The sequence below is a fragment of the Polyodon spathula genome, chromosome 9, assembly GCF_017654505.1.
Source record: "Polyodon spathula isolate WHYD16114869_AA chromosome 9, ASM1765450v1, whole genome shotgun sequence".
NCBI lineage: Eukaryota > Metazoa > Chordata > Actinopteri > Acipenseriformes > Polyodontidae > Polyodon > Polyodon spathula.
The window spans coordinates 17,060,385-17,204,563 of record NC_054542.1 but is presented as its reverse complement, the minus strand read 5'-3'; the positions used below and the strand labels follow the sequence as shown (position 1 = coordinate 17,204,563).

The following is a 144,179-nucleotide window of genomic DNA, read 5'->3' as shown; positions in this document are numbered from 1 at the left end:
TAAGTCATGGCAAAACTGTCATTTCCCTTTAGTACCAAGTTCATAAGCCACTGGAATGTGGTGGGAGCACCCTGTAAACCAAACGGCATCACTTTGAATTGGTAGTGACCAAAGGGTGGTCGAAAAGCAGTAATCTTTTTATTCTGATGCCATGAGAACCTGCCAATAGGCTTTACAGAGATCTAAAGTGCTAATGTATTTTGCCTTACCAATCTTCTCCACCATTTCATCTATCCTTGGCATGGGATAAGGATCAAATTTGATACTGGTATTGATCTTTCTGAAATCAATACAGAACCGCATACTGCCATCCTTTTTTGGAACCAAGACAATGGGACTGCTCCACTCACTTGATGACTCCTCAATGACTCCTGTGGAGGAAGTTTATACTTTAAACTCCTGTAAGACAGAGACTCAGTAGGACAAGCAAATTTGACTAAACAAGTTTAATAGTTTGCAAACCTGAGAACTCTCAACACATGCAGGTGTTAGGAAACCGAGCAATGTTCTGAGCTACACAGAGCCAGTAAGCATAATATGTACCTTAGAACCTACAGTTATTACGAGCCAATCACAGAAGCTTAACTCAATATTAGCGGATAGCAACAACTTGGAAGATTAAGAGGAGACCAATCATAACAACTTATTAAAAATTGCAAGCCCCCTAAAATAACAGTGACATTTCTGTGAAGTGCCACGGAAGCAGTTTGCAGTTGCTAAAGAAATAGAACTTCCTCTTTCTAGTTAAATGTCAGTACCTTTCCATTCCTAATAATGGCCACCTGTCTTTCAGAAAGAAAGAGGATGTATCTTCACAAACAACTATCGATAACACATTATGATTATGTTATACCTAAATCTTATAAACCTGAGCATGGAAATAGTCATAGCAGCAGCAACATTAGAGTGGCCTATCAAATTATACAATAACACATCATATAACTAATATCATAACTACTTATAATCTTATACTTATATAAACTTATTATCGCTTTAGCAAGCAGTTTCGTTCCTCCTGGCACCATGACAATCTGTCTTGTCAAGTAGGCTTCTTGCAGTCAAAGCATGACGATATATGGACATTTCCGGTCTACCTTAGACCCTCTCTACTTAGCAATAACAGGATGCAGGTGAAGGTTAAAAAGGAAAGAGAAATGTCTAGACTTGTATTGAACAATTCTTAAACTTGAAAAGATATAAGCTTCAAACTCCTTATTACATTGATATAATCCCTTTAAGTCACACAGGCTAAACAAACATATGAACAAACAGCTCAGAGTTTAGTACATAAATTGCATGGGAGGTAATTTTCCCACCACACTCCCAAGGATAACATGTTCTCTATTTCACTTTTCAGTTCTGACAGAATCTTCTCTGGTACTCTATAGTGCCAATGCCGAGTTGGCTCCACCTCCTTTAGTTGGATCTGATGTTGCACCAGCAATGTATAACCCAGTTTCTCCAGAAAACCTCTGATGTTAGACAATACTGGATCTCCTCTTTCTGCTTTGGGGTCAAATGATTCAAATCCCAATTCGTGTTCAGCTTGCCTGTCAGAAAATACATCTCTTCCTCCTCTACCTCATCCTCCACTGCCCTAATGAAAAGGTTCAACCCCCCTTCATTCCTGGGAAACCACTCTTAACAAGTTTAGATGGAAGACTTATTTCTTCTTCCGACGATCAGGTAAGTTGATTAAATAGTTGACTGGACCCTGCCATTGAGCTAGCAGTTTACTCTCCTTTGTTGGCAACAAAAGCAAAACCTGTTGTCCAGGACCAAAAGATCATGATCAGGCATTTTATCATACCAGGTCCTTTGTCTTCTCTGGGCCTCCTTTAAATTTTCTTGAGCCAGGGCAGACATTTTTTCTAGACGATCCCTCATCTTCAGAACATAAGAGGCAATATTCAGACGGTTGTCTTGCGGGACTCCCATTCTTCTCTCAAGACATCCAGAGGACCCCTTACCTGCCTGCCAAACAGCAACCCAAAAGACAAGAAACCTGTAGATGCCTGAGGGACTTCACAATAAGAAAATAGCATGTATGGTAACCATTGATCCCAACTGGAACCAGTATCTTTCACAAATTTTCCCAACATGCTCTTCAGGATTGCTCTATTTCTCAGTTCCTGTGGAATCACTAACTGACTCCCCTCCATTGACTGCCAATACAACAGATTCTCCTAGCATTCCTCATTCAAATACCTTTCCTGTTGCCCACTGCTCTCCATCCTATCAAAGAGATGCTGTAATGTATCATTTACTCTGCAACACTCCCAAATTAGTTGGTAATTCAAAATTATCCACGGCTAAAAACGCATTAGGCACCTCAGACTGCCTGTTCAGGGTATATTTTAATTTCAGTTCGGCGCTGCCTCTTGTTCTTATGAAGCCTAGTACTTCCCTCCCACAACTTCTCATTATGGAATGGCATCTCTTGCAATGCCTCATTCTCCATTTCTAACTGCCTGCTCCTAGCCCGTGTTATTACTGTTTCATGGCTTGACCTGCTGCACCAACTCACCAAGAATTGGAATATCCTGGCCTAGAAGTATTGGATATGGCAGTTCCTTCACAATCCCCACTGTAACTAAAAAAGTTTGTCCCTGTATACTTAAACATCTGCCGTCAGGTAACCTTTCACATCTCCATGCACACACCTAATTCCTAGAGCAACCCCTGCATTGAGACAATCCCTAGAAACTAGTCCCTCTTTCACCACTGTCAGAGCTCCCTTTATCCAAAAGTGCTTGCACCTTCCTCCCATTTAATGCTAACTCAGTTAACTGTTCCAACCCCCTTGTCTTCTTTCCATCTTTCCTAGGTCTGGGCACATAACTAACATTTGAAGGCTTTTCTTTAACAGACAACTTGGCTTAATATGTCCTTTTCCACAATTATAACATATTACTTTTATTTCAACTTTACCAGATAGCGTGGGATGTGTTATTTTTACGAATAAACCCACACCTCTTCCTAGCCCCTCAGACTTACCTGGTCCTGCAGAAATCAAGCCTTGGGTGTAGGAGTAGATCTTGTATCCCCTCCGAGCAGATACGAACACCACTGCTAACCGTGCTGCTTCCAGATCTGTAGTCAGATCATGTTCTTAGATCCAAATTCTCACTTCTATATTGACCATTCATAAAAACGGCTCCACGATTATGAATGCTCCCATTTCTTCCTTTGTGTGTTTCTCTGGCTGTATCCACCTTTTATACTGACTCTCGTCATCTCCTCTTGCAGCTGCCCAAATTGATGCCGCATGGCCTTCCATCTTTGTTCTTGTCTTGCTCCTTTTTTTTGAGTCGTTCCTCTCGAGTCTGAAGGTATGCTTTAACCTCTTACACCCCCCTGTTCCAAGGGTGGATCATGGTACTGCAATCATACATATTTCAAAAATCTGTAATATTACAACAAAAGCAAAACAGCAAAAAAAAAAAAAAAAATAATTAAAAAAAAAAAACAATGATCAACTCTTTGGGTTGGAGAGAGCTGATTCAGCATATGTGAAGCAGCATTTGAAGATGGATTAGAGCCTTTTCAGGATTTGTAAGTATAATGGATCCACACTACATTATTATATTATTATTATTATTATTATTATTATTATTATTATTATTATTATTATTATTATTCTGTGCTGTTGTATACAGTCCCTGATCTTTATGATGCAATATAAGTTGCAAGTAGTAATTGCTGCTTCCTGGCAGTCTATTTTCTCATTGATGTTCATTGATTTAGATTATTGCATGGGAGTGTTTAGCAAACTTTTATATTTCCAAGATTACAAGGATGCATCATGGATACATTTCGGGCACCCCAAAGCTCACCAAAAAGACCCCTTTTGAATGAAATATTGGATAAATAAGTAAAAAAGGAATACAAAATCTAATTCATTTGGCAATATATAGCATGTGAGGTGCCAGAAGGTAACCTCCCTTTTAGAACCTGCTCAAGAAAACTAGTGTATGACTGGCCATAATTATTTACACAATATTCATTTTTGGAGAGGTTTGGGGACCCTTGTGCCTAGCTTTGTAAAAACTCATGTAGAATTTGATCCCTTTATTCACTTTCAAATTTGTATCCAGTGTAGGAGACATGTTGGGGAAGCACTGGGGAAGAAAAGAGCCAGATTTATGTGCTACAAGGTGAAAAAATGACAATAGAAAATAAACAAATGAAAAGCTTATCAAATCTGAGGCTTTAGTCCTAATGGCCAGGGGGTTGCCTCGAATTCAAGCCCTGAACCATGCCTGTGCTGTCTATACTTTGGACGATAATGTGATTTATTTAAGGCCATAGCCCTCTAGGTGGAAATGGTCTATGGGAGGCTGGGAGTTTAACAGGTTAAACATTCCAGCAAGCTCTGCCATCCCTGGCTCTCTACTGGTAGAGGAAGCTATCACTGGGTCTTTGGACTCCGTGGTCAGCTGGGCTGTCGCCATCTCTGTCCCTTCACTCTCCTTTGTCGTCTCTTCCAGTTGGTGCAGTTTCACTGGCATTCTGCTGGCTCTGTCACTCTCCAGTTTCAACTTGCCTTCTGGTCTTTTTAATGCTGTAATCTTCCTGCTGCTAATCACTGGAATATCCCACACTGCCACTATTACCAAGTGATCTTTGTGGTGCAGTGCAGTAGGCAGACGGGACACATTTGGATTTCCAATTCTCTTTTCCCCCCCAAGAATTTATTTTGGGCAACAGTCCAGTGCAGCTCAGACAAAAAAAAAACAAAAAAAAACACACACACAACTAAAGAAAATAAACAAACAAAAACCCCTTGATCAGGTTGAAACCTTCCTTGTTACCTCCAGCATGACTGTTAACTGCTACCCCCTCCCCTCCTATTCTCAGACTCACTCTTTATAGAGCCACCCATTAACTCCTCCCCAGGGACTCAACCAAGGTTCCTTAAACCCACTCAGCTTATTACAAAAAAATATTTTATTATTAATCAAAAAGTAGTCTAAACATTAAAACTTCCAGGACTATGAACATTATGGCACCAAATCATAACTCAAATTACAATTTGTTTAGCGTATTTAATTATACTTCCCCTCCTATAGTTGGATGCGCCCACAGGTCCTGCTACTTGCAACGATATGGTAAGTATTGACTCAGTGCACTCATTCTGGGGGTAATCCAAGGTTATATTAGTCTCCGCCTACAAAATGGCGCTGTTGAAATCCAACACTCCGCTAAATGGTATGTACTTTACTCTTTCCCTATTCTAGTTTTAGTAGCAAAAACATTTAATTTAATCTTTATAACGTGCAAGACATCTCTAATGCAACTAAAGGCATAATAGTCTGTGCAAATATACATTTATTTAAATCTTTGGTGTGCTAATGTCAATTACCCAACAAACAGAAAACTGTGCACCTCTCTCAGCTTGCTAGAAAATTAAATCACATTAGCCCACATTTAAGATTAAACAAACTTTTTTTTTTTAAACAATGTATACGTTGAAACTTCTCAGTTCTAGATAATTAGGTGCGTTTCAATGGTAGTCATTTACTTTGCAACACACAAAAACCCCCCCCCCCCCCCCACCCCCACCCCCCCCAGTCCATGTCCGTTTAGGCTGAGATATTTATTTCTGAGTCCCGGTATTATTTAACACACCACTCACAGGACGGGCACAGCCCCGTCACAGGGTCCAAACCGAGTTGGAGCCCGGGTCCACCACCTCTTCTGCTGCTGCAGTTGAAGCTACTTCTGCTGTTTCTCCTTCCCCTTCCCTCCTCTTCCTCCCACCTTTCCTCTTTCCCACTCCAAAAAAATAATAATAAAAATAAACAAAAAACTCCAGTACCTCTTCCAGCCTGCTTTCAGTAGGTGCTGGTGATCCCACAACTTCCACCACATGTAATAGGAAATGGCTGAGCGGTGACGTCAGGCCAGAATGAGGAAGCACACAAAGGCAAGTACTGCAGTTGAAAAAGATGCGGAGTGCGCCGTTTATTAAACACAAATAAATAAAATATATAAACAAAAACACAGAGTACAAAAGAAAAGGTTGAAACAAAAATAAATCTCAAGACATACTAATCAAACAAAAAGGTACCGGTCAGGCTGGTCACAGACTTCAATGACACAGTAAATGCTTTCGCTCTAAATACTCCTCACAATCCTCCTCTCCCACATTCTCTTGCTCACCGCATTTATCTCCTCAGCCGGGGGATCAACCAGCTACCAATTAGCGGATTATCCCCCGGCTGCATTCTGCACATGTTTTTGTTCACTGGCAGAGACAAGCTGCCAAACCTCGTCTCTGCCAGAACACACACACCCACACTCTTATACATCCAGCCATGTCATCATTTTAAACAACTAAAATAAATATACAGAATCAAAATACAAAAATGAAAGTGCAAAATAACACAAGGTGGAGGGGGAAAATAAATACAAATTTAAAAAAAAAACATTTAACGACAAGGCTTTGCCCCGCCCCATTTCTATGTGCAGGGCTACTAGCCCTGTTTCAGAAACAAAGAAATATGGCGAGTTTGCAGGAAAGCACAGGCAAGAAAAGCCGGCCGAATTAAAAAGAACCCTTGATTAAGAGCAAAACATGTTTAAAAAGGCAAAACGTGAAAGTGATGCAGCAGTAAAGGTAAGTTGCCTGTGTTAGAGCTAATCGCAAATTCAAATCACTTTTCTGAGGGTGCTTTTGTAAAAGACTGTATGCTTAAAGTCACAGAAATAGTCTGTCCTGAGAAAGTGTGCGTTTCCCCAATGTCAGTCTTTCAAGAAATACCATGGCTGAAAGAATGGAGGACCTGGCTACCGATCTTCAAGAGAGCTCACTGAAAAAGCAAGCGATTTCGTAGCCTTTTCTCTTGCTGTTGACGAGAGTACAGATATTGCTGATACCGCTGCATTACTTGTTTTCATCCGGGGTGTTGATGCAGACTTCACTATTACCCAAGAGCTTTTGGATGTTACAGCTATGCACATCACTACCACAGCAAACAATATATTTCAAGAGCTTGAGAAGTATGCACACAACATGCAATTACAGTGGGAGAAATTAAAAAATGGGCTTGTTGCTTTGGTGTGCAAAAAACTACTGGTGGTCGAATTCTCTAATGACACTTATAACGTACCAACGTATTCTACACCAGCAAGTGCTGTGTGGGAAGATGCTGAAAATGGATCATATGACGGTCACAGTTGTGAAAAAGATACATCAGGGTAAAAAATTTGAATCCCAAAAGTTGCTTGATGAGCTTAATGCTCAATTTGGTGATTTGCCGCACCACACTGAAGTTCACTGGCTTAGCTGTGGTGCAGTACTATCAAGGTTCTTTGAATTGTGTCAAGAAATATACATTTTCATGCACAATAAAGGGAAAGAAAGATAGCTTTCAGATGCAAAGTGGTTGTGTGATCTGGGATTTCTCTGTGATATAACCGAACAGCTCAACAATTTAAATGTGAAACTGCAAGGATGTAAACAAGTCATAACTGAAATGTATGATGGTGTGAAGGCGCTTCAGCCAAAGTTACATGTGTGGGAAAAACACAAGCAGCAAGGAAACCTTTCCCATTTCCTAACGTGCCAAGCTGTATGTGATTCTATGGCAGATTTTATTTTTCCAGGTAGTGCGTTTGCTGTGAAACATGTTGCATGTGGAATTTGAGCGCTGTTTTTCAGATTTCAAAGTTGCAGTTCCAGTTCCAACTTTTTTCAACCCCATTTGGGGTAGATGTGGAAACTGTAACAGAAGACATCCAGATGGAATTTATTGAACTGCAGTGCAATAGCACACTGGAGGCTAAGTTTGATTTTGTCTCAGCTGAGCAGTTTTACCTGTTCCTTCCAGCCACATTCCCACAGCTCCAATGTTTGGCAGTACGTATTTCTCCAAATAGCTATTTTCACTGATGAAGATTAATAAATCCACTCAAAGATCTCATCTGAATGACAAGCATCTACACTCCGTGCTAAAGATTGTTTCAGCTTGTCTCACTGAAAATGTACCAGATTTCTTCAGTAAATGAGAATGCACAGGACAGCAACTAGGTTAGATAGATAACATGTTATGACAGGATAGCCAAAGTGAGGAGTCTCAGAGACGGAAGGTGCAGCAAATAAAATACTTTAAATAATAATTAAACAAAAAAGGCACAATGGCCAAATAAACAGAACAAACAAAACACTGTTAACAAATTCTAAACACACCCAGGTCTTAGTCTTACAAACACTCACCCACTAACACTCCCAACCACTCTTTTAGACAGGTGCTGCAGTTAATCGGGCAATTCGCACCTCATCAGCTGCAACACCTTTCACACATTCCTCACACAAACTCATTCACTCAGATCCACACAGCAGACTCGCATCCACTCCAAAACACCACAAAAACAGACAGGCTGCGCCCTGTCACACATGTGTTTTAAATTAATAAGTCATATAACATACATGTGTATGTATTACTGAATATAAAAATGTGTTTTCTATATCACCTATTAAAATGCATGTGTATATGTAAAAGGTGCGCATTTTGTGGCCCACAAATCAAAACACTAAATTAAGATATGGCCCTTGGTAAATCTTGGTTTGACACCCTTGCCATATGTTAATAGCAGCAAAACAGTTCAATATTCTACACATTGTGGGACATATTTCCTGAATATGATTATATGGAAATGTAACTGGATTAATTAATGAAACTGTGTGTCTTGAGAAACAGGGCAAACTGAGTTTTGAGAAAAGGCCCTCTCTTTTGCAGACATACTGAACTATGTGACCTATTGAAGGAGGTGACCGGGAATAGGTGGCGCCTGAACTGGATTAGGCTGAAAGGACACTTGAATTATGCACAGTTAATTCACACATGCAACAATTGTTTTGACGCAAGGAAGACAAACTAGTGATGTTCCAGTGGAAAAGGACATTAAAACATCAAAAGGACTGGGAGTTTAATGATGCAGATAAAAATCTCATGAAAGTGGCTATTTGCCGAGTAAAACAACTAACTAAATATAACTATAAAAATCCAAGCAAAACTAAACATTTTGTGCTCCACATCAAATGTTGAACAAGGTGCTAAGTGAAGCTGCAACTCTGGGACTAAAAATGGATCCAAAATGGGACTCTGCCGGAATGGACCCAAGATGAGAAAGCAAGCTGCAAGTGAGTCAACAACCACAAGCAAGGTTGAGGCCCAGCTAGAAGACTACCGTAAAACTTAGACTGTTATCAGACAAGCCAGCCTGGGTCTGCTGTATACCTAAAACCACAGTATCCAAAAGAAACTGTGCCCTGCTACCTATAGCTAAAAGATTCAGCCAAGAGGACAGAGCAGATGGGCACTGGATCCTATACCGAGGACTGAAGACTTTGTTGCAGCCGTTTGTTGATTCGATCGAGAATTGAAAGCTTTGTTGAAGAGTTTGATCCAACATGTGATTGAAGACTTTGTTGCTTTTTGTACCAAAAGTCTAAGCTTCAAGAAGCCATTGAGTATAATTCCAGTTGCATTTTCCTGTCATGGAACTAAATTAATTAACACATTCACATAGAATTGAACTGTTAATTACTTAGTTTGCATACTTTGTGTGTGAAATAGCTTTTAGTGAAACTTTATGAACTATAAGTAATCTACCTCATATTGCTGTATGAAGAATTTATTTAAAAGTATACTTACTATATCCTTAATCTATATACCATTAATTAGCTTGATGTGATATATTCTAAGGTTGTCTGCATCATTTCTGTAGAGGCTGTGCTTGTGTGTGGGCGTGAATGTGTGAGCAAGCTACTAGCTATGTCACAGCTTGCTCGAGCTGCAGCTTGTGTATGAGAATTAAGCCAGTGTCATTTACAATTGCCTGCTAGCCAGCATGAGTGCATTGAGAATATTTTATATTGTATTTTGTGCTTAGAGACTAAGATTTGCTTTTTGACTTTACTGATCTGTTTATTTGTTTACCTGATAAAATACTGCTGTTGATCCTTGATCTATGTAACAAGTCAATTAAATGGTAATAAGAGAGCTAAATCAACCCAGATAAACATTAAATTATCAATTATTGAATTGTTCCTAAAACGTGAATTATGGAAGCGGTTCTCTCCCTGCCCAAGAGAAGTGGGGGAGCGGCACTTCACCGTGACCGACCCCCCCCCCCCACACACACACTACACCCCTAATTACACCACATCTACGGTTTTTAAAACAGCTACAAGTCGAATGCATCCCTTTTCAGTGTGCTGCTGCAGAGATGAATTTCCCATCTTTTTGCTGTCATTTTTCAGTAATATTTTGCAAGATTTGTATTGTACAAAGCCATATGGACTTATTATAGCTGAATACAACAAATGTTGTAATTTTTACAAAGAGTGGAAGTACCATTTTCAGGAACAGACCATTCCACTGCTACCTGTTCTCCTGTTTATGTTTTTTTGTGTGTTTTTTTTTTTTAACTCCATCAGCCAATATACAGGTGAACCCACTTTATTTTATAATTTCCATGCAGGCATAATTTGTGATATAAACCGGGTCATGAGATTGTCATGATCTGTGCTAAGCGTGTGTGTGTGCTATCCTCTCATTCCCGCTATTTGGGTATCACCCTGCATGAATCTGTGATTAAAGAGCGTTTTATGTCTAGGCTGTGCTCGTGTGCTGCCTGGGGGGTCACGTGCACAGTATGTAAATGGGGTCTGTGGTTTCTGCTCTGTGATTTGTGTTTGGTTCTGCCAGTCAGCTACTTGCGCGGGACTGAGAGATTGGTTAGTGTGTATGTAAATGTTCCCTTGTGTGTGAGCCAATAGGGCTCAGGGGGGATGCGAGCAGCTCAGGCCTGTGTTGTGGTGTCCTGACGCTGATCTTAATAAACATCTGAAAAAGATCTTGCTGTGGTTGTCAGTCTCCCTTTTATTTACCAGAGTTTCAAGTTTGCCTATCACAGCACAATACCAGTGCAAGGAAAAACTAAACTGTACATTTAGTCGTTATTTACATTTAAACAATTTACTACAGGGCAAATGTTTTGTATCATTAACTGGAACAAAACATTTGGTGTCATGTGACAAATACAATGATTCTTGGTTGTAAATCTCCCTCCCGACCTGTGAGGGTGCTAAGCAGCAAGAATAGAATTCCTTGGATGGGCTGGTCTGACAGTTCTTTCCCAGGGTTCAAGGGAAGTTGGCCAGCCCAGAAGGGGGTGAGACTCCGATGCAATAAGAACATAAGAAGAACATAAGAAAGTTTACAAACGAGAGGAGGCCATTCGGCCCATCTTGCTCGTTTGGTTGTTAGTAGCTTATTGATCCCAAAATCTCATCAAGCAGCTTCTTGAAGGATCCCAGGGTGTCAGCTTCAACAACATTACTGGGGAGTTGATTCCAGACCCTCACAATTCTCTGTGTAAAAAAGTGTCTCCTATTTTCTGTTCTGAATGCCCCTTTTTCTAAACTCCATTTGTGACCCCTGGTCCTTGTTTCTTTTTTCAGGCTGAAAAAGTCCCTTGGGTCGACACTGTCAATACCTTTTAGAATTTTGAATGCTTGAATTAGGTCGCCACGTAGTCTTCTTTGTTCAAGACTGAACAGATTCAATTCTTTTAGCCTGTCTGCATATGACATGCCTTTTAAGCCCGGAATAATTCTGGTCGCTCTTCTTTGCACTCTTTCTAGAGCAGCAATATCTTTTTTATAGCGAGGTGACCAGAACTGCACACAATATTCAAGATGAGGTCTTACAAGTGCATTGTACAGTTTTAACATTACTTCCCTTGATTTAAATTCAACACTTTTCACAATGTATCCGAGCATCTTGTTAGCCTTTTTTATAGCTTCCCCACATTGCCTAGATGAAGACATTTCTGAGTCAACAAAAACTCCTAGGTCTTTTTCATAGATTCCTTCTCCAATTTCAATATCTCCCATATGATATTTATAATGTACATTTTTATTTCCTGCGTGCAGTACCTTACACTTTTCTCTATTAAATGTCATTTGCCATGTGTCTGCCCAGTTCTGAATCTTGTCTAGATCATTTTGAATGACCTTTGCTGCTGCAACAGTGTTTGCCACTCCTCCTACTTTTGTGTCGTCTGCAAATTTAACAAGTTTGCTTACTATACCAGAATCTAAATCATTAATGTAGATTAGGAATAGCAGAGGACCTAATACTGATCCCTGTGGTACACCGCTGGTTACCACACTCCATTCTGAGGTTTTTCCTCTAATCAGTACTTTCTGTTTTCTACATGTTAACCACTCCCTAATCCATGTACATGTGTTTCCTTGAATCCCAACTGCGTTCAGTTTGAGAATTAATCTTTTGTGCGGGACTTTGTCAAAAGCTTTCTGGAAATCTAAATAAACCATGTCATATGCTTTGCAATTATCCATTATCGATGTTGCATCCTCAAAAAAATCAAGCAAGTTAGTTAGGCACGATCTCCCTTTCCTAAAACCATGTTGACTGTCTCCCAGTACCCTGTTACCATATAGGTAATTTTCCATTTTGGATCTTATTATAGTTTCCATAAGTTTGCATATAATAGAAGTCAGGCTTACTGGTCTGTAGTTACCTGGTTCAGTTTTGTTTCCCTTTTTGTGGATCGGTATTACGTTTGCAATTTTCCAGTCTGTCGGTACCACCCCTGTGTCAAGAGACTGCTGCATGATCTTGGTTAGCGGTTTGTAAATTACTTCTTTCATTTCTTTGAGTACTACTGGGAGGATCTCATCCGGCCCAGGGGATTTGTTTATTTTAAGAGCTCCTAGTCCCTTTAACACTTCTGCCTCAGTTATGCTAAAGTTATTTAAAACTGGATAGGAACTGGATGACATGTGGGGCATGTTGTCAGTATCTTCCTTTGTAAAAACTTGTGAAAAGTAATCATTTAACATATTTGCTATTTTTTTTTTCTTCCTCTACGATTTTGCCATTTGTATCTCTTAAACATTTAATCTCCTCTTTGAATGTTCTCTTGCTGTTGTAATATTGGAAAAACATTTTGGAATTGGTTTTAGCTCCCTTAGCAATGTTCATTTCTATTTCTCTCTTGGCCTTTCTAACTTCCTTTTTGACTTGCGTTTGCAGTTCCGTGTACTCTTTCTGCGTACTTTCTTTTTGGTCCTTTTTTAATGCTCTGTAAAGTGCCTTTTTTCGCTGAATATTTTTTTTTAATTGATCTATTAAACCATTTTGGCAATTTAGTTTTACATTTAGATTTGTCTACTTTAGGGATGTAATTGTTTTGCGCCTCTAGTACTACATTTTTGAAGAACAACCATCCTTCTTCTGTGGGTGTTTTCTCTATTTTACTCCAATCTACTTCTGTTAGTCTCTGTTTCATGCCTTCATAGTTTGCTTTTCTAAAATTGTAAACCTTAACTTTAGTCTTTACTTTTGGGGATTTAAAAAACACTTCAAATGAGACCATGTTATGGTCTGAGTTTGCCAGTGGTTCTCTGACCTCTGTTTTAGTTATTCTATCTTCGTTATTTGAAAAGACTAAATCAAGGCATGCCTCCCCTCTAGTGGGTGCCTTCACAAATTGTGTTAGGAAGCAGTCATTTGTCATTTCCACCATTTCTATTTCATCCTTCGCGCTACCCACCGGGTTTTCCCATTTTATTTGGGGGAAGTTGAAATCCCCCATTAGTATGGCTTCTCCTTTGCTACACACATTTCTAATGTCATTGTATAACAGATTATTGTGCTCACCGTCTGAATCTGGCGGTCTATAGCATGCTCCTATTATTATGCCTTTTGAATTTTTGTCTGTTATTCTGACCCATATTGATTCGGTTTTATTTTCTTTGTCCAGGTTTAACACCTGGGCTTCAAGACTGTTTCTTATGTATAGCGCTACCCCTCCTCCTCTTCTGTCCTGCCTGTCTTTCCTATACAGTGTATACCCACAAATATTATATTCGTCCCCATCACTCTCAGACAACCACGTTTCTGTAACACCTATCACATCATAGTTACCTGTTAGTGCAGTAGCTTCAAGTTCTAGAATTTTGTTTCTGATACTTCTAGCATTTAGATAAATACATTTAATGGTTGTCTTACCTGAGTTGTTGTTCTTGTTTTGATGCGGTCTCCCTTCTGTTTTTTTGTTGATTTCTCCCCCCTTCCTTTCTAGTTTAAATGCTTCCGAACCTGCTCGAGGATCTTTCCTCCAAGTAGACTAGTTCCCTTGTTATTTAAATGCAGTCCATCCCGTCTATACAGATAGTCCTCGTTGTAGAATGTGGTCCAATGATCAAGATAGGTGAAGCCTTCCCGTGTGCACCATGTCTTCAGCCATGCGTTTTGATTAATTATTTCCAGCTGTCCATATGGTCCTTTGCAAGGTGCGGGTAGTATACCAGAAAATACCACAGTTTTGGTTTTCTCTTTTAATTTCCTTCCTAGCTCTCTGAATTTATTTTGCAGGGATTTTGGTCTGTCTCTTCCAATGTTGTTTGTACCGATGTGGACGACTACTACCGGGTCGTCTCCTGTTCGTTCTAGGAGCCTGTCCACGTTTTCAGTGATGTGCTTGACCGAGGCTCCCGGAAGGCAGCACACTGTTGTAGTAAGGGGGTCCAAACTGCGAACTGAACTTGCTGTGTTTCTCAATATGGAGTCCCCAACAATCATGACCTCCCTTCTTTTTGCTGTCTGGTCACCACTGTCAATGGGGTCCTGGATGTTGTTCCTTTCATTCTCTTGTTGTTGGTTCTGCTCATCACAATTCTGAAGTGACTCAAATCTGTTGGTTGTTTTGATTTCTGGTGGTTGTGTTTGACGAAGTTTCTTTTTTTCCCTGCTTCTGCCTACCTGAACCCAGCTGTTCTGACCTTCTATCTCCCTGGTGGCTTTCAGTCTGTTAGGGGTGATGCAGACTTCCATGAATTGTGGGTGTGCCAGTTCCTCAAGATCCTGTTGCTGTCTCACTTCTTCCAGCTCCATTTCTAGCATACTTACTAGTTTATGCAAATCCTGGATCGCGCGGCACTTTACGCACACTTGGTTTAGCTCCGCTGGGTTTTCTCGGATTTCCCACATCAAGCAGGTGTCACAGATTACTGGCTTGAAGACCATGTTGAGTTTTTTTTTTTTTTTTAAGTTTAGTTTCTTCTGCAGCTGTCAGCCTGCTTTCAAACTGCTTCGAAACTGCTCTGTACTTTTCCACGCCTGTACTTCTCCCACTCGCTGTCGCTTCCACTCGCTGTCGCTGGGAAGACTGCCTCGTTTAACTGCGTTGTTCTGCTGTGCTGTTGGCTCCTCCCCTCGCCCGTGTCTCAAAACGGCGCTGAATTTGAATCAGCTGCTCCGAGTTTCAGCTTGTTTGTTATCAGAAAAAACACACACAGCTGCTGCTGTGTTTCCCCAATGTCCTCTGTTTTCTGATTAAAGCAATTCAAGATGCAATTTCTCCTTTCTGCTTCGAAACTGCTCTGTACTTTTCCATGCCTGTACTTCTCCCACTCACTGTCGCTTCCACACGCTGTCGCTGGGAGAACTGCCTCGTTTAACTGCGTTGTTCTGCTGTGCTGTCGGCTCCTCCCCTCGCCCGTGTCTCAAAACGACGCTGAATTTGAATCAGCTGCTCCGAGTTTCAGCTTGTTTGTTATCAGAAAAACACACACAGCTGCTGCTGTGTTTCCCCAATGTCCTCTGTTTTCTGATTAAAGCAATTCAAGATGCAATTTCTCCTTTCTGCTTCGAAACTGCTCTGTACTTTTCCACGCCTGTACTTCTCCCACTCGCTGTCGCTTCCACTCGCTGTCGCTGGGAAGACTGCCTCGTTTTGACCCAAGCATTGACCCAGAAGGGAAACTACATGGCAACCGTAGATTGAAGAGGAGGTTCTACTTGTTTACCAAGGGGTCATGTGTGACAGCATAAAAGGGGACAGAGAATCGTAATCTGTTCCTTCACATTGGTTTGTTTGGATAGAACCGAGAAGGACTGCGAGAGCCCCCTTAAAAACCATGAAACAGTATTGTAAGTGATTTTTGTTTGTTTGCCTGTATGTGTAATAGTTTTGCTTGTAACACTACACTAGATGGCTAACATGATTCCAGAGCTGTCGTCTATGGCCAAGACTAAAGTTGGAGTAGCACTGCACTAAAGTCACAAAAATAAACTATTACCCACCACCAGCACTACTGCACTCACCCAGGACTGGTGACTATGTATGTATTATCGTAGGATGGATATGTGTTGTTTATTATTGTTTGGGTCTGCAAACCTGTTATTTTTATTATTATTGTAACTTGTCACCAGACCTGGATACAAATAAAAAGAAACGTTTCCAAACCGGATTATACGCCTCTGTTTGTTTACTACTGCACTGCATCACTCCTGCACCTGTTTCCACTCAGCCACATGCCATTATCTAAAAAATGCATGAATTGTCAACTGATGAGATCTATGCATTAGGTGTTACACTTGGTGTTTTTTTGTGTGTGCATCGGTATAATACTGACTAAGTTAAAATTTGGTGATGTTGGTGTCTGTCACGTTAAGACCGCCCACACACCATTTCACAGGCTGCACAAAATATCAGTATCAGCAGAGATGATTATTGATTTTTAGTACTATTGGAAATTAATTTTATCCTGTGTTAACTTAGTAAAGCCCAGCCATGCAGCATTTGAAAGGCTGCACAAAATGAATAAGCACGTTTGTGAGATGATAGAGAGGTAATTTCTCAAAGAACCTATGGTGCATGGTGAGTAGATTTTCATAAATCGTAAAACAGGAAGTGAGTTTTAGGAAGCACTTGCACACAGAGGAAGAAAAAAATCTCTTAATTAAAAATGCCATAATCCACTCACTGATAACAGTTACCCGACCTGAGCCTGAACATTAATATACAAAACTACACGCAACCCGAACCCAACACTTACTCAGGGTTCGTACGCTAGTCTGGAAAAAAGTATGGAAAAATGCCAAACTGATTTCCAGGATTTGAAAATGCTTGAAAAACCATGTCTCCGTTAAGAAAGTCTTGAAAAAGTCTGGAATTTTACTAGTATCATGGGTGAATGAAAATAGTGATTTTTTTTTATTACTAATTATTATTCTCAACAATGTCCTCACCCCTCACGCAATCCTATCCAGTTAGCTCCCTGGTGTGTTTCACATGACTCTTTCTGCTTCAGTGAAACGAAGGGTAAAATGGACACTACGACAGCCAAAGTATATACATTTACATTGAAGGCTATGATTATTTAAACAAAGTTACAGACTGGAATTACAAGCTACTGTACTCTGCTCACCAAGATTCACATTTTGTTATCTTGATACCATTATTAAATCGTTAACATTATTTCCCAACCCAGGAAAAAAAAAAAAAAAAAAAAAAAAAAAAGTGTACAATAGTTATTATCACAGACAAAAAAACAAATTAAAAAAAGCACTTTGTAGCCCTTATAGTATGTACAAATATAGCATGTTAATATCACATGTTTTTGTTTCTTTAATGTGATTAGAATGTACCAGTAATTTTATTTTAAATCTATGGTGCTTGCTTGTAACTTACAGTATCGAGTGCAGCAACAGCTTTGGGTCCAAACAGTCAGCCAAGTGTAGATATACTATTTACATCTTCACTCTATGGCCTTTATTATACAGTTTAAATACTAATTAAAAAAAAAAAATCTAACTGCTGTTGATGTTGGTTTGTACATCTCTAAATAAGGAACCAAGATTTAAATAATTTGCAATTGAAACAAAACTGAAACTTTGATGCACTTTTTTTTTTTGGTACTGTGTTTTTCAAATAGGATATAGCTGAAATTCTGGATGAAGCATGCCACAATAGGTATTGTACTTTCTACTTTTATTGACTCTCATTATTATTATTATTAGTGGTCGTAGTGACAAATACTGTAATAAAAGAAAATCAAAGTATAAAAACAGTACTAATAATAATAATTTAGCTAATGCCTCTCTCCAAGATGACTAACTTACTCCAGCAGCTTATATTGTTCATTTTGCATTGTCCTTTTACTGTAGTGAACAAAGGGCTTTGGACCCTTGTATTTGACTTGTATGTTTAATACGACACCTGCACATTTTAATATGTAATGCATGCACATTTGTTATTTCATTTTAGTTATTTTTCACCTCCCATAGTGTTCAGCATTTAACAGAGGGTATAAAGAAGTTTGGATCAGAATCCAATATCATCCCTTACAAAAAAGTAATATACGGCATAATAATGTGCCAAAATTGTCTGGTTTTAATATACTGTGGCATGCACTGGGGAAGGCAGCAGCAGGGCTGGTAGTGGAGAGTGTATCGTACACAGAGAAAGGGCTGGTAGGTGATGTAATCACACATAGACTTAAGCCGATATAAACTCCTTGCAAAGGAGCCGGCTCCTATGTACAGCGGTATCGGCAATATGCTTAGTGCTAGAGGACCTGGGATCGCGCCTGCCCTCCGCCAGTGTGTGGATTGCCTCACCCTGTGTGATGCTCCTGCCTGCATTAACCAAGATTGCTACAATACTATTGGTACCATTACACTATCCTATTTTGGCACAAGCATACTTCCAGTATAACTTTGTTATATTCTTTTTGTAAATAATGCAATGTCTCTTGCTAAATATACACCTCCAGCTTTTGACAAATACTTTTGAAAACCAGGTGCAACTTCTGCTCTGCATCAAAAAGCTATAATGCTCTGCGGCTGCCCGCCTATGTGGATAACCATCAAAAAACTAGTAGAAACTAACTAAAACACAAGTCTGGGGAAAAACAAATAGAAATCTGGAAAAAGTATGGAATTTCAATGTTTCCAAAGTATATTAATATGTATACTGAATATACGATTATATGATTCACTACTGTCCCAAAATTTCTCCATTTGCACAATATGGCTCTGTCTGTGGTTTGTTGGAGCCCCATAGCCTTAGAAATGGCTTTGTAACCCTTTCCAGACTGATAGGCATCAAAAACATTTTTCCAGAGGTCTTCAGGAATTTCTTTTGATCGTGGCATGATGCGACTCTAGAACCTGTGTGCTGACAATTTCACTCTGATGGCAAGGGACAAAGTTAATCAGATTTATATTCGGCAGGGCTGGTCCAAATCAGGCCTGATTGTTAACCAAAGTCTTCAAACAGCTGACCCTAATTATCCCTTTAATTGGGCTGAGTTAACTAGGGGAGCAATATCTTTTTCACACCTGAAGATTGTATGCTTGATTACCTTGCACACCAAACAAGTGAAAGAAGCACCAAACTTTGGTGTCATTTTTTCTCTCAGACTCCCTCTATATACTACTACAACCCACAAAATCTCTCTCTAGCACTGAAGGCGGGAGCAGCAGGTAGTCTCTCTCTAGCACTGGAGGCGGGAGCAGCAGATAGTCTCTCTAGCACTGGAGGCGGGAGCGGCAAGTAGTCTCTCTCTAGCACTAGAGGCGGGAGAGGCAGGGAGTCTCCTTCTAGCAGTGGAGGTGGGAGTGGCAGGTAGTTTCCCTCGCGGTGGAAGCGGCAGATAGTCTCCCTCTAGCACTGGAGGCGGGAGTGGCAGTTAGTCTCCCTCTAGCACTGGAGACTTGTCTGGTTCTCCCATGGTCACTGGAGACTGCTGCTGCTCTCCTTCGGTCACTAGAGACTGGTGCGGTACTCCCTCTCTGGGCTCTGGGTGCTCTGCCTCCTCCCTCTTGGGCACTGGAGACAACTGCTCTTCATTTTCCAGTGCTTCGGATGTCCAGGTCTGGTCTACAGCCGAGAACCACTATGCAGCATCCCCTACCAGGCCCTTGTTCCTCACCTCCTCATAAGTGTTTTTTTTTCTTTTGTCCCCACCCTTCCATGCTGAGATAACTGACCTCCAGACCCCAATCCGCACCTCAACATCTGCTGTGCTAACTGCACAGAACCCAGCATTCTCCAGGTCCTGGTTTCTGCAAGACCCCAAAAAGACAGCCTTTCTTCCTTGAACTATTTGTGCTCAGCCTCTCTGCCTCTCTGTTCCAACTGTTTTTACTCACCCTCCTTACTCAATGTTTTTGGAAATCTGTAAGATTTGGTACTATAATAAAGGTGGTTATTTAACACAAGATTGTCCCAACTAAAATAACTGTATATGCATTTATATGTTTTCAATTGATTTTTTTTTTTTTTTTTTTTTTTTTTAACTAAACAAAGAATATTAATAGCCCAATAAATATGAGGGAATATTAAAATAATATTAGTGTACAGAGAACACATTACACTGTCTATATAGATATGTACAATAGATTTAAACAGTACAGTAGTAAAATCAAATGAATATCTAGCAGGCTTTAAGTCTATCCTACATGCAATACAAAACAAACAATGCTGATGTGTTGTAGGCTTCACATTGCTGTAGGATGCATAGATAATAAAATATTTTAAACTGAAACTAAATTAAATTCAGCATATTTTTTTTAGTTTACTTACAATAAGCCCAAAAATAGTGTCGCATTAACACATTATGGCTATACAGGACCTTAAATATCTGCCATGCTCTTTGCTTTGCAGCTGCATTTAGTCATTTGGGTTATTTTTGTCTGCGCAAAATCCTTGTCAGACCTTCATGAATAGCTCAAATGCATGCAGATCATTATCTGTGTACAACATGCTGCTTTGTATACATAATCATTAATTCAAGGCAAATGAAGAGACTGTGCTATTCTACCCCTATCATTTTGCATCCAGTAAATCCTATGGAAATGGGAACAGCAAATAGGACAAAACTGCACATGGTAATCATGTTTTGCGTACAGTAAACACTTTGTAAATGAGGCCCTAAGTGTGTTATTTCAGAGCAATGATAATGGGCGACAAAGTACCAAAAGTTTATTAGTACTACCTGACATTTCCATCAACATTTTGTATTGATTGGTTTACAAATCCTTTAATGTCAGATTCTCCTGTAGGACATTTGGAAAGAGATATGGTTCCTCCTTATGAAGTGACAAATATAGTAATGCATGGTACACCTATAAAGATATCACCATAAAGGTGGTCTCAGCAAAACTTTAATAGAATTGCTACAGTAACTAATAGTAGAAAATTATATGGCTCTTCACTAATTTGGGGAAACCTGAAAACTACAAATTAACAGAAATCCTTTATCAATGCACATTGGAAAGATAAACGATTCAGAGAGATGCATCGTCTATTTGGGAAAAATAATAGTATGTTCTTCCATATCTCTAATATAGCTGGGTTTTCCATACCAAAAACTTCGGAATTAGCTATTCTGGGAAACACATTATTGATTTGATAAAACCACAAAAAAAAAAAAAAAGCTTAACATTGTTGCTTATAGCTCTTTTTGCCATAATGTTTTTATGGAAATGTACGGATCCACCACATTCTGCTTTGTGGAAGAACTCTATTAGAGGTAATATCTTTGAAAAGAATATATCTTTCCATGGAATTGAAAAAACACAATTGTCCAACTTTGGCAAACAACCTATTGATTATCTTAATCTGGAAATACAGGCAGTCTTCCCACCAACAGCGTGGGGGAATGTAACAGAATTATAATGAGTTCTGGTTGGAAATCTCCCTCCCGACCTGTGAGGGCACAAAATTAAAAAAAAAAAAAAAAAAAAAAAAAAAAAAAAAAGGGAAAGTCCTGAAACAGGCTGACCTGACCGTTCATTTCCAGGGTCGGTTAGTCGGTCAGCCTGGATGCAGGCGAGACTCTGTTGCAGGAATGCATGGACCTGGAGGGTAAACGAGGTAGCAGCTGCAAGCAATTAAAGCAGCTGCAATCGTTTGCCAAGGGGTCATGCGTAATAGCATAAAGGGGCCAGAGAAACGCTAAACTTTTTGTTTGGTTTAAGATACAAGGAACTGGAAGGACCGGGAGATTGGCCCTTGAAGAAAGAAAGTATTCGCGAGTGTCCTGTGTTTGTTTTGTCTGTTAGTAACTGTCTGTTTTCTATAATCACCATACAGCTAACACGGATACGGAGCTGTCCCTTTGAGCCAGCATGAGCCGGATCGTCACTGCACTCGCACTCAATGTTTTTGTTTAAGATTATCACCGACCACGAGCACTACAGCACGCACCTGGACTGGTGACTGTGTTCTGTATTATTGTGGGGTGAATAAAAGATGCTTTATTATTTGGTTGTACAGAACCAGTAGTGTTTTTCCTCTGTGCTTTACACATAGGTGTGTACTGCCAAAGGCTTATTGTTTGGTCACCAGACCAAGAATATAAATAAACCCCTTTCCAACTGGATTATAAAATTGCCTGCCTGTGATTATTCCTGCATCACCCGTCACCTGTTCACAATCAGCAGCCACTTTGCCATAAGTGGTGTCAGAACAGGATGGATCGCAACGCACTGGCGGAGTTGCTGGACGCTCTGGAGAGCAGACGGGACACAGGAGGGAGGAGCGCTACACTGCACTCATTGAACGGGTACGGCTGGCAGTTTACAGTGCAAGTCTTATTGTTTGGTCACCAGATGGAATATAAATAAATCTTTTTCCAACTGGATTGTAACTTGTCTGCCTGTGATTATTCCTGCACTGCATCACCGGTCACAATCAGCAGCCACTTTGCCACAGGGAAGTACAGGAGTGGAAAAGTACAGCAGGTTACAAGCAGTAAGGAGAAATTACATCTTTAATTTCTTTTTATCAGAAAACACAGTACATTTGTCTAACAGCTGCATGAGATTTTCTGATAAAAAGGAGAAGCTCAGAGCAGCCGATTCAAATTCGGCGCCATTCTGAGACATGGGGGAGGGGCGGAGCCAACAGCACAACAGATAGACAAACGAGGCAGTCTTCCCAGCAACAGCAAGTGGAAGCGACGGCGTGGGATAGATAGAGTAGTTAGAAAGCAGGTTGACAGCTGCAGAAGCTAAACTAAACTTGGTCTTCAAGCCAGTAATCTGTGACACCTGCATGATGTGGGAAATCTGAGAAAACCCAGCAGAGCTAAACCAACTGTTTGTAAAGTGCCAGCTGATCCAGGTCTTGATTAAACTAGTAAGTATGTTAGACATGGAGCTGTAAGAAATGTGACAGCAACAGGATCTTGAGGAGCTGGCACACCCACAATTTGTGGAAGTCTGCACCCCTAACAGACTGAAAGCCACCAGGGAGATTGAAGATCAAAACAGCTGGGTTCAGGTAGGCAGAAGCAGAGAAAAAAAGAAAACGTCAAACACAACCACTAGAAATCAAAATATCCAACAAATTCAAGACACTTAAATTTAGATGATCAAAATCAACATCAAGAGAATGAAAGGAACAACATCTAGGAACCTATTAACAGTGGTGGTCAGACAGCAAAGGAGGTCATTAATTTTGGGGACTCCCTATTGAGAAACACAGCAAGTTCAGTTCACAGTTTGGACCCCCTTACTACAAAAGTGTACTGCCTTCCAGGAGCCTTTGTCACATACATCACTGAGAACGTGGACAGGCTCCTAGAACGACCAGGACTACTGGCTCTGGTGGTAAAACCAGCAGGCATTCTTCCTCTGCTGGTGGAGATGGGAGCTGCAAGTCATTTCCCTTCATCCCAATGAGGATGCACATAGGCGTGGCTCCTCCCACTTTGAATTCAACCTGTTGGGGCAGTCCCATATCGGCAGCCAAGTAATTGATCACCACAGCTGCCGGGTTCACAAAGGGCACTGGGTAGAAATGAAGTTCCCAGCGTTCCCAAGATTCCCCATCTCTGGCCCACAGCAGGTCAACAACCAATGAGAAGGCCTCCCCGCTCCACTCCGGGTCCGACACCCAGTCCAGCGTCTCAGAGAACAGGAAAGGCTCTGTCTCATCCCTCCTGGGCTCTAGTTCCTTCTCTTCATAATTACGAAAGGGACAGCTTGAAAAGTGATGCCCCTGTTCGCAGAGTGGGCACAACGTCGATGGTTGGTTGCATCGCCCTGGGTTCCTAGCCTTCAGGCAGAACTCCTCTGTGTCTTCCTCCTCTTGCAGTCGTTGCTGCCAGTTTCTTTTCCTGCTTCTTCTCCCCATGTCTTTTTTCCGTCACACACAGAAAAAAAGACAGAAAATAAATGGTTGTAAGACAAACAAAAACACAGGACACGGCACCGGTAGCCAAAATAAACAGACAAACAAAACAGACTAACACTAAACAAAACACGATGAGCAGTTTTGAATTATTATTATTACAATTATTACCTCCATCTCCAATCCCGTTCTCCACTCACCGAACACACAACCCTGAGTGAGTGAAAACATGCTGATTTATGCAGCTGTACCGAGACTCGATCGCTAATCAATCATTCAATTTGAGTCGCGGTACAACTGCACGTGAATTAATAAAGTGCAATTCCCTGTGATCATATATTATTACTTTTTACTTGCATGTGAAGTGCTGTGCAATCTTTGTGCCTAAATACAAATATACATTTTAAACACTTGTTTCAGACCCGTATACCAATGAAAATACACCAACATTAACACACAACATACAACACAAAATACACAGGGGCGGGCACTTTGCCACAGATAGTTGTTACAGAAACTTGGTTGTCTGAGAGTGATGGAGACGAATATAATATTTGTTGGTATACACTGTATAGGAAAGACAGGCAGGACAGAAAAGGCAGAAGGGTAGGGCTATACATAAGCAGTCTTTAAGCCCAGGTGTTAAATCTTAAGGCAACGCCAAATTAATTGGCATAATAATAGCATGCTATAGACCACCAAATTCAGACACCAAGTAAAATAATCTGTTATATACAATGACATTACAAATGCATTTAGCAAAGGAAAAGCCATGCTACTGGAGGATTTCAACTTCCCCCATATAAAATGGGAAAAACCGGTGGGGAGCACGACGGAAATTGAAATGGTGGAAATGCTTCCTGTCAAGTCGTTGACTAGAAGAAAGGCATGCCTTGATTTAGTCTTTCCAAATAACAAAGAGAGACTAACTAAAACAGAGGTCAGAGAATGATTGGCAAACTCAGACCACCACAGGTCTCATTAAGTGATTTTTAAAACCCCCAAAAGTAATGACTAAAGCTAAAATTTACAATTTTAGAAAGGCAAACTATGAAGGTATGAAACAAAGACTAACAGAAATGGATTGGAGTAAAATAGAGAAAACACCCACAGAAAATGGATGGCGGTTTAAAAAAAAATAGTACTGGAGGAGCAAAACAATTACATCCCTAAAGTTGACAAATCTAAATCAAAATTTAGATTTATTTATTTATATAAATTAATCCAGTGAAAAAATGCACTGAGTGTTTAAGAGAGACCAAAAACAAAAGTACACAGAAAGAGTACTCAGAACGGCAACCACAAGTTGAAAAGGAAGTTAGAAAGGTCAAGAGAGATAGAAATGAACATTGCGAAGGGGGCTAAAACCAATTCCAAAATGTTTTTCCAATATAACAGCAAGAGAACATTCAAAGAGGAGGTTAAATGTCTAAGATTTACAAATGGCAAAATAGACATAGAAAAAAATAGCAAATATTAAATTATTACTTTTCACAATATTTTATAAGGAGGATAAGAACAATATGCTCCGCATGTCAACCTGAAGAGTTGGTTCCAGACCCTCATGATTCTCTGTGTAAAAAAAGTAGCTCCCATTTTTTGTTCTGAATGCCCCTTTATCTAATCTCCATTTGTGACCCCCTGGTCCTGGTTTCTTTTTTTCAGGTTGAAAGTCCTATTGGTCAACATTGTCAATACATTTTAGAATTCTGAATGCTTGAATCAGATCACCATATAGTCTTTTTTGTTCAAGACTGAATAGATTCAATTCTTTTAGCCTGTCTGCATATGACATGCCTTTTAAACCCAGAATAATTCTGGTCGCTTTTTGTACTCTTTCTAGAGCAACAATATTCTTTTTGTAGTGAGGTGACCAGAACTGAAATATTCAAGATGAGGTCTTACTAGTGCATTGTACAGTTTTAACATTACTTCCCTTGATTTAAATTCAACGCTTTTCACAATGTATCCGAGCATCTTGTTGGCCTTTTTTATAGCTTCCCCACATTGTCCAGATGAAGACATTTCTGAGTCAACAAAAACTCCTAGGTCTTTTTCATAGATTCCTTCTCCAATTTCAGTATCTCCCATATGATATTTATAATGTACATTTATTTCCTGCGTGCAGTACCTTACACTTTTCTCTATTAAATGTCATTTGTCATGTGTCTGCCCAGTTCTGAATCTTGTCTAGATCATTTTGAATGACTCTTACTGCTGCCACAGTGTTTGCCACTCCTATTTTTGTCTCATCTGCAAATTTAATAAGTTCTTACTATATCAGAATCTAAGACATTAATATAGATTAGGAAAGCAGATGACCTAATATTGATCCTTGTGGTACACCACTGGTTATCTCGCTCCACTTTCTGTTTTCTACATGTTAACCACTCCCTAATCCATGTACATGCATTTTCTTGAATCCCTACTGTGTTCAATTTGAGAATTAATCTTTTATGCAGGGCTTTATCAAAAGCTTTCTGGAAATCTAAATAAACCAGGTCATATGCTTTGTAATTATCCATTGTCCATGTTGCCCCTTTGTCAAACATAACATAGCTCTCTTAATGGATGTGATGTTGAACTTAAGAGGAAAGATTATATGGTTTGAGGGAAGCAGATGCTGAATCTGAAGCCCCAATGTTGGAGGTTGCAGATGTCCTATATATTACTTTTTTTTTATTTCGTATGTATTCATTATCCACCTCCAGACATCGGACTGGAAAGGGAACATTGTAATGTCGGAGAAGCATGGTTCATTTCTACCCTGGACCTGACAAAGGTAATTCTTGACTGTTTCTTCCAGTTCCACATCATGCCATTTGGGCTGCACAGGGCCCCTGACTCATTTCAGCAACTAATAGACAAGGTGCTCGACTCCCACAGGGAGTATGCAGCAGATTATATCTATGATGTAGTCATCCACAGCCCCAACAAGGCAAGCCTGAGGGCAAAACCAGCTAAGTACATGATTGAAAGGGCAAAAACTAAGTATTTGGTGTTTGTCTTGTGGAATGGCCAAGTATAACCCTAAGTTATCAAAGTGCAAGCCTTGCTAATTCTCCAAACAAAAAAGCAGGTAAGGTGGTTTTTTGGTCTTGCAGCACATTAAAGTTTTATGGCAATTCTCACCAAAAAGACTGCCAACAAACGTTAAATGGACCACTGAGTGCCAGAGGAGGATCTATGCATAAGTCTAGACTTTACTTAAGAATTTATACTGCAGACTGATGCCTCAGAGGTTGGTCTGGGTGCAGTGTTGTCCCAGGAGTAAGATGGTGAATAATATAAAATCATATACAGTATGTCAGCAGTAAGCTGTTTCCAAGGGTGGTCAGGTACTCTGTAATAGAAAAGGAGTGTCTGGCTGCCAAATGGGCTATGGAATCCCTGAGGTACTGTCTCCTGGGCAGTCCATTCACTCTTGTCATAGGTCATCCCCCTCTGAAGATGCTTCATTCAATGAAGGATGTTCAATGCTAGGGTCATCCGCAGGTATCTTGCTCTCCAACCCTTTACATTTAAGGTGAAACATTTGGTGGGGAAACTGCACTTAAACACAGGTTTGTTTTTTTTTTTGCAAGAAGGGAGGGAGCGGGCTTTAGTCGTGTGCCTTCTGCTCCATTCAGAGGAGAGGGATATGTGGCAAAGGGAAAAAGGTCAGCCACGGTAAAGTTCAGCCTCCTGGTATAAGATTCATTGGATTTGACTGCCTTTGGCCGGCAGCTGGAGATGACTTTTTGGGATGTGTCGCAAATAACACTGAATCAGCTAGGCTGGTCAGTAAAACATTGAATCCTTTTGTATGGAGAATCTCAGTAGCTAAGGCTCATGGTTCATCAGCTGATTCAGATTCAGTTGTATTGAGTTTGCCCACTAATGATGATAAACAAACTACAAGTTAGGTGCCTGCTGTTATGAAAAACAGTAAGTTTTGGCCCCCTACTGTATTCTGGATGAATGGCATCCCTTCTAAAGTGTCTCTATGTGAGCAGAAAGATGTGTATAGTAACTGTGTACAGATCCAGAACTATTGTACATGGTGCAGAAGTAACCCTGACACAAATTAAAACATAATCCTCTTGTTAATTGTATATGTAATACAGTGGCTTGTGAAAGTATTGACCCCCCTTGGCATTTTTCCTATTTTGTTGCCTTACAACCTGGAATTAAAATTGATTTTTTGGGGGTTTGTATCATTTGATTTACACAACATGCCTACCACTTTGAAGATGCAAAATATTTTTTATTGTGAAACAAACAAGAAATAAGACAAAAAAAAAAAAAAAAAAAACAGAAAACTTGAGCGTGCATAAGTATTCACTGTAGAGCCACCTTTTGCAACAATTACAGCTGCAAGTCTCTTGGGGTATGTAACTATAAGCTTGGCACATCTAGCCACTGGGATTTTTGCCCATTCTTCAAGGCAAAACTGCTCCAGCTCCTTCAAGTTGGATGGGTTCTGCTGGTGTACAGCAATCTTTAAGTCATACCACAGATTCTCAATTGGATTGAGGTCTGGGCTTTGACTAGGCCATTCCAAGATATTTAAATGCTTCCCCTTAAACCACTCGTTGCTTTAGCAGTATGCTTAGGGTCATTGTCCTGCTGGAAGGTGAACCTCCGTCCCAGTCTCAAATCTCTGGAAGACTGAAACAGGTTTCCCTCAAGAATTTCCCTGTATTTAGAGCCATCCATCATTCCTTCAATTCTGACCAGTTTCCCAGTCCCTGCCGATGAAAAACATCCCCACAGCATGATGCTGCCACCACCATGCTTCACTGTGGGGATGGTGTTCTCGGCATGATGAGAGGTGTTGGGTTTGCGCTAGACATAGCGTTTTCCTTGATGGCCAAAAAGCTCAATTTTAGTCTCATCTGACCAAAGTACCTTTTTCCGTATGTTTGGGGAGTCTCCCACATGCCTTTTGTGGAACACCAAACGTGTTTGCTTATTTTTTTCTTTAAGCAATGGCTGTTTTTCTGGCCACTCTTCCGTAAAGCCCAGCTCTGTGGAGTGTACGGCTTAAAGTGGTCCTATGGACAGATGCTCCACAGCGGAGATTGGAGTTTTGCAGCTCCTTCAGGGTTATCTTTGGTCTCTTTGTTGCCTTTTTGATTAATGCCCTCTTTGCCTGGTTCGTGAGTTTTGATGGGCGGCCCTCTCTTGCCAGGTTTGTTGTGGTGCCATATTCTTTCCATTTTTTAATAATGGCTTTAATGGTGCTTCGTGGGATGTTCAAAGTTTCGGATATTTTTTTATAACCCAACCCTGATCTGTACTTCTCCACAACTTTGTCCCTGACCTGTTTGGAGAGCTCCTTGGTCTTCTTTGTGCCGCTTGCTTGGTGGTGTCCCTTGCTTAGTGGTGTTGCAGACTCTGGGGCCTTTCAGAACAGGTGTATATATACTGAGATCATGTAACACTTACATTGCACACAGGTGGACTTTATTTAACTTGTGACTTCTGAAGGTAATTGGTTGCACCAGATCTTATTTAGAGGCTTAATAGCAAAGGGGGTGAATACATATGCACGCACCACTTTTCCTTTATTTATTTTTTAGAATTTTTTGAAACAAGTTATTTTTTTCATTTCACTTCACCAATTTGGACTATTGTGTATGTCCATTACATGAAATCCAAATAAAAATCCATTTTAATTCCAGGTTGTAAGGCAACAAAATAGGAAAAATGCCAAGGTGGGTCAGTACTTTTGCAAGCCACTGTATGTGCCAAAGCAAGTCATCAGTGACTGGGCTCAGACTTTGTCCAGCATGCAGTCATTTGGCTAAACACTGTAGAATCTTGTTTGAATGCAAGGATTCTGTAGGTGTTTCTTTCTCTCATTTAAATGTAAACCCAAAAAGATATTAAGAGGATTGAATGCATGAGTTGTGAAAGGGTCACTTATTAAAATGGGCGCATCTGGGAAAATAAGAATGTGAGGAAGGTGTCCCTACTAAGCGTGTACAGGTGTCTTGTACGTATGAATTCAAGGCCATGGCGACTCACACCTGTGATGTGAGATGATGGATTCGAGAGCCTATTATCATGTTCGCTGAGCCTGCCCTAGTGGAACCAGAGACCGAAGTGGAGTCTTGCTGGGAGTGAGCTGAAACCCCGGACATAGATTGGAGAATTTAAAATGAAATGTATTAATGCAATAATATGTGTTATAATCCTTTGTATTGTTTGTATAATCTTTAGTTTGGAAAAGTGTGTAAGTGTGTCATCAAAAGTAACGCGTAATGCTGTTTTAATTCTTAATTGTGAAACTTATGTATTTTCTTTATATAAAATTATGCAGTAGAAGCCGATATAGTTTGATACAAGTGGTCAGATTTTATGCAGTTTCTTATCAAGATGGGCTTGAATCCCAGAGCTGAATGCAAGTTTCTGCAGCACCCTTTTTAGCCTAAGAAAATGTTGTTAAATGTTGAAATAAGGTTTAATATGCTTGCTTTTTACTATAAACTATTTGTGCATGTAAGACCATATGCTTAACACTGCCTTTTATAATATACATTAAATTGTTTCTCAACAAGATAGGTTCACATTTAAAATAGTTAATAATCGTGTTCTATAGGGAACAAACTGTCTAGTTTGACAGAGTTAAAAGATGATGCAACATAAAGAGATGTTGTTTGAAAAATAAAATAAGCTTAAAAAGTAATTAAGAAAGTAAAAACTTTATAACTTGCTGTGAGCCTGTCTTGAAGTCGTGCCAGAAAATGGAGGGATAGTTGGCATGAAGAGCGAAGTTCTCTTATCAAACAGCGTCAAGGTTAGAGTGTCTTCTCACCATAGAAAAATTGGAAAAAACCTTGATTATCACTGGAAATTGGAAAGCTAAGTGCATAACTAGAAAACTGGTTTTAGCTGGTTTATATGCAGCTGAAAAAAATAGGTCGTCCGCAGTTCAGCTGAATTCGTGCTGTTAGGAAACTCATGGGACAGAGACATTACAATCTTACACTAAAATAAAAAACAAATAGATTATCCACAAAGAGAAACTCTATATTGGGAAAAACATAAGATGGAAGCTCCCTATAATATCTGTTAAGCACACGCCTGTAAAGAGAGAATGAAAACTAATTTGAAGAATAGAATGGCATGAGGGAATTATTAGACATTAATACATATAATCAATATAATCATAACTAAGTGCTGTATATATTTCAGACAACAATATTCAAAATAATATTTTCTTTGTTTCACCTAGCTTTTTAGATAGAGGAGGGGTCGAGAAAAGAGCGGGTGAGATGATTGGATGTGTAGACCAGGTGTCATATCTTGAAAAATTGCTGACACAAGGCTCTAAATTTTTAGGCTGTTGTGTGCCAAAGAGATAAGAGTTAGACTTGATAAAGATTCTCCATGTATTCCTATGGAGACGAATCCTATAAAAACACACTTTTTTGCAAAAGGGTACCACATTCAAGACCTTTGCTTGACAGGGTGAAATGGTCCATCACTTGCAGATCTCCACCAGACTGATTCCTTTGCTCATGCTACTTTTCCTTATAATAGGAGGTAAGCATATTACTAACATTATTGTGTCTTACATGTATTGGTTGCATTGCTATAAGGTTTTGAAACTGTTTTGGTTTTAAGAGAGTTATATTGAATGAAACTGAAATATAGAAGTGGGTGCTTATAAACTGCATGTGTTGGAATTTGGAGATCTGATCAACCTACCTTTTTCCAAATATTAAAAGCATTTTAATAAACCGAAGGAGCATTGCTCCAATTCGTAAAACTTAAAATGAATGAGTCTCGAGTGTCTTTCTTTCCGATTAAATAAAGATTATATGGACTTACAGCTTGTCCAGTGCTCGAAAATAAACCACTAGGAGTTTATAACATCTGTCCTCCTAACGTCTCCCCTGAGTTAAGAGTGTGCAGAGTAAATAGAAGATAAATAAGACTGAATAAAGAGTACGTGAAAATCTGCGAAACGCAGCAGACGTGACAGATTACTTGACTTTTGTCTGTTTATGAATTGAATCATCTGCATTATTCTGTTTAAAGACTCTCTTGGGCAACCTTTTTTTTTGTTCTTGTGTTCTTTTTTTCTCTGCCTGTTGTGCCAACCCCTAGTGGCCAGTTGATAAACTGCACTTTTGCTTGGGCCAAGTGTATTTCTGGCTAGTGGTATTACCGTCTGCCTGGTCATCCACAGGGACCAACAGATTGTACAAGGGTGAAAAAGCTAAGTTTTTAAACAAAGGTAGGGATTTATGGTTGATCAGAGAACACTCAGTCCCTCTGCTCTTTTTTCAAAAATTTTTAAGAGCCAAAAATGGTCAGGAAAGATAATGTGGTAAGTGCCCTGTAGCTTGTTGCAAGAAAGTGGGCAAATTTCTCAGTATGAACTTATTGTGCTCTTAGATTGTCATTCTCCTTTTAAGGAAAAACACACCAATCTCTGTGCAAGCTATTTTTAACACACATGACATTATAATTGCTTGCCTAAGTGAAAATATTTAACTGTCATTTTCATTTCATAATCTTCACAACACGTTTTATATTGCTGGATTTATGGAAAGAAAATGCATGCAGGGCTCCATTAAGTGGAACAGTAATACAGCTCTACAGAAACAGAAGACAGAGACACTTAGTGAGCTTTTGAGTCATTCTCTTCAGTCTCTGCCTTTAAGTGGCTAATGCTTTTTCAATAAATATACAACAATCTTTTAATATTTAAAAAAATGTACCTTCCTTATTTCCGTAGTGTTATCTTTGGAATACTGTTTGAAAGATGTTTTACAATCATGTTACGTTTTATACTTTGTTCAGTTTTCTCCCATTATAGCCTTCTATGCATTATACTTCACCTGGGACAGTCCAGTGTGACAGAAGGTGTAGGTTTGATTTAGTCCTAAGAGTCAACACGATTTATCCAGGCTCTGCCCCTCACTTGTACTTACTGTGTGTCCCTGTCCAGTGCCGAAGCATGCCCTATTCCAACTAAAAAGACAGGCTGTCTTATTTGCCAGACAGGCCTAATCTCTGGTATATAGAGAACATGCTAGAATTATATTTGTTAATGCAGTCTCACAGGGTTGTGACCATTGACATGTCATTTTTATTGTGTTTAGCGAGCTAAAGCTTAATTTATTTCTCCATAAATTAACCAAACAACTTTCATCTGTTTGAGTAGGCCTCTATGAGCGCTCTATCCTACTCATTGTAAACTTGTAACAAACCCAATCCTTAAGCAACATCCAATAACTAGTATTTGACAGAAATAAAAATAAAACTACCCTGAACAATACAAGTCTCCAAAGCAGTAGGATTGTGCAACAGAACCAAGATTGCAGGGTAAGTCAGGATTGTTTACAACAAATAGAACATAGGAAGACAATTGAACCAGAAGACAACAGAGTTCAAATAGCAGATGTTATTGAATATGGGTGGAATATTATACTTGAGACAGATGGATCAAACATTTGGTGTACATGAGTTTTAAACAAACAGCATTTGAACCATTCAAAATGTTTACCACCGAGTCCATCAGACAGTCCTTATAAAATGAAAAAAAAATGTCCATGAAACAACCACCAATACTTTAAAAGTCCCAAAATATTATCCAGTCCATATTGAAAATGTAATTGAAACAGTAAAGTTGAAACACAAAACAAAAATGAAACTTCTGTGCTGGGTGCTCATTAATCCCCAATAAACAAAAATGATAATACTCAAACAGTCAGAACAGCTCAGGTAAGCCAGCAGAAAAGAAAATAAGATTCCTCCCCATTAAGGGGTCTGACCCAGTTCTTCCTTGGTCCTGTAGAGCTTGGATTTTCCAACCAGGTAAAAAAATGATGATGACAACTGGATTAGTCACTGTTGTTGCTCTTAGTATCCATATAAACAATTTGAATGATGTGGATAGTTTCAGTTTGGCAGGAGATTAGATAACTGGTTAATTTAAACTGGAAAAATGGCAGATTAGAGAAAATACTGTTTCTAACAACCAAAAGATTATTGCTTCCTGATATCTCCTTTACAGACCAGCAAACTCCCTTTTCAAACACTCTGCACCCACAAAAAAAACCACACCCAAAAAAGAATCACCCCAGCAAAAAAGGAACCAACCTCCCCGCCAGCCAGTAATAGTCCTATTTAAAGAGCCACCAATTAAGATACTTAGACTTAATGATACATCAAGCCCAATAAGACCTTTGCGAAGGCAATTAAGGAAAACACCTGAATCTAAATAGAATGTCCATGAGACAATTAAAGAAAAGATCCTCAGTTAAAACATGAGAGAAAGTCCAGTGCAGAGATAAACCCCTACCAAAAGTTAACAGTAAATTGAAATAGCTTCACCTAATTTTACCTTATGGAATTTGAAAGGCACACTTTAAAAATGAGAACAAAATTACTTATTTAGCAATTGAACAAAGAATTAAATTAACCTGGCCAGGTATTCTGATACTCAATTAAGAGCGGCAGGCAGCAAATTACTTATGCTGCATTAATGGAGCTAGTGCTACAAACTGCATCAATAAAAATGTTCTTGTGAACAAATTTCCACTTTCCTATAAAGTGCAATGTTGAGCTAAATTGTTACCGGATAATTTAGTGCCAATAAATAAAGTATGTTGAGTGCAATGCCCAAACAAAAGTTGTTTAATGACATGAATTTTAGTGTCCACATTCAAAATGTGGCCACTTATTTATAATAACTGTCTAGACTAGTTATATTCTTCTGAGTGGTTCTGGGTTCAGGTGACATGAGGTATGGAGTTCCACAAGGTTCAATCCTTGGACCCTGGCTTTTCAGTGTCTATAGGCTCCCTCTTGGTTAATAATTATTAACAAATACAACCTTAGATTTCATTGTGATGCAGATGATACTCAGACATATTGTTATTTTCTTACTAAATCGGAGATAAGTGGGTCCTGTGGTATCTGAGTGCCTGAGTACCAGGTATTTTATAACTGAGCTTTATAACACATTAGCTCAGTTATACAGGCCTCATTTTATCATTTGAGGAACATTGCCAAATTGAGATCCATTCTATCTGATAAAGATATTGATGTTGGTTCATGTCTTTCTTATTTCTCGGCTAGATTATTGTAATGCTTTGTTTGTTGGCCTTCCTGAGTCTAAACTGCTCCAGCTAGAGTGTTTGGTCGCACTGGCCGTTCACAACATATTACCTCAGTTCTAAAATCACTACATTGGCTCTCTGTTAAGTTCAGGATTGCTTTTAAAATTATCCTTACTACTTATAAGGCCCTATTTGGGATTTTAATATTTGTAGGAACTGTTGGTACCTTATGCCCCTAGTTGTACCCTGAGATCAGCAAATGTTGGTCTGCTGGTTGCTCCTAGAAGTCGATTGAAATCAGAAGGGGCAAGGGCCTTTAGTAGTTATGGTCCCTGCATTTGGAACTCTTCCAAATTATATTAGGAATGCTGGCACAGTAGAAACGTACACATTCATTAAAAAAAACACATCTGAGTCATTTATAAAGACAGAGTAGGTGGGACTAGCAGAGTTGAAAGATAAAATTACATTTAAAAGAGTTAACTTAAAATATGTGACCTAATATTTTATTTTGGATGGATAAAGCACTTTCTTGAGGTTTATGTTGTTGCAATGAATTGTCAAAAGTAAATGAATACTCAAATGGAGAGTAGTGTAAAAAAAACAAAAGTAAAGCTAGTGTATCCTTTCCATTAGTGAGCATGTTATACCTAAATCAGGTTAGAGAGCCAACAGCGTGAAATTAACTTTTAACAGTTACCTTTTTTTATCCAATTGATTTATTGTCCTGTCTCTGGATTTGCTGACAGAATCTGATTGTTTTGGATTTTAAGAGCAACGTCACTGAGGTGTCGAGGGCCGCTACTGGAAGTCATGGAATATTACCAGAATGAGGAAGAAATAAGAAATTAGAAGTTCCTGTATCTATAATAAGGAAACAGTTCAAAGTACATTCCAAGGTGATATGAAAAAATACCAGAAAAACTTATAACAAACAACTGCATTTAAAATGATGGCAAAAAAGTTTAGGGAATCTAAATAGAAAAACTAAAAAATAGTGTTATAAAATGTTACTTAAAGCTACTTGCTCTTTTAAAATAAAGTACCTGGTTTTTAGTGCAATTCTTTTTTTTTGTGTTTGATAAATAAAAATGTTAAAATGGATCATTCTCGGTACATGAATAAACCCTAAACTCTCCAAGTCGAACCATTGTCTGCACCCAATTTGTTGTTTATTTTGTGAACTATATTAATTATAATTGTTACAAAAAAAAGTACTGATTTCCTAAAATAAATAATGGTATATTAAAAGCAATTAACAATTACTACATTTTACATTTAACAAAAATGTAAATATCAAACCTAGTTAAAATACAAATACTAGCTTTAGGTTATTGTCATAACCCTGGTTAGAAATTAAATAGAAATGTAATCATTACCAATGGGGATATATTTCTTATAGCCTGAATTACCCGAGCACTTATATTAAAAGTTGCTGCGTCAGGTGTCATCTCTGCCCCAGGAGATATCAATAACTGTCGTACAGGGATCAGTGCCATTTTCTCTTCAGGCCTGCTGCTTTGGAGTGAACACAGTGAGCTTGAAGGGTAATGGTTATATTTTTATTTCAGGAAATGAGGGTTATGATAATAAACTAACATTTCCTTTCAAGCAAGAAATGTAACCATTACCGAATGGGATACAATACCCAAGCTGTTGGAAGTGATGGAATTGCAGCGCTGACAGATGTGCTACAAGGAAGATAAACTGCCTTCAGCATTCCATGATCCATGGCATATGGTCCACAGTACAGTCAGGGACGGTCCTCATGCAGGGTATATGCTGCAAGGTTACACTGAGTAACTTAAGCATTTAAATACCAGAAGTCCAATTAGTTAGCTAACTACCACCAGACTTTATCATGTAACACAGTGAAAAGTGTGCAAAAAGGCAGAATGAGTGGCTGCTTTAACACTTTGGTCTGAAAACCTGGGTTCTGCTGATCTATGGCATTCAGTCGGTAGAATCTGGTAAAAGTATGAGGTGTGGCCCATACTGCAGCGTTGCAAATGTCTGACACAGATGCACCTTGGAATAACACAAAGAGGTTGCAAGTCCTCTTGTGGAGTGACCAGTGACCTTCTCTGGTGGGGGCTCGAATGATGGTCTTGTAAATGCATCCAGCACTACATTGAGTCGCCAACGACAAACAAGGTCCCTCCTAGGGTTTCTTAACCTCAGAGCACCATTCAATAATTGTCCCGCCAATTTGTCAGATAACCCGAGGTGACTCAAATGTCTCCGCTTAGGGGCCAGATCCAAAGCTGTGTCATGCATATTTAGATTGTATAGCTAGGGTTTATGTCACAACTGTGTCCTCGACAATTACCATTAAAGAAAATATCCATTATAGCTCATAATGTAATTATTAACCATAATAAACACAATACCTCAATAAGAACTAGTGATTCTGGCTTAATTTTCCATACTTTCATGATAAAAAGAGATTAACAATTAATATTATGTACATTTAAGTATTTCAAATGAATCATAAATGTGTACTTGTTATAAGACAAAAATAAACCTAACAATCCAAATTATTATTACCTTTATTCATATTCTCAAACAAAGAAGAATAAAGGTTAGGCTTCATAGTTAAAAACATATGTAAGAAGAAGCAAATAAATTAAAACACTCAAGGAAAAGTAATACATTGTTAAATGTCCATATTAAATCCTTGATGTGCTCTCTGGTCATGGAGTTCATTAGTGAAGTAGTCTTAATAGTTCATCACGCATTGTTCAGTTCAGTCACGCATTACGTATACATGCACCAGCTTCCACTTGGCTAAGTACGCATATGATGATATCAATATCATGGCTTCAATTCAGTTACTTGTAAACACACAATATAAGTTTGATACTTACACTGTTGGTGCAATATTTAAAACAAAGTCTTCTTAATACAGCCATCCTCTCTGTAGAAGATAGCTGTGCAGCGGCACAGTGCAGTATCTCTGTGAAGTCTGTACTGTAGGCAAAAGCTTTCGTAGTTCTGGATGTAGCCCATCTTCTCTGGAACAGCTTTGAAGATTACATCATTGCATCTTCATTGCAGAACTTCAGTGTTTAATGAGTTGAGAGCGATGAGATTGAAAAAAGAAAGAATCCAGCAAGAATCCAGAGAGAAGAGCAGAGAGTAGAGAGACCTGCTGAGAGACTGAAAATCCTTGTTTTGAGTTTAAAAAACATGATGTATAGGTGTTCCCTTGTACTGTAAACAAATCCTTGTCGGTCCTTTCATTGGTTCACAGTATTTGATAGACAGTTGTGTGTCACACAAAAAGGGTGTGTTAGAATGGAATGTACTCACCTATTTTGTTATCAAAGGATTTTACATTTATCATTTAAACCTCCTATTCAATATAACTTGAGTTACCTTCATTGGAGAAGCATACAAATTTCTGTTTCATTCTCTATGCAAAATTACGATTACAAACATATAAAACACATCACAATACAATCAAAGGATAATATTTAAAAATAGTTATTAATTTATAATATTAATTTAAAACACAATAAACACTTCAGATTTATTGGGAAACTTGTGACCACAAGTTATGTAATTAAAAATGATTCTTAAAGAATTTTAACCAACTTTTAACACAATAATGATACAACTGCATTATAGCTATAGCTTGTCTTGGTAAGTTTTATGATCACTTACAATCAGATAGCATTTTGGAAGGTGAGCTTAAACGAGTTAACACAGTTTGTGTTCTGTGTCTTATCTACAACCTTTGTAGTAGATCTGGTTAAGAATGTTCTGGAATCGGTTTTAACAATGCAACCCCCACAGCATTGCACACAGACAACAGAAATAAATACCTGAGAAATACTCATATTAAAATGAATTTAACCATGAATTTCCTTGACAACCACCCTTTTTCAAAATATAATTATATTGCAAGATATAATTGTACTTTCAAACAGTTTACAAATTAAATTCATATAATTTAGCAAATTTCAGATATTAATATATCATCAGTTATAAAAGCATTTCTTTTCTCTCTATTACAATGATTTAGCTGGATAGTTTACAAACAATAAGCCTTCACCTTAGTAAATCAGTACATCATCTCAGATTTCATCATACAATGTATAAACCACTTTAACAGTATTTGATATTTCTTAAAATGATCAGGTCATATACAATTACACATTGACATTTGTTGTTAATAATCAGATATATTAGACAGTGTTAAAATCTTTAGGAACAGTTTTTACAGCTCATTTTCCTTTCCAATTGTAAAACATTCAGGCTTCCATCTATTCAAAGAAAAAGCTTAAATTCTGGAAAGATTTATCAACACAGTGTTAAGATTAGTTTCACTAATAGCTACAGAGAACAAACTAGTATTTAGATTTCTAAGGTTCTCAAGCAAACCACTGTTGGGAGAAATACAAGTTCATCAGACCTCTGTCTGGAAAACACTGTAACATTTTACGAACACTTGCTCTCATAAATTCTTAAACTCAATCTATATCGTTTTTGGAGGCCTGAAATTTGCTAATCTAATCATAATAGATTCTTTTCCCTTACAGCAATCTCAACAAACTCAAGGCTTTCAAAATAATAGAGATTACAAGTTTTCTTAATGCAAAAGAGCCGTTTATGCTAGGCAGAGTAAAATACTCTCCAAATAATTTGTATAGCTCATTATTTAGCTATTCTTATTTAACTGTTACACTTTTAACAAGTGTCCATTTAGCTTTTAAAATCAACTTATTTTCAAGTTAACCTATTTTACAATTGTGATATACACTGTTATCCTATAAACATTTGACCGTAACAACAAATATTATCATGTAAGTACATATCACCCCCTTATGAGGGAGATATCTGTGTAACAAGACGTTAAAAAGTTTATTCATGAACCCAGGGACCTTAGTAATTACCATTGCAGTGGCACTGATAATACTTTAAAAAATTATATAATATTTATTATTATTATTATTATTATTATTATTATTATTTTATTATTATTATTATTATTATTATTATTTTAACCCAATTACTTGATAGTATGTATCTTTTAAAAATAATACTTTTGATTAATCTTACACTTGTAATGCAGAGGAAAAATTGCCTTAGCTAAACATTCTGTAAACTCAAAATTGTCATTTTCTTTTAAACATGGCATGCCTGATCATGAGAGGAAGCTTGTGTTCCCATCATGACTGTCACTTGACATTTATTTGGACACCCTCCCATGGGGGGTTCCCACACACCCTCCATCACCAGGCCATTCCACACAGCAGCTCAACTGGGTTGGAAGAGTCTGTGGTCAGCACCTCTCTCCTCGTGACACTGCCAAGAACTGTGCCCAAACACAGATGAGCTGGTTGTTTCTACCATGAGAGAGCTTCCAGACAGCGACGAGACACTGAGACCAGGCAGTGGATAGGGTGAAGGATCCAGCACAGGCAGTGGTTGAAGCATGTTAGAGTGGGTGCATTTGTAAAAGGGAAGGATCTGAGATGCAGCTGCAATCAGGCCCAAATGTTTCTGGAATGTCAGTACCCTAACCGTTGTGTTGGGCTGAAAAAGCTCCAAGCAGACAGTAGGTTCTAAATTCTGTCCTTCAACAGAGTGGAGATCATGCTAGCAGAATCGAGGTTGACACTGAGATAGACAACCTATTAAGAGGAAGTCAGACGGCTTTTTGAATGGTTCACCGTGAGGCCGAGCCATTGGAGGTGGCTGGTGTGCAACGCTGCCTGTGCTGGTGACTCATGACATATCAGCCAGTCATCCAGGTAATTGAGCACTCTGATGCATTTGAGTCTCAGAGGAGCCAGTACAGCGTCCATGAACTTTGAGAAAGTGTGCAGAGCCAGAGATATACAGATGTACACTGAACTTATATGTAGTCCCTTGAAAGGCAAGTATTTCCTGTGGCCTAGTCTTATAAGGATGTGAAAGTAGGCGTCCTTGAGGTCCATCGTAGTGAGCCAGTCACCTGGCCTGACTGAGTGCAACAGCTGTTGCATTGTCAGGATCTTAAACCCTCGTACTCTCAAGTACAGATTGCGCTGTCTGAGGTTGAGGATCGGCCTGAGACTGCCATCCCATTTTGGCACCAGGAAATACCTGGAGTAAAACCCTTCTCTCTCGTTGAGAAGGTGAACAATTTGAAATGTCCTGTTTCTGTCTTGAGGGTTCATGACCATTGTTACTATTATGTCCTGAAAAGGAGGAGGCTTGAAACGAAACTGCAGAGAGTAGCCAGCCTTGATGGTGGTAAGCACTCAGGCGTCTGAGGAGCATGATTGCCAATAATCCATGTGGGCACGCTAGAATGGACCCTGGGCCTGTGGCAGCAAAAAGCTAGAGCTGCTGGTTCGAGGGGCTTCCACCTGTGGCTGCCACAGGCCCAGGGCCCATTTGTGGCTGCCTGTTTATGCAGGGTGCCGGTAATTGCAGCGGCCTCCGCGTTGTGTACCCTGATAATGTTTTGGTGCATTAGTCCTAGCAGGGGCTGAATGAACCTGTGCCTGTTTCTGGGGCTGAGGTGTAGTGTGCAAGGTATATTTGTATTTTGACTAATATAAATTGTAATACATGAATACCTTGTTTTGAATTCAAATCATGTAGAACCCAACCCTTATCAAATCAGGTTAAATTAGACAAGTACTTTAGGATTTTAGACGTCTCACGCAGCGGACTCCCACACCGAGGCAAATACTAGAATAGTTATCTCGTATTAGAGTGTCCGAAAATGGTATCTCTGTCCCAGCTGGTCGCAGGCTGGATCTCCAGGTTATCACAGTTCAAAGACTGGTTTGTGTACTGGAGTTTTGGATTTTGTGTCAGGAGCATCGTTTTAATGTCGCGCTCATACTTTTGTAGGTCTCTTTCTACCCCTGTGATTGGATAGTTGGGTTAATTTGGGCAGTGCCTGAGCCCACGTAAAGTGTTTTTCATTGGTTGTTCTCATACCAACGAGACGCCTTGTTCTCCATTCTGCCCCCGGTCGGGTGGATTTATGACATAGACTGGTTCTTGTCTTAAGTGTGAACTGTTGACTTGTGGTGCCGAATGAGTCATTCAGTGATCGTGAAGATAAGCCATGTGTCCAGTATTTAGTTTTCGACTCTTTTTAAAGCACTCTTTGTCAGTGGGGGAGTTGGAGACCAGAAACCAAGAAGACACAGAGAATGGTTTAAGACTCCCCCTTGCATATTCCAATTCTGTTATTTTCATGCACAGAATGATATGATGACCCCCCTCTTGACACTACAGAGGGTTCCTGTTTTGCCAATGGTTTACCGTCTTATGGGCTGGTGGCTTCTGCTTCTCCTCCTGCAATAGCCAAGCTCCCCCTTCTACCATCCTCTTTCTCGGCTGACGACTTTGCCTCCTTCAAAATCAGGGACATCTGCAAACTCTTCAATACCTCGCATCTTTCCCCACGCACCCCATTCTCTGATCACTCATTCCCAATCATCCTCTGCAACCCCTACTAATCTACCCTCCTTCTTGCCAACCAACTACATGTGCTTTGGATCCCCTCCCCACTCACCTCTTCCAGGCTGCTGCCCCTGCTCTACTCCTTTTCATTTCTTCTCTTCTCCACACCTCTCTGTTTTCTGGCTTTTCCCCTCTGTCTTCAAACAGGTCTGCACCACCCCCATCTTAAAAATAAAACTCCCTTGATTGCTCATTCATCCAAAACTACTGTCCTGTCTCTCTTCTCCCTTTCCTCTCAAACTCTTGAGCGAGAGGTACATCACCAGCTCTCTGTTTCCTGTTAACACGCTCTCTGCTCAACCCCCTCCAAAATAGTTTTTGCCCTCCACGGAAACTGCTCTTCTCTCAGTCACCAACTCTCTACTATCTGCCCGTGCCACCTCCTTCTCTTCTGTCCTAACTCTCCTTGACACCTCTGCTGCCTTTGACACAGTTGACCATTCTATTCTCCTGTCCTTCCTCGCTGACTTGGGACTCTCTTGGCACTGCTCTTGCCTGGTTCTCCTCCTACTTCTCCGATCGCATGTCAGGGAGTTCTGGCATGGCTCACCCTTTGCCTCTTGTTCTGTTTCAACAGGTGTCCCCGAAGTCCTGGGACTTCAGTTTTTGCTCTACATCCGCTCCCTGAGTCCCCACATCTCCTCCTATGGCTTCTCATATAATATATATGCTGATGATGCCCTTTCTTTCCACCCCCTCTGACATTTCTTCCTGTGTCTCTACCTGCCTCTCAGCCATCTCCTCCTGGATACACACACATCATCTTAAACTCAACCTCTCCAAATCAGACCTCCTTTTCTTCTCCCCTCTTCCTCCCTCACTGCTGGTCTCTATCTTTACTCCTGTTGAATCCACCACCTTCTCTCCCTCCTTATCCACCAAGAACCTTTGTGTCACCCCCGACCCCTCCTCTCCTACTCTCAGAAGATCTCTACTCTGGTGCACTCCTGTCACTTTTTCCTCAGCAACATATACAGAATTCGTCTCTTCCTCACAGACTGCTCCAGACAGCTCCTATTTCAGACACTGATACTGTCCTGTCTGGATTACTGCAACTGCCTCCTGGCTGGCCTCCTTGCCTGTGCTATCTGTCCACTCCAGCTCATCCAAAACTCTGCTGCTCATCTTTTCCCTTTGTTTCTCTCATGCTACACCGTTGCTACGCTCCTTATCGCTACTTGCATCCAATTCAAAACTCTTGTACTCGCCTATCTTTGTCTCGACCTTTCTGCTTCGTCCTATCTCCAGAATATTTTTTCTCTCTACACCCTCTTGCCCCCTCCACTCTTCTGCCATTTAGCTGCACCTGACCTCTGTTCCCCCGCTTCCAGAGCCCGCTCCTTCTCCCCCCTTGCCCCTCAGTGGTAGAATGACCTACTGTGACAGAAATATGAGTTCTGGTGATAAATCTTCCTCCCGACCTGTGAGGGAGCTAAAGAACGAGAGGAGAAGTATCTGGAAAGGCTGGCCTGACAGTTTGTTTCCTGGACAGGGAAGTGGGTCAGTCTGGAAAGAAGCGAGACTCTGTTGTAATTGATTTGAAAGGTAAACTAGAGGCAGCTGCAAGTAATAAGGCAGCTGCAACCGTTTACCTAGATATCATGTGGGATTACATATAGGGGCCAGGGTAATGCTGATCTTTTCCTTTCTTTGGGTTAAATGCTTGGAGAGAGAAGGATTGAGACAGGAGCTTGTTGTGCTTATTGTTGTGTCTGTCCGTGTAACTGTCTGTTTTTGTATTCACCATTAGATAGTTAAGCACACCTCCGGAGCTGTCGCCAGGGTCACCACGATCCGGAGAACCACTACACTCCACACAAACCTATGTCTGCACCAAGCACCTGCACATCTGCACGCACCCAGGACTGGTGACCGCGTCTTGTGTTTTTGTTCGGGACTGTGTCCAGTTTTTGTTATCCCCACACTTTACACATTGTTGTGTATAGCCGGGGATTTATTATTTAACAGTCACCAGACCTGGATTAACAATTAAAGCACCTTGTTCACTGAAATACCATTGTCTGTCTGTCACTCCTGCACCGCATCACCGCTACACCTGTTCCCCTTACCAGCCACTTTGCCACACCTACCCATGGATATCAGGACTGCTCAGTCCATGACAACCTTCCAGCGCATTCTCAAGACACACCTGTTAAGACAGCATCTATAAATCTCACAACTCTCAAATATACTGGACTACATGACACCCTATTGTACCAGTACTTGCATTGTGCTCGTGCTCAACTGCTATATACCTTGTTGCATTCTATTACTGCTGTTAATTATAACTATTCACTGTATCTTGTACTTGATTTTACTCTTACATATCCATAGTCGTGTTTTTGGTAAACATTGAATAACTTTAATAAAGATGCGTAAATAGTATGAATGATACACCAGAATTAACCTGAAATGAACATATTCCTTTATACAAATGATGTTTCCTTTGACGAGAAATCAGCTAATAATGACATAAGAATGAAACGAGAATAACTTAAACTGGAATAAAAGATGACTAAACTACATGAAATGTTGACGAGAATTGACATTACACATTAAGACGTGAGACGTAATATAAAACATCCACTATGAAACATTTATGACATTAACTGATAATTCACACTGATAATATTAATTATAATTAATAATAATAATAATAATAATAATAATAATAATAATAATAATAATAATAATAATAATAATATGACAACTCCTTGGAAGTCTCCCATGCTTGGTGAGAACATTTTAGCATATCAATCCACTGCCGGTCCACATGTATGCACTAGTGTCACAAGTGCATGTAACAGTGATGTCTTATCCTTATCAGGCACTGGCCAGAGCTGCCTTCTTGTCGCCACCAACACGACCGTGCTCCTGACCAATGTCTGCACATTGTACTTTGACAACTAGAGCAGGTTGTTTATTGGGACATGAGATGTCCCTTTGCAGCAAGTCTAGACTGGGCATCTGCACCAAAGAGGTGATGGAATCCTCAACAGGTGGAAACTGGCCAAGGCCCAGCTTATCTGTGTTGTGCACCCTGCATAAAATATCCAATTACCTTGAGACAACAGGGACAGTCACCTGACTTGCACATCAATTGCACATCATGCAAAAAAACTGAGAGAACCTGGGGGGTCGAGCACTGGTGTATAGCAGCGGGCACCCTATCAAAGATCGAGCGTTTTGGCTCATCTTCCACGGGCCAAGGCACCTGCAACAGTATGGTAGCTCATCTGATCAGGACAGATTCCATGACCTGAGTCAAGAAAATTAATTCTTAAGCGTCCAGGTCCTCAGATGCAGCAATGGACAGAGTGTCCTCCTGCATGGGCTCTGGATCAGCCACTGGTACCTCAGACAAAGGGAGGGGCCTCTCAGTAACTCTGTCAAAAGGGACTGCTACTGGGTAACAGCTTCGTAAAGCTTGTACATTTGCCCACGACCTGGTCAGTGCTATCAGAATGCCTGCTACAGCAGCTTCTGTCCCGCTTCCTGGGTGGAAGAGCCCGGTATGCAGAGGAGGCGCTAGAGGAGCGGGAAAATTCTCTGAGCCAGAGGAAGAAGAGGAGGCTCTTAGTCCTGCTCCTACCCCTAGAGGGTTGCTTTTTAGCTTCCAGTGTAACAGGGAGAGGGTACTCTCTCAGCAACACTGCAGGAGACGAATGGCACGAGTCTTGATGCTCTGCCATTGTCAGAGAGGCAGAGCAGCTCCTTGAACAGTGGGCCAGTCTGCTTTTGATATAAGTGCTCAGGTAATTCGGGCTATAAGATTTGGTAATGATTACATTTCGTAATTGAAAGGGAACAAATATTTGCTAGCGCTTGAAGTATATAAAAAAGTTATACGAACTTAGGTGGCACAGTTAAATCAGTTACTTGAATTATAATAATACACTAAGGTATTTTTAGCACCACTTTTTCCTCACAATAAATCCAAAATTGTTTATAATCTATGTGTGTACAAAATCAAACAACAGCTTATTTTAAAACTAAAATACAAATGCCCTAATTACAGCATAACCAGAAAATACAACATTTTTTCAGCATATTAATTAAAATGCTTTATGTTTGTGAAAGGCTGTGTCAACAATACATACTACAATGAATGTTGGGCCTCAATACCATCAGCTTTGATACAGTATAAATAAGTTATTGATATCCCATTGTTGGATAAAACAAAGAGGTTTGATATATTATTGATAGCAAAATAAAATGTTGATTTAGTGAATAAATAAGTGGTGCCCTGTGGCATGGGAAATATGTAGTTTATTGTGTTTTGGGTTAATTGTTAATAGATTGATTTAATTAATTGTTTAGGTGCTGTGGCACTCCCCTGGGGACGATTACCTGTCTGAGTGGAGCAGCAGTTGAAAGCAATCAGCAGTTCCAGCATAGCAATCACTATGACTGGGGCTGCTGCAAGGCCTGCCCTTTTCACGACACCTTTGATTTATAGTTTGTTTTATTGTGTTTTATTTTTAGTGTTGTACAGTCTTGTATCGTCCTCTGTGCGCTACCATTGCTGGTAGCATCACATGACATTATTATTTAGTTTTTGTGTTTACTAATTAAATCCTGTGCGCATGTGTCGGCGCAATGTCAATCTCTCTACCTCAGTCTCCTATGTGTTCTCCTCGGCCGCCTGAGGCAAGTATACCAGTACACTACCACAATTTGGTGTCAGGAATGGATTGCTCTATCCTGCGCAATGCAAGATAGACCCGCGACAGGAGACATGGAGGAGCAAACCATTGTATTTTTGGGGGGGGGAGCAAGAGCAAGCCAACGACCACCGGCTTCAACCCTGGGAGGCAGGAGTGTCCAACCCGAATGCACAATCGAATGTCCACACCAAACGTACAGTCAGACAGAAAGTAAATTAACTCACAAAAATTAAAAGTATACATTTAACTAGCTTAGAAAATTGTGAAAACATTTTCTGAAATTAGTGAATCCCTTTCCAACTAGAATACCAGTAAATTATTTTGGAATTCCAATCGAGACAGCAGACCCCTTTCTTCAGAGTTTTTTTTTTTTTTATTATTATTAATCTTCACACACATCCTAATGAAGCCACAGAATGAAAGAGATACATTTATTTTGCACCAGTCTTACAACATTTTACATATATGATTAAACATCTTGTTGAACATAATATGTACTTTTAAAAGCAGTAACATGCTGTAAACAAATTGATTTTACAAAGATTTAAAAAAGGAAAGGTACTGTATAGAAACCAAGGCAAAAGTTTATCCATTCCACATATCATTCCATGAGAAACATGCTGCAAATGCCCCACCTACATCCTAATAAAACAGCCCTGATTCAGATTGGATATAGATCGCAAGTCGTAAGCAAAGGCTGTTTTGATTGCGTGATATTTCAGAATCTCTTATCTCACTTAACCTCTGTGTGCTCCATCTTTCAGGTGAGTTGTTGTAAGTGACTCTGCAGTTGTTGCATAGTTCACACACCTTCGTCTCATATCTTGTAAAGTGCTTTGTGATGGTGGTTTACTATGAAAGGCACTATATAAAAATAAAGATTTATTATTATTACATATGTATTTGTATCATAAAATTATTAACTGAAGCTGTAGCTAACGTTCTGGAGCCCAGGTATGTGGATGGGGAATTTACTCAAGTGTCTCAGACATTATACAAGGTGATTTAGAAAATAGGTTTACCACATCAACGCATCATATCACTGATGTGGTAAACTTACTTTCTAATCACCCACTATAAGAGAAAATATCAACATTTTCCTTATTCAGGTACCAGTTACAGCTACACAGATCAAGGTTTAAAGTGCTTAAAAAGCTTTGCTGAAAATGGCTGCTTACATTATTTGCTTAAATACAACTAAAATGCACTAATATGGAAACTAAACCATGCCAATGCCAACATTGTACAAACTTATAATAAATACCTTAATACAGTTATTATACAAATCTACACAGATAGAATTTGGCATAAAAAGATTGCAGTGCACCATACATAAACTTCACTGAGTACAAATAAAACTGGAAATGTTCACACAGAAAAAACAGTTATACATAACAGTGCAACACTTGACTGACTAACAAATACTGTAATAATTCACTCTAAAACTAAAGTTCAGATACTGTCATGCAGGGCGGCTCGTTGAGACCAGCAAATTAAAAAATCTTCATTATGTCGAGATCACAAGATAGTTTGTCTCAGGATCGTGATTACGAGATAATTTATCCCAGGATCTCAAGAAAACAAAAATCACTTCGATGGCCTTAACGAGCTGCCATAGTCACAATGTGTCAGCATAATTAATGAAAGTATGCAAACTCAGAAAGGGAAGATTCATTTAAAGTCAATGAATTCCTTAGCATTTTCAGACAAAGTTCTTCTGACAAAAACATCACTTTTAATTTGTATTACTTTCTATTGGGAATCATGTATTCTTTTTTTTAACTACTTGCTTCTTGATTCATAACTGCTGTACACATCTTGAACAAGAATGTATGTCAAGTTATTTGCATTCATTTTGTAATAGCATTATCTGTACAATTTACCATGTTACTTACAGAAATGGGATTGGGCAGGGAATACAGTGTGATTAGTTTTACAAAATCAAATTAACGCCTCCCAACAGAGTAAATGAAATCATGGAGAGTTCCCCTTGTTACCTTTCTGCTTGACTTTACTCTATAAATATAAACCTACATTTGTTTGCTTATTCTGAATCGCACATGGCTGCCAGCACTATTTCCTATTTGAAATGATTCAGTACCATCAGCTTCATGCACTAATTGGTTTCTATGGGATGGTAGAAGCATACTGTTATGTCAGACAGTATATCAGCTATGACTGAGGTGATTTTCACTTTCCTGCTTTAAAGCTGACAATAGACCTATATTTACTCTTAATATGTGCTCAATGCACAGCTATTGGACAGAAATGATTTAAAGACACAGCTGGTCCAGCTATCTACTTTCCTATAACAACCAAACTGTTTTATCTACTCAATGCTAAAATGCTTGGTGATACAAAACTATTTTAAATACGGTTCTACTTACTTTAGCACAGAAATATAAGAAAAAAATTAGAAACTTAGTACACTTTATTGATGTGTCAGTGACACTCCATGCTATCCTCAATGAAAAGAGACAATTTTAAAAGCATTGTGTCTCTCATTTACCTGATTGTCATGCGACTCCCTTTATCTGCCACTATTTCATTTCAGAACTAATCAATAAATCTAGCTGCTGTAGTTTTCTTTCGGAAATTAGACTTATTACTGTAGACTTTAATAAGCATGCAGCAACAAAGATGGTCAGTGTTAAGGATCAAATTTTAAAGCATCACTACAAAGCAGGAAGAATGCCTGAGACAGCATAGCAGCTAGACATTTACCATCAATGAAGATGCAAACATCATGGTAACTTCATAAATTAAGTTTAGACTAAGACATAACAAACAGATTTCATTTTCAGAAAATCATATAAATGTATCAACATATTAATGAGCTATATCTAACATATGTTACAGAGTCACAGACAAAAGTATTTGGGCAGTTAAAACAATTAGAAAAAACAAAAATCAAGTGATTTCTATAATTTCGAATTGTTCTATTGAAAGATAAATTAGAGAGTTTGCTTTATAATAAAACAACAAAGTATTACATAACATGCATAAAATGAAAAATGTACAGCTTTTTTTGTATTTTGAAACCTATTGGCATCTTTGCAGAGCGATTTTTGCTCTTTCCTTTTTGCAACAGCAGTCTTCAAGTCAATCCACAACATCTCAATGGCAATCAAGTCTGGGGACTGAGTTGACCAATCCATAACTGTATCATCCGTTCTTTCAGAAATTCTTTCGTATACTTTGCAGAAATTTTAGGGTGATTATCCTGCTGATATTTTGCAGCATTCATTGATTCTTCTACAATACAAAGGTCACCTGTGTTCAAGGAAGAAAAAGAAGCCCATACCATCAAACAACCTCCATCATTTGAACACTGGGCATGATGAACTTTTCTTTAAATTCTTCTCTCTTCCTCCAAACATATTGATGCTTTCTTGGTGAAAAAAAAATTTATATTTTGTATTCATCTAACCATAAAATTTGGTTGAAGAAATCATCAGGCTTCTTCAAGTATTCAATGGAAAACTACAATCGCTTTATTTTGTGTACTGCTTTTAGCAAAAGTTTGCACCTTTGATTTTCGCCCATGGACATTCATTCTGTTAAGGTATTGTTGAACTATCTTCCCTCAATTATTGTGTCAAATCTTTTGATCTGAGGATTTGGCCATGCTCCTCGAATGATTCTTCTTCCAGATTTTGCAGAAATTGTACTTGGTCTTCCACACCTGGAGCTAGCTGCAATAGTTCTTGTTTTCCTGTGTTTGTCAATAATAGCCGACACAGTGCTTTTTGGTAAACCAAGTCTTTCTGCTATTTTTCTGGTAGTTTCTCCTTTTTCATATAGTTGCATCACTGCCATTTGAGCTCTTGATGATTATGTATTTATTTATTCTATAATTATCATTAGTTGTCGGTTTTCAATTATGATCATTGTCAATAATTAGCAAGAAATGGGTTTCATACAAAATATGTTGATTGCCCAAATACTTTTGTCAAAGTATGAAGCAAGCTGTTCCCAGCAGCAGCTAATCCTCCACACAGCAGGTTCTGAAATATTTAAAATACAAATACGCAAACTTCTTCGTCACTCTGGTACCATTAAAAATGCAAATTCATTATGGCACCAGTGCTAATACGCCAGTTTACAGTTTTAGGTAAACTGTTTGTTGGTAGCTGGGCACCTGGCAGGCAAGGTCATTCAAGAAATGTGAGAGCACACTAAAATGAACAAACATTTGGGGAATTATGCACAGAAAAAATCTAAATAATGCAGTATCTCTGTACAATTATGTGCAAAGTAACAAAAGTATTGTGCAGTTGTATCAAAATACTAGCATAAGTTAACATGAAGTCTTTCCAAATTCCAAGATTGAAATAAAGGAACACCAGCTCTTTCAGTTTGTCTTCCGAAAGAGAACACCTCCGATCGGATGGGACAAGATTATACAGCAAGTTGCTGCGCTCAGCATCAGCTGTATTTGTTACTGCATTTAGGTATCTGTAAGCTAATGTTTTCAAATTAGGAAGACGATCAGCTGTCAATTTCCCCTGGCGGTAGAGCGCTCTGGATCGCATCGGGGGCCACCTTCACAGTGTACAAAGCAAAGCAACGAACATCTTTTACTGATATATTTGCAACATGGGACCTTTGTCGTGGCATTTTCTGGCAAAATCAACGAATATTCTCTTGATCTTCAGTATGATCCAACATTTTTCCCTGTCCTTCTCTGTTAACGTTGCTATTATTTAACATTATGCTCCTGTCCGTGGTGATACTTTTTACGCAGAAAATTACGGAGGCGTGTAATTGTGTGATTCCCGGGTTTAAAAGTTGATAATGCTGCATAACAGAAAATAATAATAATAATAATAATAATAATAATAATAATAATAATAATAATAATAATAATAATAATAATATGGCTGGAAGTTTATTAACTCATTAAATTTAACATAATACATGACATAATGTCAACCTGAAACAAAATATTATACAAATATTATACAATAGTAATTAATAATTACAATTATTTTATAATCTTTTGTTTCTGGTTGCTATTCTTTCTTATTTTACATTTCATTTAATAATTATTAAATTAGACATAATGCAAGAATTAGTAGTCTAAAACATTTTTGTTTATTATTTTAAAAAAATTAAATTTATTAACCTCCCTCACTGACTAAACTAAAATGTGAAACCAAGTCAACAATAACAGATACATACAAGTACATAAAAGTCCCAGTAAAACAATACAATAACTGTGGGGAGCTCACTTATAAATACATATTTAAATCAAAATCCATGACCCTTCGGTTTCGAGGGTGAGTGAACTGACACGGTCTTACCCTTTATTTATATCATTTAATATCTGCTGCTTTTCTGTTGCGGAACGCAATTCAGACACTACGCTACGTTCGCTGTATATTTTTGTTCGTGACCCTGTTTTGTATGCATTATGGGAGCTTTAACAGGAGGGCGGGTCTCGAGGTTCCCTTGGACTACAGATCCCAAAGTGAGAGCAGCTTCAGTGGTTGCCTGATACAAACCGTTGGAATCCAAAGTGGCTGGGATGAGGAAGTAACTTTTATGATGAGTGACCATAAAGAAGACGTGAAGTTGTATAGTATAATAAGCAATCGAAATTGTGCAGTTTATTAATCGTTCGAAGTCGGTTTCGGTGTTTAATTTAATAATCAGATATTAACAGTATTTTAGATTCATCGCTCATCACTAATGTGTGTGTGTGTGTGTGTGTGTGTGTGTGTGTGTATATATATATATATATATATATATATATATATATATATATATATATATATATATATATATATGTATGTGTGTGTGTGTGTGTGTGTGTGTGTGTGTTTGTAAACCTATATTGTTTATAGTTTTGCGTTGGCAGATATCTCAGGGTGTAATCTGTTTATTCAATTTAACGTTTCTGTTGAATAAATCAACAGTAGTTGCTTCTCTTGCGATGTTTGCTTTTTTCAGATCATACTCTGGAATGACCTTGGGCTGCTAGATGCTTTGCTTGCTTGGTATACAAAGCAAGAAACACAACTGTCATTTTCAAAGCTGACCATTTTAAGCAGAATTGTTCATATGACAAATTCCTGCCAGTTTCTAAAGCAACAGACCCAGCAACAGGCTTTTTTATTACAGTGCAGTCTGTAACTCTGATAATAACTCTAAAGGCCAAATAAATATATATATATATATATATATATATATGATTATATTAGAATATATATTATATATATATATATATATATATTATATAGTGGTACAGTTACTGTTCAGTTCATAATTAGCAATGTGTAGAAAAAGGTAATTTCTGTTTTCATTTCTGTTGCGTAGGAATATTGCATTTATTGGTAATCAAACCTCTTACAGGTTACTTAGCACAGTCAGACTTCTCTATCACTTAAACAGGTGCAGTATATATTTATATTCAACGACACTAACTGAACCTGGATTACATTGAATGGTCAGGGGCCATCTCCCTTCTCCAAGGTTCTGACAAAATCAACTGCATCTTTCACTATATACTACAGGGCTCTACGTTTAGATTTTTAACTACTGGTCTCTCCGACCACAGAGCTAGTGTTTTTACTGGCCTGGATGCAATTTTATCTGGCATAGTATATTTATATATTTTTTCATGGTGGTTTTTATTTTCAGTATGTTTCTAACCGTGTATGGTAACCAAAGAGAGCCCACATCTCAAAAGAAAGTGGCTAAACAAAGCCTTTCAATATATGTTACTTCAGCCACTTAACATGTATATAGGAAGCATCCTTGTTTTGAATTATTTACAGGTTATTGAATAAACAAAGTAACAACTTAGATTCATTAGATGTCAGTACTTGATGGCTAGTTGTAATTAGTAATGTTAAACTATTGTAATGTCGGAATGTATTTTCTATTTTGGCCAGGTTACAATATTTACACTAACATTACGTTATACGTATCATTTGTTAGAATTAAACACATGTAGAATATTTAGGTTGCTATATGACAGGTGTTATTTTATTCTGAATACACTATGCTACTGTTGCTTTAATTGGAAGAGATATGCGCTGTAACATTGCTGCTGCTCATTGAGTTCTGTATTTTAATTCAGTAAGCAAAAGAAAAAAACTTGAGCCTAAGGAAATAGGGTACAGAGGGAAGAAATCTCATCTTGGACATTGTTTGAACACTTTGTGAACCCAACTAAACTTTACCAGCTTACACTGTTATGCTGTCTGCTTGTGCACACGCATTTGCCTTTTACTCTTGGTAGCGTAAGACACCAGAGTTCAGGTAATCGAACATACAAAAATGTTGCACCCTGTGTATTTAAATAAGAAACTATTCGAAATTCCCACCCCTAATCTTAATTATAAACACTATTAAAACAATATTCATAATACAAAATAATAGCAATCCTATATACAGCGTTGTCGCTTGTAGCCTCTCCCAAGTCAGCGCCAGTCTTGCTGATTGATACCAATGAGTCCTGGAAAGATTGTGAACGGCTTTTTTGACCTGAACACATCGGATCCCAAATCAGAAAGTTTGACAATTCAATCGCGTATCTCGGTATCCATTGGGACATCTTACTGTGAGACTGGATATGATGTAAACGAAATGTTGAATTCACAACAAATAAAGCTGCTGTTTTATCTGCAAGTCTGGGAAACTGACGCCAAACAAGGATAAACGTTACTTTTTTTTCTCTGTCATAATGAAGCCTCCACTCTAATGTTCGTCTTCATTTTTTTCATAATTACATTCTTATGATTTCCTTTTGGCATATTGGTTGTTTAGTTGTAGAAAACGATAGGTTGTGGATGCAACCCCGGTTCCCTGAAAGAGATAATAATCATCAAGGTATGGAACATTGCCGTCAGGCAGTAAGGATTGGCTGAGCTTTATAGCAAAGCTGCCGACAGGCCTCTGTGTGAGCCGACATGTAAGCCCGCCCCCCTGGGAGCTTACTATACGCAGCACGCGGAGACTCTCTTCCTCTTTTGCTCTTCAGGCCGTGAAGACTTCTGGAGCGACCTCGCGGCTTGATGGTTATTTTCTCTTTCAGGGAACCGGGGTTGCTTCCGCAACCTATCGTTCCCTTTCAAGTCGAAAATAACCATCAAGGTATGGGAACAGGGTACCCAAGCCATCGTGAGGGAGGATTCTCGGCAGTAGGACAGACTTACATCATAACGCAACTGCGTAGGCAATACATCTAGGAATATGCAGAGCTGTGCCTCAGCGTCTATGCTCGCAATGACACCTGTCCTAAGGTGGAATAGTAAACACCATATTGGCATCCTGAGGTGCCATAGAGTGTAGTACAGATGCTCCAAATAGTGGAGCAGAGGAATCCAGTACGTTTAACCGGAAAAACCTCATAAAAGCATGTGGCGTAGCAAATGTCAGACACCAGCACCCCTCTAAAGAGGGCCCAGGATGTCGCCATAGCCCTAGTGGAATGTGCCTTCAACTGCCCTGGAGGTGGAAGGCCTGCAGATTCATAAGCTAATTTAATAGCAGCCACTATCCAGTGGGAAAGGCGTTGTTTAGACAACGTCTGTCCCAAGGTCTTAGAACCATGGCATATGAACAATTGTTCTGTTGCCTCAGTCATTGTACGGTCAATATAACACCTCAATGTGTAACCGTTCTTCCTCTGGGGAAGAAAAGGGAGGAGGATGGAACGCCATCAACTCAACTGGTTGGTTCATATGAAACGGAGATATGATCTTTGGTAAAAAGGCTGGATTCGGGCGCATGGAGACCTTAGAACCATCTCCTGCGAAACAAGTACATGATGGATGCACTGGCAGTGCATGTAACTTGCTGACGCGTTTGGCTGATACAACTGACAGCAGAAACGCAGTTTTAATAGACATGAGCTTCATATCCACAGTGTGGAGAGGCTCGAATGGTGCCTTAGTAAGGGCTTCTAGCACCACGTCAAGGCTCCATGAGGGTAAACTAGTCGTTCTTGGAGGTCGCAACCGTCTTGCGCCTTTGAGGAACTGCGATGCCAGGAAATGGCAACCTGGTGATAACCCATCAATGCGTACATGGCAAGCTGATATGGTGGCTAAATACACTTTAATCCCTTCATCTAACAGTTTTTGTAGAAACTGTAATATCACTTCCATAGGACAAGACATTGGGTCATGGCCCCCTGCCAGACGCCAATCTTGGAACCTTTGTCTTGTAGTGAAGTTATCCTGGCTGGGGGAACCAGGTCACCGGGTGAGCTGTTTTGTTCAAGACGCACAGGTTCCCGGCTCATTAACTGCCACTTGTATGTGTACTGCGACCTAGTAAAGGGTGCTCTAGCGCTCTGAATGGTCGAGATCACTGCCGTCGAGAGCCTAAGGCTGACAGGCGCTCCCGTTCAGGGGCCAAGCCTATAGCTACATGAGCTTGGGGTTCGGGTGCCAAAGCCGTCCTTCGGCCTGGGACAATAGGTCTGCTCGCAGGGGAAGCTCCCGCGGTTGACCATGTAGCAACTGCACCAAGCTCGGAAACCATATCCTCCAAGGCCACAGAGGAGCGACCAGGATCACTGTCGCTTGCTCTACCCTGACCTTCTCTAGGAAGACGGGGAGCATCGTAATCGGTGAAAACGCATATAGGATCCCTTGCGGCCATTCGTGAGCCAGTGCATTGACTCCTAGGGGGCTGTCGAGGTCCTTCACCAAGAACCAAAGGGGGCAGTGTGTGGTCTCTCGCAAAGCGAAGAGATTTACTTGCGCTATGCCAAACCATTCCCACACGCGCCCCACCACCTGCGGGTGGTGACGTCATTCCCCTGCAGAAGGACCTCCTCTGGATATGACATCCGCTGCACAATTGACTCTGCCTGGTAGATGAACCGCACGCAGAGAAGTCAAACGCGGTTGTGCCCATAGCAACATCCGTGTTACCATCTAGTGAAGGCGAGGGGACCGGAGGCCGCCCTGGCAGTTGATATACGCCACAACCAAGGTGTTGTCTGACCGCACCAACACATGCTTGTCTAGAAGCACTGGCAAGAAGTGCCGAAGGGCGAGGTCCACCGCTCTGAGCTCCAGAGCATTTATGTGGGCTGACCTCAAGGGCCCTGACCACACTCCATGGGTCCCCAAGCCGTTCCAGACTGCTTCCCAACCTTGGTTGGAAGCATCGGTCATAACCACCTCCCTTCGGAAGATGGGACCCAAGCGCACACCCTGGCGGATGTTTGATGGAACTTTCCACCAGCGTAGTGCTTCCCAGCAGGTTTGAGATACCGTCAACCTGTGATGTTTGTCTCTCCATGGATGTAACACGAAGGCATTGAATCAGGCCTGTAGAGGTCTCTGGTGTAACAAGCCCAAGGGAAGGGCTTGCGAGTAGGCAGCCATCAGCCCCACCATGCGCTGACAGAGCTCCATGCTGATTGTTTCTCTCAACCTGAACAGGGAGAGATGCAGGCCCAAGAATTCGGTCTGTTGACTTGGCACGAGGCGGCTCTTTTCTGAATTGACCTTCAGACCTAGCTGCTGAAGATGGTCTGTAACCATCACTGTGTGCTGTGCCAACTGCTCCTTCGACTGCGCGCAGACGAGCCAGTCGTCCAGATAGTTCAGCAGTCGGACGCCTTGAGCCTGTAAGGGAGCTAGAATGGCATCCATACATTTGGAAAAGGTTCGAGGAGCTAGTGACAGGCCGAATGGGAGGACACAAAATTCGTACACCCTGCTCTGGAATGCGAAACGCAGATACTTCCTGTGACCCCGGCACACGGGAACGTGAAAGTACACATCTGTCAGGTCCACGTAGGTGAACCAGTCGCCGTGTCGGACTGACTGGATGATAACCGCCGTAGGTATCTGTTCAGTACTCACAGATCTAAAATAGGGCGGAACCCGCCGTCCTTTTTGGGCACTAGGAAGTATTTGGAATAGAACCCTTGGTCGATCAGAACAGGGTCTACTTGTTGAATGGCACACTTCCTGAGCAATGCCTGTATTTCCACATTCAGAGCTGAGGACTGAACCGAGTCCTTTCCTGCAGTTACCACCACCCCCCGGAAGAGGGGAGGTTTTAACTGGAACTGAAGGGTGGACCCGGTGGCTATAGTTTTGCGCACCCAGATGTCGTTGGTGCATTGTTGCCAGAACTGGAGCTGTGGGACAGTGTAGGGGTGGGCTAACAGCTGCCTGGATGTTTCAGGGCTGTTTTGGCTGTGCTCACTCACAAGGGGCCTGGCCACAGCCACGAGGACGTGGCCTGCCACCTCCTCTAGGGTGCCAGTCAACGCGCCGCGGTTTTGCAAACAGGGGTTGGCCACACACTGATGGACCTACGGGGGAGGTCCTACTACCCCGGGGTTGCGCCTGCTGCTGTGGCGGTGTCCTGCACCATGGATGTTCCTGAGGCCGCTTTGACTGGAATGAGTTATTTGGCCACATTTTAGCCATTTGCTGCGACACCTCCCATGCCTTGACGGAACATTGCAGCATCTCCTACAGCACCGGACCAAATGTGTGTCCTGGTGTAATTGGGGCATCCAGCAAAGTGGCCTTGTCAGGCTCCTGTACTCTCGCTTGCAAGAGCCAAAGCTGTCTTCTGGTCACCACCAGAGACGCGATACTCCTGCCCTGAGCCCGCATGTTGAGCTGAGCTAGCTTCACCAACAGCTGACTGACCATGACTAACTTGCTTCTGAGGGCCGCAGAAGGGCACTCAGGTAGGTCCCGAAAGAGAACTGCCTGGTAAACTATCAGTAAACTGGCTATATTAGACAGTCTGACTGCCTCCGTGGCCATAGAGTACCCCTTTTTCAGGTGTACCTCTGTAGTCGTGCACTGTTTATTAGGGCATGAAGGGTCTTTTGTAAGCCCGGATAATGTTGGCTGTTTACTAACGCGGTGAACGCAGCATCCACCGGTGGAAAGGTTGCTAAACCAGCATCACTGGCCCCCTGCATAGTAAAGGCCGAAGCCTTGCGAGAAGTTGCAGGAGCAGAGGCCGGCGCCCCCCAAGTAGACTGCACCTCCTTAACAAAGTAAGGGAATGCCGGAAGCATCCTGGACTGATGGGACTGGGCTGAAGGTGACTCAAACAGTGATCGTCGGGGAAGCTCTGTCTCAGGCCAATCGATGCCCAAGTGGCGGGTTGCTCTCTTCACCACAGACCGCATAGGGTCATCGGGGTCCAGCACCTCGGGCTCAGTGTCCTGATCCGAGTGCTGGGAGGCTACCTCAGCCTCTATACTGTCCTTTTTCAGGATGTCAGATGCATCCCTGGAAACTGCATCGATATCCCATTCCTTTTGAGGTTGTAGTGGAAGGGAGATGACCGGTGGAGGTTGTGGAGGCGCCACTGGCTGGCTAGCGACAGACCCAGTAGGTTGTTCTGGGGCCAGGGGCACCGCATTAGCTAGGGACATGAGGATGGACTGCTGTCCCATCATAACCTCCATAAACTGAGACATCGTCGAGGTTAACTCCACCACCCCCGACCTGTCTCTGTATCGTCTGTCACGACGAGGGAAGCGAGAGCATCCTCTGCGTTGAGGCGATCTGGAGGGCGACCTAGACTCGCGACGAGGGCCTGTCCTAGAAGGGGAGGGGCTGCGTGCCCGAGCACATCTGGTAGGGGACCTCTGACCAGCTGTAATCTGGAAGGACGGGCTCATGGAGAGCTGCAGCTGCCCTGGCGGCATCGCCGTAGACGACAGAGGGGCTGAGATGGTGTGGGGAGATTCCGAGAAAGGAGAGTGCCCACCCACTGATTTTTTTAGCCCTTAGTCGAAGGGTGCGTGTCTGGAAGCCAGCACAAAGGTGGCAAAAGGCCCTATCCGCTAGCGTGGATGTGGCGTGTTTCGGTCTGAGACACGCCACACAATCATCATGTGGGTCGCTGGCAGGCAGCTTTGCCTGACAGGACATGCAGCGATGAAAGCCCGACATCTCCGTTGAGCGTGGCACAAACAAACATCGAATGTGCGTCAAGCACCGACCAAGACCAACGCAACGCGCGTCCTAACAATTATATAAATACAATAATACAAAACCTGAAAAACACAATAATAATTAAAAATAATATGCATGATAATAATATATAATATAAGGAAGACGAAGACCACGAGAGTAAACAAAAACACGATGCCGAAGCAAAGCGTGAAGGAATATATAAAATATATAAAGGATATATATATATATATATATATATATATATATATATATATATATATATATATATATATATATATATAACCAAAAATGATAAAAGACATTGAAATAAACTAGGAGAAGGGGAAAAAACCAGCTTCTCAAGCCTAAGCCAATGAGTACAATCAGTGAGCTCTGCCAACTTACCGCTACCGATGCTGAAGACAAAAGAGGAAGAGAGTCTCTGCACGCTGCGTATAGTAAGCTCCCAGGGGGGCGGGCTTACATGTCAGCTAGCGCAGAGGCCTATCAGCCTATATAAAGCTCAGCCGATCCCTACTGCCTGACAGCAATGTTCCATACCTTGATGGTTATTTTTGACTAGAAAGGGAACCCGACTAGTAAAAGATGTGCCGCGGGAACAAGTACCAATACAGCACTTCGGTACATAGTCTAGATTCTGACTGTACAACACATATGACACGCAGAGGGAGTTAGACTGAGTTCATAGTTATGTTTTTAAAACATGGTTTACTGTGCAAAACTTTTAGGCAGGTGTGAAAAAATGCTGTAAAGTAAGAATGCTTTCAAAAATAGACATGTTAATAGTTTATATTTATCAATTAACAAAATGCAAAGTGAGTGAACAGAAGAAAAATCTACATCAAATCAATATTTGGTGTGACCACCCTTCGGCTTCAAAACAGCATCAATTCTTCTAGGTACACTTGCACACAGTTTTTGAAGGAACTCGGCAGGTAGGTTGGCCCTATTTAGGCAGCCTCAGTTGCTTCTCTCTCTTCATGTAATCCCAGACAGACTCGATGATGTTGAGATCAGGGCTCTGTGGGGGCCATACCATCACTTGCAGGACTCCTTGTTCTTCTTTATGCTGTAGTTCTTAATGACTTTCGCTGTATGTTTGGGGTCGTTATCATGCTGCAGAATAAAATTGGGGCCAATCAGATGCCTCCCTGATGGTATTGCATGATGGATAAGTATCTGCCTGTACTTCTCAGCATAGAGGACACCATTAATTCTGACCAAATCCCCACCTCCATTTGCAGAAATGCAACCCCAAACTTGCAAGGAACCTCCACCATGCTTCACTGTTATCTGCAGACACTCATTCGTGTACCACTCTCCAGCCGTTCGGCGAACAAACTGCCTTCTGCTACAGCCAAATATTGCAAATTTTGACTCATCAGTCCAGAGCACCTGCTGCCATTTTTCTGCACCCCAGTTCCTGTGTTTTCGTGCATAGTTGAGTCACTTGGCCTTATTTCCACGTCGGAGGTATGGTTTTATGGCCGCAAGTCTTCCATGAAGGCCACTTCTGACCAGACTTCTCCGGACAGTAGATGGATGTACCAGGGTCCCGCTGTTTTCTACCAATTCTGAGCTGATGGCATTGCTGGACACTTCCGATTGCGAAGGGAAGTAAGCATGATGTGTCTTTCATCTGCTGCAGTAAGTTTCCTTGGCCGACCACTGCGTCTACAGTCCTCAACGTTGCCCGCTTTGTGCTTCTTCAAAAGAGCTTGGACAGTACATCTGGAAACCCCTGTCTGCCTTGAAATTTCTGCCTGGGAGAGACCTTGCTGATGCAGTATAACTACCTTGTGTCTTGTTGCTGTGCTCAGTCTTGCCATGGTGTATGACTTTTGACAGTAAACTGTCTTCAGCAACCTCACCTTGTTAGCTGAGTTTGGCTGTTCCTCACCCAGTTTTATTCCTCCTACACAGCTGTTTCTGTTTCAGTTAATGATTGTGTTTCAACCTACATATTGAATTGATGATCATTAGCACCTGTTTGGTATAATTGTTTAATCATACTCCGAATATATGCCTACAAAATCCCTGACTTTGTGCAAGTGTACCTAGAAGAATTGATGCTGTTTTGAAGGCAAAGGGTGGTCACACCAAATATTGATTTGATGTAGATTTTTCTTCTGTTCACTCACTTTGCATTTAGTTAATTGATAAATATAATCTATTAACATGTCTATTTTTTAAAGCATTCTTTACAGTATTTTCTCACACCTGCCTAAAACTTTTGCACAGTACTGTATATATATATATAGACACACACACACACACACACAAACTAGTTAAATGTAACCGGCTGAGTTGGGCCTGTGGTGCTTCATAACTACCAGCCAAACTGTGCTCTCTACCGGCCCCGGGCCATCAGGCCATGGTTAATATCGAACCCTGTACTAGTCTTTTTTCTTAGCTATATTGTCAATGTCACCTATAGATGATGTTTTTATAGTTCAACTGTATTAGCACTTCCCTGTCTATTGACTAATAAGAACAGATACGAGTAAGAGGCCAGTCAGACAAGGATCCAAGTGTTTCTGCCTCAAAAATCATGACAAGGTAGCCCATTCCATACTCTCACCACTTTCTGTGTGAAGAAAACCCTCTTTCCTGTCTATCTCCAATTAATTTACAACTGGGTCCCCTGGTCCTGGTTTCTGTACTACACTTAAAGTATTGGTTTGGGTTAATTATGTCAACACTTTGCAAGATTTTAAAGACTTCACTCCTTGTCAATCCTGATTCTTCTTTGTTCCAGGCTACATACAGTGGGTCCATGGATATTGTCTCTGGTACCGCAGTAAACTTGCGGCACCTCGATGCATGTCACAGAGTACCGCGCTTACTGTGCAGTTCAGCTTGAAGTGTAAAACCAATAAGTTATTTTTCTAGCAGAGTGTAACAGAGAGCTTTTAGGAAGTTAATGGGTTGTTTCCTTAACAAGACGGGTTCTGCTTTAGATTGTTTCTCTCTATGTAAGGGTGTCATGTGAGTACTGTACCAAACATACTGCAATGTTGATTAACAATTAAACTACAAAAGCAAAAAAAATCTATATTAAAAAAAAAAAAAAAAACTTTTTGCCCATACAAATGCTATTTAAATTCAAATCTTGTTCACCAATAAATGTCACAATATGTTACATATATGAAAACCAACATTTTTTTTCAGTCAGCAATTCGTGCAACATGATAACACATCTAAATGTAACCCTACTTTATACCATGTTTGCAAGTTTTAGAATGTTAGAGGTTTCATTAATCTGTAGTTTAAAATTGTTATTATTTTTCTTATTTTAGATTGCAGGGTGGTTTGATTTTGAACAGTAATCTTTCATGTTATTGTTGTGCAATTCAGGTAAAATGATCTCTGATCAGACCTCAGGGGAACAATCAATCTCGATTGCATCGTCTGTAAGTAATCTCAATATGTTTCTATGTGGATAACTTTTCGTTGTACCTTTTTCTTTTTTTCTTTTTTTTTACCAAATTTTAATTTGTGGTGAGGATTAACGAGACAAAAGAGATTTATTTAAAGTGTCTGTTCCCTTTGGCACACTCCCTAATGCTTTACATCAAAGCATTGGTCCTTTAATTATCTGGGACTGACTCACACCAAACTGCAATGTCATAAAGGAATAAATAGTTCTATCAAGAACAATGCTTTAATAAATACTGTATACTACTCTTAGACACTCAAACAGCATTTTTAAAATGACTTTTGTTTGAAAATGATACTAGTATTGTATAGGTTAGACTGTATTGTTTAAAATTGTTCTCATTGAGTGGAATAACCCAGACTTCTGTCTACATAACAAGCTTAACGATATACTGGACAAAACTGTACCATTTGTAACCAAAAGTAAGAAGTGAAATAAACAGATAATACTGGTGAACACTCGGCAGCAGCACTTGTGAACGTCCGTTCCTTTCCCTTCAATTGCAGACATATTCCTGTTTCCTAAACCTTGATAGTTTAGATGTCCTGAAACCGAAGTAAGCTTTTCTTTTTTTATGAAAGTTGAAACCGCAAGGAATCTATAATTTCTATAACATATATATATTATATATATATATATATATATATATATCACTATATATATTATATATTATATATATATATAGTGACTGACATGAGAAAAAAGGATGTCATAAAGCCAAGGATGTCTTGTCCAGTGTTATAGCATTGTCTATGATTTTCCCTGTCTCTCAGCTCACAGGGGCTGGTAATGACGGACCCAGTGTGCTGACAGTGGTGTAGCTGAATTTAGACAGTGAGGCCCCAGTACCGGCGACGTCATCTTTTGTCTCTTGAAAGCGACAGCAAGGCCTCCAGCAGCAGGCGAACGTAGCTAGAAATGTTTTGCGGAAACGCTTGTTCATGAAGCAGTAGATTATGGGGTTGACACAAGCAGATGTATAAGACAACAGGTGGATGAAAGAAATAGGAGCCCCAGAGAGGACCTTGTGTGCAGTGTGGTGGTCGAAGGCCCGCCAGGTGTTAACAGAGTAGATGGGCATCCAGCAGACGAAAAACATGGCAACAATGACGATGAGCATGCGGATCACGCGCTTCTTGGCCATGAGCTTGGCCTCGGAGGTGTTGCTACGAGCTCTGTCCATCTTGGTTCCACCACTAGGGTTCAGAATGGACATTTCCACCATGTTCTGACACTTCGTCACTTGAATGTAGCAGCCATCTCCCTCGTCACTGCTGGTTGCCGGATTGCCCTTTACATTGAGGCCATTTTTATGGGCTAAGAAAGATGGACATTTTATATTAAAAAATAAACATAAACATACAGAATGATCAGAGCTATCAGTAATATAAAACACTAGGTCACCATCCACCTACAGCTATGGCCAAACATTTAACAGCACCCTGGAATTTTAGGCTCTTCCCCATGGCTTACTCGAAAGTTAGAAAATCTATGTATGCTTATACAGCTTAAATCTACATGTACCACTTCCAATTGTGACCTTTTGATTACTTCTGATTGAGTAACAGGTGTCAAGATTTCCAACGTCTTTTCAGAAATTGTGCGTATTCATGTTAGATTTTGAAATGTCACTGTGGAAGGGGTGTGGGTAATTCACTGACTAGGAGACAAACAGGTGTAATTGAAAACACCACACAGGTGCCCAGTTTTATTTTTGACAGTTCTTACTTTTTCCGGCAGAGGGCACTGTTGACCGTGGGCTGCCTATCAACGATGATAGACAGCACCACAGAAATACCACAGCTGGTACGCGAACAGCAAGTGCACTCGCAGGTGCTCAAAGAAATAATAATGAAAACAGAAGGCGAAAAGAACAATGGAAAATAAAACAGTAATAAAACTACAAATAAAAGGTGCTGCACTCGGCAGCGTTATCCCGGTCGCCGCTACCCGCATGACCCGAATCACTGTCCTACTCTGTAGGCTAACTAGCCTGCTCTTTTACAATACGCCGGGGTCTGCCCAAGGGTTCCCCGCTCTCTCTGTCTCGCTGTGAAACTCTCTTTGTTTCGCCTGATTCCCAGTCCTGGATCAGAGCTTCCACACTCTCGGTGCGTCTAAGTGGGCAGACCTGAGGAAAGAGCAGAGCATTTTTTATAGGGCTAGCAATCTGCCAAGACTCGCCTCTCAGCCATTCAGAGAGGGGGAAAGTCCACACACCCACTTTCCCACCTCCCCGTGTCACTGCCATGACTCACAGGCGGTTGTTGGACGACTGCCGCCCTCTTCCTGCAGCCCGTGAACACGCCAGCAGAGTCAGCACAGATCTCTCCCTGTTACATATCCTTCCCCTCAGAATGACACCACCGGTTCATTTGAAAATCTTACACCCCCATGCCTTCCCGAGAGAAAAAGTCTGCGTTTTGATGCAGCTTTCCTGCTCGGTGGACTACCCTGAAGGCATAGGGCTGCAAGGCCAAGAACCACCGTGTGATTCTGGCGTTGCTATCTTTCATCTTGTGAAGCCATGCTAAGGGGGCATGATCTGTAACCAGGGTGAAGTGTTGCCCCAGGAGGTAGTACCGGTAGTACTGCCCATTTTACCGCGAGACACTCCTTCTCGATGGTGCTATAATTTTTCTCGCGGGGAAGGAGCTTCCTGCTGATGTACAGGACTGGGTGCTCGCTTCCCCGAACCTCCTGCGACAACACTGCCCCGAGACCTGTCTCTGACGCATCCGTCTGCAGGGTGAACCTCTTACCAAAATCCAGGCTGCATAGTACTGGCTTACTACACAGCCTCTGCTTCAAGGTGAGAAAGGCCCTCTGGCACAACTCCGTCCACTGAACCGTATTTGGGGCAGCCTTCCGGGTGAGGTCTGTCAAGGGAGCAGCAAGCGTAGCGAAATTCGGGATGAACTTTCTATAATAGCCCGCTAGTCCCAAGAAAGAGCGCACCTGGGTTTTGGTTGTAGGAACCGGCCAGTCAGCCAAGGCTTTCACTTTAGCAACTAGCGGTCTGATCTGGCCGTCCCCTACTCGATACCCCAAATACTCCAACTCACTCTTCCCAATGGCACACTTCTTTGGGTTAGCAGTGAGCCTCACCTCCCGCAAGGATTGCAACACCGCCGCTGCCTTACACAGATGACTCGGCCAATCCTCACTGTGGATAACCACGTCATCTATATAAGCAGCGGCGTACTGCTGATGGGGCCACCAGATGCGATCCATCATCCGCTGGAAAGTGGCGGGGGCTCCGTGCAACCCAAAGGGCATGGTCCTGAATTGGTACAACCCGAAGGGAGTTGAAAACGCCGTCCTCTCTCTAGATTCCGGGGTCAGAGGTATCTGCCAGTACCCCTTTGTTAAATCCAGTGTCGTCATAAAATGAGCCGTGCCTAGACGCTCCAGCAACTCATCTACTCGGGGCATTGGATAAGCATCAAATTTCGATTTCTCATTGATTCGTCTGAAATCAGTGCAAAGTCGAGTTGACCCGTCTGGCTTATCGACTAACACGACCGGACTGTTCCAGTCACTTTGGGACTCTTCTATTACTCCCAGTCTCAGCATTTCGTCAATTTCCGCTTTTATTACCTGTCTTTTACGCTCAGGTATACGGTACGGTCTCTGGCAAACTAGCGCCCCCGGGTCAATATCTATGTGATGATGGGCTACTCGAGTCTGCCCCGGGACTGAAGAGAACACGTCAGGAAACTCCGCCACCAGACCGTGAGCCTGACATTTCTGCGTTGGTGTTAGATCCTCAGCAATCTGTACCGATCCTTCTCTTGCCAGAACAGAAAGATCAGGTCCCAGGTCCGTGACGTCATCTGCATGCGCCACTAACAACGCCTCTGGTTGTAACCAAGGCTTTAAGAGACTGATATGGTAAATGTGTTTCTCTGTCCGTCGCTCCGGCTGGCAGATCTCATAGTCCACCTTCCCAACCTGGCGTGTAACCTCAAAGGGTCCTTGCCACTTAGCCAAGAGTTTCGACTCAGAACTGGGTAATAACAGAAGTACCTTATCCCCCGGCTGCAATGTGTGCAACCGGGCTCCTCGGTTATATTGTGTCTCCTGTCTGTGCTGCGCCTGCTGCAAATTGTCATGCGCCCATTTCCCCACAGACTCAAGACGTTTGCGCAGGTCCAACACATACCGGACGGTATTGGTCAAATTGTCCTGCTGCTCCTCCCACATCTCTCTGACCAGGTCGAGCACGCCCCAGGGTCTCAGTCCATACAACAGCTCCAATGGTGAAAACCCCGTAGAAGCCTGGGGAACCTCTCTGATCGCAAAGAGAAGGGGAGGAATCAGCTGGTCCCAGTAACACACATCACTACGAATAAATCTGCGCAACATGTTCTTAAGGGTCTTATTAAAGCGTTCCACCAAACCGTCGGTCTGAGGATGAAACACCTAGGTCCTAATGGTCTTAATTCCCAAAATCTTACATGTCCGGGACATAAAATTGGTGCCTTGATCGGTTAGTATCTCCTTGGGAATCCCCACCCGGGAGAAAACCTTCACAAGCTCGTTGGCAACAGACTTAGTGGACATAGATCAGAGGTGAATTGCCTCTGGATAACGCGTAGCGTAATCCAGAATGACAAGTAGGTGGGTGTATCCTGCCGCCCTCCTTTCTAGTGGCCCCACTATGTCCATCCCAATACGCTCAAACGGAGCTTCCACTAGGGGCAAAGGCACCAGTGGGGCTCGTGGAACGGCTCTAGGGCTGGCCTTCTGACATTCCCCACAACGCTCACAAAACCGCTTCACATCGCCATCCAGCCCCAGCCAGAAGAACCGTGACACAAGCCTTGCTTTAATTTTATCCCTTCCCAAATGACCAGACAGGGGAATAGCGTGAGCTAACTGCAACAAATCCTCCTTAAAGGGCTGAGGAATGAGCAACTGATGACGCACTTCACCGGTCTGGGGTAATTTATCATCATGGTACAGTAGGTTTCGATCAATTTAAAAGTGGGGGTACGTGGCGGCGCATTTGGGCTCGACCACCCGACCATTAACCACCGCTGCTTGGTCAAAGAGCCTGCCCAGCACGTCGTCACGCCCTTGCTCGAGTCAGAAGTCACGGGAGCGAGCTAAGAAATCAGCTCCCATGGCTTCCAACTCGGGGTCAGGTCGGTCCGAGGCAGAGGCAGCCAAGCCAGACCCCTGCGCTGGCTCCGCGACCTCCCTCCCAGACTCTTCATCAACCACCCCCACCTGAAACTTCTCCGACTCCCTCCATTGCCAGCCCTCATTCTTAGTGATCCGGTGCTCCCGTTTAGTTTTACGGGGTTTAAATCTATGGCAAAACCACTCTGGATCACGAAAGGGAAAAATCTCTCCAATTACTTCCTCTTTCTTAGCTAATAATGAAGACGGGGCTGTCAGAGCAGCCAACCAATCTTCAAACTGCTCACAGTCCTGTCCCAGAACTACTGGTACCGGCAATCGAGGACATAATCCTACTCGCACCTGCGTCACCTGCTGGCCAATAGTCATACACACATTGATCTTGGGATAAGAGCGGACATCCCCATGAATACATTTAATATGCATCCGTCCCAATATGCGTTTTTGCCCCGGTGAGATTAGGCTCTCCTGTACCAGAGACTGACTACACCCTGAGTCCAGGAGAGCCTGGGTTTTTGTACCATCCACTGTCACAGGAATAACAAAACCCGGGTGCTGAAGTGACTGAGGTAATTGAACGCGTCTACCTGGTTGGCTGAGGTCACACTCCATCACGGGGCAGTCCGGGAGAGGTGGCCCACCTCCCTGCACGTCCAACACCTCGGTGGGCTGGTTTCTCTCCCCGAAGTTTTGGAAAAAGGGGGAAACACTGGAGCAATAAAAGGGGCTCGCCGATAAGTCCGACACTGCAGCAGCCCATGGGTATCCCCACCCTGCCCCAGTACCCGGGCCGGGAGCTCCCACCGACACCCCCCGACCAAATCCTGGACTACCCCTTCCCCCCAGTCCCTTCGCCATTTCCGGGGCCAGTTGAGGGGACGATCCAGTAGCCGCACTCCTCCCGGGCAGTTTCGCAGGCGTTGGTTCCGCTGCCTGGTACCGCTCGGCAAGTTCGACCGCCCGGTCCAGCGTGTCTGGTGCCTGCCGCTGGACCCACAGCCGAGGTTCCGGGGCTAGACACTCCAGGAAGCGCTCCACCACAATCATCTCCACCACCCTGGCTTTGATGTTCAAATCCTGATTCAACCAACCCATGGCGTAATCCTTCAGATGGTGGGCGATGGCTCGTGGGTGCTCCCCTGCCGCAAATTGCTCCTCCCGGAATTTCTTCCGGTAGCCCTCCGGTGTGGTCCCCACACGATTTAGGATGGCTGCCTTCAGCCGGGGGTAATCCAGCATGTGCTCCGGGGACAGCATCCTCGCAGCTGCTTGAGCCTCCCCGGTGAGTTGGGGCAACACATAGCTAGCCTACTGGGTTTGGGGCCACCCGGCTGAGATCGCCATAGCCTCGAACACCTCCAAGTAGGCGTCTGGTCGATCCTTGGCCGTCATTTTGGTGGGTCTCTGGATGGAGTGGTCTGGAGCTGCGGGTCTAGCCGCCCCCTGCACTGCCGCAGTGAGCGTCTGGCGCAGGAGGTCCATCATTGCAGCAAACTGGGTAGCATCCATGCTAGTCTGCTCCTTCTGAATATGCACTGCTTTGGGCAGTGCCAGTGAATCCCACTTCCTGTGGAAGGGGTGTGGGTAATTCACTGACTAGGAGACAGACAGGTGTAATTGAAAACACCACACAGGTGCCCAGTTTTATTTTTGACAGTTCGTACGTTTTCCGGCAGAGGGCACTGTTGACCGTGGGCTGCCTATCAACGATGATAGACAGCACCACGGAAATACCACAATTGGTACGCGAACAGCAAGTGTACTCGCAGGTGCTCAAAGAAATAATAATGAAAACAGAAGGCGAAATGAACAATGGAAAATAAAACAGTAATAAAACTACAAATAAAAGGTGCTGCACTCGGCAGCGTTATCCCGGTCGCCGCTACCCGCACGACCCGAATCACTGTCCTACTCTGTAGGCTAACTAGCCTGCTCTTTTACAATACGCCGGGGTCTGCCCAAGGGTTCCCCGCTCTCTCTGTCTCGCTGTGAAACTCTCTTTGTTTCGCCTGATTCCCGGTCCTGGATCAGAGCTTCCGCACTCTCAGTGCGTCTAAGTGGGCAGACCTGAGGAAACAGCAGAGCATTTTTTTATAGGGCTAGCAATCTGCCAAGACTCGCCTCTCAGCCATTCAGAGAGGGGGAAAGTCCACACACCCACTTTCCCACCTCCCCGTGTCACTGCCATGACTCACAGGTGGTTGTTGGACGACTGCTGCCCTCTTCCAGCAGAGTCAGCACAGATCTCTCCCTGTTACAGTCACATTTTTCAATTTGACAGTTTTTCATTATGTGGTAAACTACAAAGCAGTATGTAATTTCATATGTTAATGTAACATTATTCAGCAGATTTCATTCGACTTCATGAAGCAAAACTAGACAATTCTAGGTCAATGTAAAACTTTTGGCCATAGCTGTACATCCACGACATGTATCCCATATTCATATACAGTTGTAGTCAAAAGTTTACATACCCCAGTGGAAATTTACAATTTCTAGAAATTTCTCGAAAACAACTAATTATAGGAAAAAAATCTCTTTAGCAAAAGTTTTGATTTTGTGGATGAGGAAAAAAAAAAGTTACAAGAAATAGATTATTTATTTTTTCTGCAAAACTCAAAAATTCTAATTCAAAAGTATTCATACCCTGACAAGGATTAAATTAAATTAAATTAAATGAATAGCTAGTTGAGGCACCTTTAACAATAATAACCTCTTTTAAATGATTAGGATATTTGTCAATGAGCTTTAGGCATGATTTTTTTGTGATTTTTGACCATTCTTCAACACAAAATTATTATAGTTCATTCAAATTCCAAGGACTTCTCTTGGGCACAGCCTTCTTCAACTCAGACCAAAGATTCTCAATCAGATTTAGATCGGGACTTTGACTAGGCCATTCCAGATTCTGAAGTAGATTTTAATGTGCCATAATTTTCTGTGCCATTAGAGGAAAAACAGCCCCATAGGAAGGATATTACCACCTCTATGCTTGACAGTAGGTATGGTGTTCTTTTCTTTGTACACCTCACCAGACTTTCTCCAAAACTCATATCCATCATTCAAATGGATGCAATACTCAACAATGCAATACTCGACCTATGATTGAAATGGAAACCCCAGTCGCACTTGCAGCCAACTCACTTTGAATATCTTTGGCAGTCAATCTTGGATTGATATTAACCTTCCTCACAATTCTTCTAGAACCTTCTTTCTTCCAGATAGAGGGAGCATCGTGACAGTACCATGAGTCTTGTACTTCTTGACAATAGAAACAATAGTTGAAATTGGGATACTCAAATGCTTGGAAATCTTCTTGTATCCTCTCCAGCTTTATGACAATAAATAATTTTCTTCAGATAGTTTACTTTTTCTTTTTCCCTTTTATATGCTCTAAGAATGTTCACCTAAAATCCAGCATTTTCTACACTTTTCTACAATTATTATCATATTGAAGATTTCTAGCACCTTGTAGACAATACTATCATAGCATCAAAGGGCATGTTTCACCACAATTTGACATCCGGTATATTATAAATACTGTATGAGGGTCCTTTTCAATTTTTATGTGCAAGTCAGATAGCGAAATAAAGGGGACATTGTAATATTAGTATGTGTGAAAAATGTGAAAAAAATTGTACCAAGTTTCATTAGTGGGTATCTCCACTAAATTCCTGTTGCCTAGGATGTGATAACAAAATGTTTAATTATGACAAGTCACAAATGGAACAATTGGATGCATGGACTGCTACAGAGGATGGTGAAACTGAGATACTTCATTAAAAATATTTCTGCTCTTTATAGATCATTCTGTATATCACAGGATTCTATTTTTAGACTTTGAGTATTGACATGAGTTCTCTCAACAGGCTATACTTAATCATAATCAAAAGACAAACTCAAAATAACATCTGGCTTGGTTCTTTTAATTGTACAGGGTCTTCATGCATTTATAACTGTGCACCATGGAAACACATGAATGAAACACATGAATGGGTTACACTTTGAGGTGGAGTCAAACTTACCAGTGATTTCTTTTTTCTGGTCCAGTTCAAACTGGATTCCTCTATACAGTTCCCGGGAAATTAGTCCATAGGCAATTATCATCACAATACCAGGGATAAAGAACAGAGTAATCAGCAGCATCAGGTACCTGCAAGAAAAAAGACATTCTAGAGAATATATTGCAAGAAAATAGACATTCTGGAGAATACAGCCAAGAAAAGAGACATTCTGGAGAATATATTACAAAAAAAGAGACATTCTGGAGAATATATTGTAAGAAAAGAGACATGTCAGAGAATATATTGCAAGAAGAGACACATTTCAGAGAACATATTGCAAAAAAAGAGACATTCTGGAGAATATATTGCAAGAAGAGAGACATTTCAGAGAATATACTGCAAGAAGAGAGACATTTCAGAGAATATATTACAAAAAAAGAGACATTTCAGAGAATATATTGCAAGAAAAGAGAAATTTCAGAGGATATATTGCAAGAAGAGAGAAATTCCTGAGAATATATTCAAAGAAAGGAGACATTCTGGAGAATATATTGCAAGAAAAGAGACATTCTGGAGAATATATTGCAAGAAAAGAGACATTCTGGAGAATATATTGCAAGAAGAGAGAAATTCCTGAGAATATATTGCAAGAGAAATTCCTGAGAATATATTGCAAGAAAAAATTAATTCCTGAGAATATTGCTTGAACTTTCTCCAAAACAGCATTCTGGGCTGTTCCATGGTTTGTTTTTTTCCAAACTTTAAGCAAGGGTGTTTCAAAATTTCTTACACTCAAGTAGAGGAAAACCCAAACTATTACAACAAATAGACTGACTGAAGTACATACTATTACTTTCTTGTTATAATTATTTAAGTCATTGTTACGAAAAGTGTCCTAGAGCTGTTGGCCCTGTGAGTAAGTCTGCTCTGTAAACTGACACATTAACAATACATCAGTGGCTATGTTGAGACATAGTTATCCAGTATATATTTATATCCAGTTATTTTAGGACAAGACTTGTTGTATTTTGAAACAATGATAAATAAAACAGTAAAGCCAGTCTATGGGAGCAGTGTGGGAAACTATTGGGAAACTTTTTTCTGCATGCTGATTTGTTCCATTCCTGATTTTACCTGAAAAACAAAAACAAAAATAGAGTGAAGGTTTGAAAAATGGGAAGGAATGTGAATGAAACAAGGCTGGGGTTTGTTTGGGGAAAAATCAAAGTCTGTCAAATGCAAGGGAAAGGGGATCGGGACTGGCTCATCTGGGTGTAGGTTCGATTTATCGAGGGGAAGGATATAGATGATAACCGGTCACTTACATATCCTCATCACATTATTTTTGGGCACTTACTATATAGAGTATCCAAAGCCACAAGCTCAAGTCAGATTGTAACACAATTAGTCATTCCCCAGTCTTTTTGAACAACCTTCGGTTGGCTCACGATGTCCCATGTTCAGGCCATATAGGTAGCGACAAGAATGAATATTGGCCAGATTTTATTGGATGGGAGCTTTTAGTGAGGTGACACGATAAGTAGTGGTAGTGGTGGACTTTGCGCCCAGATATCCAGAGGCAGTACCATTGATATCCACTAGTGCCACAGCAATTGCATGAAAGTTAGTGCAGATTATAGCAAGAGTAGGGAATCTAAAAGAAAGGTTTAAAGGAATTGTATAAATTATTGCAAATTTGGTCCATTCAAACCTCAGTTTATCATCCGCAGACAGATGATTTGGTGGAACAGTTTAATCAGACTTGGAAACAGATGCTGAAGCGGTTTGTCAACCAAAAACAGAAACATTGGGCTAAACTCTTCCCCTACCTGATGTTTGCAGTGAGAGAAGTGCCTCCGAGCTCGCCTGGGTTCTTTCCCTTTGAACTGCTGTATGGGAGGCAACCTCGAGGTATCCTTGATCTTGTGATCTTGTTTCCTTTTTTCTAATGAATATGTAATCATCATGCGTGCTTGATTATGTTATTAACTTTTATGCTTATTTAGTGCATATTTTTAAGAATCCAATTAAATTCTCCAACTAGGAACCCTGTATCACTTAGACTGATAACTTTAATTGTCTATTTTTTTATATGAAGTCTACTTTGCAGTCGCCACATCAAATTCTTCAATGTGCTGTAAAAAACAAACATTTCTTCTGCTTCCCAATGAACCCTAATTCCTTTAGAATGCACTATGTTTTCTTTTAATGCGCATATACAGGTTCCATTGAATTTATACTCATTTCCATTGAATTTATACATTGAATTAAATTTTCAAGAAACAGCAAATAGAATTTCCAAAATACTATGGAGTCTACAGGATTTTTGAAATTCACATAATAGCTGTTGTAAAACGAACTGCCCTCTCCATGGTTCATTGACCCTTTAAAAACAGACCCAGGACACAGAAATTGAATATTTATAAGCAAGGATACTACTTCTAATAACAAAAAACAAAAATAAACAAAAACCCGCAAACAAAACCTAGCTCTATTCGAGCACTGACTAACACTGGCAGGACCCTGAGTAACTTGCAGGACAGCTAAGCGGTTTACCTGCCAGAAGCAAAACACAAATTATCACACAAGGTTGCACACACAACCAGGCTCTTCACTCTGCAGCAGCCCTGAACAGACTGGCGGCACCTTTTAAATACCCGCATCTGGTTCTAATTTACAATTACCTCCAGGTGCAGGGGATAATTAACAATAAAACAATTAATAAATACAATTAAATAATATAATTAAATTAAACAAAACATGCATTTGCCTATATTTTTAAGCAGGGAAAATCAACCCTCTCTCTGCTACCTTACACTACATTTATGTAAATGAAGGCTGTTTTCATTGGTAAAATCGCAGTGTTCGTTTAAGTGTTTCCTTTTAGCGAATCAACAGCTCCAGTAAACAGAATAAAGCCTACATTCCTGCTACTGAAGCATTTTTAACAGATTCTGTGGGAAAGCCAATAATGTGTGGATTTTAATTTTAAAATGCCTTACCCTACTAAATCCAACTGGTATGTGCATTGCTAAAGTTAAATATAGTAAGTCTATTTTCAGTTATTAAAAGGCGCAGTGTCACGTTTTATTGTATTTACATATTTTTTTTAAAGTGTTACCTTATACATAATATGTCACAGGTAAATTATTGTATTTTAGCGGAATGTGCACGGAACTATTTTATAAATTGTGTGCAAATTTTTTTTTTTTAAAACAATGATGCATACAATAGAACCCCAGAGTTACAACCCCCAAACTTACAAACTGAGCGAATCCCCACTTTCAACCGAAAGCATGCAATCATTCAACCATGCAGGCAAAGCAACCAGATAGGTGCTCCTACATAAGCGGCATGCTGGTCATGGTGAAGGCAAAATTACTGTACCAACAAATGTATTCAGAATGGTGATGCAAATGCATTATGTTTAAAAAACAAGCACAATGTTATCCCAGGTTTTCTTGGATGTTTAAATCTGTGTTTTTGATACAGTTACAATTTCAATTGAGCCTTTTTTCAATTTTTAGTACTGTTTTAAAGACTTTAGAACCATAACATGAGTATTACATTACTGTGCTGTATCCTTGTATTATTCTTCAAATTGAGGGTGTAGATAACAAGTGTACACATTTATTAAAACTACTGAAAACTAATTTTCAGTGTACAGGCATTTCAGACTTACGAACAACCTCCATTCCCAAGAGGTTCGTAACTCTGAGGCTGTACTTTACATAGAATGTTTAGCTTGGACATCACTTGCAGATTAGACAGATCTTCACTTCAAAGTATAGATGTCCAGTCGTGCTGATCTTCACTTCAAAGTATAGCTGTCCAGTCGTGCTGATCTCCACTTCAAAGCATAGATGTCCAGTGGCCAAATTTAAAAAATAATAAAAAAGGCTTGCTCATTGTGGAAAAGTGGTTTGCAGTGTGCAGGTGTAGAGTGCTTAAGACAATGACAGATAACAAAGTACTGGTGAAATGGAGGTTTATATTTTTGTAATCCAAAGTCTGATGACAAAACAGTAACAATGATATCAGACAATACACCATGGATTGTGTATTGCTCTGTTTAATTAATCAATGGGTTAGCTCCGAAATAGTAGTCCCGATATTTAAGCACCCACACGTAACACTAACACAATCACAAGTCCACAGTGAGTGCTATAGTGCTCGTGGTGCAAATACAGGTAAACGTGACACAAGTGCAATGTTGTTCGGGTTTAGTGCTGGGCTTTAGCGACTGCTTCGGATCGTGTTAGCCGTCTAATGTAGTCCATGAGCCAGGGGGGTTGGTCGGTACAACCCAGGGGGGACAAAGGCCACTAGACAAACCCCAAGAGATGGTAAATAGGTGATAGCATTGCATAACTCTTTGCCAAATCTGTTTTATCACCACATTTTAACCACACCCCAAATTCGCCAACAGCCAGAATTCTACAATTGTGCAGCAGGGTCTTTATGTCAAACTCATATAAAATCTTCATTGTTTAAGTTAGGGCATTGAAATTAAGAGCTAAGATAGTCATACACCTGCACTTACCATTACAACAAACATGATTTAATTATTTTCACTGGTTTGCCATTGGCAGCCTCTCTACCATATTTGACATTAAATACAATTTATACACTTGTTTTTACTAAAAATTAAGCCAAAAATATTGAGTAATGTATCAGGGTCAATTTAGGACCGTTTAATTTTCTAGGTTCTGTATTAATCAATTTGTAATAGGAAAATGTACCCCTCTCATTTTCTTTTTTAATGAAAAAGGCAAAAAACTGGTAAAGAAAGGACAGTTAGAAAAAGAACAAACAATTTATTGACATCTGTTTGCAGGTTATACTCAAATCCTGAAAATATAGTACAAGGGGAGCCAAAACAAAAAACACTTGAATGAGTTGCAATATGTTATACTATGTCTTAGAAATCATAATCATCCTCAATATCGAGCTCTTCGGAGGAGGAACTGTTATCATTTCTTTTTCTGTTGCCTGATTGTCAGAGTCAGAAACTCTACACATATCAGTGCACTTGAGGGCATTTGTTAAGCAGACACATTTTGGCCGTTTGTAGATCCTGGGACAGTTACAGCCAGTAGATCCAACACAGCCTGAGGTACAGGCTGTCCTTCCATCCAGTCTACTGCCAGCTGCAGTTCCCCAAAATGTTTTTCACACTTCCAGCCTCTCCCTGTAGGGCTAGGTGTCCCTGGGTCCTTCTCCAGACATCTCCTCCATATTGCTGCTTTGTAATTGGCCCACTGGATATATTTCTTTAAACAGTCTCTGTAGGGGGGGGGGGGGGTGCAGTTGGTGACTCTCAATCTCACCTTTCTTTGCACAGAATAGGTGATGTTTCAAATTGTTTACTCTCACTGTAGCAGATTTGACTGCATAGAGAAGACATGTGAACTTCACAAGTTTGTCCATCAGCTCCTCAGACAGATCCAATTCCTGCCCCAACTGTGAGAATGCTTCTTGTGCTTCTCTGTTGGCACTCAGGATCTTGAGGGCACTCACTTTCCCTTTGCCTGCAAATGTGCTGACTGTGTCGCAACCTGTATATGCGCATGCAGGCCTATGAGGGGCTGACAAACATTGGTGCCAACAGCACATGCTATTTTCTCAATGTCAAGGACTCTTATGAATGCTTTAGTGCCATATTTTTGGAACAATGGGGCCCTTTATGTAATCATGGAATCCCAAGCACATGATGAACACATAAGTGTCTTCTGAGCTTATTGTTATTGCTTGGTAGCCTTCTTCAGCAGCATTGTAGCAACAAGTGACCATCATCTTCCTCTTGTGTACTCTTGAGATCAGGCACCTCCTGGCTACCTTCAGACGTAATCTTGTAGCATTTGTCTTCAGAGGTTACAAAGAGTACCTTATCCTGAAGTCTCTTAGTGTACTCTGCCGCCTTCCACTCATTCACCAAAATTCAGATGAGGCTTGTTTTGTTTTTTTCTCCATTGACTTACCATTTGTGAGGCTGTGATGCTTTGTAGCTGGAGTCCAGGCTCTTCCTCTCCGAATGTCCTTTCACTGTTCTTTACAGATGTCTCCTGGTATGTGTCAAACACCACATCAATCATATGACTCCTACTTCCTTCCATCAGAGCCATGAGCACCACAGACATGGCTACTTCACCAAAGTTGAAATGATCACCCCTAACCCAGTGAACAAGAATTGTCAAGCATTTTTTCAACTGGTGCTACATATTTTCTGCAAGTATGTGGCTAAAGCAGCTTTTCTGGTCTTTCAAAGGAGCCCTTCTGGGGATGCCAATGTCCATGACAAAGGTCCCAGAGGATGAGAGAGTACATCTGCCATTTGTTCGACCAAAAAGTGCCCAGTCTATTTTCAGAATGATTGTTCTCCCATTGCTCGTCACCTCCTTCTTCTTGCACATATTGCGGAAGGTTTTTAGCTTGATCTTTTTCATGGGGTCAAGGAATTTCTTCATCGGTGGGTTGCTCTCAAGTCTCTCAGTCCTGAAGTCAGCATAACTTAGCTCTCCTACTTCATATGCCTTCATCAGGTCACAGGCTATTTTCTGAGGAGCTGCTTTTGCCGTAGAGATTATAACGAGAGCATGTTTCACAGCAAACAGGTTGACCCAACGTTGAAGAAGACTCACTACTGCTGACACTGCCTCCTCGTCTTTTTCAATTCTTGGTTTGTACAGCTCTGCATGATCAAGATCTGAGCTTGTGTTCTGCATCATTTCTTTCATCTGACTCAGGAAGGCACTCCTGTGTTCAGCTGTGATGTAATATCTCTCTACAGCACCTAGTTTAAGACTGAACCTTGCTGTACCACCTGGAGTCTGTGTTTCTTTGTTTACTGTGACCTATGTGATTTGGTCAACAGGAATGCATCCAAAAGGATTGTTGCCAGAGAGGTGAACAAAAAAGTATCCATTCATGAAATGTTCTTGCACCTGAGGGTGTTCAACTGGAAGCATTGTCATCTGGGCATAGTAGGCTGGCATATACATAGCATAGTTAACTTTTTCATAAGCAAAACACCAGGGGATCATGGATTTTATGGCAATGAGGTGTAACTGGCAGTTGCCTTCTTGGGCAGCACAAAGCAAGGTCAGCAAGTTATCCATGTCCACATATGACATCCAAAATGATGACAGATCACCATGGTCATGACAAAGATGCTCCAAGAATCTTTTCCAAACGTCTTGCACCACTGCAAAAGATGAACTCTGCAGCAGGCTCTCAAGGTTCCTTTGGCACAGGTTTTTTACCAGGTCATTCACTTTTTTCAGAAATAAGTAGACTGTTTGCTTCTTGTCATTCTGGTTCATCTCCACCCAGGGGATGAACTCTATCCAGGCCAGTCTCATTATAGCTTCACATATCCACTTGTGCACACAAACTGCACGATTATACATCATGCCTTCAAGAACTGCAGTTACTGAGCCTTATGCAATGATGCCTGCTTCAATGCAAAGATAACGAAGGCCAGCATCCTGAAATCATTTTCCAAGAATTGACAAGGCACTGCAGATGGTATGAAATGTGCCCAACTGAAGGATGATGTTGGCAAACCTTTCTTTGTGCTTCCAGGCAATTTCTGCTGCTTTTGCATACAGAGCTTGATCCATGACCACTATTATTTTCTGCAATTGTAGGGCCTTCCTGATGAATTCTGACTGGTTCAAAATGTCAGACACAGTTGTCAACTCAGTAGCAAGGTTTTTGTCCTGAGCAGCCCTAGCTTTCTCTTTGCATTCAAGTATGGTTGCAGTGGCTGTTAGTGGCTGTGGGCCAACCCTCTCAACAGCAACATAAACTGCCAGTTCTTCATTTGCAGTGGTCACAAGTCATTGCTTTTGTTACTCATTGCTGGGGAGAGGAGCCTTTGGAGATGTGGTCCACAGACTTTGGCCTGTATGGCAATACCATTCACTCAATGAGTGGTCCCCTTGCCAGTCAGAGTCTCTTCCAGCCTATCAAGGTTGTCCCATGCTAGACTTTTGAAAACATAAGGCTGGAAGAAGAGTTGGTTGATTAAAGGTAGCAGAGTTGGTTGATTAAAGGTAGCAGACTTAGAACATTACTTATGGGATAATGTATACCAAAGGTTCCGAGGGAGAAGGAAACACATAGGTATGGGATAATGTATACCAAAGCTGTTGCGAGGGAGAAGGAACGGCAGCATATGAACACTGTGTCCAAGATGTAGCCATCCTCTAGTGGAGTGTGTGGCTGCCCTACCTGGTGGGGGCAAGCCAGCATCATTATACGCAGTCAGAAGGTATATATATATATATATATATATATATATATATATATATATATATATATATATATATATATATATATATATACACACACACACACACACACACACACACACACACACAGTACTGTGCAAAAGTGCCCTGATCTCAACATCATCGAGTCTGTCTGGGATTACAGGAAGAGAGAGAAGCAACTGAGGCTGCCTAAATCCACAGAAGAGCTGTGGTTAGTTCTCCAAGATGATTGGGCCAACCCACCTGCCGAGTTCCTTCAAAAACTGTGTGCAAGTGTACCTAGAAGAATTAATGCTGTTTTGAAGGCAAAGGGTGGTCACACTAAATATGGATTTGATTTAGATGTTTCACTCACTTTGCATTTTGTTAATTGATAAATATAAACTATTAGCATGTCTATTTTTGAAAGCATTCTTACTTTACAGCATTTTTTCACATCTGCCTAAAACTTTTGCACAGTACTGTACTGACACAGTACTGTGGTATATATATATATATATATATATATATATATATATATATATATATATATATATATATATATATATATATATATATATACAGCTCTGGAAAAAAATAAGAGACCACTGCAAAATTATCAGTTTCTCTGGTTTTACTATTTATAGGTATGTGTTTGGGTAAAATGAACATTTTTGTTTTATTCTGTAAACTACTGACAACATTTCTCCCGAATTCCAAATAAAAATATTGTCATTTATAGCATTTATTTGCAGAAAATGACAACTGGTCAAAATAACAAAAAAGATGCAGTGTTGTCAGACCTCGAATAATGCAAAGAAAATAAGTTCAGATTCATACTAATGTTTTAACTTAGGAAGAGTTCAGAAATCAATATTTGGTGTAATAACCCTGATTTTCAAGCACAGCTTTCATACGTCTTGGCATGCTCTCCACCAGTCTTTCACATTGATGTTGGGTGACTTTATGCCACTCCTGGTGCAAAAATTCAAGCAGCTCGGCTTTGTTTGATGGCTTGTGACCATCCATCTTCCTCTTGATCACATTCCAGAGGTTTTCAATGGGGTTCGGTTCTGGAGATTAGGCTGGCCATGACAGGGTCTTGATCTGGTGGTCCTCCATCCACACCTTGATTGACCTGGCTGTGTGGCATGAAGCATTGTCCTGCTGGAAAAACCAATCCTCAGAGTTGGGGAACATTGTCAGAGCAGAAGGAATCAAGTTTTCTTCCAGGACAACCTGTAGTAGGGGAGTAGGGGTACATTTTCCTATCACAAACACATTAAAACAGCACATATAAAGCTACACAAGGTCTTAAATTGAGCCTGATACATTACTCACTATAAAAGTGCATTAAGAACATCTTATCAAAGGAGTTGAGATATGTAGATTAAACTTTATATTAGTTGTTTGTGAAAAAACAAGTCTTCATAAATTGTATTTAATGTAAAATATGGTAGAGAGGCTGCCAATGGCAAACCAGTGAAAATAATTAAATCCTGTTTGGTGTAATGGTAACTGCAGGCATTTGACTATCTTAGCTCTTAATTTCAATGACCTAACTTAAAAAATGAAGATTTGATATGAGTTTGATATAAAGACCCTGCAGTATAATTGCAGAATTCTGGCTGCTGGCAAATTTGGGGTGTGGTTAAAAATGTGGAAATGTGGTGATAAAACAGATTTGGCAAAGAGTTATGCAATGCTGTCACCTATTTTCAAAAATTATAATGAGACTTCGTCCCCCAGGGTGGTACTGATGGCCAAAATTTGGGGTCCTGGCTCATGGGCTATAGTAACAAACAAACAGTTTTTAGACATGACCAAACAAACATAACACTAGATTATAGTATGGGTCTCCTTCTGGTTTAGCGTTAACCATAACAAAGGAACAGATCACCTCGCTACGTCCCCTTATATACCGTCAATCATGACCCCTTGGTTAATGCTTGCAGTCACTCCTCCAATATGCAGCAGCCACATCATTTCCCTTCCAGGTCGATGATTTAGTGTACCGTAGCTTTGCCCCATTTCTAGATGGCCGACTTAAACCTAACCCTGGGAAAGAATTGTCTGGTCATACAGTCTAGGGAACTCTGTTCCTTTTACACAGCACCCTCACAGGTTGGGAGAGAGATGTATCACGATGAATCATTCTGTCTCTGTCACACTGATTCAAAACTAACATTAAACTGTTTTATTTTAAAGAGTGAACAATTTACAGCAAAACTCTGCATTTATCTAATTTATTTCTGTTCATATTTTTTTTTTAATTTAGTCATTGCCAATTTTTTTATTTTCTCCCAATTTCATATGTCCAATTATTTTTAGGCTCAGCTCAATGCTACCACCCCTGCACTGACTTGGGAGGGTGAAGACGAACACACGCTGTCCTCTGAAGTGTGTGCCATCAGCCGACCACTTTTTTTCACACTGCAGACTCACCATGCAGCCACCCAACAGTTCTTACATGCAAGCCCGCAGGTGTTTGGACAGACTACAGGGGTCGCTGGTGCTCGGTTAGCTGCGGAAATTGACCTAAACCCCCATTCCCCATCTTGTCCCAAGTGGTTCAGGGGTCAATTTTATAGGAATATTTGAACCTGCAGCTTGGACTGCATTTTGTAGATGCTCTTTAAAACACAGTTTTCTGCTCGGACAATGTTTGAAAACCTTTGCAAGAAGAGAGAAATTCCTGAGAATATATTCAAAGAAAAGAGACATTCTGGAGAATATATGGCAAGACAAGAGACATTCTGGAGAATATATTGCAAGAAAATAGACATTTCAGAGACTACATTGCAAGAAGAGACATTTCAGAGAATATATTGCAAGAAAAGAGACATTCTGGAGAATATATTGAAAGAAGAGAGACATTCTGGAGAATATATTGCAAGAAGAGAGAAATTCCTGAGAATATATTGCAAGAAAAAATTTATTCCTGAGAATATTGCTTGAACTTTCTCCAAAACAGCATTCTGGGCTGTTCCATGGTTTGTTTTTTTCCAAACTTTAAACAAAGGTGTTTCAAAATTTCTTACAATCAAATGGAGGAAAACCAAAACTATTACACTGTTGCTATTAGCTTATTAACTTCTGGAAAAGTGGTCCTCCAGATATCACTAACGTGTGCATTGCATGTAAGATGAACCGAGTTAGGCAGTAGTCCCTTATGCACTTGATTGTAAGGTTTTGACATGTAGGATACACTGTCAGAGATAAATGCATTGAAAATCAACATCATACTTATTCAAGCACTTTACAAGAGCTTGTGAAGTGGTGTAATTAACAGCCTGTAGGTAAAGTGTATCTGCGAGCACAGCTTTCAGTTCTATGTCAGATGCATGTTCACCATTTGGGCCTTGCAAGACAAATACAACGTGTAATACATACTGATCTTGGGCATCAGTTGACTCGTCAGTGACCACTGACAAGCAACCACTGTTTTACCAATTCCATAATCTCCTGCTTGTGATACTTGGTAACTTTAAGTATTCAGTATTTGGATTTCTCTTTATGTGAATACTTGAATCTAAATGCATGCATAGGAGTTTCGGCAGTGATCTACAGTAACGTTGCAGGACGTACAGGAGAGCTTACCTCCATTATTTTAATTTCTCACCTAGATTGCATATAGTCACATGCCGAACATGACATAATCCTTGCACAGCACTATGTGCATGTCGAATAGTACATGCAGACACTTAACAACAGAGCTGTACAATTTAGTTTATGTTATATTTTTATGTATGAAATATAAATTACTTCTTAAGAATATTGAAGAAATCACGATTTACACAGGGCCTTAACTCTTTGCGGTCCTATGTCGGACCAGGTCTAACATTACAATTTTCCCTTTGCAGTCCGATGTCGGACAGGGTCAAAAAGCACAGATCTCTAGTTGTTTTTTCTGCGGAAAAAGCAGAGAAAACCTTTCAATGGCCGAGTGAAACCGATAGGAGCCGAATGAAGCTGAAAAAAAAGTCTGAATCTCATAGCCCCATGCACTACAGAGATAGCACGGACATAAACAAAGGAGATAGCTGCTTCTGTATCCAGCGCTCTAAGAATACCACAGACATTTGCAGAGTTTTTTGAGATGTTATAGTAATAAAATAATGCCTTGGATTGCATTATTGAGGAGCTTGGTGATAAAACGAGTGATCAGGAGAGGATTTATCAGTATGCCCGTCTATAAAGAGGTATGTGAAAAATACAGCGAACAAGGAGTGGGGTTTGGCTGGAGATACAGTACAGATTGTCCTTATGCGATTCAGTGCATTCATATATTCATATATTTTAAACACGTGTAAAATAAACAGCCATGTGAAAATAAATTGGACCTGACGTGCCTGACAAGCGCTGAATAAATTGACTGCAAAGGGTTAATCATCAGGAATATGAAATCAATGTTATGACTGAGATAGCAATAAAAAATAAAGTTTACTTAAGACAGTCCCTAAACTTTGAGGAGCAGTGTAATACTGCTGGTCTTACCAGGCCTGTTGCACCTGATCCTTGGGCCACATGAGGCGGCAGTTGTGCCCAGTGGAGTTGTTGGCCTTGGGGAATGCCATCAGGGTGCTGAAGACAGGGTATGGGATCATGATGATCAGAGACAGGATCCAGGTGGAGGCAATGACACGGTAGGCATGAGAACGGGTCTGCCATGCCCGAGACTTGAGGGGGTTACAGATAGCACTGTACCGCTCAATGGCTATAGCCACCAGGCTGAAGGTAGACACACTTACTGAGATTCCTGAAAAGACCAAAACAATAGATAACAGTAAACGTATAAAAACATATGCATGGGCACTGTAGATAACAAGACAAAATATAGAGATAGCACAGACAGATTCCATCTGAGGAACTACATGTAATTATAATCAATGTTCTCATATTAAGCACATTTACAATTAAACTGCACTTACTATAATATAACTGTAGTTACAATGTAAATAGTAAAATCCAGGTAACACTAAAGATGTACCGTAGTATACAAATATTATTATTATTATTATGAAATTGTCAATTGTTAAGCTCCAAAACCACTTTGTAAGTTAATGTCAGCCATTTAAAAATCAACCCTGAATGAAAATTAGAAGAGCCAATTACTGAGCAAACAGTGCTTGTGCTATGTACCATAGCACAAGGAACTTTAACCAGTTAAGATGATCAATCGTGGGTTTATGTTTCCACATAATTACATATTTACAATGTAAAAACAGTGATGGAATTAATATGCTGTATAGGTTTGAAGTAACTCCCATTCTTCTCATTCTCCAAGGCAGGGAAACCAGCACGTAATGTGCAGGCTCATCTTGACACCTCCGACTTCACTCTGCTAAAAGTAACTCCTCTTCCGGTTTTACTGTAACAAGAATCCACTCCCTTTCACCCAATCTGAAGAAACAAATCCTGAAAGGTAAGGATGTTAATTTAATTTCTCTCATCTCCTCCACTGATGCAATTAATCATTACACAGTAGATTGTGGAGAAGTATCTGTCACATTAAAAAACAACTGAAATACCAGAGCGCCTTCTCTGCCAAAGCTGCTGCAGTACTTTCTAAAGACAACATTATCATCAACTGGGCTCAAATCAATTACTTGTTCAACTGAGTTTTCTCAGGTCTTCAAGTCAACTCCTGTGCTGTCTGCAGCTCACTTAGCCATTCTGCCATCTTATGCCCATTAGTACCACCCCCTCTCAATCAACACCAAACATATTCAAATAACCTAGACCAGTGGTCCCAAATTATTTTCCACACTGGGTCACATCAGATGATGACCATAAAGCCAAGGGCCGGGTCTGAGCTTGTTGGGGAATACATAATTCCCCAAATATAGTTTTGCTTACTCTTGAGTATTATAATGATAAAAACACTACTTTATGAAAATTATATTTTTATGAAAATAGCCAATTAAATGTTATCACTGAAAAATAGGCAAAACACTACAAATAATGAATCAATAAGTTACTCAGACGCAGCTGCCTCTGTCAGGAAATATTTTGTGATACACATTTTAATTGTGATATGTTTTTAAAAAAATTAATGGTTTATATAATTCTAAATATCTATGTTGCAAATATCACACAATCCAGCATGCCAATTGCAGTTTTAGATGGAGTTTCAATGTTGGTATGACATTGTGGAAACAGTGGTGCTGGGGTGTGTTCAGGTCCGTTGCTGGAAACAGTGGTGCCGGGGTGTGTTCAGGTGCGGTGCTGGAAACAGTGGTGCTGGTGTGTGTTCAGGTCCGTTGCCGGAAACAGTGGTGCTGGGGTGTGTTCAGGTGCGGTGCTGGAAACAGTGGTGTTGGGGTGTGTTCATATGCGGTGCTGGAAACAGTGGTGCTGGGGTGTGTTCAGGTGCAGTGCAGTCCGGGTGTATCACTGGTGTAAAGCGGCAACTCCCAGATCCGTATTTAGACGTCTGGTGAAGTTAAACACACATTTAAGCAAAAGCAACACTTCACTCATGGTTTAATCATCCTCGTTTCCTCCCATTAACCACAACAAAGGAGCCAAATACAGCATCACGTCCACCTAAAGTATCCTAAGCCCTGCCCTCTCCGATAGCTAGTTCAATCACGTCTCCTCCAATTCATGAATGAAACTTTGAGGCGAGGACTCCTGGTACCGTGACGTCGCCCCCCCCCCCCCCCCCGGGCTTCCGATTGCCCCTGGAATGAACTGCACAACCATTCAGTATGAGGCACACAGTTCCTGTTGTACAGCGCCCTCACAGGTCAAGAGGGAGATTGTTGATTCTGATTAATTCGCTCTCTGTCACATATCCCACCGCTCAGAGTGGAGCCGAAAGAACACAAATAAAAGGTTTAAAACACAAAAAAGACAGACAATACAAAACACTGTGAAAATCAAGTATCGCGCTGGTCCAAATCCAGCACGAGTAGCAATTGTTATATTTCTTTTCACTCATGTCTCCCTCGTTCTTACACCCTGAACACTCAATCCAGACTGAGAGGTTCCTGACTCTCTTGTGCAGCTGTGCCTGAGCTCAATTGCTTGTTAATCATTCAGTCAGATTCAGGCACATTCTACACGTGAAGTGATTTGGCACTGGAGGCAATTAACCCTTTTGCCGACCTAAAACACCACTGCACAATAACATTTAAATCATAATAACACAACACAAATACAAAGTAAACAAAATACACATGGGGCGAGGTGTACCCTGTCACAAATACATAAGCTAAATTATAAAAAGTTGTATCTAATCTTACTTTAAAAGCACTGAGAGATGGTGCCTCCCTGTGACAAATGAATCCAAATCAATAATGTCCCTCTAAACCTGTGAGAGCACTGTACAACAGGACAAGGGCTTGTACTGAATGGTTGGGCAGTTCATACCAGGGGCAGCTCGAAGGCAGCCATTCAGGAAAGGGATGGTATCACGGTACCAGGAGTCATCGTACTAGTACAGTGAGCGAAGTTTCAGTCATGAATTGGAGGAGACGTGATTGAACTAGCTACCGGAGAGGGCAGGGCTGAGGGTACTTTAGAGGGATGTGCCGCTGTAATCAATTCCTTTGTTGTGGTTGATGGGAGGAAACAAGGACTGTTCAGAACATGAGTGAAGTGTTTGTTTTGTTTAAACATGTCTCTGTGTGTTTGCCAGACTGTTAAACATGGATCTGGGAGCTGCAGCCTAATTTTCTTTATTAAAGTTTTTGGGGCATTTTGTTAACATTAGTTTTCACCAAAACCATCACTAGGACATAGTATTAAACCAACATAAAACAAGTTAACCCTACTAGATCCTATCCTAAGCCAGGGAACAATCACCACTACAAAATGATTGAGCATAGAGAAATTTGACCCCCACAAAAGAAAAGAGAAGAAAGCAAGCTTGATATTGCACTGTAACATTTATTGCACCTAATTACCAACACACTGAACAACAATAAACTAATTAATCTTTCCCCTCACAGGGAAGTATAAATACACTTTTATAGAAAACATTATTTCCCAGCAATATTAAAGTTTGCTGAACACATGGCTAAACAATTTGCATATTTCTTATTTTACGGACCCTGTAACAGGGGAGACCTGGTCTGCCTGTCTGACACATGCAAGATACTGCAGGAAAAGGGCAGCAACCCCATGGAATCCGCCTGTCAGTCATGGCAGTGACACAGAGAGGTGGGGAAGGGGGTGTGTGGGCCTTCCCTCTCTCTGAGTGGCTGGGAGGTGGGCCTTGGGGGGGGGGGGGGGGGGGGATTGCTGGGCCTATAAATTAATGCTTTGTTGTTCTCTCTGATCTGCCCCTTTAGACCTACAAACGAGCTAGCGGAAGTGTGGCAGGGCAATTGCCCTGCACAATAGGTAATTAGTGCTGGTGTAATTTTTGAGCAAAAAATATCTGTTCTCAATAATTTAAACATGGAATCGTCCTTTGACTGTTACAATAAGCTATTAGTGAGATTTATTTGATACTTATTAAATATTACATTTTTCATTATTTTTGAAAATGTATGAAAGTATATTTCATCGCTTGTTTTATTCTAGTGCAGTTCTAAATCTGTCGGAGTGAAGAATTTCACTGCTTGAAACAGGGACACTATCTACAAATTAAGCATCTGATTGCAAGATAAGGGTCTGATACTTGACCGAAATTTCAAAACTGGCTGATAGCTTTTAACACTATCTTATGACCTCAGTATATAATTGCACATCAAAATAAATCGCAAGACCAATGAATAACGTTTTCTGATACAGTATGTAAACACATACACATTATGCATGTATTTATTTGTCTTTTGCTGTATTATTTGTACAAAAAAAACCTAATATAAATATCTGCGGCGATTATAAATTTAAAATGACAACTCTAGTGAGAGTTTGCCACGTCTTTGTAAACTGGGAATGAAACTTTACAAGTATTATTAAGTAGTCAGCGATTAAACGTAAACTTTGTAAACTATGTAGCCTATGTAAGTTAACTTATTATTAAATAATATGAAAAACATGTTATTAATATTACATCAACGTGTTTCCGATGTTTTCCACATACTTTAGCTTTTAATAAAAATCCTGACAACATTAAGGATAAAACAATTTACTAGACACATTGGAAACACTGCAATAACAGTCTGTTCTGAATAAAACTACACAGACAGAAAGTTGACGGCTTGCATTTAAGCTCTAAGATTCAAGCATGCACAGAAGGACTCAAAAAGGCAAACGCTAACTTATTTCCCATGACGCCAACACTTTTTTTTTTGTGGGTCACTTGAGCACTGGATTAACCGACACTCTTGAAGTATGGTTCAAGTAAGGTTATTCATTCATAGACAAGGAGACTAAAACACTGTTAAATTTCTGTAAAAGTAACTTTGTTGTACTTACCAATGGCACTGGCTGTGAATATGTCCCTCAAACATCAGCATTGCAGACCAAAAATCACCAAGGTGGTCTAAATACCCAATAACATGCACTCACAGCCAGATTTCGAAAATGGTCCTGTAAGAAGCTTTAAGCTGTACGTTTCCAAGCTTCACCCAGACAGCCAAGACTTTTTCAAATTCCATGTGAAGTGATGCTGGAGTTGAAGACAGGCACATTATTTTAGTTTCTGGACACAAGAGTGAACTCAGTCTCACGTATTATGTGATAAACACGGATGCAATGCAAAAAAGGGAAATAAATACATTTCTTCACTCAAAGTCTTTTTAGGGACATGTCCCCCCCTGGCTGTAACACCTATGATAGTAATAGCTTTCCTACATCAAATCAGAGCAATTGTTTCAACTCTTCAGTTACTAACGACGCTTCAGGACACTTAAATACTAGTGGTGTAAGCTTTACAGAATGTACATTTGTTTTTAATAAATAGTTTGGTTAAGTTACAGTCAGTTATGATCGATCCTGGACCAAACCATTTTTAGACAGGGAGAAGAGGGGGTTGAATGTTATATCTAATGAAAATAAAAGTTTTTTTTTTTTTCTCTGTAAAGATGTGTGTCTAATCCTAAACTGTGTGATTTATTATACTGTTTATTGATATTGCTTCTGGGATGGGGGACACATGGGTGCGTTAAGAGAAATTCAGCGGGACATTTTTTTTAATTTCAGGGGGCCATTGGTGCAATGGCTCAGTCCAGCTTATCCAATTTACTAATTTTAACTTCTACACTACTGAAAAATAAAACTAAAAGCCACTTGTCTCTATGCATGCCGCCATGACAGTTCACAAGTTTTCTCCGTCTCTCTGCTCTCTCTCTATGTCTGTGACTGTCTCTCACTGCGTCTGTGACTTGGCGTGCCTTTTTCTTTGTGACTCTTGCTCGCCGTCTGCTGCTCACGTTTAAAGGCAAGCCAACATAAAAATTTTAAGGGACAGAACATAGTGGGCACAATTACCAATCGTCATAAATTAAACATACTGTCCTTTAATAAATTAGCATTCTCCCACACGTTTGGCTTGAGTCAATTTTCCCCATAAACAGTCACGAATAACAACGTTTCACAATGTTCGTTTTCGTGTATTGAAATCAGCCAAAATAACTGTCCCTAAATTCACATGGTTTTCCCAAATATAAAACATGTAGAACCAGGGGCGGCACTACGCTTGGGCCTATGGGGCCTGAGCCCACCCATGTTGCTCACAGGCCCATCCAGTTACGGAGCGATTGACAATTAAAAACATTTCATACCAAACCATATCAGAATGTAATCCGCTGCGGCAAGTCTAGCTCATCCTTGTGGTTTAAAAATATATATCCGTCCCACCCACCCCAGTCCCGTTGTCATGGTTATGAAAAAAAAGACTGGTGATTGGACGGCTGAGATATGAGCTCTTACGTCTTTAATACTATAATATCGAAATTACAGCGCGTCAGCAGCATACATACAGGAACTTTTCTTTCATTGCAAGGTACGCAAGCAACCAACTTGTGCAGTTGCTGTTTAGTTATTTTTTACATTTGCAATTAGCTATCTAATTACCTATACAGGGCAGCAGTGTGGAGTAATGATTAGGGCTCTGGACTCTGGGTCGAGGCAGGGACACTGCTGTTGTACCCTTGAGCAAGGTACTTTACCTAGATTGCGCCAGTAAAAACACAGCTGTATAAATGGGTAATTGTATGTAAAAAATAATGTGATATCTTGTAACAATTGTAAGTCGCCATGGATAAAGGTGTCTGCTAAGAAATATAATAATACAGAACGTTTAGCCAACTTTGCAGTAAACCATAGCTACATTTGTGTCTTACGCATTACATTGGATACATTGTGAAAAGTGTTGAATTTAAATCAAGGGAAGTAATGTTCAAACTGTTCAATACATTAGTAAGACCTCATCTTGAATATTGTGTTCAGTTCTGGTCACCTCGCTATAAAAAAGATATTGCTGCTCTAGAAAGAGTGCAAAGAAGAGCGACCAGAATTATTCCACGTTTAAAAGGCGTGTCGTATGCAGACAGGCTAAAAGAATTGAATCTGTTCAGTCTTGAACAAAGAAGACTGCGTGGCGACCTAATTCAACATTCAAAATTCTAAAAGGTATTGACAGTGTCGACCCAAGGGACTTTTTCAGCCTGAAAAAAGAAACAAGGACCAGGGGTCACAAATGGAGATTAGACAAAGGGGCATTCAGAACAGAAAATAGGAGGCACTTTTTTACACAGAGAATTGTGAGGGTCTGGAATCAACTCCCCAGTAATGTTGTTGAAGCTGACACCCTGGGATCCTTCAAGAAGCTGCTTGATGAGATTCTGGGATCAATAAGCTACTAACAACAAAACGAGCAAGATGGGCCAGATAGCCTCCTCTCGTTTGTAAACTTTCTTATGTTCTTATGTTCTTATTACCCTGCCTCTGCTCACAAATGATTGGACAGCTGTCAGATCTGTCACTTTCCCATTGCCTTTAATTTTCTTGAACGGCCTCTGCTTGCTTATATGATTGGACAGCTGTGTAAAACTTGGCAGAAATTTGACTCTTCTAATGGTTAAACTTACTATCAGTACCTGCAATTGAAACAAACACAGTTTATGTCCCACCCAGCTAACTTATGACTGGGCTACTGCAGAGAAAATGCAGATATTCAATTGGATGATCGCATCACAGAGGCCCTTCGGGAAAATATGTCGAGTACGTACAAGCACAGCATAAGCGAGCAGTAATGTCAAAAGACTGCTGAGGAGCTTTTGTTGGAAAACGTGTTTAAAGCTTTATTTATTTTCCCATGCTACGATCCGGCCGAAACATGTTCACAAACCATAATTTAAGAACAGCTGCCACGGCACGATGGCTTGGCTTCGTGCCCGCGGGTACCTCTTTCAGGACCACTGGTAGAGTGTCCTCAGCACACATATTAGTAATTCCGTCATTACGTTTACGTCATTAAGTCAGAAACGGCCCGTCTGTGAAAATTTGTGGTCCAACCAGGAATTAAATCCTGCAGCCGCTACTGCGTAGCACACACTATATTAATGAAACGGGAGTTTGGAATCTTCATCACACAGACAAACTTTCACTGTTGGTTCACTGTATAGGTTAATACATCGTGTGAAGGGTGTCTCTTATTGTGTAAGCAATGTCATTTGTCAACAAACTGTGCGAAATGATGTCTCTTAAACAACAAGAGATACCCTTCACACAACACATTAACGTATTATAAATCACAAGGATTAGACACACAAACACCTTTACAGTGAAAATAACTTTTACTTTCGTTAAATATAACACTCAACCCCCATTCAACCCCCAATTTTTTAAATCTGGCTGTCAGTACATTCGTGATATTGGGACTGTCTTTAGAACACCTTGGTGACTTTTGGTCTGTAATGCTGATGTTTGAGTGACATATTCACGGCCAGTGACATCAGTGTTGGAAAACATGGATCGAGAATTGATTAACAATTTGCTACGCATGTGGACTGGCAAAGCTATACTGGTGTTCTTTTCTGAAAAGAGAAGCAGACTGTTTGGTTCAAATTGCATGTACTGCTAACAATTGATAGAGACCTTGCGTCTACAAGCTTCTAGCTAACAAGATAACAATGCTGTGGACCAGAAGGGGCCAGGCTCTAAGACTTTTGGAATACAAAGCATAAAGGGGCTAAAAGGCTCCCAGGGACTGGCATTGGACCCAAAGGTTTTCAGGGAGAATAAGAGATAATGCCACTGCACTCAAAGGGTCTCAAGCAAAACGGAGAAATATGAACAAGGAAGATGACAAAACCTAGATGTATGGACCTTTTGGGGCGCCAGGGGTTTGAAGAATGCACTGAGTTCAGAGGTTGTCACGTAAGACTACACATGCAGACACACACACACACACACACACACACAGACGCACACAAACTAAATTAAATACTTATAGTATATGGTAAAAATATACAGAAAATTGTAAGAACGAGTATTCTGTTTGTCCTGTACCTGGGACCATCAATAAACCTAACAACTGATTGAAGAAAAGGACTCTGTGCATTTTCTTGAATCTACTTACTCACCATCCTTTTTTTTAAGTTACATCAATCGGTACATAATATGTCCCAATTACTTTTCCAAATTAAACCAAAGCTCGAAGTTAATAACAGGATTTTCCATTTTGCTATGATTTTATTTAGGAGTGTTTTATTTACAAAGTACTGATCATTCTATACAATGTTTGGAAATGTTGCTCTGTGATTGGCTGATTTCTCATATGTGATTTATAATAGTAGACAGTTGTACTAATTGATTCTGCTCAGTGTCCCTCTCCGCTATTTCTCCAAACATTCTCTTTCACTTTTCCTTTTTCTTCCGATTCTCAAGTGCAACACACAACAGACAATCTTAATCCACAGAAGCTGTTGGTTCAAGATTCCAAGGTTCAGCTCACATGCTTTGTTTGTAACACAAACACCACCATTACCATTATACTACACAACACCCTGCTGCTAAACTCCGTTTCCTTATATCCCCCATAATTCCCGCCGTACGTGATCAGATGATTCCTAAGTTTCTTCTACTGGATCTGTATGCCATTCTCAGTGGTTTACATTTTAACTTTTAGTTATTTACCACTGTGTAAAAACCATTTGCTTTAAAAAAAAAAAAACTTTTTTTAATAAACCCTTTTCAAAACTGAGGTGACAAATACCCACTATTTTCGCTATAGCCAAAACAATAGAAAACCCTTATTTCTATATTTATGAGCATTGCGAAACCTGCCTATTTGTCACAATATATTCTATATTTCTCACCTTCTTTCTTAAACAGTGTTTGTACGGCTACTTTGTCTGTGTGAAAAAATACTGCGTTCATAGTTATATCTGCGCAGGTTATGCTTAGGCTTTGGAGAGAACTTGGTTTAAAGTCGTTCCCATTTTTTTTTTTTTTTTTTTTTTACTGACAAGATGAAATTCAAAAGGTGTATGTCCAGGTCTTTTTCAGGTAGCTGGTGAAATTCTCTTGAGGTTTATGTCAGTAAGTGTTTTTCCTGTATTTTCATTTTCTTGCTCTTTTAAAAACATTTGTTTAAATTCTTCTGTTACTGATGCGAACTTTGTTCTTCTCGAATTGAACAGATGTTTGTTTTGAATGCAGCCTATTATTGTCTGCTTTACATTGCTTGTTTTAATGTTAGCTTGCGTAAATTCAGGAGGCGTGTAGCAAGGGGGTTTCCAATTTCCTGTCAATTAGTTCCTATTAACTGTTTAAGCCCTGATCACTTGCACCTTTGCTGTCTAGCGTTTCATTTTTTTGTGGGTTTTTTTTTGTAGCACACGCTCAGACGCCATCTTTACGTATTTCTCCGCTAATCTACACTTCGTTGCCTTTCACTGGAGGTCAATTCTCTGCGCAGCGCTACCAAGATATTATCAAATATTTTCCTACCTGCTCCGGTGCCGTTTCTCATCATTCAGCTTCTCCATTCGGCTGCAGGAGCTCAAGCGTTAGTCTTTCCTGCTCTTTCCAGCCTCCAGCCTAGCAACAGCACCGTTCAAACCGCAGCTTAATTTCCCATCTCGTCCGCGTCTTTATTAGACAAACTGGCCCTCCACTAAAATCTCTAAAGCTCCTTCAACAGACATCGACATTCCCGTCGTCAGCGTTTGCCTTGCCATTGCTCCTCTATTTAATCCACCATAAAAATCTGTCAGCTGAACATTCCTTTACTTTTCGCTTGCAATCAAGCGCCGATCCTCCGCTCCCAGAGCCAGCAAAATAACCATTCCTTCATAGGATCCTGCCCTGAACTTCTATTGGCTACGTTCAACCTTTTAGGGACCTGTCCATTCAGTTTCGTGTTCCGTTTCGCCATGTGGCGGCTTGTGCTTTCGACTCGTCACAAGAAGATTCAACAACATTGCTGTTTTGAAACTTTTCCACCAGCGCTTCTCAGTTCATGGCTACCACAGCAACGCCCTCATTGCGTGACTACGGGGAGTGGCAAGTAACCATGGTGACATGTCCTAAAACATGTAACGAAGATATTAAAATCTAAAAGAATATGCAATTGTTGTTCTACATCGATAAGCAACACTACCGCAGCTGCAAAGTCGCTCTAGTTTACTGTTGAAGTCTGCAGCTGCACCTCTCCAGAGCCAACAATGCATCTCATCTTTACCCTCATTTCTAGACCATGGGGCGCAAAGAAGCCGTGCTTCCCCAGTAGCTGATTCATGTTCGTTCAGTCCAGCTGCCACCTCAGCCCTCAGTTCCAGCTCTTCTTCTGCCTCTACTTTCGGTATCCAAGTTCAGTCAGTTGGTCCCCTTTGATTCCACAACCCCCATCCAGAATCTTCAGCTTCTCCAGATGCTATTTAACTGAAACCTACTCTCTGTAACCCCCTTCAATCTGCTCAGCATTACATGTCTGCAGCCCTCCACCTTGTTCAAGCTCCTATTCTACAGCCTGCGCAGCGTCTTCAATCCCCTGCGCCCAGATTCGAATAATCATAGCCCTTCAATCAAAACCTGGCTCTCATGGTCCATGCTAGGGATTCTCTCCAACTCCCTCCAGTCTCTCCATATTCAGCATTCTGTCTGACCCTCTGTGGGATTCTTAAGAGCTTTCCCCCTGCCTCATCTTCCCGTCTGTCTATATCAAAATATATTCTCCATTTGCTAATTTCCACTCTTCTGAAAAGCCACTTCTCCCCCTACAATGATTTACCCATGGAGATCAGCTGCCTCTCGGCCACCTTCCATGCTTACTCCATCACTTGGCTGCGTACCTCAGGGCGGATCAATTCAGCACGGTCGGTCCACTCACACGTCAAGTATCAAGTTCCCTATCTCCCTTTTCAAGGCATCTCCACAGCAGGACCCCCCCCCCCCCCCCCCCCCCAGACCATCCGTTCATTGATTCATCTCACTCCTAACATCACTCGCCTCGTCTCAAGCAGACCTCCCTCCATTCCTCCGTCCTTGCCCCCCAAGCAGGCCTCCTTCCTGTCCACCCTCTCCTCGTGAGTAGGCCCTCCTCAACTCCACCCTCTCCTCCAGAGCAGGCCTCCCTCCTCGCCTCCTTGCATGGCTCCATCCTCTCCACCCTCGCCTCCTTGCAAATCTCCCTCCTCTCCACCCTCTCCTCCAGAGCAGGCCTCCCCCCCTTGACTCTCCCCTTTCCCCCCCCAGCCTGATCACGAAGGTGGGGGAACTGGTCCTCCTCTGCAGTGGATTCCTACATTCATTCATCCTTCCCTGATATAGTTGCTGCTCCTTCTAAAAATGCTAGAATCATCTCTACTCTTCGGAAAGGCTGCTTCTCCCCCTACGAGGATCTACTCACGGAGACCATCTGCCTCACAGCCTTCTTGGCTTTCTCAGAAGCTCCGAATTCACAGTTCCCTCAGCTTCTTGCTTCCCCTCGGTGGATATTCGTTTATGTGACCTTTCTTCTATTTCCAACTCCTATTTTCTTATTCGGCTGCGCACTTCAAAGACAGACCAACTCCGGTGCGGTGAATTCATTCAGCTTTCAAGGACCAAGTCTGCTCTCTGCCCTTTCAGCAATGTCAAGGTATCTGTCATGCAGCAAACCCTGCCCCCCCTCCCGGACCCTCTATTCATCAATTCTTCCAGATCCATCGTCACTTGTCTCTGGTTCTCAACCCACCTCTCCACCCTCCTCTCCAGGACAGGCCTCCCTCCTCAGCTATATTCACCCCATTCCTTCCGTATCAGTGCAGCCACCTCCGCTGCAAGGGCCAGCATCAGTCAGAGCCTGATCAAGACCATGGGGCACTGGTCCTGTTCTGCAGTGGATTCTTATGTTCATTCATCTCCCTCTGACATAGTTGCAGCCCATTCCAAAATTGCTAGTATGCCTGAAGTGGGGGCTACCTGTCTGCCGGAGCCACTAGAGGTTTTCCCCTAATTAGCTTCAAGGGTTTTTTTCCTCTCCACTGAGCAGCAGGTATACACATAGTCATATCCTACTAATTTACTAACCATTCTCCTGTTTGTCCTTCTAGTCTTTTGTTTATGTTATACGCTGGCAGGTGCTCTTTTGTTTGTCTCACGGTGTGAGTGATTTGGTGGAGTGCCGGGGGTCCATCCTTTGGGAGGCAAGTGATCTCACTTCCCCGACCTCAGGGCATGGCTTCAGCTAACCCTTGACCTTCAGGGGGGTTCTCACCGTGTGAGTCAGAGCGGACCCCCGGCCACACTCTGTTCTTTCGCAGCTCCTGCGCTTATCTTGCCTCACTCAAGGCTGTTCTATACTCTGTCTCAGTTCGGGACGTGGCTACTCATTCTCGAGTCCCATACTAACCTGTATGCCTTGTTCTTATCTCAGGTCCCAGGCAGCGTGAAGTCTCGGCCAATTGGGGGTCTAACGAGCGCCCCTTTACAAAAGTCTCAGATGCTGGGTACCTCTCCCTCTCTATCTGCTTTCGTGTCCCAGTCTTCCGGGACCATCTTCCTCTGAGGGGAGGCTCCACGAGTCATAACCCTCATATATGTTTTCGGTTGCTAGGTCCGTCGGCCCTGAGCGTGTCGGCATCGCCGCCCTCAGTCAGTGACCACTTTCTGTATCCTGTCTTCGGTTGCTAGGTCCATCGGCCCTGAGCTCGTGTCGGCATCGCCGCCCTCAGTCAGTGACCACTTTCTGTATCCTGTCTTCAGTTGCTGGGTCCTTAGCCCCTGGGCTCGTGTCGGCATCGCCACCCTCAGTCAGTGACCACTTTTGTATCCCGTTTCCGGTTGCTAGGCCTTCAGCCCTGAGCTCGTGTCGGCATCGCTGCCCTCAGTCAGTGACCACTTCTGTTTCCTGTCTTCGGTTGCTAGGCCCGTCGGCCCTGAGCTCGTGTCGGCATCGCCGCCCTCAGTCAGTGACCACTTTCTATATCCTGTCTTCGGTTGCTGGGTCCTTCGCCCCTGGGCTCATGTCGGCATCACTGCCCTCAGTCAGTGACCACTTTCTGTCCTAGCTTCCATGTCCAGTTTCGCTGGTCTGCTACTAGAGTGGGCCTCGCCTGCTCTTCTATCCTAGGTCCGGTCCTTTCTAGCCGACACTCTGTCCTACTAATGGCTCCCTTCTGCTTCTTCTGCCCTATCTCTATCCCTATCTCTACCCCCAGCTCATGCCTCATGAAATTAGTGATAAACATGGCGTCTATTGACAAAGCAGCCCAGGCAGGCACTCCAAAATGAAGAAGGTGATGAAGCAGGAACAATCTAATATAGAAGATATTAATCACGTTCATACATATGTAACTATACCAGGATTTATTTTTCCAGTTTAGGGATCTGTTGGCATGTGTGACGGGGAACTCCCCGTCTATATGAACAAGTTTGGAACTGGCAGGGAGGGGGTTAAATTTCTCCCTGCCAGGAAAACATGTGAGAATGTGGCTGGAGCCCTAATTGAATAATTATTGATTAATTGGGCTCCAGCCACAGGGGATAAAAGCCAGGGGGGAGGCCCTTGCTGACAGTGAGTAGTTAGAGTAGAAAGTAAGTAGTAGTGTGTAGTGTGTAGTGTGTAGTGTGTAGTGTGTAGTGTGTAGTGTGTAGTGGTGTGTTTTCTGTTTGGGGTGTGGTTTTTTTGTTTGGAGTTTGTTTTTGTATTGTTTTGTGGGGTTTTTTTAAGAAAGGAATATTTTGTCTAAACCTTAAAACCTGACTGTTTTTTGTGAGTTCATTTTTTGATTATTTATTTTTGAACTTCTTTTCTGTTGGCCCTTGTGCCTGTTTATCTGAATATTTTTGTTTAATAAAATAACTTTAATTTTGACTTTAATCTGTCTCTGAGCCTCAACACTCTGTCATCCTGCCACACCATGGTAACACAGAATATATATTTTTAATTTATAGTATGTTTGAGAGCCTACCAGGAATTTTGTGGTGGAGCATTATGAAAGGGTTCCATCCTTTCATGTGTAACCTTTTTGACTGATATTCCCAGATGATAGTTCTAATCTCTCAGCATTATTGATTTTTTGGATATTATGAGAAATCACAGTGTACAAGAAGTCAGACAGTAGTCTGCCCTATCAAACAATAACTAGTTGTATTTAATTAGTTGTACTTAAGTTACTTTTTCAAATATCCTGTTAGGAACACTTATTTTAGATTATATTATTTGTCAATATTTGCTTATTATTTGCTTTTAAACCCTTTAAACACAGCTAAACCTTAACAGGAAAACAGATCTTTTTGAAGAATAGAGCATTTTCTCCAAGTTTCTTCATTCTGAAATCCATGCACATATACCTGTTTATATGGAGTATAAAAAAGCAGGTCCCAGCTGCCAGCAGCACTTACCCATAAAGTAGGCCACAGTTTTGCACATGGCTTGCCCAAAGATGAAGTCCCCGAGCAGGTTGGGGATGAGGGTGAATGGCATGCAAAAAAGGGCCACCATCAGGTCACTTAGGGCCAGCGAGAGCAGGAAGGAGTTGGTGACAGTTCGCAATCGTTTGTTCAAGATCAGAACAATGATAATCAATGTGTTTCCAAAGACACTGAGCAGGAAAATCAGTGAGTATAGCAGAATTCTCACAGAGTAATCCAAATCTGAAAGACAGTAATGAAAGAGTTGAGTGTTAGTGTTTATTCATCTATGAGTATGAAATATCTGTGGTAACAGTGTGTACCAATATTGGTGACATGCAAACTTGAAAATGTTTGGTTATATGCCATAACCCTGGTTCCTTGAAATAGAAATCTTATCCAATACCTCTATGTAGCCCAATTTACCTGAGTCAAAGCTGCCATGTTATAAAACCTAACATTCCCTTTCAAGTATGAAATGTTATTCCATTACCGATTGGGTTAGTATACCTAAGCCATCCCAAGTGCAAAACTTGCACTAGCAAATGTGTTAAAAAGAGGTTCACAGAACCTAAAAAAGTGTGGGGAGAACTCGCACCTCAGTGTCTATGCTGTAAAAGGTACATTGAACAGCTACCCTTAGCACTCTGGTATAAGAACCCAGGGTTTTGGAAGGAATCTATGATATCTAGTGTATATACACACTACAGATCAAAGTGCAGGGTAAACCCACACAATGGTATATGTCTGTCATTATATGTCTCAGCAGACTGAGTGGCTGTCATTAGCACTCTGGTCCCAAAACCATAGTGTTGGGGATCTAAGACATTCAGTCTACAGAACCTTGTGAAAGTATGGGGCATCGCCCACAATGGAGCATTGCGTTTATCAGAGACAGATGCACCCTGGTTGCAAGGCCTTTTGTGGAACAACCAGTGGCCTTCTCTGGTGGGGGCAGGTTGGCTAGATCATAGATAATCTGGAAAGTGTCCGCAATCCACTTCGACAGCTGCTGTATGGACAGAGCTTTTCCACGTAACTCAGACCCATAGCAGATAATTAAGCATTGACATTAAGCATTGCCCGGGGTCGGTAGAGAGCGCAGTTTGGCCTGTAGTTATGAAGTACCACAGGTTCGACAGGGCCGGTTACATTACACTAGTATAATATCTATAGTGCACATGGCTTCTGTTTTTGAATTCAGGAAAATAGGCCAGTGTGGCAAAAAGCTGAAAACTAATTTACAAACCATTTTTTTAAAACATAACTACGAACTAATCCTAATTTTCCTGACGCACGTCATATTTGTTGTATAGTCAGAATCTGAGACTACGTACCAAAGTGCTGTGATGGTACTCGTTCCTGTGACATGGCAAATCTTTTATAAATCGGGTTTTGTACTAAGCAACCAATAAGCCAAAAGGAAAGCAATGAAATCATTAAATCGAAATGAAAGTAATTCTGAAAAGAAAATGAAGACAAACATCTAGGAGTTGAGGCTTCATCTGGCTCCATTATGACAGTGAAAAAAAAAGTAATGTTCTGCCTTGTTTGGCATTAGTTTTCCAGATTTGCAGATAAAAAAAAAAAAAGCAGCTTTATTTGTTGTGAATTCAACATTTTGTTTACATCATATGCAGTCTCACAGTAAGATGTCTCGATCGACACCCAGATACACGATCAAATTGTCTAACTTTTTGATTTGGGATCAGATGTGTTCAGTTAAAGATGCCATTCACAATCTTTGGACTCGTTGGTATCACTCAGCAAAATTGGCGCTGACTGGGAGAGGCTACACAAGCGCCAACACTCTGAGAAGGATTGTTATTATTTTGTACTATGAATATTGTTTTAATAGTGTTAATTATTAGGATTAGGGATGGAATTTCAAATAGTTTCCTATTTGAATACACAGGGTGCAACATTCTTGTGTATTCGATTACCCAAACTCTGGTCCCTTATACTCCCAAGAGTAAAAGGCAAATGCGTGTGTACAAGCAGACAGCATAACAGTGTAAGCCAATAAAGTTTAACAGAGTTCACAAAGTGTTCAAACAATGTCCAAGACAGGATTTCTTCTTTCAAAACGCAATTTCCTTAGGCACAAGTTTTTCCTTTTGGCTACTGAATTAAAATACAGAACACAATGAGCAGAAATGTCACAGCATAGCTCTTCCAATTAAAGGAACAGTAGCATAATATTGCGCAAACAACCAATTTTTTTTTTTTTTTTTTTTGCTTTAGTGCATATATATAATGTGTTGTTTTATTATTATTATTATTATTATTATTAGTCGTAGTAGTCATAGTAGTAGTAATATATATTGTGTTTTGGGTGGATGGACAAAAGCCATCCGTCATTGTTTACTATTTTAGGCTGGCGAAAAAGCCGGTCTCAAAGTGTGGATGGGGTTGAAACCCCATCCCTGTAAAGCTCGTGGGAATGTGGCTGGAGTCTTAATAAGGTAATGGTTTAATGGTTAATTAAGGCTCCAGCAACAATATAAAAGACCCACTCCAAGCTCATTAGAGGAGAGGGTTCAGAGTGGAGAACGAGTGAGGAATTGGGAAGTAAAACTAAAATCGAGAGGTAAACAATTACTATACGTGTTGGTTAAAACCAGCAAGATACTTGTTTAGTTACTGTTATTGTTTATTTGTTAGGCCAACGCACCTTTTTGTTTTGTCTTTTGTGTTTGTTTAAATATTTGTTTTATTAATAATAAATATACTGAGCGCCAAGGCTCATTTTTCACCCGCCATTCATTGTTTAGAGTCTGTGTTTCTGTTCTGATGTCACCACTACAGCCATCCTGTTCTTATTATCAAGTACTGACATCAGATTAATCTTTGTCAAGTTACTTTGTTTATTCAATAACCTGTAAATAACTCCATCCATTCACAGAAAGTCAACAGTAAATAACAAAAAATAACTCCTTTAAAACTCCAAGTATCTTGTCTTTTCTTATTAGTCACTGTGTTGGTCTGGTTAACATTTGGTCTTTTATATTCATCATAACGTTAAATTACCTTTCTAATTTCAATGTTACCCAAGTTTTGATTACTTCTTTTAGCACTTGCTGTATACATTATTTTATTTCAGTTCACACATTCAAAGTTAGCCAGTGCCATGTTCCCGGAAACTGTCTCACGACTGGCTAGCAACAGCTGCAGAAGCTGCTGTGTGCAGTCATTACAGAGGAACTCAAGCAGGTATCTGTTAACATTAGCTAAAAACAAGGCAATAAAATTGACAACAATATCAAACGGAATAAGATTACTGCATGATGTTGCTATTACAAGCATTGCATAATTAATTAGGGTCCTTACATTTAATATGCAAATAATGGGTTTAAGACTGACAAAACTTGTTAAGTGTCAGCATTAAAAGAAAATAATTGAAAGACGTGTTTCTACTAGTAGCTAATGTATAAGGCTGTTTTTTGAGTACTGTGGCACAGTGGTGAGTGTATACAGGTGAGTGCAGTGCAATGCGGATACAAAACAGAACAGACAATGATTTCCAAGTGCAAGGGTGTTTATTGAGATTTCTACAATGTCCAGAGCCTTATGGCAAAACACCTGTAAACAATAATGAATGAAGTGATACAGTGGTGTGTAAATCCCTCGGGTTTGACCCGAAACCAAAAGTCCAGTCTTTCTCTCACCCACAAAAAACACAAAACATAGACACAGTTCTACAGTGAAATTAAGTGCTTGTGGTTAAAAGACAGTTCTCTGTGAAAAGGGAAGTGCTGGTGTTCAGGTTTGATGCTGGCCTGCAGCTGCAGCTCCGGATCGTGTTCGTATTCTTTTAGAAAAACAGACAAATAAACAGTTTAACGAGACAAACACAACACTCATGTTTCGATAATACAGGGTCTCCTTTTAGGTAATTTTTAACCATTTACAAAGGAACAGGTTACTTTGTATGATCCCTATTTATACCCCCCCTCCATGACCCCTTGGTTAACGAGCACATCCGATTCTCCAATCCGCAGATGCCACGCCATTAATTAGGATTATTATAATTCAGTTTTAGCGTTGCTGTGACCATATGGTAACAGCTTGGTTGCATGTTTGCTTGTGAAAAAATAAATATCATTTGTAGACATATGTGGAATGGTGGGGGTATTCACTGACAAGGAAGACAGAAAAGTGTACTTGTAAACACCGCACAGGTGCCCAGTTTTATTTATTTCTTTTGCAATGATTTATTTTTGCCAGCAGGGGGCGATGTTGTCCATGACCTGAATACCAGTGATGGTAGACAGGTCGGCAGGAATACCAATTTTGGTAGATAGTTCAGCGCTGGCGCATTCACAAGTACTCAAATGAATAATGCTCACTCGCTCGCTCGCTCCAACCACTGGCATTCCTGCCTGTTCTGTATTTACACTGGCCATCTCGGCCAACATCTCTGTGTATTCTCAATCACGGCTACCCAAATGCATAACCAAGAGCTGAGCAATCCCCCAAGGCCTGCGTTTCAGCCACTCAAGAAAGCCAACACACCCCCTTTCCCACCTCTCCGTGTCATCGGCACGACTGACAGGTGGATCTTACGATTCTGCTGACCTCGTACTATGCATGCGCCAGACAGTCAGCACAGATCTCCCTGTTACATATCCTCTCCCTAAAAATGGCACCACCAGTTCATTAAAAAATCCTACATACCCATGCCTTCCTGAGAGAAAAAAAAAATTGGGTGTTTTGATATAGTTTCACTGCTCGGTGGACTACCTTGAAGGCACAGGACTGCAGGGCCAAGTACCACTGCATGATTCTGGTGTTGTTATCCTTCATCCGGTGAAGCCATGCTAAGGGGGCATGATCTGTAACCAGGGTGAAGTGTCGCCCCAAGAGGTAGTACCGGAGTGACTCAACTGCCCATTTTACTGTGAGACACTCCTTCTCGATGGTACTGTAGTTTTTCTCGTGGGGAAGGAGCTTCCTGCTGATATACAGGACTGGGTGCTCACTTCCCTGCACCTCCTGAGAAAACAATGCCCCAAGACCTGTGACGCATCCGTCTGCAGGGTGAACCTCTTACTGAAATCAGAACTGCATTAGCACTGGCTTGCTAAACTGCCTTCGCTTCACAGCGAGAAATGTTCTCTGGCATAGCTCTGTCCAGTGAACCGTATTTTGGGCAGCCTTCCGGGTGAGGTCTGTCTAGGGACAAGCGAGCATGGCGAAGCTCGGGATGAACTTCCAATAATAGTCCGCTGTTCTTGATTTTTCAGATGAAACTTTAATTTCAAATTACCGTCTCTGAAGAGCAATGATTTTAAATTTAATTGAAACTTTAAAAATGAAGCACTCGCAAGATATGCAGCCTTATCCGCAGTTACACAGCTAACAAACACCCTTCGGTTTTTTTTGCTAAAGGTGATTTTCGGTCAGAGCTGGCTGACCTTTCCAAAGCGTTGCAACCATCGCTATCGAGAAAATTTAACAGAAGTAGCCATTGCGATTGCCAGCTTTTCCACACATTATATAAAATTTCCATCTAATGCAGAAGTTCAAAATATCAAGCAAAAATTTCTAGCTGACAGTGGGATGCCGGGTGTGATTGGTCTGGCTGATGGCTCACTTTTTCCAATCAAAGCACCACCTGGTGTAGATGAACCAGCCTATGTGTGCTGTAAAGTGTACCATGCCATAAACGTCCAAACCATTGGGGACAATAAACCTTTTAATTTGCCACTTAGCAGCGAAATGGGCAGGTATAGCACATGACTCCTCATATTTATCACAAGGCAAGTACTGCACATACATGATAAATATGCCTACATACAACTTTAAGATGTAACCTTATTTAAGGTATACATTATATAAAAGAAACATAGTAAATGATTGTAAAACTTTGTACCGGTATTATAAAAAAATGTCAATTTATCCAATAGTGTAATGAAAAAAAGAAATAATAAGGTAGTACAGCCTACATACCGTACACATAAAATGAAGTAATGTATCCTGTTTTATTCATTTAGATTATAAACATGTTTAGGACAGCAAAGCCGAAATCAGAAATATTTCAATAGGCCTACATTTTCTGGTTTACATAGGATGCCACCCATTTTAACCATAAACAACAGATTTCTTACAATATTGAGAAAAATGCTAGTTCCTCATACAAGTTAGAAAAACTTGTTGGAAACTACCAAGACTCTCTATAGAGCTCCACGAGTTTTGCTGTTTTCACCATGTTGCAGTGGCAAAACTAAATCTCTTAGAATTACCATCTGTACCAGTACCAAAAGTCTGAAACTTTCTTACATCAAATGTGAAAAAAAAAACCTCTTGTACACAATGAGATATAACTCGTCAAACTAAGATAAAATAGTTATTCTCCGTCTTCTTCCTCTTCCATTTCTTTTTATTTTTTTAAGAGTGTGTAATGATTTTTTCAAACGGAAAAGCTAAATAACTGGACATCTACCAGTCATGTGATTCCACATGTTGGTCAACGTCAAAATAAGCCAGGGAACGCAACAGTTTGATATCTACACCATTTATATTAAACAATTTATTTATGTTTTAAAACAGCACATATCCCACATACTAATAATAATTACCATTGTTTGAACTTGCAACATGAAGTCTTTGAAGAGCACATGGCCTTAGCCTGCTGTGCCACTGGGCAGTTGTTGAAATGCATTAATTTTTTAAGCTTACATCCATGCCTGACCAGCTTTCGCTGCTTGATTCTAGAAATGCTCTATTTCCTGTTTGAAAATATCCAGTTTCGTTTTGTAGATACCATACAATGGAATTGTCCACAACAGTGGCATGTAGCTGCCTCTTCTAAATCTCTGAGCTCTGATAAATTGTAGTTCCTCGTTTAATTAAAAACAATAGAAATAAATAATTAAAAAATGCTGTAATTGCTGCCAAAGGTGCTTCCACCAAATATTGAGTTGACGGGTCTGAATATTTATGTAATCAACATATTACAGTTTTTCTCTTTAGTTATTGCTGACGTTTACTGTAACTTCTGACCCTTAGAAGTCTTCAGTTTGAGCATTCAAGTTTTGAATAAAAGTTTTTAAAAAAATAAGTTTACAAAAATGTGTATGCATCATTTTGTAATTTCACAAAATGGGACACCACAGGAAGGGTCTGAAAACTTTTGCAAGGCACACACACACACACACACACACACACACACACACACACACACACACACACACACACACACACAGTGCCTATAGAAAGTCTACACCCCCTTGAACTTTTTTCACATTTTGTTGTGTCAGTGCCTCAGAGTTTCATGCATTTAAATGAGGATTTTTTTTTCACTTATCTACACACCATACTCCACACTGTTAAGGGGAAAAAAGTTTTTATTGAGAAAAAAATTACATATTGAAAATACAAAACTGAAAGATCATAATTGGATAAGTCTCCACCCCCCTGAGTTAATACTTGGTGGAAGCACCTTTGGCAGCAATTACAGCTGTGAGTCTGTTGGATTAGGTCTCTACCAACTTTGCACACCTAGATTTTGTAATATTTGACCATTCTTCTTTACAAAACTGTTCAAGCTCTGTCAAGTTTCTTGTGGAGCATTGTTGGACAGCAATCTTCAAGTCATGCCACAAATTTTCGACTGGATTTAGGTCAGGGCTCTGACTGGGCCACTCAAGGACATTTTACCTTTCTGTTTCTTAGCCACTCCAGTGTAGCTTGGCTGTGTGCTTTGGGTCGTTGTTATGCTGAAAGGTGAACTTCCAGCCCAGTTTCAACCTTCTTTTTTGAGGGCAGCAGACTTTCCTCAAGGACTTCTCTCTACTTTCCCTTCTATCCTGACAAGTGCCCCAGTCCCTGCCGATGAGAAACATCCCCATAACATAATGCTGCCACCACCATGCTTCACAGTATGGATGGTGTTCTTTGGGTGATGTACTGTGTTGGGTTTGCACCAAACATAACGCTTTGCATTTAGGCCAAAAAGTTCCATTTTAGTTTTGTCAAACCACAAATTTTCTAGCGTGCATCTATGCAAAATAGAAGCCCACTAGATCTGGAAGCTGATTGGCTGTTCGCACTCAATAATTTTCTAATAATGCTTAGAAAACAGTCACTTGATTGGAACTGTGAAACCTCTCTTCATCTCCCTTGCAATGCCAACCCCACTTAATGGTGTTCTACGTTTGTGTTCCCCCTCTGCGCAGGATGCAAATTTTATTGTTTGAATTTACTGAAACGCATTGCATCTGTAAAGTCATTTTACAAAAATGTGGAGATTTATACTTGGTTGGACCCTGACTGAAGATGCCATTAGCAAAAGGGGGCGGTTGTACTAACGAGGTCAAACAATAGGTCAAGTTTTACTAAACATTTTAAAACTAATAAACAATTACCACAATGAACACTATCGTAGTATGATGCTTAAAACATCATAACACAATATTCATCATAAAGTTGAGTTCTTATCTATAAAACAGTAACATGTTTAAAGATTGGGACTCGCTGTCTGTAGCTTGGTGTTGTTTACATTTTCGTCAGCATATTTTAAGTGATTGAAAGCTGAAATTACTTATTTAAAAACACACTTTTTGTATACCAATACAGTATTGGTGAGTGATAATCAGGTCATCTGAAAACCAGGCATTAAATCACTGATAATAGGTGCACAGGCAGCGATTCCGTGAGTGCTCCTGGGCTAGAGCTCAATGGAGGAAAATAAGGTTCTGCACAGTGCAAATAAAGCACCTGTTCTCAAATTATAGTGTGGATGCTTCACAAGCAGAAGTGTTATTGCAGCGTTTAAAAATATAAAATGCATTATACAAAGTCTCCCAGCTTTCTTGAAAAGATCGGCATTTCCCTTGTTTTTCTTTTGTATCTATAGTAGATACAGCGTCTGTCAGTTCTGGTAGATTCTTCTGTACTTGATGAAGTGGTAGATAACAATTTTATCCCGAGGGCTACAGTGAAATGTACTGTCTTTAAATTAGGAGTTTAGTGAAGACTGCATGTGTACATTAATTATGTGTACTTTAATTATTTTAGCTGGCAATTCATAGCCAGCCAGCCAGCATATTTGTAAACAGCAACACATGTAATGCACAATAAAATAAACATTTTATTTGTGTCATCAGTGTCAATTTCAGGCAGAGCTTCATGGTCAGCAAGGTGACACAGCTGACAATTTTTTTCCTCTGTCTTCCCGTCTGGTGCTGTCAGTGTCAGTTTCTCAGCACACAGTACAGTAGTTGCTCAGTAACAAGGTGCAAACAGGTGACTGATCGATCTGTATGAGTGTTTACGAAGGTACTTTGTTAAAAATGTAAATGTTTTTATTGTTTGTTGTTTTTTAGCAAAATAAAATCTAAGCCTATTTTTAGGGACCCCAACTGTTGTTGTTGATTCTAAAGGACTAAGGACTAAAGTTTACTCAGGACTAGTAAGTTTCAAAATGCACAATATTGTTAGTTTCTAACCATGACATTATTGTATTTTGATTCATTTTAAGCAGTTTTCTTTCAAGAGTTTGTTCATGTAGGTATCAATTTGATAGTTAAATTACCATGTAAAAGTTGAAAACTTGAAACTTATTAAAAAAACTAAACAAAACAAAAAAAAAACATAACTGCCTAAAGGTATTTTTTGTCTCCAGAATTATATTATTTGTTGACAAATTTGTGAATGTTTTCTAATTCCTTCTGACTTTGATTAATCAATTTGCTTAATTGAGTGGAATGTGGATATGTCTTGTTTTGCAGGAAAACGGCCCATGGATATATAGCCTTTTTCTGCAAAACAAATAATAAAATGAACAATTTTTAGAGTTTCAATACATTTTGATTTTGCTTGATTTTAAATCCTTACTTCTTTAGTTTTTCCATTTGAAAAGCACATTTTACAAAAGATAATTTACCAAAAACAGGAAAAATTGATATATCTGGTTTTGCATCTGAACTCTTCATATACACAGAGTGTACAAAACATTAGGAACACCTTCCTAATATTTTGTTGCACCCCCTTTTGCCCTCAGAACAGCCTCAATTCATCAGGGCATGGACTCTACAGGGTGTCAAAAGCGTTCCACAGGATTGCTGGCCCATGTTGACTCCAGCGCTTCCCACAGTTGTGTCAAGTTGGCTGGTAGTGGATCTCTACTCCGAATAGCTTGTTCCATCTCATCCCACAGATCCCACCTGGTGCCTGGGCAGGCCACTGCAGTAAGCTGAATTCACTGTCATGTTTGTGGACCCATTCGTGGACAATGCTAGCCTTGTGTCATGGGACATTATCCTGCTGAAAAAATCCACTAGCAGATGGAGACACTGCTGCGATGAAGGGATGCACCTGATGGGCAATGATGTTCAGATATCCTGTGGTATTCAAACGTTGCTCCACTTTTATTAAGGGGCCCAATGTGTGCCATGAAAACACACCCCACACCATCACCAGCCAGCAATGTTGACACGCGGCATGATTGATGCATGTACTCATGTGGTTTTCTCCATACCCTAGTCCTCCCATCAGTGTGAAACAGCAGGAACCGGGATTCATCAGACCAGGCAGTGTTTTTCCAATCCTCCAGTGTCCAGTGTTTTCGTTCCTTAGCCCACTGCAACCGCAGTTTCTTGTGTTTTGCTGAAAGAAGTGGAACTCTGTTAGTTCATCGGCTGCAATACCCCATTCGTGTCAAGGTACGACGAGTTGTGCATTCTTTTATGGGTCTTTCAGCACCAATGTTTTAATGGGCTGTCAGTTGACTAACAATATTCTGTGTTATATTTATAATTAATTTAGAACAATTTATAGATTTTCACTTTTCACTTTGACATTATGGAGTTTTTTTGTGTTGATCAGTGGCAAAAACTCCTAATTAAATCCATTCTGATTCCATGTTGTAACACAATAAAATGTGGAAAAGTCCAAGGGGGGTGAACACTTTTGAGAGCCACTGTATGTGTGTGTGTGTGTGTGTGTGTGTGTGTGTGTGTGTGTGTGTGTGTGTGTGTGTGTGTGTGTATATATATATATATATATATATATATATATATATATATATATATATATATATATATATATATAGTACTGTGCAAAAGTTTTAGGCAGGTGTGAAAAAATGCTGTAAAGTAAGAATGCTTTCAAAAATAGACATGTTAATAGATTATATTTATCAATTAACTAAATGCAAAGTGAGTGAACAGAAGAAAAATCTACATCAAATCCATATTTGGTGTGACCACCCTTTGCCTTCAAAACAGCATCAATTCTTCTAGGTACACTTGCACAAAGTCAGGGATTTTGTAGGCATATAGTCAGGTGTATGATTAAACAATTATACCAGAACATAAGAACATAAGAACATAAGAAAGTTTACAAACGAGAGGAGGCCATTCGGCCCATCTTGCTCGTTTGGTTGTTAGTAGCTTATTGATCCCAGAATCTCATCAAGCAGCTTCTTGAAGGATCCCAGGTGCTAATGATCATCAATTCAATATGTAGGTTGAAACACAATCATTAACTGAAACAGAAACAGCTGTGTAGGAGGAATAAAACTGGGTGAGGAACAGCCAAACTCAGCTAACAAGGTGAGGTTGCTGAAGACAGTTTACTGTCAAAAGTCATACACCATGGCAAGACTGAGCACAGCAACAAGACACAAGGTAGTTATACTGCATCAGCAAGGTCTCTCCCAGGCAGAAATTTCAAGGCAGACAGGGGTTTCCAGATGTGCTGTCCAAGCTCTTTTGAAGAAGCACAAAGAAACGGGCAACGTTGAGGACCGTAGACGCAGTGGTCGGCCAAGAAAACTTACTGCAGCAGATGAAAGACACATCATGCTTACTTCCCTTCACAATCAGAAGATGTCCAGCAGTGCCATCAGCTCAGAATTGGCAGAAAACAGTGGGACCCTGGTACACCCATCTACTGTCCGGAGAAGTCTGGTCAGAAGTGGCCTTCATGGAAGACTTGCGGCCAAAAAGCCATACCTCCGACGTGGAAACAAGGCCAAGCGACTCAACTATGCATGAAAACACAGGAACTGGGGTGCAGAAAAATGGCAGCAGGTGCTCTGGACTGATGAGTCAAAATTTGAAATATTTGGCTGTAGCAGAAGGCAGTTTGTTCGCCGAAGGGCTGGAGAGCGGTACATGAATGAGTGTCTGCAGGCAACAGTGAAGCATGGTGGAGGCTCCTTGCAAGTTTGGGGCTGCATTTCTGCAAATGGAGTTGGGGATTTGGTCAGAATTAATGGTCTCCTCAATGCTGAGAAGTACAGGCAGATACTTATCCATCATGCAATACCATCAGGGAGGCATCTGATTGGCCCCAAATTTATTCTGCAGCATGACAACAACCCCAAACATACAGTGAAAGTCATTAAGAACTATCTTCAGCGTAAAGAAGAACAAGGAGTCCTGGAAGTGATGGTATGGCCCCCACAGAGCCCTGATCTCAACATCATCGAGTCTGTCTAGAATTACATGAAGAGAGAGAAGCAACTGAGGCTGCCTAAATCCACAGAAGAACTGTGGTTAGTTCTCCAAGATGTTTGGGCCAACCTACCTGCCGAGTTCCTTCCAAAACTGTGTGCAAGTGTACCTAGAAGAACTCATGCTGTTTTAAAGGCAAAGGGTGGTGTGGCAGGCTGGCGAGTGGACAGAGGCCCAGAGACAGACTGCAGTTCAAAAAAATAACTATTTTATTATAAATAAACAAAAATAAAGTGCACAAGGGCAAAATAACAGATACTCAAACACAAATAAAGCAAAAACAAAACTCACAAAAATAAAGTTTCCAGGCTGGGCAATGCCTTCACTGGATTTAGAAAAATTCAAAAACCACAAAACAAACACCAACCTGCTTCCTCAGCTCCCTCTCCCCAAATGAGAAGCAGAGGCCTCCTTTTATATCAGGTGGCTGGGCGCTGATTGATCGTTAATCAACCTAATCAACTAATCAACCCCAGCCACCTGAACATAATAAACCCAGGCAGGTAGGGGAAGTTAACCCCATCCCTGCCAATTTAAAGGGCAGAGCTTTGCTCTGCCACAGGTGGTCACACCAAATATGGATTTGATTTAGATGTTTCTTCTGTTCACTCACTTTGCATTTTGTTAATTGATAAATAAAAACTATTAACATGTCTATTTTTGAAAGCATTTTTACTTTATAGCATTTTTTCACACCTGCCTAAAACTTTTGCACAGTACTGTGTATATATATGGACAAAAAATTGGAAACATGAGGGACACCAAGTATATTGAAAGCAAGGGTTTCCACACATGTGTGGCTTATGCGTTAAGAAAATAAGATCCCAGCGTGCTAAGGGTTATGTATAAAAATGCTGAACAGTCCTGGTTGCCTATAATTATGGCTAGCATGGCTACAAGAGGAGACCTTTGAAAGAGGGGTGATTGTTGGGGTGCGCTTGGCAGGAGCTTCAGTGACCAAGACAGCTCAACTTGCTGATGTTTTACGAGCAACAGTGTCTACGGTGATGTCGGCATGGAACTCCGAGGGAAAGATATTATTAGCAAAGGGCAACAGTGGGCAGAAGCGCATACTTCAGGATCGTGATATCCGTGCATTAATTCAAAGTGCAAGAGCAAAACAGGCGAGCAATTGACTGCAAATTTCAACCTGGGGCACGAGCAGCCAGTTTCATCAAAAACTGGTCAGCCTAGAATGCCACACAGCAGGATACCATTGTCGGGTTGCAGTGCACAAACCGCTCATCACACCTGGCAATGCATGTTCGCGAGTCCAGTGGTGCAAAGAGCACAGGCAATGGACTACCGAGCAGTGGAGAAATCATCCTTCACCATGTTCTCGACAAATGGACGAGTACATGTGTGGCACCAACCTACTTGGTTCCAACAGTGAAGAGTTCTGGTGATTTCGTAATGTTGTGGGGCACATTTTCCTGGCATGGTTTTGGTGCACTTATTCCCTTAGAAGGCAAGGTCAATGCTAATCACTACTTAATGGTATTGAGTGATCATCTTCACCCCATGTTGCATCATTTCTTTTCTGCCGGGGGGGGGGGTGTCTTCTAGGATGACAATGTCCCAAACCACAGAGCACGTGTGGTCGCACAATGGTTTGATGAACATGACACTGATGTTATCCATGTCATGGCCTTCTCAGTCACCAGATCTGAACCCAATCGAGCATTTATGAGACAGCGTTTTCAACCTCCATCAACCAGGCATGAGTTGATTGACTTTCTCGTGGATGAATGGTGCTGCGTCCCTCATGCAGAATTCCAGAGGCTCATCCTCACAGCGGAAAAAGGTATCAAATAAAACAATTCATTAATTGTAGTACCACATTTGTTGTATACATGCTGGTTTGTCCATGTGGAAAATCTTATGTGGGGAGGACAAAAAGAACACTAAAACAGAGAATTAAAGAACATAAAACAAGGATACGTACTGGCAATCTGGATTATGCTATGGCAAGACATTATATACAAGCTGGGTCATCAACTACGCTAAGATTTATTGGTACAGAAAAAGTTAATTGTCCTAAACGAGGTGGTGATCATTTGAATGTACTGTTGAAACGAGAGTCTTTTTGGATTTATACATTAAACACTTTGCATCCCTTTGGTTTAAATGACGAACAAGACTATAGTCTTTTCTTATAGTAATTCCTTCTAGCTGATGCACTGCAGCACTTTATAGTACTTTATTTATGAATGGGCTTGTACACCACTGATTTGTATTGTTCATGTACATGTGTAAATTACGAAATTGTGTTTGATAATGGATGATTGATAATCATTTACGTATGGTTCAATGTGTAATTGTTTTCATGTGCAGTATGTGAGGTTATTGTGGTTAAAGTGTTCTACTTGTTAACTGTAAATTACATATAATTCCTGTGAAAAGTTCACACGCTATCCTGATGAAGGCACTGTGGTGCCGGAACCGGTAGATTTTTTTTATATATATTTTTTAATGCAATAAAGCATATTGAATACACTATATTGTGTGCGCCATAAATTTGTTCTTTGCAATTGCAAGAAGTCGAATGCTTTATATGTTTGTTCCATTTGGCAGCACCTAAATGAAGACGATGATGCAAATTAAATGTTTTGGAGAACACCTGTAATGCAATGTGTAGAATATATATATATATATATATATATATATATATATATATATATATATATATATATATATATATATATATATTCATAATTAATAAAGTGCCAGGTCAATCACATTGAATATAAAAGAAAAATAAAAGCTTTTAAAAAAAATGCAATTCTCAAGACATAAAAGTGCCTAATTGTGGATTGACAATTTACGGTTACCATGCACAGGCATGATGGAAAATACTGTAAAGTGAATGCATCTGTATTTGTCATCTTTTTTATTATAGCTTTTGTCCAAAATCCATGGCCATACATATATTTAAGAAAAAGAAAATCGTGCTCAGTTCTTCTCAGTGCTGTAAAGCAGCGGGCCGGAAATGTCCGCTCAAGGAACTACACCGCTCCTCTCCCCCTCTCCATATGCAATTGGCTCGCTCCGTTACGTTTACACTCTGGGTGTTCCTGCGCATGAGACTGACAGCAGAGACCTCAGTCAGAACTGTTGAGCGAACAGGGGGGCGGTGCCACTTGACAGCTTGTTTTTTGTGTGTGTGTGTGTGTGTGTGTGTGTGTGTGTGTGTGTGTGTGTTCTGTGATTGGTTGTTTATGTTCTGTTAATGTTCGTTGTTAGGCACAAAGGACCTGCATGGCAGTGCTAGTAGCTTTCATCCTAGCCCGCAAAAGGATGCTCACACACTGTGATTTTTCATGTGAACAGCACCCGAGAGTGGAAATAACTGTATGGGGGGTTCTTGTTGGCTGAGGGACAATAACAATATATCTGTTTATCTGTTCAATCTTTTTGTTCAACTCCACCAAACAAGGGCATTTACCCACTTTATTTGCCACTACATCACTGTTTTTACCTGTTTACAATAACAAATAGTAGATTAAACAGCAAAAATGAGCTGACTTAATTTTAATTTATTGATCGCACCAGCTTTGCTCGCCTTAAAAAATTCCCAGCTCGTTGAGCTTGTCTTAAAAAAAAACCCTGGTCGCTGCACTCGCCAGCTCCTCAGTACTCTTCTCTCCTAGCAGAACTTTTCATCTCTGATTCCATTACAGTACACCATGCCAGTGCGGCGTGCTGCTCTTTCACTTTTCTATAAGGCATCTGAGACGCACTGTTATAACTAATTTTATTAATCGCTATTTAAATAATTGCTTAAGAGAAGTTACAAATATATTTATTTCACGCCTCCACCTGCTGTTTTAATTGCATTTGGATCATTCCAGACACCACCTGATACATAAGCGCAACAAACTCAGCAATGCATTATCGACCCACCATTGGTTAAAAAAATAATAATAAAACAGAGACATTTGTTACATAAGGTAGGTATGTTAGGTAGATGACAGATTCCTAATATTGTGAAGGTGGCTCTTTTGATAAAAAATAAATAAGCAATAGTAATAGTTGCCTACTTATTTTGAATATTAACTGTTAAATATTTAGCCGTGCTGTTTTGAGAAAAGGCCTATACAGTGTATATCTTAATGGTAATATATTAATTTTTGTTTTTCAATTAGTCACAGCCCCAAAGGAATCAGTATACACTCATTTGGCCCTGAGAAAAATATTCTTGATAACACTGTGACCTGCAATGACTGGAATGTTTCGTTGGAATTATAAAATATTCAGAACAAAATCCGTCCATTGAGGAATACCGTTGTGCAACTGTCTGTAACACAAACTAGCAGAATCAGCATCACAATGAGCCACAGGCCAGACCCCAGCAGCAGCAGGAACAACATCATTGGGACCAACAGCTAAACAAACAAACTCAACAACAGGAAAATAATTTATTCACAAACAGACAGATCTTCAGGAAACACTGAGCAAACTGCCCCCGCCAAAACAAGCCTTGCCAGCTGACTTGGAAAAACTCCACATCCTGGTATGCAGTGCACCAACACAGTCCAAAACTGTTTGGGAAGACATTGTGGATGTCAATAAAGTGTATAATGCTTTATGGAATTTGAAGGAAATCAATCCTTTCTAAAAAGACATCATCTTGCCACAACACTCTGTCAACTTGCTTACTAATCACAACTTGAACATATTTCAGTGTCATTCTGACAATGAAGAAGATGATAAAATCACCGTGCAGGAAACAACCAAAGAACAACCTCACCCCAAAGAACCTTTGCTACATAAATTTCAACCAGATGAAGAGGTTGTCATTCACCACAACTACACAATACATCCCATACACAGTGAAAGAAAGAAAGGTACAGCTACTGATATTTACCAAATGCTTCACATAGCAGCATCTGGCCAATCTTGGTCTTGGACTGACCTAGCACAATACATAAAATAACTGAATGAACCAGAGTTTTCAAACATGCCCATCAGTGAACTTGACACACAAGATCCTGTCAGTGCATCTCGGTTCATGCACAACAAGTTTCTTGCAATCCTGCATTTTATCACATTCTCAAATGGCCCTCTGGGGAAAGTTACACAGTACTCTTGGCACAGAGAGTACCAGGGTCAGGGAATGCAGCACTTCCACATGCTTCTTTGGGTAGAACATGGACCACTGTGGCAAAGTGGCTAGTGGAGGGGAACAGGTATAGCGGTGATGCGATGCAGGAGTGACAGGCAGACAACAGTTTCCAGTGAAAAAGTGCTTTTATTTATAATCCAGGTCTGGTGACCGTTAAATAATAAATCCCTGGCTATACACAACAATGTGTAAAGCACGGGGATAGCAATGATAGGGCACAGTCCCGAACAAAACGAACACACGGTCACCAGTCCTGGGTGAGTGCAGACGTGCTTGTGGTGGGTGAAGACACTGTATTTCGTGACGGTTCCGTGCAGTGGTGATCCGGATTGTGCTGACCCTGGTCGACAGCTCCGGACAGGTGAGTTAACTGTCTGGTGGTGCAAAACGCAGACAATTACAAACAAACACAACACGTAATTCCTCTTTACAACGAGAGCTCCTCTCTCGATCCTTCTCTCTCCAAGCGTTAACCCAAACGAAGGAGAAGACCAGCGTTACCCTGGCCCTTATATGTAATCCCGCATGATATCGAGATAAACGGTTGCAGCTGCCTTATTACTTGCAGCTGCCTCTCGTTTACCTCTCAAATCAATACGGTCTTACAACAGAGTCGCGCCTCCAGGCTGACCCACTTCCCTGACCCGGAAACGAACTGTCAGGCCAGCCCTTCCAGATACTTCTCCTCTTGTTCTTTAGCGCCCTCACAGGTTGGGAGGAAGATTCATCACCAGAACTCATCTTTCCGTCACAACCACTTATTGGAGTTTCCCCCAACTCACAAATTGCACAGTACATTAATCAACATGTCACCTGCACCACTCCAAATGACCTGATAGCACCTGTACTCAGAGACCGTGTCTTGAAATGGCAGCAACATAAATGCAACAAGTACTGTCTAAGATCCAAGAAAATCAAAAACAAGTCAGTTTGTTGCTTTGGATTACACCATGTAAATATAGATTTTTTTTTTTTTTTTTTTTTTGGTTCCTGGGTAGTAAGTGTTATTTCCTAATTGCTTATGCCTCAAAAGTATAGAAAATGGCTATTATTCCCCACAAACTTTGCTTTTGTGACCAGGACAGTGATATTTTGAAATTTACCTATTTTCTAGAACATTCTAGATAGATTCAGTGCAGAGTAAACTTGGAGTAACTTCTAGAACTTTCTAGAACATTCCAGTAATATAAATAGTAGTATAAATACAGGGGCCTTAAGCCCACCAGTTCAGTTTAGTTCCAGCTGCCTAAGTGGATACATATCTGCATTTTCTGAGATGTCATCAAGAGGCTGCAAGCATCCATGTGGCAGAGCAAAGCTCTGCCCTTTTTAAATTGGCAGGGATGGGGCTAATTTCTCCTACCTGCCTGGGTTTATTATGTTCAGGTGGCTGGGATTGATTAATTGATTAAATGATTAACTTAATTAACATAAGAACATAAGAAAGTTTACAAACGAGAGGAGGCCATTCGGCCCATCTTGCTCGTTTGGTTGTTAGTAGCTTATTGATCCCAAAATCTCATCAAGCAGCTTCTTGAAGGATCCCAGGGTGTCAGCTTCAACAACATTACTGGGGAGTTGATTCCAGACCCTCACAATTCTCTGTGTAAAAAAGTGTCTCCTATTTTCTGTTCTGAATGCCCCTTTGTCTAAACTCCATTTGTGACCCCTGGTCCTTGTTTCTTTTTTCAGGCTGAAAAAGTCCCTTGGGTCGACACTGTCAATACCTTTTAGAATTTTGAATGCTTGAATTAGGTCGCCACGTAGTCTTCTTTGTTCAGGACTGAACAGATTCAATTCTTTTAGCCTGTCTGCATATGACATGCCTTTTAAGCCCGGAATAATTCTGGTCGCTCTTCTTTGCACTCTTTCTAGAGCAGCAATATCTTTTTTATAGCGAGGTGACCAGAACTGAACACAATATTCAAGATGAGGTCTTACTAGTGCATTGTACAGTTTTAACATTACTTCCCTTGATTTAAATTCAACACTTTTCACAATGTATCCGAGCATCTTGTTAGCCTTTTTTATAGCTTCCCCACATTGTCTAGATGAAGACATTTCTGAGTCAACAAAAACTCCTAGGTCTTTTTCATAGATTCCTTCTCCAATTTCAATATCTCCCATATGATATTTATAATGCACATTTTTATTTCCTGCGTGCAGTACCTTACACTTTTCTCTATTAAATGTCATTTGCCATGTGTCTGCCCAGTTCTGAATCTTGTCTAGATCATTTTGAATGACCTTTGCTGCTGCAACAGTGTTTGCCACTCCTCCTACTTTTGTGTCGTCTGCAAATTTAACAAGTTTGCTTACTATACCAGAATCTAAATCATTAATGTAGATTAGGAATAGCAGAGGACCTAATACTGATCCCTGTGGTACACCACTGGTTACCACACTCCATTCTGAGGTTTCTCCTCTAATCAGTACTTTCTGTTTTCTACATGTTAACCACTCCCTAATCCATGTACATGTGTTTCCTTGAATCCCAACTGCGTTCAGTTTGAGAATTAATCTTGTGTGCGGGACTTTGTCAAAAGCTTTCTGGAAATCTAAATAAACCATGTCATATGCTTTGCAATTATCCATTATGGATGTTGCATCCTCAACGATCAATCAGCACCCAGCCACCTGACATAAAAGGAGACTTCTGCTTCTCATTTGGGAGGAGGGAGTTGAGGAAGCAGGTTGGGGTTGGGGTTGGGGGTGGGGGTTGGGGGTTGGGGGTTGGGGGTTGGGGGTTGGGGTTGGGGTTGGGGTGGGGTTTTTGTGATTTGTGAATTCTACATCCAGTGAAGGCATTGCCCAGCCTGGAAACCTTTATTTTTGTAAGTTTTTTTTTTGTACTGTTTTTTTTTTGTGTTTAAATCCCTTTATTTTGCCCTTGTGCACTTTTATTTTGTGTTATTTATAATAAAATAGTTATTTTTTTGAACTTCAGACTGTCTCTGGGCCTCTATCCACTCGCCAGCCTGCCACAATCCGGCAGACGCATTTTGCTATGTCTGAGGCCAATATATCAAGACAAGAGCGAAAAAGTACTCAGTGGAAGCATCTGCTAAGATGTGTGAAGCCTACAAGGCATATTTCAGCATGCATGTCGGGGATCAAGACAAACCCTGGGCACCTCATTTCACCTGCAAGCACTGCAAAAAAAAAAAACTCTGGAAGGTAAAATGGACAATTGTTGCTTGGAATTTTATGTTATAAAATTTGTTAAAATTTTTAAAATTGTAAAAGTTTTTAATTTTAAAATGTTTTACAATTTTCAATGTTATTGAAAAAATATATCATATATGAAAAATGCTGTGAGAATCTCTTACACATTAGTCATGGGTGAAATAAATGTATTTTTGTAGGATGGTACAGAGGGGAAAAGAGAGCCATGAAGTTTGCTATCCCAAGAATTTGGCGGGAACCCACTGACCACTCAAGCAACTGCTACTTCTGCATGGTGGACCCTTCCAAACGTCGGACTGGCAAGAATGCACCTGCTATCACGTATCCGGGCCTTCCTTCATCCATCGCCCTGGTGCCACACTGCCATGAGCTCCCCGTACCCACTCCTCCGGAGAGAGAGCAGCCGTCTTTAGAAGAGAGCAGCAAGTCAGAGAGCGAGGAAGACGTTGTAGATCCAGATGACAATTTCAGAGGTGAGCTGAGGAGAGAAACCCATACTACCCCAACCAAAAAGACCTCAACGACTTGATTAGAGATCTTGGTCTCACCAAGTCCAATGCCGAGCTTTAGACGTCTAGGCTCAAGCAGTGGAACTTGTTGGATGAAAGTGTGCAAGTCGCAGATCAAAGGAAGCGTCACCAACCTTTTTCCAGCTTCTTCACCTGTCAAGATGGGCTCTGCTTCTGCCACAATGTGACCAGTCTGTTCGAGGCAATCGGAATCGCCTGTAACCAGAATGAGTGGCGCCTCTTCATTGACAGCTCATCCAGGAGCCTCAAAGCCATGCTGCTCCATAATGGTAACAAGTACCCGTCTCTTCCCCTGGCTCACTCGGTGCACCTCAAAGAGGATTACAACAGCATCAAGACCTTGCTGGACACCTTGAAGTATGATGAGTATGGCTGGGAGGTCATAGGAGGGGAGGAGCCAACAGCACAGCAGAACAACGCAGTTAAACGAGGCAGTCTTCCCAGCGACAGCGAGTGGAAGCGACAGCGAGTGGGAGAAGTACAGGCGTGGAAAAGTACAGAGCAGTTTAGAAGCAGAAAGGAGAAATTGCATCTTGAATTGCTTTAATCATCATTGGGGAAACACAGCAGCAGCTCAAAGTCAAACAGCCGCGTGTGTTTTTCTGATAACAAACAAGCTGAAACTCGGAGCAGCTGATTCAAATTCAGCGCCGTTTTGAGACACGGGCGAGGGGAGGAGCCAACAGCACAGCAGAACAACACAGTTAAACGAGGCAGTCTTCCCAGCGACAGCGAGTGGAAGCGACAGCGAGTGGGAGAAGTACAGGCGTGGAAAAGTACAGAGCAGTTTCGAAGCAGAAAGGAGAAATTGCATCTTGAATTGCTTTAATCAGAAAAAACTGATTAGAGGAAAAACCTCAGAATGGAGTGTGGTAACCAGCGGTGTACCACAGGGATCAGTATTAGGTCCTCTGCTATTCCTAATCTACATTAATGATTTAGATTCTGGTATAGTAAGCAAACTTGTTAAATTTGCAGACGACACAAAAAGTAGGAGGAGTGGCAAACACTGTTGCAGCAGCAAAGGTCATTCAAAATGATCTAGACAAGATTCAGAACTGGGCAGACACATGGCAAATGACATTTAATAGAGAAAAGTGTAAGGTACTGCACGCAGGAAATAAAAATGTACATTATAAATATCATATGGGAGATATTGAAATTGGAGAAGGAATCTATGAAAAAAACCTAGGAGTTTTTGTTGACTCAGAAATGTCTTCATCTAGACAATATGGGGAAGCTATAAAAAAGGCTAACAAGATGCTCGGATACATTGTGAAAAGTGTTGAATTTAAATCAAGGGAAGTAATGTTAAAACTGTACAATGCACTAGTAAGACCTCATCTTGAATATTGTGTTCAGTTCTGGTCACCTCGCTATAAAAAAGATATTGCTGCTCTAGAAAGAGTGCAAAGAAGAGCGACCAGAATTATTCCGGGTTTAAAAGGCATGTCATATGCAGACAGGCTAAAAGAATTGAATCTGTTCAGTCTTGAACAAAGAAGACTACGTGGCGACCTAATTCAAGCATTCAAAATTCTAAAAGGTATTGACAGTGTCGACCCAAGGGACTTTTTCAGCCTGAAAAAAGAAACAAGGACCAGGGGTCACAAATGGAGTTTAGAAAAAGGGGCATTCAGAACAGAAAATAGGAGACACTTTTTTACACAGAGAATTGTGAGGGTCTGGAATCAACTCCCCAGTAATGATTTTGAAGCTGACACCCTGGGATCAATAAGCTACTAACAACCAAACGAGCAAGATGGGCCGAATGGCCTCCTCTCGTTTGTAAACTTTCTTATGTTCTTATGTTCTTAGGAGACTTCAAAATGGTGGCATTCCTGATGGGTCTCCAAGGCGGTTTTACCAAGTTTCCCTGCTATCTTTACCTTTGGGACAGCAGGGACACCAAGGCACACTACCACAGGTGGGACTGGCCACAGCGGACCGAGTTCTCTGTGGGGAGGAACAACGTCAAGTGGGAGCCACTGGTGGACCCCCGGAAGGTGCTGATGCCACCACTGCACATCAAATTGGGCCTTATGAAACAATTTGTCAGAGCTCTAGATAAGGAGTTGGCAGCCTTCAAGTACCTTCAAGACTTCTTCCCTAAGCTGTCTGAGGCAAAAGTCAAAGCCGGTGTCTTTGTCGGACCACAGATAAAGAAGATCCTGGAGTGCAATGAATTCCCCAAGAAGCTCACTAGTAAGGAGAAAGCGGCTTGGAACAGCTTTGTCGCAGTGGTTCGGGGCTTCCTGGGCAATCACAAGGCCGAAAACTATGTGGAGCTGGTTGAGACTCTGGTGAAGAACTATGGCACAATGGGCTGTAGGATGTCCCTCAAAGTCCATATCCTTGATGCTCATCTTGATAAATTCAAGGAGAACATGGGAGCGTACTCGGAGGAGCAAGGCGAGCGCTTCCACCAGAATATACTGGACTTTGACCGCCGCTACCAAGGACAGTATAACGAGAACATGATGGGAGACTACATTTGGGGGCTGATTCGTGGAAGTGATTTACAGTATAATTGTAAATCTCGAAAACCTACTCACTTCTAAACCTTTTGTAGTCATTTTTGTATTACTTTAGTATAAATGCATGTTAATTTGGATTCATATGTTGTTTTTTCTGACTTTATGTGAACGAAAAGACACAAATTCGCCCGTTTTCTCATTGGAAATAGGTAAATTTCAAAATATCACTGTCCTGGTCACAAAAGCAAAGTTTGTGGGGAATAATAGCCATTTTCTATACTTTTGAGGCATAAGCAATTAGGAAATAACATTTACTACACAGGAACAAAAATTGTGTTACATAGTGTTACCAGAAAAGAACAAACTGTGGTAGTAATCTGAGATGTGGCTGCGACCATTGCTGACCGGAAAGCACTCAAACCTTATGGCAGACTCTAGTGCTGAAGTCAGAACCAATGACTACAATCCAGCCATGTTGCTTATTTGGGAAGGCAATATTGATATTCAGTTCATTGGTGAACAATCTACAGCCCTCAACCGCTACATTACAAAATACCTTTCAAAACCTGAGAAGAGTTTTGCCCTTGGCATCATGAATGACATGAACTCATACAAGTCTCTGGCCAGCAGACTGTGAAGTGTTGCACACTGCAGCTTGTCCAACAGAGAATGTGGTGAACTTGAAGCAGCAGACAATCGCCTAGGCTTACCTCTCTATGGCACAGATCCGCAGCAACCATTAGGTGGAATGATGTATCAAAGGTTTCCAGCCGCCAGCTGAAATCCAAGTAACACATTTACATGCTAGCAAAAAAATAAATAAAAATCCTGACTCAATCAACATCTATTTTCCTTCCTGGATTGACTCATACTATCCAAAACGTCTGAATGCTCTGCAAGACATAAGCTTCTATGATTTAACTGCATGGCATGATGTGGTGGCAGAGAAGCCTAAAATGTTTCCCTTGGGATACATCAAAAAGAGAAGCACGCCTTTAATCAATCATTACCATTACAGTGTACAAGACTACCCAGAGAACTACTTCTATTCTATCCTCCTACTTTTCAAGCCATAGAAACACAGAAGGGTGCCATTCCTATGTGGAAGCCTCCCATGCTTGTAGGGATAGCCTTCAAAAAGCTATGGCCTATCACGACCAACTACAACAAACAGCTGCTGTTGATGACTTAACCCGAGCAGTAAAGCAGAAACAAAAGGAAATAGAGGCTGAAGAGGACAATGAGCTTGAAAAGGAAGGACCTGAAAATCATGCATCCAGTGGAGCATGGAAAAATACTGGTGTATCGTAACCTCTCTGAGGTACTGCAATGCCTTCATACAGACATGCGAGATGTGACCCTCCTCATTATTGAGGTGTACATGATTTCCAATGTCACTTATTGTTCATCTTTGTTTGAGATTTTCCAGACTGCTAACACAGATAATGGCTACTTTGGAAAAATCAACATCTTACTTCTGGGGGATTTGCTACAGCTTCCACCTGTGCATCAGAATCCACCTTATGCGCCAGTTACTCAAGAGGAATTGCACAAACTGACTGGCTCCATGGGATCTGAGGATCTGTGGGATTTGTTTGTGTGTGATGACTCACACTTAATATGCGCCAGAAACAGGACAGAACTTTTGGTAACCTCTTTAACCATGCCCGACTCGGAGTCACCAAAAAAATGAACGCCTACAAAGCTGATTCGCAGTCGTACAGCTGGAATAGAAACTACCATATGAGTCAAAATAGGCTGCAAACTGGTGCTTCGCAAGAACATTGACATTGCCACTGGTTTCATACAATGGGGCAATAGCGAAGCTTCAAGCTGTTTCCTATTATCTGGAAAACACAAGTATGGTCAAAACCATAACCATCAAATTTAACAATGGAGTCATCCATACCTTTGAACTTTTTATGCTCAAAGTTTGAAATCATGGACAGAGTCTACAATGTTCAAAAGCAGTTCCCAGTCATCGGTGCTACATTCACAAATGCCACAGTATGACTCTAAAAACAGTTATGATGGATCTTGGTAACTCCATTTCCTCCTATGGACAAAGTTTCGTTGCACTTTACATCCTTAAGCGGTGTCCACCTTATCAACTTTTTGACCCCACCTGCATTAAGGTACCTAAAACTGCAGGTGCAGAGTATAAAGGCTCAGAGGGATTTATTGCCCTAAGTTGATAAGTTTGAAGGAGACCAACACACACAAGGGACACGGTAAAAGGTTGTGTGCATTTCATTCATCGAGCCATCACTAATGTTCAGGAACAGAAAGTTGTGCTCTTCATTAAAGAGACAGCTGTTCTACACATCATGTGCATGATGGCAAAATGACCTGACCCTGACGTTTCTATTCTGGGTGACCGAGATCACGTAGAGCCCTTTCAAGGACAACTTCCTACTGCTGGCCGCAATACTCATAGTACTCTAATTGAAACATTTTTTTCTTAGTGTTGACATTGTATAGGCCTACTGTACACTGATGTATACGCAGATACACACGAATGTAGATGTATGATAGAAAAGCAGAGCTCTACATTTAGAGTTTTAATACTGGCCCCTCGGGCCACACAGCTAGTGCTTTTACTGGCCCGGATGCAATTTTATCTGGTCCAATGTATTTATATATTTTTTCATGATGGTTTTTATTTTCAGTATGTTTCTAACTGTGTATGGAACCAAAGAGAGCCCACATCTCAAAAGAAAGTGGCTAAACAAAGCCTTTCAATATGTTACTTCAGCCATTAAACATGTATATAGCAAGTTCTAAAAGAATTATGGTAATCAAAACTTGGGTAGCATTGAAATTAGAAAGGTAATTTAACGTTATGATGAATATAAAGACATACTAAATGTTAAGCACAACAACGCAGTGACTATAAGAAAATGCAAGACACTTGGAGTTGGAAAGGAGTTATTTTTTAATTCTGGACTGTAGTTCAATGTACTGTAAAACATCTACTGTTGACTTTCTGTGAATGGATGCAGTAACGGCAACGTTTGCACGGACAATTAAAAGTACAACGAGGTATTCTTGTTTTGAGTTATTTACAGGTTATTGAATAAACAAAGTAACTTGACTTCAAGTCATCTGATGTCAGTACTTGATGGCTAGTTGTAATTAGTCATTTTAAACTATTAGAATGTTGGAATGTATTTTCGATTTTGGCCAGGTTACAATATTTACGCTAAGATTATGTTATAAATATTATTTGTTAGAATAAAACAGATGTAGATGTATGTAGTATTTAGGCTGCTATATGTTAGGTGATATTATATTCTGAATACACTACAGTAAAAATGATTATTTGGTGGTTTGAGCAATATTATGCTACTGTTGCTTTAATTGGAAGAGCTATGCGCTGTAACATTGCTGCTGCTCATTGAGTTCTGTGTATTTTAATTCAGTAAAACAAATGAAAACTTGTGCCAAAGGAAATAGGGTACAGAGCAAATAAATATTGTTTTAGACATTGTTTGTACACTTTGTGAAACTGGCTAAACTCTACCAGCTTACACTGTTATGCTGTTTGCTTGTTCCCATCCCTAATCTTTATAAACACTATTAAAACAATAGTCATAATGCAAAATAACAATCCTTCTCAGAACGTTGTCGCTTGTGTAGCCTCAACCAACCAAGTCACCGTCAATCAAGAGAAAAGTGTAAGGTACTGCATGCAGGAAATAAAAATGTACATTACAAATATCATATGGGAGATACTGAAATTGGAGAAGGAATCTATGAAAAAGACCTATGAGTTTTTGTTGACTCAGAAATGTCTTCATCTAGGCAATGTGGGGAAGCTATAAAAAAGGCTAACAAGATGCTCGGATACATTGTGAAAAGTGTTGAATTTAAATCAAGGGAAGTAATGTTAAAACTGTACAATGCACTAGTAAGATCTCATCTTGAATATTGTGTGCAGTTCTGGTCACCTCGCAATAAAAAAGATATTGCTGCTCTAGAAAGAGTGCAGAGAAGAGCGACCAGAATTATTCCAGGCTTAAAAGGCATGTCATATGCAGACAGGCTAAAAGAATTGAATCTGTTCAGTCTTGAACAAAGAAGACTACATGGCAATCTAATTCAAGCATTCAAAATTCTAAAAGGTATTGACAGTGTCGACCCAAGGGACTTTTTCAGCCTGAAAAGAGAAACAAGGACCAGGGGTCACAAATGGAGATTAGACAAAGGGGCGTTCAGAACAGAAAATAGGAGGCACTTTTTTACACAGAGAATTGTGAGGGTCTGGAATCAACTCCCCAGTAATGTTGTTGAAGCTGACACCCTGGGATCCTTCAAGAAGCTGCTTGATGAGATTCTGGGATCAATAAGCTACTAACAACCAACCGAGCAAGATGGGCCGAATGGCCTCCTCTCGTTTGTAAACTTTCTTATGTTCTTATGTTCTTAATCTTGCTGCCAGCGAGTCCTGGAAAGATTCTAAATGGCATTTTTGACCTGAACACATCGGATCCCAAATCAAATTTTGAAAATCTGATTGTGTATCTGGGTATCCATCGGGACATCTTACTGTGAGAATGGATATGATGTAAACGAAATGTTTAAATCACAACAAATAAAGCTGCTGTTTTCTTCAAGTCTGGGAAACTGATGCCAAACAAATAAGGCAAAATATTACTTTTTTTTTTCTCTGTGGAAGCCTCCACTCTAAGTGTTCATCTGCATTTTTTTTCATAATTACATTCTTTATAATTTCTTGATTTCAGCACTTTCCTGTGCTTATTGACTGCTTAGTTGTAGAAAACTCGATTTGTAAAAGATTTGCCACGAGAACGAGTACCACCAACACAGCACTTCGGTACGCAGTCTCTGATTCTGACTGTACAATAAATATGGCGCGCGGCGGGAAAGCAAAATTATCAGTTTCTCTGGTTTTACTATTTATAGGTATGTGTTTGGGTAAAATGAACATTTTTGTTTTATTCTATAAACTACTGACAACATTTCTCCCAAATTCCAAATAAAAATATTGTCATTTAGAGCATTTATTTGCAGAAAATGACAACTGGTCAAAATAACAAAAAAGATGCAGTGTTGTCAGACCTCGAATAATGCAAAGAAAATAAGTTCATATTCATTTTTAAACAACACAATACTAATGTTTTAACTTAGGAAGAGTTCAGAAATCAGTATTTGGTGGAATAACCCTGATTTTCAAGCACAGCTTTCATGCGTCTTGGCGTGCTCTCCACCAGTCTTTCACATTGATGTTGGGTGACTTTATGCCACTCCTGGTGCAAAAATTCAAGCAGCTCGGCTTTGTTTGATGGCTTGTGACCATCCATCTTCCTCTTGATCACATTCCAGAGGTTTTCAATAGGGTTCAGGTCTGGAGATTGGGCTGGCCAGGGTCTTGATCTGGTGGTCCTCCATCCACACCTTGATTGACCTGGCTGTGTGGCATGGAGCATTGTCCTGCTGGAAAAAACAATCCTCAGAGTTGGGGAACATTGTCAGAGCAGAAGGAAGCAAGTTTTCTTCCAGGACAACCTTGTACTTGGCTTGATTCATGCGTCCTTCACAAAGACAAATCTGCCCGATTCCAGCCTTGCTGAAGCACCCCCAGATCATCACCGATCCTCCACCACATTTCACAGTGGGTGCGAGACATTGTGGCTGGTAGGCCTCTCCAGGTCTCCGTCTAACCATTAGACGATCAGGTGTTGGGCAAAGCTGAAAATTGGGCTCATCAGAGAAGATGACCTTATTCCAGTCCTCTACGGTCCAATCCTTATGGTCTTTTGCAAACCTCAGCCTGGCTCTTCTTTGCTTCTCATTGATGAAGGGCTTTTTTCTAGCTTTGAACGACTTCAGCCCTGCCCCTAGGAGCCTGTTTCGAACCGTCCTCGCCGTGCACTTCACCCCAGCTGCCGTTTGCCATTCTTTTTGTAGGTCACTTGATGTCATCCTACGATTGCTGAGTGACATTCGAATGAGTTGGTGGTCATCCCGGTCAGTGGAGAGTCGTTTTCGCCCTCTGCCGGTCTGTAGCTTTGTTGTCCCCAATGTGTGCTGCTTGACCTTGTCTTTGACATTTTAAGGCTGGAAGCAACCCGACGCTCACTGTATCCCTCTGCCAGTAAAGCCAGAATTGAATCCTTCTTTTCCTCACTCAGAACTTTCCTTTTCAACTCTTTGGGCATGGTCAATAGTTATTTTTTGATTCCAATTACTTTTGAGGTACTACTAGCACTGTTTTGCCATCCAGCTGGTCCTATTGCAAGAGGACAGTGATGACCACAGGAGTGGTTTTTATACTTTTCCTCGTTAAATAAGATTTGGTTCAGGTGATCCTCTAATCGGTGTGCCTGTGTTGGAATTCAACAGACACTGGAATGGAATGGCTGCCATACATGTAGAGATGCTGATTTAAGAAAAATTTGCAGTGGTCTCTTAATTTTTTCCAGAGCTGTATGTGTGTGTGTGTGTGTGTGTGTTATATATATATATATATATATATAATATATAATAGTTAAATGCAACTGGCCCAGTCGGTTACCGTGGTCAGCTTCATAACTACGAAGGCCAATGCTGCGTTTCTCTACCGGACCCAGGTCCACCGGCCCGGTACCATGGTTTATTGTCGAACCCTTGAAAAGGATGTTGTAACATTGTGAGCAAGTTGCCCTGCCTCCACCCCCACCCTTCCCCTCTTGCTGTTTTCTCATGTCTAAAAATACAATTTCTCAATTGTATTGTGATAAACACATAAACTATAAACTGCATTTTTTATAATAAATTACTTAATGGATATTCAAATATGTTTTATTTATGAAAAACAATAATAATTGTATTTAAAAAGCACCTTTAATTTACAATCACTTATCACCAAGCTACAATGGTAAGTGATAATCCATATTAATCACACATGAATTCTGTACCAGTGGTGTCTAACAGACTAATAGATTGCACCCTGGACAGTATATGATTTGTGAATTTTGTTGGTGCATCCATTGTTGCTGTTCCTTAAATCTATTTTTGTTGAGTTCTTTCTCTTTCCAACTTCAGTCTGTCTCTTTCCAATTGGAGCTTTTCTCTAAGTTGCAACAATGATCCCTGGTAACTCTTCTACTAGTCTGCTTACTATAATTTGCACTAGTACATGCTCATTCCTTTTATAAAAAACTTTAAAAAAAAAAAAAAAAAAAAAAAAAAAAATCTACCTATCTATCTGTTGTGTTCTTTAAAACATTACAAGTACAATGGGAAAGACTGCACAGTTTAAATTTGTGGAATTTTAATTAGCCTACCGATAATTCAGATTTAAATACATAATATTAGTGTGTGATTAAATTAATTTCTCTGTAAAAAGACAGGAGTTAGTTGGTAGGCAAGCTTATTTGATACATTTGATATACCTAAAAGGTGGTGTAAACTGCGATGGAGTCTCTACCGGATTCCAAGTGATCTCGATTGTTTGGCTGCTGTCAATCCCTACACAGGCGCACCCTCTGACTCGCTTGGAAACAGTCCTATTTCCTCTCCTCCTTTTATACCTATACGAATATGAATGTTTAACCCTTTGCAGTCCATTTATTCAGCACTTGTCAGGTGCGTCAGGTCCAATTTATTTTCACATGCACTGTTTATTTTACACAAGCTTTTTAGTTTTTTTTTTTCCTATCGGTCTCACTCGGCCATTGATAGATTTTCTTGGCTTTTTCTGGAGAAAAAACGACTAGAGACCTGTGTTTTATGTCTTTGTGATGATATTGGACTGGAAAGAGAAAATTATAATGTCTTACCTGGTCCAACAAAGAACTGCAAAGGGTTAAAAGAAGCAAAACAAATTAAATTAATAATGAAAATGTGGAAATATTATACATACATTTTAAACATCCGAAAGCCTATATTTGTATTGGTAGTATTCAGGGTTGAGCAAAATACTCAGGAAATGTATTTTCAATACAAAATACAAAATACTTCTAAATTGGCATTTGCATTACAAAATAAAAATGTAATGAAAATATGTATTTTAATTACATGTACTTTCAATACTGCCCAAATACAGTAGTACTGTGATGTTATATAATTTATTTTGCCTGTACCTTTGGTGTAAATTGGTCCAATTATCCCAAGTATCCTCTGCTCAGTATTGCTCAGCAGTGTAACAGCAGACGAACCCCCTCCCGTTCTTTCGTTTTTGTATCGCTCATTGTCGAGCACCATTTCTTCTTCACTGCATCAGCTGTCCGAGGCTTGCCACAGACAGCAGACACAGCCAAAGCAATTTCTGCCCAAGCCTTTTCCTTCATTTCGTTTGATAGTTTGTTAAAAATGTTCTGAATATTATACTGTTTCTCCTAAGTTAGGATAGAAAGGAGTACTTAGGAAAGTATCGCCACCTGTGACTTAGGAATTGCTTCTGTAATACCAAGAGAATCCTATCTTAACAATGAAAGACAGGAATGCAAGTTAGGAAATTGTTCTGTAATATGGCCCCTGGTCAATGCCAATAGAGTACTTGGAGCGTCAGTGTTTGCTCCTTTTTCAAGCAGGGGAGCAAGAAACCTCCAACATCAAGGAGGACTGCAATGAAGACGGGCTTCTTGGGATTACAGTACCTGCTCATAACGAGACGTAAGATATGTCAATAAAATATTCATTTTAGACCTGCAATATAACATTTAACACTAGAACCGCACGGCAGTCATTTTGACAGTTTTCACTTTTAAAATTTAAATACTCTGCATGTGTGAAAGATACGCGGTTGTCCGTTCTTGACTTTTCCTAAATACATGCATTAACCCTAGCAGCCCATTTATTCAGCGTTTGTCAGGTGCATCAGGTCCAATTTATTTTCACACGCGCTGTTTATTTTACATGCACGGTTTAATTTTTTTTTTCCCCCCCAGAATAAAACAGGTTTAAAAGCCACTGCAAGGCAAAAGGACATCAGTACTGCATCTCCAGCTAAGCCCCACCCCTTGTTCGTTGTATTTTTCACATATCTCTATATAGACGTGCATAGTGATAAATCCTCTCCTGATCACTCGTTTTCACCAAACTCCTCAATAATGCAATCCAAGTCATTATTTTATTACTACAATGTCTCAAAAAGCTCTGCAAATGTCAGTGATATTCTTTGAGCACTGGATGCAGAAGCAGCTACCTTCTTTGTTTATGTCTGTGTTACTCTGTGGTGCATATGTCTTGCTCAGATCAGCCCTTTTTTTTCAGCTTCATTTGGCTCCTATCGGTCACACTCGGCCATTGAAAGGTTTTCTTGGCTTTTTCCAGAGAAACAACGACTAGAGACCTATGCTTGATGAATAGAAACATGGGATACGCGTTCTTTCGGTCCAGTGTGATAAACCATTCGCCTGGCTGGACACCCTGGCGAGTACAGCAGACGGCAGCGTCTCATTTTCTACCTGCTGAGATGCCTTGCGTTCTCTGTGGGAGCACTGTAGCAATTCCACAACCGCTGGTCCAAAGTAATGGTCAGGGGAGGTAGGGGCTGCTTTTGAAGGAAGGATGAGGTCCATGAAGCCGCAATATAATCGCATCATGGTCCTCCTCAGCAAGCTGAAATCCAGTTCTGTAATATATGGGGCAACCACCAGTGCAGGTGGGGTCAGCTGCAGGGTTGGCGTTATCAGCTGAGACCCCGAACTCGGACGACGACCGGTCCCCGAGCTGGTTGCAGGCACATACCGAATCGGTACTTAGCCTTCGTGAGTCCTGGTTCCCACGTCTGCGTGGCCCTGTGACTCGCTCCGTCTTATGTGTCTTATGTGCCCACGGGGCACTGAGTGCAGGTGTTATTGACATGCTGTGGTGCTAAGCACCGAGGCATGGAGCATCTAAACACAGAGGGTGCCGAAGCACTGAGAGGCGCCCAGCCTTAACCGCGTGAAGTCAACACAACCTGGGGTAGCACATAGCATATACTGGGGTGGATACACAGGCTCGAGTGGCTGTGGTAGGCAATCAGGAGAGCAGTACAGGGGAGCGCACTGTGCTGCACCATGGTGCAGAGCGGCGATAACCTGGTCCTGGACCGCGTGCAGTCACACCACATGGCAGCGCATAGTGTATGCCAGAGTGGAGCACAGGCTCAAGGAGCTGCGGCGTGTTTGGCAGGAATAAAACTGTACTGCTTTTTTTTTTCTCTAACTGCAAAGGCAGAAGCAGGAAAACATACAGGCTGATATACACAGCAGTTCAGCTATGGGAGAAACATATTAACCATGCCAGGCGGGTGACCAAGCGCACTGAGTAGGTGGGCTGAAAGAAGCCTGCTGAAAAACAATGAGAAAAGAGTCCAGTGAGTTAAAATGGAATGCTTGAGAATCACCATAAGACCCCAAAATGGACAAACATATGAGAACTTTACTGGTGTGACAGATTATGTCCTCTCTCCAGAGGACACAGCTGTCACACCAGTGGACATGTTCTCATAATAAACCCGTATAAATGGTGTTTTACAGAGTTATTTGCACCAATTGAATCATCTGAAACAAATTGTAATCTTCTGAACTGTGTTTTACTAATGTAATGTAACCTTACTGTATTATGTTGATAACTGAATGCTTTTTGTCATTTTGAGGATGAGGCAGAATAATGACAAGTAAAGAGAGGACAAGAAGATACAGGGAGAGACTAAACACTGACCCCAGAAAGAGAGAGGAAATCCTGAGAAGGAGACGCAGAAAGTAAACAGAATAAGATACAATAAGATATAGAATAAGATAGTTGGCTGTGTGTGTGTGTGTGTGTGTGTGTGTTTGTGTGTGTGTGTGTGTGTGTGTGTGTGTGTGTGTGTGTATGTGTGTGTGTGTAAGGGGGTAGGTGGTAGAAGACAATGCCATTAGGAGTATGTAGCAACAACAGACATGTGGGAAATACAGAGAGAGGAAAAGATGATAGAGATGACATGGGCAGAAGGGTGGAGAAGAGAGAGGGAAGGGGCATTTTGTCATGACATGTACAGTGATTGAGTTCACATGCTTCTAATTGGATCAGATAGTTTTACCCTCTTGGCTTGTAATTGTTTGTTCCTCTTTAACAGAAAGTTTATCTGATCAAGAGCAGGAAATCCATGGAGAACCAGTACCCATGGAATGCAGCACACATCAAACATCACCACCTCCCTTTCAAGTAAAAAAGAAAAGTCCACCAAACTCCAAGAGGCAATCAAGACAATGTAAAATAAAGAAAAGACTGGATAAACTGGAGAAAAAAATGAAATGCTCACAAGGCAACTTGAAGCTGCAAATCAAAGAGCTGAAAGATACAGAAAAAAAGAGTAAACGCTTGGAAAAGAGACCAGCAGTCAGTGAGAAATACCACTTGCCATCACTCAAAAGAAAAGCTTGAGGGGAAAAAACAACAAGTGGAGTCCTTTATGACTTTTGACGAAAACAGCGTTCTTCTCCCAGGCAAAAACGACACTGTTGGGAGGAAAGTGTGGTGGGAAAATTACATCTTATGCAATTTATGTACTAACCTCTGAGCTGTTTGTTCATGTGTTTGTTTAGCCCGTGTGACTTAAAAAGGGATTATACCAATGTAATAAGAAGTTTGAAAGCTTATTTCTATTAAGTTCTAAAATTGAGGCCACTTTGATGTTATTACTGCTATGACTGTTTAAGCTTTCCATGCTCAGGTTTAAATGCTATTACGGGTTATAAGATTTAGGTATAATATAATAATAATGTGTTATTAACGGTAGTTGTTTGTGAAGATACTGTACATCCTCTTTCTTTTTAAAAGACAGGTGGCCCTTATAAGGAATGGAAAGATACTGACTATGAGCTAAAAATGTTAGCAACCGCAAACCACATCTGTGACACTTCAAAGAAATGTCACTGTTTTAATAGAATAAGATGCTAGCAGGTGTTTCCGTGGCACTTTATAAGAAATGTCACCAACCTACTTTTATTTTAGTGAAATGTCATCAACCTACTTTTATTTTAGGGGGGCTTGCAATTTAAATAAGTTGTTATGATTGGTCTCATTTTAATTTTCCAAATTGTTGCTATCCACTAATATTGAGTTAAGCTTCTGTGATTGGCTCGCAGCAGGTTACAAGGTATATATTATGCTTACTGACTGTGTGAAGTTAGAACATTGCTCGGTTTTCCTAACACCTGCGTGTGTTGAGAGTGTTCTCAGGTTTGCAAACTTTAACTATTAAACTTATTTACTCAAATCTTGTCTGTTCTACTGAGTCTCTTACAGAAGTTAAAGTGAAAACTTCCACAACAATTGACAAAAGACAGAGAAGAGTTCTAACAAAATTTAAATCAATGAATTTAAATCAAGGGAAGTAATGTTAAAACTGTACAATGCATCAGTAAGACCTCACCTTGAATAGTGTGTTCAGTTCTGGTCACCTCGCTACAAAAAGGATATTGCTGCTCTAGAAAGAGTGCAAAGAAGAGCAACCAGAATTATTCCGGGTTTAAAAAGGCATGTCTTATGCAGACAGGCTAAAAGAATTGAATCTATTCAGTCTTGAACAAAGAAGACTACGCGGCGACCTAATTCAAGCATTCAAAATTCTAAAAGGTATTGACAATGTCGACCCAAGGGACTTTTTCGACCTGAAAAAAGAAACAAGGACCAGGGGTCACAAATGGAGATTAGCCAAAGGGGCATTCAGAACAGAAAATAGGAGGCACTTTTTTACACAGAGAATTGTGAAGGTCTGGAATCAACTCCCCAGTAATGTTGTTGAAGCTGACACCCTGGGATCCTTCAAGAAGCTGCTTGATGAGATTCTGGGATCAATAAGCTACTAACAACAAAACGAGCAACATGGGCCGAATGGCCTTCTCTCGTTTGTAAACTTTCTTATGCTTTATGTTCTTAAAATCACTGCGAGACATGTATAAAAAGAGTACTGCCAGAGTGACAGGCAACCGATGTCCTACAGACAGTTTGTAAGGTACAGGCCATTCTACGTTACAGAGGCTAAGTGAAGGGATTACAATACATGTGCATGTCACCAACACGAAAACATGTGTCTTCTTATCAACGATTTGGCACAGAGAGGTATAGTTCCTACCAAAAGCCTATCAACACTACTGTTAAACATCATGTGCAACACAGAGGACAAAGGTTGCATGTATCTTGAATGCACTCAGGTGTTGCTCTGATGAAATTAAACTTGCTGATCACAATCCCAATGACAAAGCCAGGTGGGAGCACTGGCAGAAAGAGGAAGTTATGGTAGGTGAGAAGAACTATAAAAACTGGGTGAAAAGAGCCAAACTGGGTACAGTAGGGGAACTTGTTGAGGAGTTTAACAGGGAGTTAGAGGAGATTGTCAGTCATCATTATAAGTGGCTGCACCAGTCACGAGCATTCAGGGGTGTTAAAGAAAACGAGCTGGTCCTGATTATGGACTTTTCAGAAAACTATGCATGCAAGTTGAACTCTAAGATTCAGGCGTTTCACTTTGGAGTCAACAGACAACAAGCCACTATTCATACTGTGGTTGCTTATACAGGGCATGGCTCCCGCTCCTATGCAACCATCTCAAACTCACTGTGTCACGATGAGAGTGGTTTGGGCGCACATCAAACCAGTGATCTAGGAGCTGAAGCAGAAACATGAGGGAGAAATGGACACCTTGCACATCCTAAGTGATGGACTTGTGACACAGTATCGGAACAAAGCAAACTGTTTTCTCCTCAGCAGTGTTCCCTACACAAGCAAGTGACATGGAACTTTTCAGAGAGGTCATCTGGAAAGGGTGTCCCGATGGAATGGGGGCTTCAGTGAAGAGGATGGCGGACATGCACGTTCTTGGTGGGAATGATCTGCAAACTCTGAGAGAGCTGTATGAGTTTTTGGTCAATAAAAATCCAGAAAACATCACATTCAAATGGATTAAAGAGGGTGATATCAACATCATAGATTAAGTACTTCCCCCAGTTGTTCATCCAGTCACTGGGATACTCAACACTCACCGGGTGCTGTCCTTCTCACCAGGAGTGATATTCCACAGAGATGTGAGTAGTTTTTGTACTTACCCACAAATGTGCTCCTTTCACAATCCAGTCAAGCTGGAGTTTTGCAATGCCTCCCACACTAGGCATCCCCAACCCCAGGCAAAGGCTGATGATCCATATGAGGATGAGCAGGAGAAATGCACAGATGGAAAATTTGTGATAGTGAAATATGATGACAAACCCTATGTCGACCAGATCACTCAAATTCATGGAGGGGAAATCGAGGTGAACTGCATGGTGCAAAGTGGCGACAGAAATGCATTCATCTGGCCGCAGAAACCTGACTGTATTTATTACACTCACCAAGAGATCATCACCATCATTTCTGAGCCAGATCCCACCAACCGTGCTGCCAAACTTACAAACTATGACTGGCACAGACAATGTGCAAACTAGTTTCAAAGACCTAAAGTGAAGTCACAATGAAAAGGATGAATTCAAGTTTTTAGCTTAAGTTTCTATGAAATGTCACCAATGCTTTGTTGTTTTGTTATGTTCATTTTTAAACCAACATTTTCAGCAAATCATTCCTTGTTATGCCTTTTAATCCTCAAGTTTCATAGAGTTGGCACATTTCTCAAGCTTGTGTTAAACACATTTCAAGTTATTTTGTTGAATTGTTACATTTACAACATTGTATGGTGTTCATACACTTTTGAAAGTTTCATAAAAACATATTTTTGAAAAGGAAAAAATCTCACTGCTTCTTGTTTCTTCCTTTGGTGTGACATGGTGTCCTTTGGGGTAACGCTTATAAATGAGAGGGCAAAAATGGTTGAGTCCAGAGAAAAATATGAAAATAAATAAAATTCATGGATTTTTAATAATGTGCAGAAAAATCGCAGCAAATCTTAATCACAATTTAGTGGGAGATGCCCGGGTTTCACCATTATAATAGCAAATTCTGTCTCATTTCACCTGATAATCAAAAGATAATCAATGATCTAGAAACAGGAGTAGTCAAGGATGAAGATAAACAATTTTGTTATCAAAATTATATTCTTTGAAATGATACATATACATATTTTATGTCACACTGCAGGACAAGTTCAAGGCACTGATGCATTAAAAAAAGGTTAATCAAATTGGACTGAAATGTAAAATACAAGGTTCCGACATATTTGTTTGAGAACTTCAGACTCAATGTAATGCAACTATATGATTTTCAACATCAACATGAGAAATTTTTTTTTTTCAATTTCCAGACATGACTTTTTGTCAACTACCCAACTGCTGCTGGCTGGTAAGACTTGTGCTGATACTGCTGTGACTGCTGCTGACACTGTGACTGGTGCTGACACTGACTCATGCATTGATCGAGTTTAGCACACAGTTTCTCACTCAATTCTAATATTTTTTTGTCATAAATCGACGATAGGAAGTAGTACAGTACTTCAGGCGGGGGAAACTGGTCGCAGAGGTCCTGGTGCTGCCTAGCGCACAGGCCGAGTCGCTATAGATACACAGCCACTATGCTATAATAAAACACTAGCTATGGCAGGTGATACTTGGACAAGTTGACTGTCCAGTTAAAGTGACGAGAAAAAAATAAAATAAAAACAGCCAGCCAGTGGCGTAGCTAGGAATGGAAATTTGGGTGAAGCCCCAACTTCAGGTGGACGGGCAAGTACCTAAGGTCTGACGTCACTGGAAATAGTTTACATTACAAACATGATTTAAATCAATTAAAACTCTGAATACATCAAATATCTTACTGGAGTTTGAGCAGAGCAAAGTAGCCAAGACTGAGAATGTATGGTGCAGAGTGAAGCAAGGCGAACGTTTTTTGCAGTTTATAACAGTACTTGCACGTGTACACTACAAATACAAAGCACGCTGCACACAACCTACAGAAACAAACACACCATACATAATAACTGCAAAAACCGTTTCATTACTGTATTGCTTTTATTTCTTAGCTGTATTGTAATCTCTTAGCTATATTGTAAATGCATATGTATATCAAATGCTACAAGAACATCCACACCTCCAGCAGACTACACAAAAACCTTATCTCAAGTAAACTCTATTACAATAGTTTAATGCATGTTCATGGTAAATATTTTTAATAAATAAGTACACTTTAAATAATTACTTTGGCTAAAAAATGTTATTCATTAAATATAAAGGTGAGCTTCACAGTCAGTACCTATAAACAGCAGTGCACTCATTTGCAGTAAGTATATATCTATCTGTATTTCTTTCTCTCTCTCTCTGTGTGTGTGTGTGTGTGTGTGTGTGTGTGTGTGTGTGTGTATATATATGTGCGTATATGTGTACTTGTGTAGACAGCACATATGTACTATATGGTGTATGCTACATCTGTGTGTTCTGTTTACTATATGCTACAGTGTATGAGTATGTTACAGTGTTTGTTAATTTCTATGTTGTTTTTTTTTGTTTTGTTTTTGTTTCTCTACGCACTGCATGTCTATGAAGGCAACTGGACAAGAACAATCGTCACTAAATCCTATTAAAACCCATCTCTTTTCATAGACAGTTGGTGCTTTAATGATCAGTTTACATGGCTGTGTTCAGAATTACAAAATACTTATTTATTATGTTGTTTGTATTTGGATAGTTGGTTAATATCTTAAGAAACCTTTTCCTTATAAATAAAGGATAAAGTGCCTAGCTAATGTCATGTCCAATAGATATTTGGTATGCATTGCTTCTAGTTGCCAAAGCACAATTATGCTGAAAAAGGGGAATAAAAGTGAAGAATTATGCACAGGGGCGTGTCTAGCGGGGGTAATTTTCCTTGCTCTTCTAAATTAGCCATTATCAACTAAACAGGCGAAAATAACAAAACAGTGAGATACAGCACAGTGAGATACAGCACAGTGAGATACCAATTTCATATCGCTAATACAACGAAGACGCTGTAATGTTTTGTTATCCTTCCACATGTTACAGCTAATGAATTTGCTTTACTGATTTATTTATCTAGTTCAGATCAAATCCTGCAGGAAAAAGTGGAGTGAAATGGATGATTGAGGCAATGGCTACATGTGCAACAGGGATTGGAAAAAGTTTAAAGTTTTAATGACAATAAAAGTTACGTTCGAACAATGTTCTACAACCTTTTTAAAACTAATAGGAATATTTTGTTTGTAACAAATATTTTAGCTGACCTGATGTTAAAGCCTTTTACTAAAAAGCAGTTTCCAGTTTTTAGATCACTTGCTAGTTTTCTATATTTAAGTTTTATTTTATGCAGGAAGCAGTTGGTAAATATTCCAGATTTTAATGTCAGGATTGCAAGCTTTGTTGTTGCTGGAGAAATTCTCATCATGCCTCTTTCTGTTACTCAACTGCCTTTCTATTTAAAAAGCAGTTTAGCTAGCCTAGCTCATTTTGAAATAACTGAGCTAGTTCAGGCATATTCATCTTCCTGTTACTTCTGTTAACAGACCGGCTCAGGTTATAATAAATTTTATATATATATATATATATATATATATATATATATAATATATATATCTATATATATACGATGCTCTTGATTCTTTAGTAACACATTGGTGAAAACATATACTTATATTATTGGATCTGCTATATACAGCACATAATATGAAACCATTGTCCACTGGAATGAAACAACGCTATATGTTAAAATACGTTGTATTACTCGATAAATCCAATAAATCCAAAGCTCTACCCTTTGAAAAAAACCCGAGGACCTGCAGATTTTGATAAATTGCATTCAATAGCATGTTATATTGACAACATTGCTGCATAAATTGTGCCAAAAATCAATTTAACATGCTGTTGCCACTTTGTGTACTGTATGACCACAGACCTCCCGACAAATAAAATGACATTATACTACTGGGCTCATACGGTATATTAAAATTCGCAAAGCTATTGCGTCAAAATGCCCCGCTGTACATGTAAACAGATACAAATATCAAAACGATATCAAATACATTTGTTAAACTATTTTAGAAAGATCTTTTGATTGATTTGTATTTCTAACGCCTTGTATTTGTTGTATATAATATTTAAAATAACCAATTAAGTAAAATAGTTTTTAAAACATAATTTAACTGTTCAAACTAGGTCAAACGAACCCTAGATGTGACTTTATTTATTCAAAAATGACAGGAATGTTTTGTCAAAACATAACTAAGATCCATATACAAATTTACATTTTACTAAGCAAAACTATAAGTTATTTTTATACCAACATAGAATTGCTCTTGATTGCAAATTTTCATTTGTACTCCAGTGTTTTGGAAGTATGTTTCACTAATGCTCTAGTATAACATATAACATTCATATGTGTTTAAACGTTTGACTTCGAAAGACATATTAATAAAAAATATAACATATATGTTTTGATGGTAAGGTGTATGCATCATGTTTTTAAACTTATTTTTGATACAGTATCAAGCGTGAACGAACGCACCAAACAAGAGGGACAAAATACATTCGTCGATTTTATCATCAGTAGTATATAAACTAATCTAATGTAGAAATGTAACTGCGCTTAATTTGCTTTCCTTCTTACCTTTGGGACGTTGAGGTGGCATCGCCCTTGTCACAGAGCCGTTTCCACAGGTGCTGGTGTTGTAATACAAAGTCAAATTCGTTGTGTAATTAGAAGATAAGTTGTTTTGTATCACCGTGTTCTCTGTGAACCCTGTGGATATCCCGTCCAACGTCGTTAATTCCATTTTGCTTTTACTCTTAAACCGACAAGCTCAGCACTACAAATTGATACAATATTTTCAGTGTTGTCTACTTTATTTTATTTATTTAATTTTTTTGTTGTTATTAAGTAAAGTTTCTAAAAATCTGTCTTCCAGGCGCCTCTTTGGCAAGCAACTTTAAACACTTATTTGTGAGAAATGCACTGTAACAATCAGCATCATCTGGCATGTGTATTCTTTCTTCTTGGCTCTAGCGGACTGCTTTTTGTCTTTGTGGTTCTGAGAGATGCGGAATTCTCTTGATCTGATGAGAATGATGACTAAAGGCCTTCAGCTGCTGATATCTGTTCTGAACTGAGACTATTTTGAAGCCACTCGCAGAAAGAGAGAGGGACAGGAGCGAGAGGAAAGAGGCACTCAAGCTGTCATTTCACGTGGAATGTAATCGGCAACTGATGGGTGGTCAAGACAACAGTACTCTCTGGTGGTGATGGTCGTAAATGCACTCACATCTTTCATTTCTCTGTTTTTGAATGCTACTTTTATAATTACATATGACTTGAGTGGTCTCCTGATTGTGCTTGTGAACAATGAACAACTATGTAAGTGTTAGCAGTACATTTTACAGTAGTTTAATATAATTGGTGTACAATTATGTGTTTACTATGTGTAAATACTGTATAGAAAAAGAGAGAAAAAAGACTGACTGACTTCAGAACATGTCCTGCCAGTTGTTAAAGCAGCCCTGAACCTTGGATTCCCACTCTTTCAAAATGAAGTGATTTATGCATTTTTTAAAATCTGTCTAAAGCTTTGTAAGTGACTTTGTAAGGGCCAACAACAAAATACTTTAATTCAGAGAAGCACTGCACGTTTTAAAATTTTATTTTCATACAATACAGTACAGGTTTATTATAAACAAATACTGCAGTAATGAAGTAAAAAAAATACTGCAGTAGTATTTTTTACTTCATTACTGCAGTATTTTTGCCATATTGCAAATAACCTTCAACAGTATAGTACCTTATCATTGTGTTTATGCCCTGCA

The 144,179-nt window shown here is 40.5% G+C and overlaps 1 protein-coding gene across 1 annotated transcript; it reads right to left on the bottom strand.

Moving 5' to 3' along the window:
- Window positions 1-64,274: 64,274 nt before the first annotated feature.
- Window positions 64,275-143,492, bottom strand: LOC121321034 (cholecystokinin receptor-like). The gene is made up of 5 exons (XM_041259943.1): window positions 142,990-143,492; window positions 100,683-100,934; window positions 85,446-85,707; window positions 72,715-72,842; window positions 64,275-64,858 (listed from the first exon to the last, which is right to left on the bottom strand). The coding sequence occupies exons 1-5, from the start codon at window positions 143,153-143,155 to the stop codon at window positions 64,311-64,313; spliced, it is 1,356 nt and encodes a 451-aa protein (XP_041115877.1). The 5' UTR covers window positions 143,156-143,492; the 3' UTR covers window positions 64,275-64,310.
- Between the last annotated feature and the right edge of the window lie 687 nt (window positions 143,493-144,179).

Excerpts from the sequence above, each read along its gene's own strand:
- LOC121321034 (XM_041259943.1), bottom strand. The coding sequence starts at position 143,155 with ATGGAATTAACGACGTTGGACGGGATATCCACAGGGTTCACAGAGAAC. Across the intron at positions 100,935-142,989 it reads GCCACCTCAACGTCCCAAAG|ATTTGGATTACTCTGTGAGA; the intron begins GTAAGAAGGAAA and ends ACTGTCTTTCAG. Across the intron at positions 72,843-85,445 it reads GATCAGGTGCAACAGGCCTG|GTACCTGATGCTGCTGATTA; the intron begins GTAAGACCAGCA and ends TTTTTCTTGCAG.